The sequence below is a fragment of the Coffea arabica genome, chromosome 6e (assembly GCF_036785885.1).
Source record: "Coffea arabica cultivar ET-39 chromosome 6e, Coffea Arabica ET-39 HiFi, whole genome shotgun sequence".
NCBI classification, from domain to species: domain Eukaryota; kingdom Viridiplantae; phylum Streptophyta; class Magnoliopsida; order Gentianales; family Rubiaceae; genus Coffea; species Coffea arabica.
Window position 1 is genome coordinate 60,170,343 of NC_092321.1, and position 105,045 is coordinate 60,275,387.

General features: G+C 34.9%; 7 protein-coding genes and 2 pseudogenes across 10 annotated transcripts; 4 read left to right on the forward strand and 5 right to left on the reverse strand.

The window, feature by feature from the left end:
* The window catches only part of LOC113696926 (flavin-containing monooxygenase FMO GS-OX5-like), a 3,050-nt pseudogene extending 3,001 nt beyond the window's left edge, over nucleotides 1-49 (reverse strand).
* Nucleotides 50-12,764: 12,715 nt separating this feature from the next.
* LOC113694835 (uncharacterized) lies at nucleotides 12,765-13,386 on the forward strand. The gene has a single exon (XM_027213727.2). It carries the CDS (start codon nucleotides 12,852-12,854, stop codon nucleotides 13,197-13,199), a length of 348 nt encoding a protein of 115 aa, XP_027069528.1. The 5' UTR covers nucleotides 12,765-12,851; the 3' UTR covers nucleotides 13,200-13,386.
* Nucleotides 13,387-18,798: 5,412 nt separating this feature from the next.
* Nucleotides 18,799-41,186, reverse strand: LOC113695928 (flavin-containing monooxygenase FMO GS-OX5-like; annotated as a pseudogene).
* Nucleotides 41,187-46,072: 4,886 nt separating this feature from the next.
* LOC113695927 (flavin-containing monooxygenase FMO GS-OX5-like) lies at nucleotides 46,073-59,034 on the reverse strand. 3 transcript variants are annotated; one of them, XM_027215149.2, is made up of 10 exons: nucleotides 58,722-59,034; nucleotides 58,375-58,518; nucleotides 58,157-58,273; nucleotides 57,259-57,811; nucleotides 56,199-56,269; nucleotides 55,823-55,972; nucleotides 55,320-55,402; nucleotides 55,073-55,208; nucleotides 49,016-49,195; nucleotides 46,248-46,670 (listed from the first exon to the last, which is right to left on the reverse strand). In XM_027215149.2, the coding sequence occupies exons 3-10, from the start codon at nucleotides 58,214-58,216 to the stop codon at nucleotides 46,524-46,526; spliced, it is 1,380 nt and encodes a 459-aa protein (XP_027070950.2). In that variant the 5' UTR covers nucleotides 58,217-58,273; nucleotides 58,375-58,518; nucleotides 58,722-59,034; the 3' UTR covers nucleotides 46,248-46,523. The 3 variants fall into 3 exon arrangements, with proteins under 3 accessions (XP_071912007.1, XP_027070950.2, XP_071912006.1); XM_072055905.1 differs by having other exon boundaries at nucleotides 58,375-58,565; XM_072055906.1 differs by lacking the exon at nucleotides 49,016-49,195 and having other exon boundaries at nucleotides 46,073-46,670.
* Nucleotides 59,035-70,504: 11,470 nt separating this feature from the next.
* On the reverse strand, nucleotides 70,505-70,954 carry LOC140009985 (uncharacterized). The gene has a single exon (XM_072056343.1). The coding sequence runs from the start codon at nucleotides 70,952-70,954 to the stop codon at nucleotides 70,505-70,507; it is 450 nt and encodes a 149-aa protein (XP_071912444.1).
* A 2,279-nt stretch (nucleotides 70,955-73,233) lies between these two features.
* On the reverse strand, nucleotides 73,234-74,994 carry LOC113696930 (uncharacterized). Its single transcript, XM_027216312.2, has one exon. It carries the CDS (start codon nucleotides 74,992-74,994, stop codon nucleotides 73,234-73,236), a length of 1,761 nt encoding a protein of 586 aa, XP_027072113.2.
* Nucleotides 74,995-81,358: 6,364 nt separating this feature from the next.
* Nucleotides 81,359-82,568, forward strand: LOC113696931 (uncharacterized). Its single transcript, XM_027216313.1, has 4 exons — nucleotides 81,359-81,424; nucleotides 81,562-81,951; nucleotides 82,218-82,454; nucleotides 82,548-82,568. The coding sequence occupies exons 1-4, from the start codon at nucleotides 81,359-81,361 to the stop codon at nucleotides 82,566-82,568; spliced, it is 714 nt and encodes a 237-aa protein (XP_027072114.1).
* A 4,442-nt stretch (nucleotides 82,569-87,010) lies between these two features.
* LOC113695254 (uncharacterized protein At4g15970) lies at nucleotides 87,011-91,093 on the forward strand. Of its 2 annotated transcripts, XM_027214279.2 has the most exons (4): nucleotides 87,011-87,230; nucleotides 87,321-87,544; nucleotides 89,921-90,295; nucleotides 90,424-91,093. In XM_027214279.2, exons 1-4 carry the CDS (start codon nucleotides 87,119-87,121, stop codon nucleotides 90,910-90,912), a joined length of 1,200 nt encoding a protein of 399 aa, XP_027070080.1. In that variant the 5' UTR covers nucleotides 87,011-87,118; the 3' UTR covers nucleotides 90,913-91,093. The 2 variants fall into 2 exon arrangements, with proteins under 2 accessions (XP_027070080.1, XP_027070079.1); XM_027214278.2 differs by having other exon boundaries at nucleotides 87,012-87,544.
* Nucleotides 91,094-96,957: 5,864 nt separating this feature from the next.
* LOC113696932 (uncharacterized protein At4g15970-like) lies at nucleotides 96,958-100,185 on the forward strand. The gene is made up of 3 exons (XM_027216314.2): nucleotides 96,958-97,410; nucleotides 98,290-98,664; nucleotides 99,484-100,185. Exons 1-3 carry the CDS (start codon nucleotides 97,084-97,086, stop codon nucleotides 99,964-99,966), a joined length of 1,185 nt encoding a protein of 394 aa, XP_027072115.2. The 5' UTR covers nucleotides 96,958-97,083; the 3' UTR covers nucleotides 99,967-100,185.
* The last annotated feature ends 4,860 nt before the right edge of the window (nucleotides 100,186-105,045 follow it).

The following is a 105,045-nucleotide window of genomic DNA, read 5'->3' on the forward strand; positions in this document are numbered from 1 at the left end:
CAAGCCTGCAGCTTATCCTATTAGTTACTATCAGAAGTTGACGTCCCATATATAATGGTACAAGCCTGCAGACCACAATTTTCTTTCTTTTTTTTTTTGTTTCTTGATTAATTAGTTAGTAGCATGTCATCACATGAAATATTCTTATTGTTCAAGGTTATTCGCAATTTTGTTTCTTTTTTAAAAGTTTTGACAAACATATTATGTGCCCGACAGATTCCATCATTATTTGGAAAAATTCATCAATTGTCCTAAATATGCTTCAAAATAGTGATATTGGCGATCAAATTTGCTTTTGTCAAAATTTTAGGGACTAAAATTACACTAAGTATCAAATATTGGGGATCAAATTTATTTTTGTCAAAACTTTAGGGATTTAAATTATACAGGTACCAAACATTGAGGACCAAAATTACATTTCTTGTTATTGACAAATATTTGGTAGATTTCCAGATATACCCAAAAAAAGCGAGGCAACATTTTCTATTTTTGATGGTGTAATTTTGGTAAATTTACTATAATCAATATGATGGCTCGAAGAATGCGCCCAATTTTACAAATATTTGATACGGATCATGCAATTTGGGTTGCTTTTGCCTTCTTCCTAATAGGTAATTTTCTACCATGTATTCTTGCAATTCTAGGGATTTTAAGAGAGGTTTAGCGATAAGCAAGTGACATAAATCAATACATTTATAGGAAAGAGAATTTAAGAAAATATAAGGGGTGCAAATAGAAAGCAACTTTAAAATTTCTACACTTTCCAAGTTTGAAAGTAATTTTTTAAAAATTGAGTGGGGCTTGGGGGCAATTAGCCGCTAAACCACATCTGGCTCCGTCACTGCTTTGTTGAATCTTGTTAATTTTCTAACTTATTGCCTTCTTCCAGTTTTGCTTTTAGTTTCTAGTAATCTCGTCTGACATATATACCTTCTCATAAATTTTCTGACCTTTTGTTTGCTTGTAATATATTTCTTTTCTAATTTTTCTTGACACTTTTTTCTCTTAAGAAAAAAATTAGGCTCATTTGAACACTAGACTGTTTGACTTAATTAGACTCGTTTACATTCCTAATGTAGAGTTTTTCAAAAAAATTTATTGGAGTCAACTGATCCCACTTGGAGCAATGTAGCTCCACTTGTGCAATTCGCTGAGAATGACATGTGCATCAATGTTACTTAAAGCCTGTGAAGCAAGATTTGAATTAACGTGCACGGGGTATGCATATAACAATAAAACCCAATTTACAGTCAAGTTTTGAATTTATAATCTCCTAAACTACCCCACACGTGATTTTTCGCAAGTATACGGGTCGTGGATGAGTATAGGGTAATTAGGGTCGAACCCACAGGGAAAACGGACAACTACCGGTGCTATTAAAGTTTCTTTATTATTTAGACTACCAATAAATTAAAATCAACAAATCTAAACTACTAATGAGAAGAAAATACAAATGAAAGCTTCCCGGGTAATAGAATCCCTATCTACTCATGTTAGTGTAACTTCTCAACTAATTGACTACTAAAATCTCGGTTAAGACATGGCGTAATTTTCTTATGTACGTGATACTGGTTTTCACCAGTGTATCAACCATACCTATAGTTAATCCATACTTACTTTTGTGGTTATGAAATCAACCATAAACTCATTTGTTTCTATGAAATTACCACAAAACAAGCCACAAAGGTGCACGTCTATTTTCGTAAGTGTACTCCCTAAATTTAACACTTTCATGAACTAGTGCTAAATTTCAATTTTCATTGCAAATCTAACACCTTGAGATTATCACAATCAATGGCCACTTAATCATGATTTTGAGAACAAAAGTGCTAAATAACTCAATCAAGATAATAGCCCAAAAATAATCAAGAAATCAACACATAACAATCATAGATAGTTCAATCAAATATCCAACACTTAAACTTCAAAACAACATCACAAACATAATACCCAAAACTTGTATTAATAAAACTTAGAATCCAATCAAAGATCAAGGGATGGAGAGAAAAAAAACCCTTGTCACTAGAGCTTTTTGAGTCTCTCCTTCTTAATCTCCATCGGCTTCCTTGTTGAGTCAACACAAGAGTGGATGAACACATACTATAATATCCTACACTAAAACAAGAAAAGAAAGAGAGGAGAGCTACATTTGTTGAGGATTTGTGTCTTGCCTCAAAGGGCAAGGCACAACCCCTTTTATCTTTCTGCTTTGCTCCAAGACTCTCTCTCCCTAAAAGTAATTAAAACTAAAACTCTCCAAAAACTTCTTGACGTGCGCAGGATATGCATACAACAATAAATCTTAATCCACAGTCAATTTTTGAATTTATAATCTCCTAAACTACTCTACACGCGATTTTCCGTAAGTATACGGGTCGTGGACGAGTATGGAGTAATTAGGGTTGAACCCATATGGAAGACGAACAACTACTGGCACTACTAAAGTTTCTCTATTATTTAGACTACCAACAAATTAAAATCAACAAATCTAAACTACTAATGGGAAAAGAATACAAATGAAAGCTCCCCGGGTAATGGAATTCCTATTTACTCATGCTAGTGCAACTTCTCGACTAATTGAGTACTAAAATCTCAGTTAAGTCATGGTATAATTTTCTTGTGTACGTGATACCCACTTTCGTCGGTGTACCAACCATACCTATAGTTAATCCATATCTACTTTCGTGGCTATGAAATCAACCATAAGCTCATTTGCTTCTATGAAATTACTATAAAACAAGCCGCAGAAGTGCACCTCTACTTTCGTGAGTGTACTCCCTAAGTTTAATACTTTCATGAACTAGTGTCAAATTTCAATTTTCATTACAAACTAACACCTTGAGATTATCATAATCAATGGCCAATTAATCATGATTTTGAGAACAAAAGTGCTAAATAACTCAATCAAGATAATAGTTCAAAATAATCAAGAAATCAACACATAGTAATCATATATTGTAAGGATCGAAAACAACCAAGTGGAAGAGATAAACAATGTACAGATCACAAACGTAACAATAAGTAAATAGAAAGGAAAGAATTGCAAACCAATTAACTACCCAACTCCTCTTGAGCTTGTAGATTAATTCAAATAAGCTTCTTCAAGTTGATGAATTACAATCACTCTTGCGTACAAAGGAAGGTTCACCTCCTCCTTGTCCCGAACACCACTCGGTCAAGCCAGGAAGTTTTACTATCCCTCAGGACAACCCTCACAAAGCTACACTCATGAAGTATTCACTCACAAATGAAAAGCTTACAATGAACCTCACACCACTAAGACTACAAATCTTTTTTGAAGAGTATTTTCTCACTAAAATCACTCTAGATATTTTGTATCTTCAGTGTGCAAAAGTTGTTTGAAGTATCTGACCAACCACTATTTATATAGGATCAAGAAAATGCCTCATTAATGCTTCTAACGGATAGAAAGCAGTTGAAAAGTCAACTAGCCGTTGGAGTGTCGGACGTCCAGTACTCCTGTTTTTTGCGTCCGACAGCAGGCAGTGAGTTTGAGAAATTTTCTTCAATTCTATCAAACGTCCGGTGCAAGCTCTTTGTGCGTCCGACAGCAAACAAAGAGATTTGAGAAATCATCTTGTTTCTATCGGACGTCCGGTGGAGACATATTCAGCGTCCGATGGTTTCGTCGACTTCGAAGGATCCTATCGGAAGTCCGAAACATGCGTCCGAAGTTGTGCAATGATTATCGGACGTCCGGTACTGTCATCACAAGCGTCCGACAACTTTCAGCAACCTTTGTCTTCTTTCAATTGCACTTGTTCATGGAATCAAATAACTTCATAACTGAAAGTATATCTTGAAGAAATATTAGTATTATCCATTGTTTTGTAAACATCAAAAGTTAGGGACCAAGGTCAACATATATAGTTCAACCAAATATCCAAGGTATAAACTTTAAAACAACATCAACAATATAGTATCCAAACTAGTAGATTCACTAAACATTGAGTTAAATACAAGATAAAGAGTTTGGGAAAGAAGATAACCCTTGTCACTAGAGTCTCCACCGTGCCCCTTCTTCATCTCAATCTTCCTCCTTTTTCAGCCTTTGCAAGAATGGATACATAATACAAATACTAAATTAGTCCTACAAACTAAGAGAAATGGAAAAGGCTATGAATGTGGTGGGTTTGTGTCTTGGCTCAAAAGGCAAGACACAACCCTTTTTGTTTCTCTCTTTTTCTCCAAAGCTCTCTCCCTTTCTAAAACTAACTAAAACTAAAACTCATGAAAAGCTACTTCTAAGACTAAAGGCCACTATTTTATAATCTTCAAAAGCTCTTGAATCTTCCACAAGAAACTTGGCTTGGTGTTGAAGAATCAAGATTGTGAGATGAAATGACACAAAGTTGACAAAAGTTGATATTTTGGACCCAAAATATTGCTACCAAAACGTCATGGATGTTGTCAAAAAAAAAAGGATGAAAAGATATCTGCAAGTTGCGCAAGTTGCACAAATTGCAGATTTTTCCCGCTCAAATATACGAAACGGTATCTGAAGCGAATTTCACTATCCGGCGCCATATACTGTTAAACATTCATTTTCAAAACATTCTCTGACGAGTATCTGGCGCGACTATCTAACTTCACTTTCTCAATCCGACGTCGCATACTGCTCAACACTTTTTCTTTTGTAAAACCTTCTGGCGGGTATTCGATTTAATATCTGACTCGAAATTCACTATCCAGCCCCGTATACTGTCATCCAATTCGGTGATGACTTTTTGTAAACGGCCTCGTATTGTCCTTGCTCCTTCATCCCTACCAAAATATGATAAACATTAACAATTAAAAGGGACGAATTCACAAGTCTTCTCAACATTATTCAAAGACATCAAATATTGCCAAAATGGTTACTCACATTACCTTAGGAGCTCAGAATTAACTATAAATAAACCAAAATATGCATAAAGTATTAGGTAAAATGGACACTTGTCACTTCTTCTAAGACTAAAGGCTCCTCTATTTATAATCTTCAAGATTTCTCCCAATCTTTCATAAGAGGCTTCATTTTGTCTTGAAGAGTCAAAAAGATACAATTGAGTGACATAAAGTTGATCAGAATTGATGTCTTGGATCCAATATGTAACTGTCAAAATGTCATAAATGCTGCAAGAAAGAAGGATGAAAAGCTGTGCAAATTACAGATTTTTCCTGCCAAAGTATCCGACGCTGTATCTAAAGCGAATTTCACTATCTGGAGCCGTATACTGCTAAACACTCTTCTCTGAAAAATTCTCTGACGAGTATCGGGCACGATTATCGGACTTCACTCCTTCAATCTGACGTCGTATACTACTCAACACCTTTTCTCTTGCAAAACAATCTAGCGGGTATCCGATTTGATATCTAACTCGAAATTCACTGTTCGACCCCGTATATTCTCATCCAATCCGATGATGTCTTTTTGTAAACGGCTCCGTATTGTCCTTACTCCTTCATCCCTATCAAAATATGATAAACATTAACAACTAAAAAGGATGAATTCACAAGTCTTCTCAATGTTACTCAAAGACATCAAATATTGCCAAAATGGTTACTCACATTATCTTAGGAGTTCATAATTAACTATAAATAAACTAAAATATGCATAAACTATTAGGTAAAACGGACACTTGTCACACCTCCACACTTGAATCATTGTTTGTCCTCAAACAATGCAAAAAATTAACCAAAACCAATGATTCAAAGTAGTGGAAGAGCATACAATGGAGACTCATGTATAAGGTACAAAAGAGACGATCACTATGTAAGGTTTGGATCCCAATTCTAGTACTCCATAATATCAAATAAAGGAAAGCTTATCATACCAATATTTGATCAAATCCAATACAATGCCTCATCCCTAATCTAATCATGCTTGTTATGCAACTAGCATAATTAACAAATGTAAAAGCTAAACTTGTAACCACCCCTTAGAACTTATACAAACAAGGATAAGAAACTAAGAAAACTTTTACACCTTGATCACATGCTTTCTTTTTTTCTTTTTTTCTTTCTCATCAAGCTTTACTTGAGTAGTGAACTTGTCTTTTGACGCAAAGACAAACATTGGTAGATACATGCCCCCAGTTACTGGATCAACTCACAAACTTTCGTTGCTTTGCATACTCTTAGTTCTAATACCGTTTTACACGAATGCCGACATTTGTATATGTCAACCCCGGTTACTAAGTGTTTCGAATCATTGGAGTAGATGCATATGTAATCAACAATCATAACATTTTCAATTTTTTTCTTTTGTGAAAGCAAAAACACATTACTTGATCTTTGCAAAAGCTAGAACTAAGGAAAAAATTATAAGAAAAGTTTCACGTTCATCAATCATACCAATCAGACAACTTACATAAACAAATCAAGAACAATACATTTCATGAATTTAAGGAAATCTCAATATGATAAACGCTACTTTATAAGACATTCAGTTTCCTAAAAATGAAAATTTTTCACCTACATAACAACAATCTCAAAACACCTTACACATAATCTCGTACAATAGGCACGACATAACCATCAACACTATTGGTACTAAAGTTTTTGAAAAAATTTTGATAGAATTTTCCCTTTATTTTGGCCATTCTCCCTGCCAACAATCCCAAAATCCAACATTTCAAATATACCAATATCACCAAATATCAAATTTTTCAACAAATATATCAATTTTCACATATATACCAAAGGATGCATTCAATTCCAACCAACCTTACCCCCACACTTAAATTACATATTGCCCTCAATGTGAAAAGGTAAAAGGAAAGAAAAGGAACACTCTCCTAGCATAATAGGTGATTTGTTGTGGTTGGGCACTGACGGATTTTTGATATAAGTACAAATTTAATTCCGAAATATACCCGTTTTGACTGCAAGTATATAGGTCAAATTAGTAGTTTAGAGCAAATATTGGGTCGATCCCACGAGGAAAATTGGAAAACTACCGGCACTACTAAAGTTTCTCTGTTATTTAGACGATCAATGAATTAAAAGAAATAAAACTATGCTAAACCTATGCAAGATAATAACAAATGAAAACTCCTTAGGTCATGGTATTCCTAACTACTCATGCAAGTGCTATTTTTGGATCATTGAGTACTACTATCTAGGCTAGTTATGGTGTAATTTCCTTATGTATGTGAAACCTACTTTCGTAGTGAATCAACTATACTTACAACTAATCCATACCTACTCTCATGGTTATGAACTTAGCTACAAGTTCATTTTTTCTATAAAATTACATGAAATGAATTACTAAAACCACATAGGTGCACCTCTACTCTCGTGAGTGTACTCCTTAGGTTTAGCACTTCTTGAACTAATGTTAAATCTCAATTTTCATTGAAGAAACAACACCTTTAGATAATCACAATTAATGGTACCAAATTAATCATGATTTAAAGAGATAAAGTGCTAAATAACTTGCTCAAAATAATAGCATCAAATAGCCAAATAATGAACACCAACAATCATAGAAAGTTCAACCAAACTCAAGACATAAACTTTAGGCACACATAATAAACATAGAATCCAAACTTGTATATTAACTAAACTTAGAATCAAGTACAAAAGATAAAGAGTTGGAAAGGAAAAGTAACCCTTGTCATATAAGCTCTTTCCTTGCCTTCTTCATCTCCATCTTCATCTTTGCTTAGCTAATAAACAAGAAGGATGAACTACTAGTTAAACTATCCTATACTATACTAACCTAACACTAAGAAAATGTAAGAACTACATCTTTGTGATATTTCTTGCACTCTTCAAGCTTTCTTGACTCTTGCAAGTCCATGGCTATTTATAGATGATTTAGTCAAGAAATGAGGCTTCAAACATCACTTTTACAGCTGCAAAGTTGTTGTCACACGTCCATTAATAGCTGTGAATTATTGGAGGAGGAAACAAGTTGTACAAGTGGAGAGCAACCATTTTTGACCAGAATCCAGCCAAGAATCCGGCCATAATCCGGCCGGATTGTTGGCCGGATTACTCCCCTGCCTTCCTGTGCAATTTTTGTCCAGTCTTCAATATTGCTCCAATTTTGCCTCAATTGCAACTGAATTTTTCTTGATGATAGAAGCTGAATTAACTCTTGACCAAAACATGAAACCTATAACCCTTTGAGTTAGCTTTCTAATGCATCAAGAATCACCTCATTTGAATTTGTGTAGGTGGAGAAATGACTGAAATACCCTTGACTGTTCAATGCCTTGTTTTAGCTTCGACCAATAGAAATTGGCTACTGTAATTCGGCTTTTTAACTTGAAAAACCTTCAAACTGGATTTTGATGTCTTCATAAGTTTTGTAGATCTATCTCTTATCTTCAAAATGGTTCAAGAATCATTTCAATCCGATAATTTTAGTTCAAGTTATAGCCGAAATACGAAAATGTGTCAAAACTGTCAACTTTCCTTTGCATCCAAATAAAGTATATTTCCAACTCCTATATAAATTATGGATAAAATACAAGTAAAAAGTGGAAAAATCTCATTTAATCACTTAAGAGCATTTTACACCCATTATAGCCAAAATGATCCATTTTCTTCCTATGATATTGCTAAAGTGACTAATAATAGCATAAAATATCATTCAAATATAGCATAAATTAGTCACTTATCAGGCACCGTTGATTTCCAAGTATCTATTGAAATACACTCGTTTTACCTTTATTCTTCCAACCTACAAATTGAAAGCAAACACACTTAAAACATATCAAAATATAAGAAATTTAACAAATCGTTGGGTTGCCTCCCAACAAACTCTTGTTTATAGTTATTAGCTTGACTATTTTGCCTCATTGTCAAGCAGACTTTATCAAAGAGTAGTCCACCAACTTAGGTTGTGGTGGATCTACAAATGGTGGCTTGAGTGAATGAGTCACATATCCAAAAGATAAAAGAGTAGGAAGGGATTTACCTGTTCCAAGTGTTTTATAGGTATCACTTTGTTCGTACATCACTTGAGAATTCATCAATAAATATGTCCCAGGAATTACTTGTGCAATCCTGCTTTTAGAACCTATAGGTACTAAATATTCCTCAAGAGGAGTAACAAATGCATCATTCAAAGTTACTTCTTGAATTTCAATATTAAGTCCAAAAACATTATCAGAATGGATGGAAATAATATCATAATCATCTTCTAAACACAATTCACTTCTACATGTAATACCCATACCATTATCTCTAGAAGAAAATAGCATAAAATTAGATGAAATAACTTCACACAATTCATGTAATTAGTCATGTATTCTACCAAAGTACAAAGTCAATTCTTCTATTCTATTCTCAATCTTAGCAAAACGGTCGGATATCACATTAGTTAGCTTTTCTATATCTAAATCCACTTCATTAGTAAATTTTTCAATAGCTTGCTCCCAAGGTAGTTTAGATCCAAAGACTACTTTTTTAATGGTTTGATTAGAGTCGTTCATTAGCCTTTCTATAACTAACTCCTATGATGAATTTGAATCATACTGGACAGGTTGGGGTTGAAAATCAAAAAAATTGAAAAAATCATCAAAAACACAATAATCATACCAACCATAATCATGCAAATTACCACAATTAGAATCATAGTGATCAACATAAGAAGTGCAATGCCCAAATTCATCAAAATGACCCACATATTGTACTTGCATATATTGATAATTAGAATGGTAACCTCCACACAAGTCATAAACCACATTATTTGAATTCTAGGCATTAACATTCCTATGTTGCTCAATTAAATGCATCAAACTGTCCAATTTAGTATTAAATCTCAACATACTATCATCAAGGGACATACCTGCGTGATTATCATGAATTCCTCTATTGTTATAGTTTTGAAAGTTTGAAGGATTCACTTCTTCTCTTCCTTCTCTCAAACATTATCCTCCAAAAGTATCTATCCTTCTTATTTCTTAAAGATGTTTTCAAATGCCTCAAAAGTAAGATTAGACAAAAAAAATAGATACTAGTAACACACTCAACAAAAACGAAAACAAAACAAAACAAAACAAAATAAAATAAAATACACACAAACAAACACACCATTACACAAACAAAAAAAAAAGGATAAAAATAGCACAAGGGAGCAAATAAAAATGTCTGAATTAATAGAGTCACTCTTCATGCCGATATTATCACAAATCTTCCCCGGTAACGGCACCAAAAACTTGACGTGCGCGGGGTATGCATAAAACAATAAAACTCAATTTACAGTCAAGTTTTGAATTTATAATCTCCTAAACTACCCCACATGTGATTTTTCGCAAGTATATGGGTCGTGGACGAGTATAGGGTAATTAGGGTCGAACCCATAGGGAAGACGAACAACTACTGACACTACTAAAGTTTCTCTATTATTTAGACTACCAACAAATTAAAATCAACAAATCTAAACTACTAATAGGAAGAGAATACAAATGAAAGCTCCCCGAATAATGGAATCCCTGTCTACTCATGCTAGTGCAACTTCTCGACTAATTGAGTATTAAAATCTCGATTAAAACATGGCGTAATTTCCATGTGTACGTGATACCCGCTTTCGTCGGTGTACCAACCATACCTATAGCTAATCCATACCTACTTTCGTAGTTATGAAATCAGCCATAAACTCATTTGCTTCTATGAAATTACCATAAAACAAGCCACAAAAGTGCACATCTACTTTCGTGAGTGTACTCTCTAGGTTTAACACTTTCATGAACTAGTATCAAAATTTAATTTTCATTGCAAATCTAACACCTTGAGATTATCACAGTCAATGGGCATTTAATCATGATTTTGACAACAAAAGCACTAAATAACTCAATCAAGATAACAGCCTAAAATACCCAAGGCATAAACTTCAAAACAACATCACAAACATAATACCCAAAACTTGCATTAACAAAACTTAGAATCCAATCAAAGATAAAGAGGTGGAGAGAAGAAAAACTCTTGTCACTAGAGCTTTTTCAGCCTCTCCATCTTTATCTCTATCGGCCTCCTTGTTGAGTCAATACAAGAGTGGATGAACACACACTATAATAGCCTACTCTAAAACAAGAAAAGAAAAAGATGAGAGCTACATTTGTTGAGGATTTGTGTCTTGCCTCAAAGGGTAAGACGCAACCCCTTTTGTCTTTCTTCTTTGCTCCAAGATTCTTTCTCTCTCTAAAACTAACTAAAACTAAAACTAAATCTCTCCAAAAGCTTCTTCTAAGACTAAAGGCTCCTCTACTTATAATCTTCAAGATTTCTCTCAATCTTCCATAAGAAGCTTCATTTTGTGCTGAAAAGTCAAAAAGATACAATTGAGTGATATAAAGTTGACCAGATTGATGTCTTGGACCCAATATGTAGCTGTCAAAATGTCATAAATGTTGCAAGAAAGAAGGATGAAAAGCCGTGCAAGTTGTAGATTTTTCCCGCCAATGTATTTGACGCGGTATCTGAAGCGAATTTCACTATCCAGCGTTGTATACTGCTAACACTCTTCTTCGCAAAATTCTCTGACGAGTATATGGCGCGATTATCCGACTTCACTCCCTCAATCTGACGTCATACTCAGTATCTTTTTTCTTGCAAAACCTTCTAGCGGGTATCCGGTTTGATATCTGACTCGAAATTCACTGTCCGGCTCCGTATACTTTCATCCAATCCGATGATGTATTTTTGTAAACGGCACCGTATTGTCCTTGCTCCTTCATCCCTACCAAAATATGATAAATATTAACAACTAAAAAGGATGAATTCACAAGTCTTCTCAATGTTACTCAAAGACATCAAATATTGCCAAAATGGTTACTCACATTATCTTAGAAGCTCAGAATTAACAATAAATAAACTAAAATATACATAAACTATTAGGTAAAACGGACACTTGTCATGAATCTCAATAATCAAATAAAATTGTAGGAAATTAAATAAAGGGATAATTTCAAAAACCTCTCCTCAGGTTTCTGATTATTTCACTGGCTTCTCTCCAAGTTTTGAAAATTACACTAACTTCCCTTGAAATTTATTATCTTGTAACATCTCGGTCCAACCAATAATTAAAAAGTGATATTAGGAGGTAGAAGATAATATGATTCCATCATTACCTCTCATCTACTAAATTATTTAATTAATCTAATACCAGTCCAAACATGAAAAAAAATACTAGAATTTACTGCTTTTCATCAGGGGATTAAATCACATATGAAATCAAAAATAGTATATCATTCTATATATTTCACTTAATGTAAGATCCAAATTACTCTTTTCAGTTACAAACCCTTTGTCAAACATAATCAACAACAAATAATAAAAAAAAATTGTAACCAAAATATTTCAAAGAGCGAACTTTAATACCATAAAAATCTTAACAACTAGCCTTCATATGTTAACAAGAATATTTATGATGTTAAAGTTTGTTCTTTATAATATTTTGGTTGCAATTTTTTTGATTATTTGTTATTGATCATGTTTGACAATGGGTATGCAACTGAAAATAAGTAATTTGGATCTCGTATTAAGTGAAAAAAATGATATACTATTTTTTGATATTATATGTGATTTGATCCCTAATAATAAACAGCAAATTTTAATATTTTTCTTGAATATGATATAAAAAAAAATGATATACTATTTTTTGATATTATGTGATTTGATCCCTAATAATAAACATCAAATTTTAATGTTTTTTTTTTTAATATGTGTGTTGGTATTAAATTAATTCAATAATGAGTTGGCACAAGGGGACTCCGTACGTAATCGATAATCCGTATATATTAGGGGCTGTTGTGGGTGGGGGAAGAGCGAGAGAGTGAGGGGACGAAGGGTTTCTTTTGTTGAAATCGCAGAGGATAGCGGTCGCAGAGAAGAGGAAAATGCCGTGCTTGAACCTGTCCACAAACGTCAAGCTGGAGGGCGTTGACACCTCCGCCATTCTGTCTGAGGCCACCTCTACTGTTGCCAAACTCGTCGGCAAGCCTGAGGCTTATGTTATGATTGTATTGAAGGGGTCTGTACCCATGTCATTTGGTGGAACTGAGCAGCCAACTGCCTATGGTGAGTTGGTTTCTATTGGGGGACTCAACCCTGATGTGAACAAGAAGCTGAGTGCTGCAATTTCCAACATTCTGGAGACAAAGCTTAATGTGCCAAAGTCGCGTTTCTTCCTGAAATTCTGTGACACCAAGAGTTCCAACTTTGGATGGAATGGGTCTACCTTCTAGGTTCCGTATTTGCAAATGTTGAGCTTGTTGACCACGGGGCTCAGAATTTGGAAAATATGCATCTTCAATGTTTGTGTAGTAGTACTTGTATTATGTTCCAAGCAGATTATGTTGATGCTCCAGAGCATCCATCTTTAGAGAAGTATGCAATTTAATATACTGGATATTTTGAGATCGGTTTGAACAATCACTAGATGCATCTCAATGCTGTTCAAAAATATGTGGCTGGTGAATTAATGCTACATCATGCAGATCTGAATGGAATTAGTTGATATTTAAAAAAAAAAAAAAAAAAAAATTAATTCAATAATGCAGTAGATGAGGGGCAATGATGAAATCAAATTTTTTTTCTCTCTCCTAATATCACTTTTTAATTATTCATTGGGCCTAAACGATACAAGATAATTAACCTTAGGGGAGGTTATATAATTTTCAAAATTTGGAGGGAAGCCAGTGAAATAGTCAGAAACCTCTGGGGAGGTTTCTGAAATTATCCCTTAAATAAAACCAAACCTTAACCAGCTGGTTAGCCCAACCACGGAGACATGCTTAATATTCTCCTTTGAACCCCGGCCCAAGGAGCCACCGGTAAGGTGCCCCTTTAAACCCAGCTTGGTAGCTGAGTTCTTCTTTTTCATGAACCCAAGCAGTAAAAGTGCATTGACTGTAAAATAATTAACTTATTTTGGAGAAGAATAACTCATTCTTTTCATGATATTTAGCTTTTCCGGACACATAGAGCTTCAATGGAAGGACGGCCTTTGAACTGCATCAGGGATTTTGTATTTGTCACAATTTCATGGTATAATGTATGAATTAGAACAACAGATATAGACAGTAAGACAATAACTTATAAAAATAGTTACATTTTAACGTCTGTTGAAAATTATGCCTTACAATTTGATATCATCATATCACCTACCATATAATTGGCTGTAAAACTCAAAGCTGAACATTGACGGGGTAATTCCTTATTCAATTCTGAAATCCTTCTCTTTCTCCATTTTTCTATGTAAGGTTTGGAGTCTCCCTCTTAAATAAAAAAGACAAATCAAAGGCTCCTTTTTTTCTTTTTCACTTCATGGGTGTATTGTTCCCGTTTTTGCTTTGTATTCTTAGATCAGATTCTTAAGTATATGCTTTTATCAGATTCTTCTTTTTCGTTTGGCTCAGAATTCTGTTTCGATATGGAAAAATCTGTACGAGCTCCAATACCAATTATTTAAAGGTAAAATATTAATATGCAAAAAATTGGAAAACATTTTATAGCTTTCTCATGTCTTTGAGTTATGAAATTTCACTTTATCGAATACAATTCATATTTTTAAGTCAATGGAATTACTAGTTACCCTCACTAACTCGTGATAAAAAAAAATTTCCAAATACTCGGTAACACCATATTTAGTACAAGTAATTGATAGGTCAACAATCAAATCAATATAGGACTGCTCAAGACAATGAAGAACAACATTTAAGAATAATAAAAATTCAATTTATCCTTTGTTTGTTTTAATTTTCAATCCAATCACATATAAGATTACTCATTTCTATTTTCTGTAAATGCTCAATATTTTAACTATGAATTGCTTAAGACTGGACAAAAATACACAAAAAGAAATCTTAACTTAGGTTGGCAGTTTCTTATTGAATATCATCAGCCATTATTTTATCAACTCTTAAGAATTAGTTGATTGGGAAAATTATTTATTATTTATTTTAGTTTTTTGCTTTTCTATCCCTCTACACACCCAACTCTCAGGTAAAAAATTTGAATCCTAAAGTTGAAAGTGAAGAGGAGTCTAAGAGGCCCCCTCTAACCACTGAAGCCGACTGCAGTGGTTATTTAGGAAGCTTACATTACTTTAAGTTAAATATTGCACACATAATTCCTTGAGTTTTGGGAATATTATCCAATTAATTTTCCCAAAAAATGTAATGCAGAAAATCAGGGCAAATTCAATCCCCTAGTATTTAAAAAAGAAAAAAATAATAAAGAAAGAGCTCTTTTGAAAATACAAAAATCACTTATCCTGAAAACTCAAAAAAAAAAAAAAAAAACAGAATAGAAAAATTAGGTTCGAAAAAAAAAAAAAACAGAAACAGTGAGATTGCTGGGCTGCTGGAGCAAACAGCTCCATTCATCCCAATGCAATTACATCATCATCCTTTTAATTTACATAGTAAAATTCGTACTCTTCGTTGAGTTGTAAATAAAGGCGCCTCAGAAAACGATGGAAGAGCAGTAAAAAGGTATTGAAGGAAAGAGTACTAAAGATTTTACAAGAACAGTAATCGTCTGGTCCAGAATTATTGCAAATTTGGAAGCCAAGAAACATCGACTAATTAACCTTGCTGAAATCTTTGTCTTTAAAATGGCCAACTCTCTAAATCCAACCCATGAAATGATAATGAGTTCGATCATTTTATCATATATTTTTTTCAGTTGCTCCTCAGTCGGTGCTAACCCTACTTGAGCAGCTAGCCAGTCCAAGTACTTATACTGCAAGAACATGCCCAAAGTTAACACTATTTTTGCAATAAAAAGAACCATGGCTTTATGTTCGTTAGCATTTCTATGGTATCCATCCTGGGATCTATTTTAACAGGGGTTGTGGTCTTCTGTCACACAACTTCTTATATTGACAAGTCTCCGAGAAAAATGTTTTAAAACATGAAACATGTGTGAATTGAATAGATTGAGTAATAAAAGTATAGCAATAAAAATTGTAACAAAAAATCATTTGAGTGTTAACTGCGCTTGAGTTTTCACTAAACTTCGCCTATATCTAAAAGCCCTAGACTTGAACTGTCATTGGCCGTTCCATGTCAGCCTTGATTTAGCAGACTCTTTCAGATGATCTTCAAATCATATGTTGATTTCAAATTGGTTGGAGCCAGCCACGGATTTAAGGGGGGGCTGGTGGGGGCTTAAGCCCCCCCCCAAAGCCGCCGGAAAACACGATTATATGCTTGTACACTTGAACAATTACATGATTGTGTTTTAGAAGGAATAGGTACGTACAAGGAAAGTGAGTGTACTGTTTAACGGCTTGACATTGACATGGTAAGGATCCCGTTGTCTAAATCAATGAACCTTACATTCTCCAGAATTTCGTTGTCTATTGTAAGTATATGCAATTAGCTCCGAGTAGTATTACCTATCGTGCAAAAGCACGCAATCAGATTATTCTAAAGTATAGCATTCTTTGGTGCTCAAATTCTTTGACAAGTTTTGATTGTCAACATTGTAATATATTAGTTTTTTAATTTTTATTTTGCCAATTTGTTTTCTAAAAATATTATTTGCATTGAAGTCATCGATATAATTTTTTCAAACTTTCTATTGAACTATTTGAATAATTTATAGGTCAAAGTCTAACATATTATAACATTGATACACTCCTGATATCATGACATTTAAGTTATAAAAATAAAATTTTTTATACACAACTACAAATATGACTATTCCAAAGAAAATCTATGAATTTTTTATCTTTTTTTAATTGAAAATAGTTATATATTTGTTTTTGTACAAGTGACATATTGGAGCATCTTCTCATAATGTGCAACTTAGGTGGTTTGTGATATTATAAGATATTTAATCAAATGTTATTTCTTGTCTTAATTTTAGTTATGACAATGTTATATATTTATGAAATAGACATACTTTTATAATTAAAGTTAATATTTAATATTTTAAGATGTCATATATTTAAATAAATGAAAATTATTTTAAACATAATATATTAAGGTAATTTTGTTCGAAAAAATTTTGGCCCCCCCAAGGAAAAAATCCTGGCTCCGTCACTGGTTGGAGCTAAATTCGTCTGAATACTTGATGGATGGATGTCTTTGCATTGATATGCACGTATTCTTTCTTCCGGCATTCAAGAATTTCTTTAGTCAACAATCTCCTTACCCCCTCATCCTTTAGCTCTTCCATGGGAGAGGCCAAATGGTGTCTCACCCTGAATTTTTTTCCCTTTAATCTTTGTTTTGTTATAATTTTTCTTGCAAGAGTTTATCCTCTATTAGAATTTTTTTAGTGAGTTTCGCATCTCTTATGATTTTCACTTTTTGCTTAGGTGAGAGTTTCCTCTCTCCTAGTAAGAGTTTTTTCATTATTGTTGTTATCCATTTTTTTTTCCCTTTGTTCTTGTTAGATTTAGATCTCTAAGTCTCAAATCAATTTGGTCAAATTTAAAATTTCTCGTGGAACCCATTGGATCTGCTCGTAGAGGATATGCATCCATTATCCATGGGAGTTGTAGAGATTTATCTATATTTTTAAGAAATTTTAGAATTTTACTGTATTATCTTTTTGTTGATTTTCCCTCCCTTCAATCTATTGTATTTGTTGCATATTTTTCATGTATTTGCTGCCACCAGAGCAACTTTATCTAAATGATTGAAATTCTCTTGTTTATTAAGAAAAATATGCAAATACAGACAAGCATATATTAAAGCATATGAATGGGTTTTTTTCTTAACTTTTTTTTAAGTGGAAGGTTTTGAATTTAGAATCTTCTATTTACAATTCCTCTCATCTTACCATTCGACTTAACCCTCCCTCCCTATGAATGGGTTATATTTGCTTGAGTAGCATCTTGACACAGCTTATACTAATTACAAGGATTAACTCCACTTTACAACCTTAAACTCATATAACTTTCTCATTTTACACCATAAACTTCAATTTTGGACACTCTCAAGTTTATTCCATTTAAATTCAGTCAATAATTATGCTCACAAAATTAACGATATAAAGGATGGTGAAAATTAATGACAATGTATCATTTTGTTCTAACTATGATTCCTTAACTTTGTTTTTTAGCCTCTTTCAGTACATTATCATTGATTTTTATAGTCACAATCACTAATATTATTAACAAAATTAACGAGATAAATGATGATGCAAATTAATGATAATATTGTTTTATTTTTGCTACAAGATTTTAACACTTTTTGACCACTTTCAACACATTATCATTGATTTCTTATACCCTTTATACCGTTACTTTTACTAAAGTAGCCATCGATTGGATTTAAATGGGACAAACTTAAGAATTTAGGATACAAAATGTTCAAATTGAAGTTTAAGATGTGCACTGTACAGGATATAATATATATATATATATATATATATATAGACAGACACACACACACTCACTTTAAGGTAAAGCATGTTTTCAAAAGTTTTCTTAATAATTCAAAATAAATGGGTATTGATAGGTGTTCTTCATAATTTTATGCAAATTATTGTTTTACATGGAGAGCTAACAAATCGTAAGTTTCAAATGCATCGTATCGTTTTTCATTTAATGGAAAAAAGTGCTCTAAAATGCAGTTCTAAAAGTTTACAAGAAAGATTATTAAAACATTTGAAGGCTGGTGGCAAAGGTTGTTCTATCTGCAAATATTCAAGAAGACTTGTATACCCACATGCTTTGATTAATTGATTGTAACTTTTTCAAATATACAAATAATAATCTAAAATTGAAGAGGTATTTAAAACCCTAGTTTAGAAAATGTGTCTACCCATATATTTTGTTGTTCTACAAGTGGTTTAAACTTTAAATGTTGGAAACAATATATATTTCTAATTTGTTGATGAATGGTAGTGTGGAATCCAAAACCGTTTACTATAATTTAGTTGGAAGTTAAAATGATTACTAGCCGTTACCGTATCATCGGCCGTGAGAAGCCTGTGAGTATAATGCTTAGGAATGCCGGTTTCCTCCATAAGCCGATAGTGTTCTTCAACATCGGCCATCATCTCTTCTTTCTTTTTTTTCTCGAAACGATAATTGATTGTATTACTTGACAAAAGATTTACAAGTACGAGCAAAGACTCGAATGAACTTTACATGCGGCTTTACTTGCCACTAAGGAAACCAATGTTCCTCATCTAGAATAATGCCCAAGGCATATTTACTAAGCTTAGTGCTTAGTTGATTGTTATCATTATGAACTAGGCAAAAGGAGCACTTATGAAACAAATCTCTGAGTTGTAAAATATCGTCCACAACAGTAGCCAATCTGATATCGCTTACACCTGCTGTTCGAACCTGATTGAGGAGCTGTCGGTTTGGCACTTGAAATTGCACATCCCTGAATTGCAAAGTCGCAGCTTTACACATTGCTAGCTTCAGTGCAGTTGCTTCGTCTAGTAGTCCTGAACCTGAACTGCTTTCTCGTAGTGTCCAACCTCTTTTTGCACCTTGATTTCCTTCCTGCAAAGTAATCCCAATACCGAAGCAAGACTTTGTCATATCTCTAGTTATTCCTATCCTCAATATCAAGCACCCATGTTCAGGATTTCGCTGCTGATTCTGTTGATGTAGAGCTTCTGTTTCATCTGTGCTCATACTAGTTCCCTTCCTATCTATTTCCCCAAGTTCTAACCATTCTTGGTGCGCCTTCTGGATTGTCTTCCATGGATGACTTTCCTTACCATTGAACTCCTTCTCATTTCTGTCTTTCCATATCTGCCAGAGAATATGGACTGATAGAGCAATATGTTGCCATCCTTCAGCTCTGGTTCTTGCATCTAAAATTTCGATCCACCATCTTTTGAAACAGCCTTGGTGTTCCATCATACCTTCCCATTGAATGGGGGCCAGCTTCCATGTCTGTTTAACTTTGCTGCAATTCAAAAGGGTATATTCAATAGTTTCCCTGTCTTCTCCACACCTTCAGTTTCCATAAGTCCTTCCATAACCTTTGGGATTGATTTTCCAGACTTGTAGAACCCTCTAGCTGGTTCCTTTGCTGCCTGATATCTTTGTTCATAACCAGTAGCTTGTACCCTGAGCTGACTGAATAATGGCCACCAGCCCCTTTTATCCAAAAGTTTGCATCCTCCTTTCCTGCTAAACTAACAGGGATTGTCAAGATAGTTTCTGCATCTTTTTTATTAAAGTGTTTGAAGACTAGATTTCTGTTCCATCTTTTCTGGCAAATTAGCTCATGTACTTGCTGAAGTGCATTATCAGAATTTCTCGGGGTTGTCACTCTTCCATCAAGTGTATCCGGAATCCACCTATCTTCCCAGATATTAGTTTTCCTCCCATTTCCTATCTTGCGTCTGGTTCCTTGTTCCACCAACTCCCGGGCCCCCATAAGACTCCTCCAAATCCAAGAAGGAATAGATAAGGTTATCTGCCGCCTTCCTGATAAGGTTGGATAGTCCCTCAGAGCACAGAAGGAATAGATAAGGGGATAGAGGGTCCCCTTGTCTAATTCCTCTTTTTGGAATTACAAACTCTTTAACCTCCCCGTTTATATTAAACGAGTACGACACAGACTTCACACACTCCATAACCCAGTTCCTCCATTTACAGTCGAAGCCCATTTTTTCCATTATTGCCTCCAGGAAACTCCATTCAACTCGATCGTACGCCTTGGACATGTCAAGCTTCACTGCCATAAACCCATCCTTACCTTGTTTCTTGTTTTTTAAATAATGCATGTGCTCATGAGAGACCATAATATTATCAAGAATCTGCCTACCAAGAATGAAGGCAGATTGATTTTTACAAATGCAACAATGCAAGACACTTTTGAGCCTGTTTGCTAAGATTTTAGCTATCACCTTATATAAGGTAGTGCAAAGACTTATGGGTCTGAATTGCTTTAGAGATGTAGGAATCTGCACTTTGGGAATTAGAGTGATAATAGTATGATTAACACTCTTTAGGAGGTGGCCAGTATGAAAAAACGTCTGAATAGCCTTTATCACTTGTTGTTTGATGGTTGTCCAGAATTTTTGGAAAAAAGTGGTGACATACCATCAATCCCAGGGGCTTTTTCTGGATTCATAGAGAAAATTACAGATTTTATTTCTTCTTCCAACACTGGTTTTAACAGGTTTCTATTCAATTCATCAGTTGGTATGGGGAATACCATGCAAAACCTCATTTAAGTCCCCTCCCTCATTACTGTCCAGCAAAATCCTATAGTAACCTGCTATTTCAGTACTCAACTCCTCCTCACTCTCTGTCCACGTCCCATCCTCTCTCTGGAGTTTATGCAAGCTGTTTCTCCTTCTCTTTCCCTGTACAGATGCATGAAAAAATTTTGTATTTTTGTCTCCTTCCTTGAGCCATTGTATTCTTGATTTCTGTTGCCAGTGCTTCTCTTCTTCCTTGTAAGCCTTACTTAACTCTTTCTTAAGGGCAGCCCTACTAATATTTCTAGAGTTCCCTCTAACTTCTTTCAAGTCGCATAGCTGCTTTTTAATGAGCTCAATCTTGTCCCTAGAGTTAGCTTGGAAGTTGTTCTTCCATTTTAGGAGAGCTACACGGCAGTTCTTAATCTTTGTAGCCACTTGATACATCCTTGACCCCTCCACCTGCTGTTCCCAAGCAATCCTGATTACCTCCCCAATGTCCTCTCGTTTTAACCATCTTTTATCGAAAAAGAACCTGTGTTTCCTTCTGCTCGAGCTCATCATTGTGTCGAACATCAGGATGCTATGATCCGAGGCATAAGAATCAATATGCCTGCAATTGACCTTATCAAACACCTGAAACCAGGGGTAGGTGCAAAGACCTCTATCCAACCTTTGTTTGACTTCTCCCTCTTCCTCCCAATTGTTGCACCAAGTCCACGGATGACCAATAAATCCAATATCCAGCAATTAATAAAATCTCTGAAGTCATGAAAGGATTTCTCCTCTCTACGAATCCCTCCCCACTTTTCGTCATTGGAGACTAAATCATTAAAATCCCCAGCTATCATCCATCTATCTCCCCACAATCTTTTCCGATTAGCTAAGACTTTCCATTGTTCTTTTCTAATCTGATGATCACAGCTCGCGTAAATTCCTATAAACCACCAATCAGTATTAGCTTCCATATCCTCCACGTGAGCTTCAATGGTAAAGGAAGTCATAAGGACCTCAAGAATTTTCACCTCATCTTTCCAGAAAAGAGCCATACCTCCTGCCTTATGCATAGCCTCAACCACCACCATTTCTTCAAATCTTAAAATGTTTTTCACTTTTTCTAAATATCTAGTCCTATTTTTGGTCTCACTTAAAAACACTAAACTTGGAGAGAAGAGGTTATTAACCTCTCTCAACTGGGGAACTGTCAAGGGGCTCCCCACTCCTTGGCAATTCCACACCTGGACCCTCATTTACCCCCTGGGGTCCTTATAGGGAAGGACCCTTCACCCTCTGCCCCTAAATCCTCTGAACCTCCAACTATGTCGAGCTTACTCTTTTTCTTTTGCAGGTCTTCACCCTTATCAATATCCAAATCCACTTCCAATTCATTAATTTTTCTCTTCCCAAGGTTTTTCAGATTCCCCAGATTAATACTGATCCCTTTTAAAGCCTGTTTACGTTTACTAGGAGCTCTCAGAGGTCTCTGAGCCCTTCTAATATGCTTCCTAACAACCTCTTGCTGCTTAGTGATGCTCACATCAACTACTTGCATGACCATAGGCTCATTTTTTGCCTCCTCAGTGTCAGCCTGCACCTCGAAATGCATCTGCTGCTCCCTCAAAATAGTATCTCGTTCTCTATCCACTTCCATGAGCGGTTGTCCAACCTTTTCCTTCCCCGCCAGCTCTTCTTCATTCTTTGTTAACCCCTCTTCTGAAGTGGACATAGGGACCTCTACCCTCACTCCTCCTATCTGGCTAGGGAATGGTAAGGTATGAGCGGGTGTAACTCTCGATGCCTCTCTCTGACCTACTACCAACTCCTGTCCCCTATTCCTGTTACTCTTCTCTGCCAGTCCTTTATTGCTCTCCACCCCCTGTATATTGGGAAGACTCTCCCCCCTCTCGATCTCTACCCATTCTCCCTGCTGGTATCTCCAGTGCTGACTTGGAGTATTAACAAAAACCCCTGTTTGGTTTTTCTGTGGCCCCATTTTCGCGTTCCCATTTCCCGCCCTCATCCAGCTCCCATATTCGTTATCCTTTTTCCCTTCAATCACCCCTCCTACCATCCCGCAAGATCTCTCACTATGTCCTATTCTTCCACACCTATAGCAAAAATTCGGGCATCTCTCATACTTAAATTGAACCCATTTAGTCACACCAGCCACCTTAATAGAGGTGCCTCTTAACAGGGGTTGATCTATGTCGACCTGAACAGCTAACTTGAGGTGCCTACCCTCTTTTCCTCCTGTTTGGGGTATAATGACATCCCTAACCAGATGAAAAACAGAGCCTATCTTCTTACCAATTTCCTTAGAAATGCAATGGACAGGAAGATTCCAGACTTGCACCAATAATGATGCAGTATTAAAGGCTTTAACATCATCTTCTATCCCCTCATACCATTTATTCATCACTAATAACTGGTTATCCAAAATCCAAGGACCTCCCTTAACTATTCTATCCCTATCACCCTCCTTAGGCAAAAAGAATTGAAACAGGTTCGGTCCTAACTCCGCAACAATCATATCTTTGGGGTATCCCCATGCAGCAGTAACAAAGTTCTTGACTCCTGTATAGTTGGCTATCTTCTCTCCCACAATCTTCCCTAGCAAGCTGCCTTGACATTCCTTTATACCTAATGTTAACTCCTCTGTTCCAACCTCAGTAACCTGCATTTCTTTACTGGAGAGGGTGAAACCTTTCAGAATATCCGCTATCTCCTCAGCCATTGGGCTTGAAAGGAGGTAGAGATGGTAAAATTCTCACACACACACGAAACTGAACAGAAACCCGATAACCCCAAACTGGGAGATTAAACAAATCTGTTATTCTCAAGGTAAGACACAGAAAAGACAACGACAGACCAAAACAAGATGAACCTACCTCTAATGCACCTACATTACCAAACAAGGTAAGAAGAGACAATGTCCGTGAGCTGACCTGCCAGTGAAAACCCACACCATTGATGCATCGTCTTCTCCCTTAGATCTGGAACCTCCATTTGCAGCAGCTTTAATGGAACCCCATGATGTAGTATTATGGGTGTCAAGTACAAACTGCTCCTCAGAATAGTGACACTTCCATCCTACTTGCTAAAATAGGAATCCGACACAGAACCTTCTACATCAAAGTGGAAGTGATGAGAGATTTGTCTGAAAGTGAAAAAGGTTGAGTCTTTTAATTCTTTATTGCTACTCAGTAACTTTTTAGATCTTCCACAATGGAAAGAAAAGCTCTCTTTTTAGAGAGAGAAGGTCCCCTACAAGACATGGGCCACCCATTTGGCTTGTAATTCCATCATACCAAAATTAAGGGTCTATTTTGATAAGTGACTAATTTACGTAATAATTGTATGACATTTGATATTATTTTTAGTCACTTTGGTTATATTATTGGAAGAATATGAATCATTTTGGCTATAATTGGTGAATAAATGTTTTTAAGTGATTAAATGAGGTTTTTATCACTTTTTACTTGGATTTTGTGTATTTTGACAGTTTTGACACATTTTCGTATTTCGGCTATAACTTGAGTTACAATGATCGGATTGGGATGATTCTTGAACCCATTTGAAGATAAGAGATATATCTACAACTTTGGTGAAGACATCTAAATCCAGTTTGAAGGTTTTCCAGGTCAAAATGCCGAATTACAATAGCAAATTTCTACTGGTCGAAACTGGAACAGGGCAATGAGCAGGCAAGGGTATTTCAGTCATATCTCAGCCTACACAGATCCAAATGAGGTGATTCTTGATGCATTAGAAAGATAACTCAAAAGGCTACAACTTTCGTGTTTTAGACATGAGCTGGTTCAGCCTCTAACATCAAGAAAAGATTGGTTGAAGTTGGGCCAAAAACAGAGCAAGTGATCCACACTCGGATCCACTATTCATCCGAACCCTCTGTTGTTTCTGGGTTAGTGGATCCGAGGTACTGTAGCAGCTCGGATCACTGGTCAGAAAAGGCTGCTCTGTACGCGTAAAACTCAATTTCACCTCCACCAACTCACATTGGATGCTAGACATGTGAGAAACATTCCCAGCTGTAAAAGGGAGATGTAATCCTCATTTCTTGACCACCTTTCATCATTAAATAGCCAAATGCATTGCAAAAAAGGAGATGGGGAGTTGATAGCAGAAAAATAGAGAGACATACGGGAGAAGCTTGAAGTTGCAGAAATGTAGCTCTTTCATCTCCCTAGTGTTAGTTTAGCTTAGTATAGAGTAGTGTAGCTTTCCATTCTTGTTTATTATCTAGATTAGGATGAAGATGGAGGATGAAGAAGGCAAGGAAGAAAGCTCATGTGACAAGGGTTGTATTCCTTCCAAACTCTTTATCTTTTGTATTTGATTCCAAGTTTAGTTAATATACAAGTTCTGGATTTTGTGTTCATTATGTGTTTCTAAAGTTTATACCTTGGGTTTGGTTGAACTTTCTATAATTGTTAGTGTTTATTATTTGGTTATTTGACTGCTATGATTTGAGCAAGTTATTTAGCACTTTAGCTCTTGAAATCATGATTAATCTGGTACCATTAATTGTGATTATCTAAGGTGTTGTTTCTGCAATGAAAATTGAGATTTAACACTAGTTCAAGAAGTGCTAAACATAGGGAGTACACTCACGAAAGTAGAGGTGCACTTATGTGGTTTTTAGTGATTCATTTCATGTAATTTCATTGAAGAAATGAACTTGTAGCTAATTTCATAACCATGAAAATAGGTATGGATTAGTTATGAGTATAATTGATTCACTACGAAAGTAGGATTCAAATGCATAAGGAAATTACACCATAATTAGCCTAGATGTAGTATTCAATGATCCAAATATAGCACTTGCATGAGTAGTTAGGGATACCACAACCCAAGGAGCTTTCATTTGTTATTTTGTATAATTTCAGTAGGTTTAATTTGTTATAATTCATTGATAGTCTAAATAATAGAGAAGCTTTAGTAGTACCGGTAATTGCAATCTTCCTTGTGGGATCGACCCTTAATACCCTATACTCGCTCACGATTCGTATACTTGCGATAAATCGCGTGTGGGGTATATAGGAGTTTATAAATGTAAAACTTGATTAGGATGAGCTTAATTGTATATGTATACTCCGCGCACGTCAAGTTTTTGGCGCCGTTGCCGGGGAAGATTTGGCAATATCGGTGTGAAGAGTAACTTTATTAGTTTAGACATTTTATTAGTTATTGTGTGAATGTTATTTTCTGTCATTTTAGAATTTTTTATGTGTATGTGTTTTATCACCTATTCTTCTTACTAATTTTGCTCTTAAGTTGTTTAAAAGCAATTTTAGGTGATGAGAAGGGTAGGACAATTTGGAGGACAATGCTTGAGAAGTGGAAGATTGGTAATGGATGGTTACCAAGTGCAAAGCTCCTTTAATAGAGGCAACCAAGAATTTACTGAATGTATGTCTTTTGAAGATGGTTTAAGGTGCTTAAAGGCTAAATTTGATGTTATGATGTTACAAGTTCAAATGGACACCATGATGCATGAAATTGAGCAGAGGAGGAATGTTAATGTTTTTAATTCTTATCATGTGATTTGTGACTTGTGTGGAGGTTATCATGCTACTAATACATGTATGCAAGCACAAAATATGGATTATTATGATGAATTAGAGCATTACAATCCTTGTTTTGATCGATATAATGCTAATTTGAGCAATTCTCCTGCTTATGGTTGGAATAATCAATGTACTTATAGTAATTCTTCATATTTTTATGATTACCAACCTGAATGTGTCCAATATGAATCAAAACCATCTTGGGAGTTGGCAATTGAAATGGTAGCTAATGATTCTAAGCCATCTTGGGAGTTAGCTTTAGAAAAATTAGCTAATGCAACTTCCAACCGTTTTGATAGGATTGAGGAAAGGTTAGATGAATTAGCTTCTCACTTTGGTGATATACATGAGCAATTGAATGCATTGTGTGAAGTTATTTCCTCTAATAATGTGCAAAATGATCCTAGCATGAATGATGGGAATGTTGTATGTGAAAATGGGTTGCATTTTGATGAAAATGATGAATCTCAATTGTGTTTCAATGAGCAAATGTCCATTTCACATGATAATATCTTTGGAACTAACTTTGAGCCTCAAGAGGTGAGTTTTAATGACTCATTTTTCACCCCTCTTGAGGAGTGCAGTGAAGGTATAGGTTCTAAAGGTATTCCTGCCCAAGATACTCTCATGACAATTCCTTTGGTAAGTTCTCAAGTGGTGTATATTCAAGGTAATATCTATGAAACACTTGGGATAGGTAAGTCACTTCCATTTCTCACATCATTAGTTCATGTGGATTTTTCTATTAAGTCACCTTACAATGATCCACCAAGGCCTAAAATGGTGGATTATTCGTTAACTAAGCCTCCTTGAAAAATGAGGTGATATAGTCAAGCTATTGACTTTAAAGAAGCGCTTATTGGGAGGCAACCCAATGCTTGTTTAAGTTGGTGTTACTTTGGAGTGATTTTATGTTTAAAGTATAAGTTTGAGTTATTTTGTTATTTTTCATTTGTAGGTTTTGGAACAAGATGCAAAAGTGACCAAATGAGGTGAAAAAGGCGAAGTTTGATCAAAGATCTCAATACCTCAAATTCAGTAATTATGGTTTTTGATGCATTAAAGAGGTTTAGAATGCATGTTTAGATCATTTTACATGTGCGTGAATGATTTATTTTGACATAGAAATGATCTAGGGTGTATTTTGAAGAATTGAGGTCAAACTGAAAATTGCAAAAATTCTGCAATAAGTGCAGATTCAATGGATCCAAGGCCTCGGATCCATATGGATCCAAGGCCTCGGATCCACTTCTGCAATCAGAGAAAAACTTCGAGCTTCTTGATCCGAGCTCGGATCCATATGGATCCGAGGCCTCGGATCCACTTCTGCAATCAGAAAAAATTTGAGCTTCTTGATCCGAGCTCACTTATCATGATCCGACCTCGGATCCTTTCAAAAACGACCTCGGATCCTTTCCAAACGAAGCCTCGGACCACTTTTCCTCATTCTTCCCTCTTTTTCCTCCTTCAACTCCACTTTTCTTCTTGTTGGTTGCAAGCTTTTATTCTTAAGAATTGTATTTTTGTTTTTTTTTCAAGGTGCATTAATTGAAGTCTCCATTCTTTCAAGTAAAGTTGGAAATTCATCACATTGCCATGGATTCGGATCGCGCAAGTTCATTAGGGGAGTATTACTTTCTCTTATTTTCGTTATTTTTCCTTTCTCACATTGAGGACAATGTGAAGTTTAAGTGTGAGGGAGGAAAATATTAAACTTGCATTTACTTGCCATGTGATGATATTTTGTGGATATAAATGCTTAGAAATATTGGAGTTATGTTTGAATTATTTGCCATGTGGATAATTTGCCTGAAATTGGGTTTGTTGGCAGGGAGTTTTCTTCCATTTATACGGGGAAACTCCGTCAAAATTTGTCTAACATCTTGTCCAATATGTCACTATGGCCCAAAAGTTCTTCAAATTTTTGCATTTTCATTCAAAAAGGGCTAATTTGTTCCAACTTTAAATGTTTTTATTCTTCCAATTGTTGAAACTTTATGTGTATTTTGGAAGGTTTAGTTCTCATTTAACTTGGAAATAGTTATTATGCAATTAGAATTTTTACATTTTAGAAAGTATTTTTGGTAAAGTGAGGAAAATTATGCCTATAATTTTACATGTTTAATGAGATTTCTTCTCTTTACTTAATTTTGCAAGTAAGTGATTGACATAGTTGATAAAAGGTTATACTCCTCCTTTGATTAGTCTTATATATTTTCTAAGAGGGAATATCTATTTATTGTCCTTTAGTTTAAAAAATAAAAATAAAAAAAGAGAAGAAAAGAAAGAAAAAATTATTCTACTCCAATGATTTTTGTACCGAGTAACCGGGGGTTGGCATCTACAAATGTCGATTTTCGCGTAAAAAGGTACTTGAATTAAGAGTATGCATTGCAACTTGAATAAGTGAAATGTTGAGTAACCAGGAATCTTCACCTAAAAGTGTCGATTTTCGCGTAAAAAGGCATTCTCACTAATTAAGTAAAATTAGTATGAATAAATCCCTCTTAGATGTAAAATTTTGAGAAAAGGATGATTATAGGAGGAGGAAGGCTATAAATCGACTATGTGGGTTGCTTATTTGTGAAATTAGGTTAGGGTAAGAGATTAAGTTTAACTTGTTGAATTTAGGGTATAATTATCTTTCCTTTACTTGATATTATGAGTATTTAGTGTAAATTGAATAATTATATAATAATTATTTTCCAAGTCTTGAGGAATTAAATTAGACAAAGTGCATATATTGTTTCACCTCTTGAATCATTGCATTTGATTATGTGTGAATTGCTTGAGGACAAGCAATGATTTAAGTGTGGGGGAGTTTGATAAGTGACTAATTTACGTAATAATTGTATGACATTTGATATTATTTTTAGTCACTTTGGTTATATTATTGGAAGAATATGAATCATTTTGGCTATAATTGGTGAATAAATGTTTTTAAGTGATTAAATGAGGTTTTTATCACTTTTTACTTGGATTTTGTGTATTTTGACAGTTTTGACACATTTTCGTATTTCGGCTATAACTTGAGTTACAATGATCGGATTGGGATGATTCTTGAACCCATTTGAAGATAAGAGATATATCTACAACTTTGGTGAAGACATCTAAATCCAGTTTGAAGGTTTTCCAGGTCAAAATGCCGAATTACAATAGCAAATTTCTACTGGTCGAAACTGGAACAGGGCAATGAGCAGGCAAGGGTATTTCAGTCATATCTCAGCCTACACAGATCCAAATGAGGTGATTCTTGATGTATTAGAAAGATAACTCAAAAGGCTACAACTTTCGTGTTTTAGACATGAGCTGGTTCAGCCTCTAACATCAAGAAAAGATTGGTTGAAGTTGGGCCAAAAACAGAGCAAGTGATCCACACTCGGATCCACTATTCATCCGAACCCTCTGTTGTTTCTGGGTTAGTGGATCCGAGCTCGGATCCATACGGATCCGAGGTACTGTAGCAGCTCGGATCACTGGTCAGAAAAGGCTGCTCTGTACGCGTAAAACTCAATTTCACCTCCACCAACTCACATTGGATGCTAGACATGCGAGAAACATTCCCAGCTGTAAAAGGGAGATGTAATCCTCATTTCTTGACCACCTTTCATCATTAAATAGCCAAATGCATTGCAAAAAAGGAGATGGGGAGTTGATAGCAGAAAAATAGAGAGACATACGGGAGAAGCTTGAAGTTGCAGAAATGTAGCTCTTTCATCTCCCTAGTGTTAGTTTAGCTTAGTATAGAGTAGTGTAGCTTTCCATTCTTGTTTATTATCTAGATTAGGATGAAGATGGAGGATGAAGAAGGCAAGGAAGAAAGCTCATGTGACAAGGGTTGTATTCCTTCCAAACTCTTTATCTTTTGTATTTGATTCCAAGTTTAGTTAATATACAAGTTCTGGATTTTGTGTTCATTATGTGTTTCTAAAGTTTATACCTTGGGTTTGGTTGAACTTTCTATAATTGTTAGTGTTTATTATTTGGTTATTTGACTGCTATGATTTGAGCAAGTTATTTAGCACTTTAGCTCTTGAAATCATGATTAATCTGGTACCATTAATTGTGATTATCTAAGGTGTTGTTTCTGCAATGAAAATTGAGATTTAACACTAGTTCAAGAAGTGCTAAACATAGGGAGTACACTCACGAAAGTAGAGGTGCACTTATGTGGTTTTTAGTGATTCATTTCATGTAATTTCATTGAAGAAATGAACTTGTAGCTAATTTCATAACCATGAAAATAGGTATGGATTAGTTATGAGTATAATTGATTCACTACGAAAGTAGGATTCAAATGCATAAGGAAATTACACCATAATTAGCCTAGATGTAGTATTCAATGATCCAAATATAGCACTTGCATGAGTAGTTAGGGATACCACAACCCAAGGAGCTTTCATTTGTTATTTTGTATAATTTCAGTAGGTTTAATTTGTTATAATTCATTGATAGTCTAAATAATAGAGAAGCTTTAGTAGTACCGGTAATTGCAATCTTCCTTGTGGGATCGACCCTTAATACCCTATACTCGCTCACGATTCGTATACTTGCGATAAATCGCGTGTGGGGTATATAGGAGTTTATAAATGTAAAACTTGATTAGGATGAGCTTAATTGTATATGTATACTCCGCGCACGTCAAGTTTTTGGCGCCGTTGCCGGGGAAGATTTGGCAATATCGGTGTGAAGAGTAACTTTATTAGTTTAGACATTTTATTAGTTATTGTGTGAATGTTATTTTCTGTCATTTTAGAATTTTTTATGTGTATGTGTTTTATCACCTATTCTTCTTACTAATTTTGCTCTTAAGTTGTTTAAAAGCAATTTTAGGTGATGAGAAGGGTAGGACAATTTGGAGGACAATGCTTGAGAAGTGGAAGATTGGTAATGGATGGTTACCAAGTGCAAAGCTCCTTTAATAGAGGCAACCAAGAATTTACTGAATGTATGTCTTTTGAAGATGGTTTAAGGTGCTTAAAGGCTAAATTTGATGTTATGATGTTACAAGTTCAAATGGACACCATGATGCATGAAATTGAGCAGAGGAGGAATGTTAATGTTTTTAATTCTTATCATGTGATTTGTGACTTGTGTGGAGGTTATCATGCTACTAATACATGTATGCAAGCACAAAATATGGATTATTATGATGAATTAGAGCATTACAATCCTTGTTTTGATCGATATAATGCTAATTTGAGCAATTCTCCTGCTTATGGTTGGAATAATCAATGTACTTATAGTAATTCTTCATATTTTTATGATTACCAACCTGAATGTGTCCAATATGAATCAAAACCATCTTGGGAGTTGGCAATTGAAATGGTAGCTAATGATTCTAAGCCATCTTGGGAGTTAGCTTTAGAAAAATTAGCTAATGCAACTTCCAACCGTTTTGATAGGATTGAGGAAAGGTTAGATGAATTAGCTTCTCACTTTGGTGATATACATGAGCAATTGAATGCATTGTGTGAAGTTATTTCCTCTAATAATGTGCAAAATGATCCTAGCATGAATGATGGGAATGTTGTATGTGAAAATGGGTTGCATTTTGATGAAAATGATGAATCTCAATTGTGTTTCAATGAGCAAATGTCCATTTCACATGATAATATCTTTGGAACTAACTTTGAGCCTCAAGAGGTGAGTTTTAATGACTCATTTTTCACCCCTCTTGAGGAGTGCAGTGAAGGTATAGGTTCTAAAGGTATTCCTGCCCAAGATACTCTCATGACAATTCCTTTGGTAAGTTCTCAAGTGGTGTATATTCAAGGTAATATCTATGAAACACTTGGGATAGGTAAGTCACTTCCATTTCTCACATCATTAGTTCATGTGGATTTTTCTATTAAGTCACCTTACAATGATCCACCAAGGCCTAAAATGGTGGATTATTCGTTAACTAAGCCTCCTTGAAAAATGAGGTGATATAGTCAAGCTATTGACTTTAAAGAAGCGCTTATTGGGAGGCAACCCAATGCTTGTTTAAGTTGGTGTTACTTTGGAGTGATTTTATGTTTAAAGTATAAGTTTGAGTTATTTTGTTATTTTTCATTTGTAGGTTTTGGAACAAGATGCAAAAGTGACCAAATGAGGTGAAAAAGGCGAAGTTTGATCAAAGATCTCAATACCTCAAATTCAGTAATTATGGTTTTTGATGCATTAAAGAGGTTTAGAATGCATGTTTAGATCATTTTACATGTGCGTGAATGATTTATTTTGACATAGAAATGATCTAGGGTGTATTTTGAAGAATTGAGGTCAAACTGAAAATTGCAAAAATTCTGCAATAAGTGCAGATTCAATGGATCCAAGGCCTCGGATCCATATGGATCCAAGGCCTCGGATCCACTTCTGCAATCAGAGAAAAACTTCGAGCTTCTTGATCCGAGCTCGGATCCATATGGATCCGAGGCCTCGGATCCACTTCTGCAATCAGAAAAAATTTGAGCTTCTTGATCCGAGCTCACTTATCATGATCCGACCTCGGATCCTTTCAAAAACGACCTCGGATCCTTTCCAAACGAAGCCTCGGACCACTTTTCCTCATTCTTCCCTCTTTTTCCTCCTTCAACTCCACTTTTCTTCTTGTTGGTTGCAAGCTTTTATTCTTAAGAATTGTATTTTTGTTTTTTTTTCAAGGTGCATTAATTGAAGTCTCCATTCTTTCAAGTAAAGTTGGAAATTCATCACATTGCCATGGATTCGGATCGCGCAAGTTCATTAGGGGAGTATTACTTTCTCTTATTTTCGTTATTTTTCCTTTCTCACATTGAGGACAATGTGAAGTTTAAGTGTGAGGGAGGAAAATATTAAACTTGCATTTACTTGCCATGTGATGATATTTTGTGGATATAAATGCTTAGAAATATTGGAGTTATGTTTGAATTATTTGCCATGTGGATAATTTGCCTGAAATTGGGTTTGTTGGCAGGGAGTTTTCTTCCATTTATACGGGGAAACTCCGTCAAAATTTGTCTAACATCTTGTCCAATATGTCACTATGGCCCAAAAGTTCTTCAAATTTTTGCATTTTCATTCAAAAAGGGCTAATTTGTTCCAACTTTAAATGTTTTTATTCTTCCAATTGTTGAAACTTTATGTGTATTTTGGAAGGTTTAGTCCTCATTTAACTTGGAAATAGTTATTATGCAATTAGAATTTTTACATTTTAGAAAGTATTTTTGGTAAAGTGAGGAAAATTATGCCTATAATTTTACATGTTTAATGAGATTTCTTCTCTTTACTTAATTTTGCAAGTAAGTGATTGACATAGTTGATAAAAGGTTATACTCCTCCTTTGATTAGTCTTATATATTTTCTAAGAGGGAATATCTATTTATTGTCCTTTAGTTTAAAAAATAAAAATAAAAAAAGAGAAGAAAAGAAAGAAAAAATTATTCTACTCCAATGATTTTTGTACCGAGTAACCGGGGGTTGGCATCTACAAATGTCGATTTTCGCGTAAAAAGGTACTTGAATTAAGAGTATGCATTGCAACTTGAATAAGTGAAATGTTGAGTAACCAGAAATCTTCACCTAAAAGTGTCGATTTTCGCGTAAAAAGGCATTCTCACTAATTAAGTAAAATTAGTATGAATAAATCCCTCTTAGATGTAAAATTTTGAGAAAAGGATGATTATAGGAGGAGGAAGGCTATAAATCGACTATGTGGGTTGCTTATTTGTGAAATTAGGTTAGGGTAAGAGATTAAGTTTAACTTGTTGAATTTAGGGTATAATTATCTTTCCTTTACTTGATATTATGAGTATTTAGTGTAAATTGAATAATTATATAATAATTATTTTCCAAGTCTTGAGGAATTAAATTGGACAAAGTGCATATATTGTTTCACCTCTTGAATCATTGCATTTGATTATGTGTGAATTGCTTGAGGACAAGCAATGATTTAAGTGTGGGGGAGTTTGATAAGTGACTAATTTACGTAATAATTGTATGACATTTGATATTATTTTTAGTCACTTTGGTTATATTATTGGAAGAATATGAATCATTTTGGCTATAATTGGTGAATAAATGTTTTTAAGTGATTAAATGAGGTTTTTATCACTTTTTACTTGGATTTTGTGTATTTTGACAGTTTTGACACATTTTCGTATTTCGGCTATAACTTGAGTTACAATGATCGGATTGGGATGATTCTTGAACCCATTTGAAGATAAGAGATATATCTACAACTTTGGTGAAGACATCTAAATCCAGTTTGAAGGTTTTCCAGGTCAAAATGCCGAATTACAATAGCAAATTTCTACTGGTCGAAACTGGAACAGGGCAATGAGCAGGCAAGGGTATTTCAGTCATATCTCAGCCTACACAGATCCAAATGAGGTGATTCTTGATGCATTAGAAAGATAACTCAAAAGGCTACAACTTTCGTGTTTTAGACATGAGCTGGTTCAGCCTCTAACATCAAGAAAAGATTGGTTGAAGTTGGGCCAAAAACAGAGCAAGTGATCCACACTCGGATCCACTATTCATCCGAACCCTCTGTTGTTTCTGGGTTAGTGGATCCGAGCTCGGATCCATACGGATCCGAGGTACTGTAGCAGCTCGGATCACTGGTCAGAAAAGGCTGCTCTGTACGCGTAAAACTCAATTTCACCTCCACCAACTCACATTGGATGCTAGACATGCGAGAAACATTCCCAGCTGTAAAAGGGAGATGTAATCCTCATTTCTTGACCACCTTTCATCATTAAATAGCCAAATGCATTGCAAAAAAGGAGATGGGGAGTTGATAGCAGAAAAATAGAGAGACATACGGGAGAAGCTTGAAGTTGCAGAAATGTAGCTCTTTCATCTCCCTAGTGTTAGTTTAGCTTAGTATAGAGTAGTGTAGCTTTCCATTCTTGTTTATTATCTAGATTAGGATGAAGATGGAGGATGAAGAAGGCAAGGAAGAAAGCTCATGTGACAAGGGTTGTATTCCTTCCAAACTCTTTATCTTTTGTATTTGATTCCAAGTTTAGTTAATATACAAGTTCTGGATTTTGTGTTCATTATGTGTTTCTAAAGTTTATACCTTGGGTTTGGTTGAACTTTCTATAATTGTTAGTGTTTATTATTTGGTTATTTGACTGCTATGATTTGAGCAAGTTATTTAGCACTTTAGCTCTTGAAATCATGATTAATCTGGTACCATTAATTGTGATTATCTAAGGTGTTGTTTCTGCAATGAAAATTGAGATTTAACACTAGTTCAAGAAGTGCTAAACATAGGGAGTACACTCACGAAAGTAGAGGTGCACTTATGTGGTTTTTAGTGATTCATTTCATGTAATTTCATTGAAGAAATGAACTTGTAGCTAATTTCATAACCATGAAAATAGGTATGGATTAGTTATGAGTATAATTGATTCACTACGAAAGTAGGATTCAAATGCATAAGGAAATTACACCATAATTAGCCTAGATGTAGTATTCAATGATCCAAATATAGCACTTGCATGAGTAGTTAGGGATACCACAACCCAAGGAGCTTTCATTTGTTATTTTGTATAATTTCAGTAGGTTTAATTTGTTATAATTCATTGATAGTCTAAATAATAGAGAAGCTTTAGTAGTACCGGTAATTGCAATCTTCCTTGTGGGATCGACCCTTAATACCCTATACTCGCTCACGATTCGTATACTTGCGATAAATCGCGTGTGGGGTATTTAGGAGTTTATAAATGTAAAACTTGATTAGGATGAGCTTAATTGTATATGTATACTCCGCGCACGTCATATTTGTCAGAAAAAATGTCAGAATTAACTAATGTTTTTGAACCCAAATCTTCTCTTCTTTAAAGGTAATTCTTTAATTCTACTGAAAATGTATGTCTAAAAGGGCAAAATAAATGGAAATTTTGTCATGTGAGTAGAACAGTGACATAAATATTACTATATCACTGAATATGTAGGGAAATTTAGCATAGTCTACTTTTTGAGCATAAGATATTTGGTAAAGAATCCTCATTTATATATTTATAATTCATAGTCTCTAGTTCATGATGCGTACATTAACGAATTAGAGGTGATTTGCACTTGTACCCTTTCGATATTTTTTTGAAGCATTTTGCCTCATCCATCAATCAAAATCAAGGCTGATGGTTCAATAATGTCTGAACTTCCACAATTTCCCTTGAACTAGGAACCTTAATTGCATTTTGGCCCCTGATAAATGTTATAGGTATTTTATACCTAGCATTCTAATTATTTTCCTTTTCTTAATTCTTCTCCTTTTCTCTTTTTGTCTTTCCTTTGTCTTATTCTTCATTTTACTTTTATTTTTTCGTCCATTCCTTCTTGTCACTTTTAAGCTATTATATTACTTTTAATAATTGATTTATTAAAATTCTAAAGTTTTAAATATGTAACAAAATTTTCGTTTCTCAATTATATATGCTTTGTAATACAAGTAATAAACAAACAACAACCTACAACAAGATTAACATCAGAGATTGCAATTAATTAGTAGTGGTGAAAATCTAAAAAAAAAGTTTTGAGAAAATAAAAGAATGACACAAAGAAAATTAAGAAAACTAAATGCCGTAGCATATGTAATTCTGAAATTAATTATTTTGATACACATATAAAAATTAAATTTTCTATTAATCAATCATTAAAATTAACATATCGCTTAGTAATTGCAAGAAATAATGGGAAAATTAGAAAAATACTAAAACGAGAGAGAGAGAGAGAGTAATAAAAGGGAAAAAAATGTGAATAAGTAAAATATCAAGGGTTATTTCATCCTTAAACATGAATTAAGGAGTAAATTGAGTATAAAATTCTATAAGGGGCAAAGTGTAACTAGAGTCATAATTGAGAGCAAATTGCAAGCACAAACTTAAGGGCTGTGTTTTAAAATTCGGACCCGACCGGTCGGTTCGACCGATTGAACCGGGAACCGGCCAAGTGTCCGGTCCGAGTCATGCTTAAAAATCGAGTAAGTAAAAACCCGGTCAAAAACCGGGTTTGACCGGAAAAATCGGGATTTTCCGGTTCAAACAGTTTTTTTAAAACAAAAAACTCAAACTTTTTCAATATTATGTTTTGATCCCTAGATTGTTAAAAATTATTAATATATCTCAAATATTTCATACTTTATCAATATTTTCTTAAAGTTTGGTATTATTTTTCAATTAAGTCCATAATTTTAATTCTAAACTTGTTAATGCTCATTAAATAATATAAATTGTTACTTGATTGTTCTAATTTCTTTGTATTTTCTTGTTAAATATATTTAAAACATCAAATATATATGAATATACCTTTATTAATATTAACATGTTATTAGGTATTTTACATATAATATTTTAATTTTTAAATAATTTTTATTTTTGATGTCATCCGGTTCAACCCCTATCGAATCTGGTTGAACCCATTGACCCCTGACCCCTGAGCTTGACCGAGTCGATACCCGGTCCGATTCTGAAAACATAGCTTAAGGGTACTAACATCCTTCATCCTAAGAGCGGAACTAGGGGAAAAGTGGGAGGGGAGAGCATGAAGGGGTTGGATTTTAGAAATTCATGCTTTCCCTCTCCCTCTCATAAAATTTTGAGAATTTCAAAATCTTCTACATATATTTAGATATTTGCCTTCCCCTCACCCCTTCCCCCAAGTTTTAGAATGTCATGTTTTCTCCTCCCAAAAGTTTGAGAATTTTCAAAATTTCCTATATATATTAAGCTATTTGTTCCCAAAACTTTTCAAAAAATTTAATTTTGACTCCAAAATTTACATATGCATTCATTTTTCCCCTTCATACTAAATTTTCTAGTTCCACCATTGCTTCATCCAATCATTATCTTCAACTATTAATTCGGGTGACAAAGTGCTTAGAAAATAACGTTAGGTGGTGAAATGCAAATTTCTCCAAACATTTAGCAGATTTACTGCAGTTAACCGAGGAAAGGCCAAAAGCAATGTTAGCATTAAAAACGGAGCACCTGGCTTGGGATTCCGACAAAAGAAAGTGTAGGAGCAAGTTGTGGAGGAAAGACGTGCTTGTACAATGGTCCAACACGATTTTCATCCACCATAACTATTCCATTTGTTTCCAAGAATGGAAAATCATATTTATACCTGTCAACAGATTCAGCAAGATTTAAGCAAAATACTGGATATGTAAAAGTATTGCATTTTCTTATCAAATTAAGAGGAAAAACTAAATACACTGATTGATTTCTACCTGGTACAGTGAATTATGACATCTGCAGCAATCAAAGCTCCATCTTGGAAAGCTACCTCACCATTTTCATGGCAATATTCTATCTGGTGGGCACCTGCAAAATTAGGGTTTGTACAGTAAGGAAGGCGTACGATCAAATGAATTTTCGACACACCTAATTGTATTGCTTCCGTATATTGGAACCACATCAGAAAAAAAACGAATAATCAACCAACTTAATCAGGTAACATTAATCAAATATTTTTGTAAGCACCTTATGATTTATATGCAATTAGTTCCTAAATCAAAATTTAGTTATTGTACCTTTGGATGCTGCCATACATTTTTGTAGGTCTCGAGTTTTCTGACTTCAACTTGTGGGCATCTTGATGAAACATGAACTTCTTTGGCTACCTTGGCAATGTCGAAGGCTATATCGAAGCCACTTGGCCCGTGACCAATCACAACTACAACCTGCAACATTTTCCAAGGGAAACAAATATATATATATATATATATATCTTTTGTAAGCACTTGTAGGAAGTCATTGTAGAAAATAGAAAATAGTAACAATGACTAAGCAAATTGTTCATTGATACCTGATCCTTGTAAGGCTCAGGAACACGATAGTTGTGACTATGAATTTGTTTTCCGGGCCACTTTTTAATTCCTGGCAATATTAAAGAAGTGAAGAAAAGTTACAAAATAGGAGTACCAATAGAAGCACCAAGTCAACGCTGCAGGTGCAGTTGTGCTTAAGGTAGTTATTCCACTGGTAATGTTAACCCTAATTTTTAGTTTTTTTTCCCCTTCCAAAAGTACATAAAGATTTCATTTAAAATGGCCTAGTCAAACACATTAGGCTCACAAAGTACTCTTACAAATTTTAATCATATAGTACTAAACTAGACTAGATGCCATCGTTCATCTGGTTGTACAGTTACATGCATCAAACAAATATTGTTCTCATATGTATGGTCCATCACCCATCCCCCAACCCCACTCCGGGAATCATATAGTACTAAGCTACATTATATGCCATAGTTCATGTGGTTGTACAGCTTTATGCATAAAATAAAGATTGTCTGTATTTGCATGTATGGTCCCCTCTCTCCTCAAATTATATAGTTACTAAACTACATTACGTGCCATAGTTCATATGGCTATGCATTAAACAAAATTGACTCTATATGTATGCTTCCCCAGTCCCTCCCCTCTTCAGTTTTGAAGGTGGTTTAGCTCCCTTCGCTTCCTAATGACTAGGGTTATTCACGCTGGCAAGCGGCTCTTATACGAGTTCGACTCGAGCTCGAGTTCGAACTCAAAAATATTACTCGTTGGTTCGAGAGCTCGATTATATATATATATATATTTTTTTTATTTTAATAGTAAAATTACATATATATTTCTAATATTTTATTATTTGTTAAAAAATTATTATTTTATTCATTTTTAAAAATAAAATATTTGTTATTTTATTTTTTTAAAATAAAATAATAATAATAATTTTTTATTTTTTAAGCTCGAGCTCAACTCGAATTTAAGTCGAACTCGAGTTCGAACTTGACATCTTGAGCTCGTTGAGCTCGAGTTCGAGCTCGAATTTGAGTTTCATAAAATTAACTGGAAGCTCGCCTCGATTAGGTCAAAAGTCGATTCGATTTGACTCGTTTGTACCCCTACTAATGACTCCGTTACATTTGTTCCCTTCCTCCATAATATAAGAATAGTTATAGTTTGTTGACGTTGACCCAAAAAAAACCCTCCCTCCTCCCCCTTTCCCAGTGGGAAGAATGAATACCTGGAGCATTTACTAATTTTGGCTGAGTGTTATGACCATTACAAACCACGACCATGTCGAAATGTTCTTCTTTCTTGAATTGATCATCGCCATTTGTTTTCGACTCAACAACCCACATACCATTCTTTTGCTTAACAGAAACGACTTCAGTATTAAACTGAATCAGATCATCGAGTCCAAAATCTCTAGCAAAATCATTCAAGAATTTGAGGACCTCCTTGTAATCAGGAAAACATAAATATTTACCATTTTTCTCGATTGTGAAGGAGTAATCTGTAAATTCCATAAGTTGCGTAGGAAGATTTGTCCGAAGTGAATCGTAAATGCTGCTATGAACGATTCTTCTATTAGGGTCGAGGCCAAGTGGATCAGTCTCGACTTCAGGATCGTACACCCACAAACCACCAATTTGGTTTGATTTCTCATAGACCACAATCTGCTGGCCTTCTTTTTGAAGCTCTCGGGCTGTCAAAAGGCCCGAAACACCAGCTCCGATCACTGCCACCTTCAGAAGTTGCCGTCCCATATATAATGGTACAGCCCTGCAGCTTATCGTATTAGATTAATTACTAATACTATAGTGCCAAGGTGTGTATATATATACACACACATCCATACACACACATATATAGTATTATATAACTGCTATTGTGTAGTATAGAAAACATATTTGTGAGTTTTGAATTTTTAACAGCTACTTTTTGTTCAAAAAATTCAAAAAAAGAGGGTTTATTTTAGGTGTCAAATGAAATCAATAACAAACTTAGAAAGTTTTATAAATGCAAGTTACCAGTGAAGGAGGCTGAGGTTGTTGCTCCTCTATCTTTTAAGGAATATAAATTTTAGTTCTTACAATTTTATAGAATTTTACATTAACTCCTTGATACAATTAGTTGGCATTTGCAATCGGAATTTAAAAAAAAAACAAAAATTAGTGGCGTACGTACATGAGCTTTAAGTTCTTCATTATTAACATTCTTTAAGATCAAAATTGAAACTACAACTTTTTAAACATACTTGGTAAATTTAAGTCGGAAAAGTATGACCAAATTGTGGTATCCATTTGCTCCATCGTTACAAGAACAAGAAAGAAAATGAGAGAATAGACATAGTTTTCAGGCAAATTTATTCACTACCAGTATACAATTTATAACATCTGAAGAGCAGTTTAGTTTTCTTGGCGCATATTATGATGGAATTCAAACACTAACTGCAAAACTGCTTTTTGTTTCTTGTGCTAAATTCACATCAAATTACAATTGACTTTGCAGTTAAAATTGTCACAAAGATAAGTACGAAAAGGCAAATCATTTTTATGTTGTAGATAAAGTTATATACAAGTTTTGCCTTTGAAAATGGACATTTCTATTGCCAAATCTGCAAGATATTTTTTTTCTCTTCATTTATGACAAATGTATCCTTGGCTTTCAAGTAATAAACACTTGAAGATATGGGTGTTCGTGTGATGCATGAAAGGAGTGGTTTTCTTTGAAAAGGGAGGACATCTAAAGCAACACACAGAGTAATTTTCTTACCCCGTAACTTGTGATTTCTTTGACACCAAAGGATGACGCGAGCGATGCTAACTCCCTGACCACTTCTTTGCCAAATTGCTATGATCTGCTTCTAGTACTCGGTAGACCTTCTGAAAATTTTTTCGAAGTTATTTAGCTCCTCGTTGAGGGCATGGATCTGATCCTTGCTGGAGACCTTGATGACAGTGATAGTATGATATAGTAGTCCCTTGAGCAAACTCTCTACCTCGAGAAGCCAAATCTTTGCCTTGATGAGCTAATCCATGGCTGCTAGCAATAATCTTGCAAAACACTCATGAATTTTTTATTGCATTCTTTATTATTATCCAGTTTGTCAAATTTTGTCCACACATGAGTACCAGCCTGTTCTTGAAGACTTGCGTATTAACAAAATGTAAACAACAAAAAAGAAAAGAATCATGGAAGTTAGAGAAGATAATTACTGAAAAGGGAACGAAAAAGCCATTCGGTAGCTTTGTCCTTTCGGCCAAAAACAAGATTAATGTGTTTAAAATGCACGCAAACGGGATTGATTCTCTCTGAAGAGGCGGGGTACCAAATTACGTTGAGTTAGTTACCATGTGATTGATGATTAAAAATATGTTACAATATACTTATTAAATCCGGTCCAGTCGGGCACTGGGTAAAGAAACCGGATCAATGGTTACTGGTTCCCAAGTTGAATCGGTGGATTATTAAAATAATGTTTATAAATATAAAATAGTATTTCTTGCACATAGTTTAACAAATTTTCTCTCTTTCTTTTTTTTTTGTTTCTTGATTAATTAATTACTAGCATGTCATCATGTGAAATATTCTTATTGTTCAAGGTATATTGCTATTTTGCTTCATTTTTTAAATGTTTTAACAAACATATTATGCACGTACAGAATCTATTATTATTTGGAAATGTACTAAATATGCTTCAAAATAGTAACATTAGGGATCAAATTTGCTTTTGTCAAAATTTTAGGGACTAAAATTACACCAGGTATCAAATTTATTTTTGCCAAAAATTTAGGGACTTAAATTATATAGGTACCAAACATTAAGGACCAAAATTACATTTCTTGTTATTGACAAATATTTGGTAGCTTTCTAGATATACCCAAAAAAAAGCGAGGCAACGTTTTGTATAATTTTGGTAAATTTACTATAATCAATATTGATAAGTGTTTATTATATATGGTTATTAGCAGTATTTTGTACTTTTTTTTTGTACAAGTTAGGAGTTTTTAAGATATAACTTCCTTTCTAAGTTTCTAAATTTTGTAAGTTTCGTTTAAGTAATTTAATGTGCAAACTTGGTTATATTTGTAGGTTTTGAGGAGAGTTATCAATGGTGGATCGAGATGGATTCAATTTGAACTCATCAGTGCTTAATTCAACGGCAATTTGGAAAGTAGAAGGGCATCAAATGCAAGTATTATTGGTGAAATACATGAGCAAACACTTGGACATCTTGCCTATGATAATAGTGATCAATTGAAGCAGAAAAGAAGCAAGAAAATAAACCAAACGAGAAAACACGACCTCAAATATGCGGGCTCAGGTCGCGTATTCTGAGGTCATGTATTGTACTCTGTCTCTCTACAACTATTTTTGCAACTTGCGCTATTTTTACACTACTTTCCAACTCAATTCTAGCTCAGAATTTCGATTGCATATGCTCAAGATTCCTTAAGAAAGAGAAAAAGAGCTTTATGTCATATCATGAACCACTTTTTGACTCTCCTAACATGATATATGTGAAAATCATTGAAGAAAGAGGGAGTTAGTATCTTGGAGAGAGTTGTTATCAGATTTTAGTTGAAGAGTTAAGTTTTAGTCTGTTATTACTCTCTCTAGTTAGGAACTTGTAAGAAAAACTTGGAGAATTTATTGTACCACTCATTTTTGTTGAAGAAATGGAAGATTTGGGAGCTTGTTCATCATCTTGGCTAAACTTTCTGTCTTTCTCTTTACTTGTGATTCATTATGTGTGCATGCAACTAACTTATGTTTTTTCTTGTTTTATATCATGCGAGTAGCTAAATTTCTAGATTTAGGGAGTAGATGAAATTTATGGCTATTTGATATGAGTTGAATATGATTTATGCTTGCTACCTCTTGTTTTGACTTGTTCATTTATGCATACTTATTACTTGTTATTGCTTGATCATCAATAGCAAGTTTTAGTTGTTACTATTCAATGAAAATTGATAATAATGATGAAACAATATGAATGAAGCTTAAGGAGTAGACTCATGAGAATAGAGATGCCCTTAAGTGGATTGTTTTTGCATTTGATGAAGAGTAGATCTAGTTATTTACCATGAGAATAGGGAAAACTAGACTAATCTAGGCCATTATATCATGAAAGTGAGTTTTGGTAAATATAAAAATGAATACCTAGATAAACAACAGTAGTAGCAAGAGATAAATCTATTCTCTTGCATCTTTTGTGTCATAATTGGACTCTATTTCTCTAGACTCAAGTATTTAGTAACATTTCTCCATTGTTATCTTGCAAGTGTTAGAGTTAAGTTAGGTTATTAATAAGTATTGTGATTTCTATTGCTTTATTTAGTAGTTAGTCTAAATAATAGAATAAGCAAGCACCTAGTACTTGCGTTAGTTGTTCCTTATGAGATTGACCCGATATATGCCCTAAACTACTATTTGATTTGTATAGTGGCAGTCAAACGGATGTATTTTGGATTTAAAACTTGCATTTATATCGAGAACATGTCAAATATGATGGCACAAAGAATGCGCCCAATTTTCAAATATCTGATACGAATCATGCAATTTAGGTTGCTTTCGCCTTCTTCCAAATAGGTCATTTGCTACCAAGTATTTGTTGGAATTCTAGGGATTTTACGAGAGGTTTAGCAATAAGCAAGTGACATAAATAAATAAATTAATCAATTTATAGGAAAGAGAACTTAAGAAAAAATAAGGGGTGCAAATACAAAGCAACATTAAAAATTTCTACACTTTCCAAGTTTAAAAGTAATTTTTTAAAAATTGAAGGGGCTTGGGGGCAATTAGCCGCTAAACTACATCTGGCTTCGTCATGGCTTGGTTGAATCTTGTTAATTTTCTAACTTATTGCCTTCTTCCAGTTTTGCTTTTAGTTTTCTAGTAACCTCGTCTGACATATATATTTTTTCTCCTCAATTTTCTGACCTTTTGTTTGCTTTTAACATATTTTTCTAACTTTCCCTGTAGAAGTTACTTTCTATGCAATGACCCTTAAGAAAAATTAGACTCGCTTGGATACTAAAGTGTTCGACTTGATTATATTCATTTACATCCCTAATTGATCCCACTTGAAGCAATGTAGCTCCGCTTGTACAATTTGTTGACTATTACATGTGCATCAATGGAATTGAAAAATCATAATATGTGTTTTTTTTTCCACACTTTGTATGTCATGTTTTGTTTAGGATGATAATATGTTGCCAAAAGATGTGTACCGTCAGTTCCTCTTGTAATTTGAAGTCTGTGAAGCAGGATTTGAATCTCAATAATCAAATGAGATTGTGGGAAATTAAATAAAACCAAACCTTAACCAGACGGTTAGGCCAACCACGAAGGCACCCTTAATATTCTCCTTTGAACCCCGGCCCAAGGAGCCACCCTTAAGGCGCTCCTTTAAATCCTGCTTGGTACCTGAGTTCTTCTTTTTCATGAACCCAAGTAGTAAAAATGTCAGTGTGCAAAATAATTAACTTATTTCGGAGAAGAATAACTATTATTTTCATGCTATTTAGCTTTTTCAGACACAGAGCTAAGAGGACTCTAAGAGGTCTCCTCTAACCATTGGAGTCGACCCCAGTAATTAGTTGGGAATTTCATACTACTTTTAGTTAAACATTGTACACGTAATTCCTTGAGTTTTGGGAATATTTTCCAATTAATTTTCCCAAAAATGTAATGAAGAAAATTAGAGCAAATTCAATCCCCTAGTATTTAAAAAAGAAACAAAAAAGAGAAGTAAAGAAAGAGCTCTTTTGAAAATACGAATATCACTTATCCTGAAAACTCACAAGGAATGAACAGGAGGATAAAAAAATTAGGTTGGACTGCTGAAGCAAGCAGCTCCATTCGTACCAATGCAATCACATCATCACCCTCTTCACTTGCACGGTAAAATTCGTACTCTTCGTTGAGTTGTGAATTAGGGCACCTCAGTAAAAGATGGAAGAGCAGTAAAAAGGTGTTGAAGGAAAGACGAAAGAGTGGTAAAGATTTCACAAGAACAGTATTCGTGTGGTCCGGAATTATTGCAAATTTGGAAGCCAAGAAACATAGAGGAGATAAACTTGCCGCAATCTTTGTCTTTAAAAAGGCCAACTCTCTACCAGCCGCTCTCTAAATCCAACCCGTGAAATCCTAACGAGCTCCACAAGTTTATCAAGAATCCTTTTCAGTTGCTCGTCAGTCCGTGGTAACCGTACTTGAGCAGCTAGCCAGTCCAAGTATATAAACTGCAACAACATCCGCAAAGCTAACATTACTTTTGCATATGCACGTATTCTTTCCTCCACCTCTCAAAAAAATTTCTTTAGTGAGCAAACTCCTTCCCCGCTCATTCTTTAGCTTCTCTCATGGGAGAGGCCAAATGGTGTCTCACCCTTTTTTTTTTCATTTTATCTTTGTATTCATAACAATGTTTCTTGCGAGAGTTTATCCTCTATTAGAATTTTCCTAGTGAGAGTTCTCATATTTAATTTTTTTTATTTTGTGAGAGTTTTTATTTTTATTCCTCTTTTTTTTTATTTTTTTATTTTTGCTTTGCTCTTGTTAGAGCCAGCTTCAGTCTCAAATCAATTTGGTTAAATTTAAACTTCCTCGGGGAGCTTGAAAGTGGTACCTATTAGATCTGTTTGTAGAGAACATGCACACATTAGCTAATGGAGATGTAAAGATTTATCTGTATTTTAAATAAATTTCATAATCACCAATATTATCTTTTCATTGATTTTCTCTCCCTTCTGTATGTTGCATTTTTTAATGTATTTACTGCCATTAGAGCAATTTTATCTAAATGATTGAAACTCTTTTGTTTATTAGGAAAAATATGCAAATACAAACATGCACATAATTAGTTATATGAATGGGTTATATTTGCTTTAGTATTAACTTGACACAGCTTATACAAATTATAACTATAGTTATAGTAAAACCTCTATTAAATAATAATTTTCCAAATCCCAATTTAGGCTAATGAGTTAAATTAATAATTTGATAAAATAATATTATAATAAAATTTTTTGAAACCTTACATAACCCTTTGGTCCTACTCATATCATGAATTAATATTCACTAAAATTACACATAAACATTGTTCAAAATATGCTTCACATTTCATCAAATGAATTTTTAGTCCTTCATTTTTAAAATATTAATTTTACATTCCTTAAAAATTTAAGTTAGCAAAATTTGGTCCCAATCTAGGATTTTGACCACTTTTTACCCAGAATCTATCATGTGACTCACACATGTTTATTTTTTTGGAGCAAAAAGATTAAATACCATTTGTAATTAAATAAATGATCCAATCCATATTCAATTTTTACTCTAAAAAGGTGAAATCTGATCCAAACTATATATATATATATTTCCTTAAAAAATGTAAGATATGACACGATCTATATTCATTTTTCCTCCTAAATAAGTGGGATTTGACTTTTTTATATCTAATGAATAATCACATGTGAGTCAAGTGGTGATATCCAAACTAAAAAGTAGTTGAAAATCTGCATTGGGACCAAAGTTTACTGACTTGAATTTGTAAGGAATGCAAAATTAACATTTCAAGAGTGAAGGATGAAAAAATCTATTTGACAAAACGTAAGGGGCGTTTTTAAAATATGGGTCTATTGTTGTTGTTTGTTTGACCTCTTCATAATAGAAAAATTATATCAATTATATACGTGCACTGGTTTATATGAATTGGTTCAAGTAGATATGAATTAGATTTTATTCGTCAGACTTTTAGCATCCTTTGATTAATAGAATAATTCATATTTTTATAAAATAAAATAAAAATTTAGTTCATTAAATGAGTGTTTCTTTGAATTATAAGTACACCAAATAAATTAATAAATTATTAATTAATTGATTAATTAATATCTCTTTAAATTAATAGAATTTGTATGGTCCCAAAATTATTAATTTATAGAGGTTTTATTCTAGTTGCAAACCTGTGCACTGTCTGGCATTTTATATGTTTACACATTGACCTATTACATATGCATATATGTATATGTATATGTATTCTTGAGTTGTTAATGGGATTAGCATTATAACTTTCAGGTAAAGCATGTCTTCAAAAGTTTTCTTAATAATTCAAAATAGATGGGTAATTTGTTTCTTGATGGTTGTTCTATATAATTATATGCAAATTATTGTATTAACTGGAGAGCTAACAAATCATAAGTATTAAATGCATCTTATCCTTTTCATTTAATGGAAAAAGTGATCTAAAATGCAGTTCTAAAAGTTTACACATGCACTAAAACATTTGAAGGCTGGTGGAAATGGTTGTCCCATCTGCTAATACTCAGGAAGACTTATATACCCACATGCTTTAAATGCTTGTACGTACCTTCTTCAAATAGACAAATCATAATCTAAAATTAAAGATTGAAGTACTTAGAACCCTAGTTTAGAAAATGTGTCTACCTAAATATTTGCATTTTCTATGGCTGGTTTAAATGTTGCAAAAAAATATTTACCCACATTTTTTGGTTTTATGAACGGTGTCAAAATCCAATCGAATGAAACCATCTAAAATTTACTCAAAAGTTGGATGACAACTGAATATTACCGTATCATTGCAGCTGAGAAACGTGTGAGTATGGTGCTTAGGAACGCCGGTTTCCTCCATAAGTCGGTAGTGTTCTTCCACATCCGCCACCATCTTTTCTCTGGACGGCAAAGTGACCTTTCCCGACAACGCTCGCGCCACCCACTTGGCTTGTAATTCCGCCACACGAAAATTGGCAGTCTACATGTGAAAAAAGAAAGAGCCAAAATTAACTATGCTTTTAATCCCAAACCTTCTCCGTTTTAAATCTAACTCTTTAATTCTATTGATACTGCATGTCTAGGAGGACAAGACAGAGGAAAATTTCATCATGTGTGTTGATTCTTTCCACAGCCGCAATGTTTGACTGTGGCATAAGTTTTTCATCCCACATCGCACAAAGCCAAGAAGAAATCGGCTACTCGAGGCCTATAAAAGGAAGAGTCCTCTGAAGATTTTAATTCGCACCACTCAAGAGAGTTATATGGGCTATTAGCTTCTTGAGTCATCTAGCCCATTCAGTCAAATATTTTAGGCTCTCTTGTTTTGAGTTTAGGAATATTTTCTAAACTCTTTTGTAAGTGCCTATTGGCCTAGGAACCACTTTCCTACGGTCTTTTGTATTTCTTCTTCATAGTAGAAATATTGCTCCTCTCTCGCCCGTGGACGTAGGTCAATTTGACCGAACCACGTAAATCTTCTGTGTCTTTTATTTGTTTTGTTATCCGTCTTTATATGGTCGGTTTTACCGCCTAATTATTATATGGCCGGTATCTACCGCCTATCTATTATATGGTCGGTTATACCACCTACTTTGTGCTAACTTGAGTTTGTCTATTCCTGGCCCTGTCCTAACAAACTGGTATCAGAGCTGGTTGTTATATTTTGCAAGACAGGTTCATCTGGTGGGGCCCGTTCATCTGGTGGGGTCCGTCCATCCTGTGGGGCCCACTCATCCTGTGGGGTCCATTTATCCGTGGGGCCCGCTCACCTTGTGGGGTCCGTTCATCCCCGTGGGGCCCGCTTATCTCGTGTGGTCCGCTAACCCTGTGGGGCCCGCTCACGAGACTTGCATATTTGTTTGGCCAGTTTTTTGAGACAAACTTCACGTTACAGATTTTGTGGCAACAATGACGATAACAAAGACGGTTGTCGAGAAATTCGACAGGAATGTCAACTTCGGAATGTGGCAGCTCAAGATGGAGGCCATTCTTGTTCAAGACGGAGTTGATCTAGCGATTCACGGAATCGAGAACAAACCAGAAGATGTAAAGGATGCGGATTTCGCCGATATGGATAAGAAGGCCAGATCCAGCATAATCTTAAATCTCTCCGATGAGGTATTGCGTGAGGTAGCAACGGAGACTTCGGCCAAGGCTATGTGGGATAAATTGAAAGCCTTGTATATGAAGAAGACAGTCGAGAATCGGCTATATTTGAAGCAGAGTTTGTACATGCTTCGGATGTCTGAAGGTACATCTATACTCTCCCATCTTGATAAATTTGATTCCATTATTATGGATTTGGGGAATATAGATTCGAAAATTGATGATGAAGATCAAGCCCTATTACTTTGTGTTCCCTTCCCCAGTCTTTTAAGCATTTCCGCGATACTATGATTTATGGAAAGGAAACAATTTCGTATCGGGAAATTAAATCTGCATTAAAATCTAAAGAGCAGATAGATAGGGACATTACTGGGGAAACTAGTGGGAGTCAAGCCGATGGCTTGTTTGTTCGGGGTAGATCTGAAAAGAGAAACACAGAAAATAGAAATAGATCCAAGTCCAGACATAAAAATGTGGTGTGCAATTATTGTAAAAAGAAGGGCCATGTTATTTCTGATTGCTTTAAATTGAAAATAAAGAAAAGCAAAAGGGGAAATTTGTTGAGAAAAATACTGAATCCGCTGAAGCTAGTATAGCAGCTGATGAGAATGATGGAACCATTTTCTGTGCAACGGAAAATAATTTTAGGTCTAACAATGAGTGAATTTTAGATTCGGGTTGTTCGTATCATATGTGTCCCAACAGGGACTGGTTTTCAACATATGAATCAGCTGAAGGTGGAGTTGTCTTAATGGGCAACAACGCTGTTTGTAAAGTTGTTGGCAAAGGCACAATCCGGATTAAAATGTACGATGGTATTGTGAGGACGCTCACAGATGTTAGACATGTTCCAGATTTGAAGAAAAATCTCATCTCTTTGGGCACTCTTGAGTCTATCGGGTGCAGGTATTCAGGTGGAGACGGAGTTCTCAAAATTACTCGAGGAACTCTTGTTGTTATGAAGGCACACAGATCTGGTACTTTATATATTTTGCAGGGATCTACTGTTACAGGTGCTGCTGCTGTTTCAACATCATCTTTGTCAGATACAGACATCACCAAATTATGGCATATGCGTTTGGGGCACATGAGCGAAAAAGGCTTAGGCATACTAAGCAAAAAGGGACTTCTTTGTGGTCAAAGTACCGGGCCATTGGAATTCTGTGAACATTGTATTTTTGGGAAGCAGAAAAGAGTCAGCTTCAGTTCACCAGCAATTCACAAGACAAAAGGTACTCTTGATTACATTCATTCAGATCTATGGGGTCTTTCTCGTGCTCCTTCTAAAGGTGGTGCCAGGTACATGTTGACTTTCATTGATGATTATTCAAGGAAAGTTTGGGTATATTTTCTTAAGCATAAAAATGATGTTTTCCTAACTTTCAAGCAATGGAAAGTTTTGATTGAAAAGCAAACAGGAAAACACATTAAGCGGTTGAGAACAGATAATGGCATGGAATTTTGTGAAGGTGAATTTAATGAATTCTGCAAGAATGAAGGAATTGTTCGGCATCACACCGTCAGGATGACGCCTCAACAAAATGGTGTGGCTGAACGTATGAACAGAACTCTTTTGGAGAGAGCAAGATGTATGATCTCCAATGCAGGGTTGACAAACGACTTTTGGGCAGAGGCGATCAATATGGCCTGTTATATTGTCAACCGTTCTCCTTCTGCATCTCTTGATTTCAAAACTCCTGAGGAAGTTTGGTCAGGTACTCCTGCTGATTACTCCAATTTAAAAGTTTTTGGGTGTCCAACATACATGCACGTGAATGATGGAAAATTGGAGCCTAGGGCTAAAAAGTGCATTTTTCTTGGGTATGCTTCTGGGGTGAAAGGATACAGATTATGGTGTCCTGATCCCAAATCTCCAAAATTTGTGATCAGTAGAGATGTTACTTTTGATGAATTGTCTATGTTATCTTCCAAGAAGGAGTTTTCCAGTCCTTGTACTACTGATAGTACACAGAAGCAGGTGGAGCTTGATATTGGCAGTTCTGGTCCTTTTCAGACCAAATCTTCTATTCAACAAATGCCAGTAGATGCACCTGAGTCTACTGTGGAAGATAGTTCAGAAGAAGAAGAGTATTCCATAGCCAGAGATAGAGCAAGGAGAGACATTCGACCACCACAAACATATGCAAATTTAGTTGCATATGCTTTGTCTATTGCAGAAGAAACTGATGCAGTTGGTAAGCCTTCCACCTATTCAGAAGCAGTTTCTTGTGATGATTCTGCAAAGTGGTTGATTGCGATGAATGAAGAAATTGAATCTCTTCATCGTAATAAAACTTGGGTTCTTGTAAAGCCGCCGTCAGCTAAGAAAATTGTTGGATGCAAATGGGTCTTCAAGAAAAAGGAAGGTATTCCAGGGGTTGAAGATGCAAGATATAAAGCACGATTGGTTGCAAAGGGCTATAGTCAGGTACAAGGTGTTGATTTTAATGATGTGTTTTCACCTGTTGTTAAATATAGCTCTATTCGTGTTTTGCTTGCTTTAGTTGCCATGTATGATTTGGAGTTAGAGCAGCTTGATGTTAAGACAGCTTTCTTACATGGCGAACTTGAAGAACAAATTTATATGAGACAATCCCAGGGTTTTGAAATTGAAGGTAAGGAAGACCATGTTTGCTTATTGAAGAAATCCTTATATGGATTGAAGCAGTCTCCAAGACAATGGTATAAAAGGTTTGATTCCTTTATGTTGGGTCATGGTTATTTGAGGAGCATGTATGATAGTTGTGTTTACTTCCGGAAGTTAAATGATGGTTCTTTCATTTATTTGCTGCTTTATGTTGATGACATGCTCATTGCTGCCAAGAATTTGTCAGAAATTCACACTTTGAAACTGCAGTTAAATAGTGAATTTGAAATGAAAGATTTGGGAGCAGCTAAGAAAATTCTTGGCATGGATATCAAGCGAGATCGAGGAGTAGGTAAGTTGTTCTTGACCCAGAAAAATTACCTTGAGAAAGTTTTGGAGCGTTTTGGCATGAAAGATGCTAAACCAGTATCTACTCCTCTTGCTAGCCATTTTCGGCTATCTGCTGCTCAATCACCAAAATCAAATGAAGAGGAAGATTATATGGCACGGGTTCCTTATTCCAGTGCAGTCGGCAGTGTTATGTATGCAATGGTTTGTACTCGTCTAGATATTGCACAAGCAGTCAGTGTTGTTAGCAGATATATGTCTTGCCCTGGTAAAGCACATTGGCAAGCTGTGAAGTGGATTTTCAGATACTTGCGAGGTACTTCAAATGCATGTTTGGAGTTTGGAAGAAATAATAACACTTTGGTTGGTTTTGTAGACTCAGACTACGCTGGGGATCTTGACAGGAGAAGATCACTTTCAGGCTATGTATTTTGCATTGGCGGTTGTGCTGTTAGTTGGAAAGCTACTCTACAACCTGTCGTAGCTTTGTCTACTACTGAAGCAGAATATATGGTTGTGACCGAGGCAATCAAAGAAGCCTTGTGGTTGAAGAGTTTATTTAGCGAGTTAAGTCTATATCAAGGTGTTATTGATATTCACTGTGATAGTCAAAGTGCCATACACTTGACTAAAGATCAGATGTATCATGAAAGGACGAAACACATTGATGTGAAGTATCACTTCATTCGGGATATCATTGTTGAGGGAAAAGTCCTTATTCAGAAAATCAATACTAAGGACAATCCAGCCGATATGTTTACGAAATCTCTTCCAGTTTACAAGTTCAAACAGTGCTTGGACTTGGTTGGTGTTTGTTATTGGTGATTTAAGCCCATTGGGGCTTATGTGGAGAAGGTGGAGCAGTTTTACTATTGTCGATGGTGGGCTTCCAAATTATGCCAAGGTGGAGATTTGTTGATTCTTTCCACAGCCGCAATGTTTGACTGTGGCATAAGTTTTTCATCCCACATCGCACAAAGCCAAGAAGAAATCGGCTACTCGAGGCCTATAAAAGGAAGGGTCCTCTGAAGATTTTAATTCGCACCACTCAAGAGAGTTATATGGGCTATTAGCTTCTTGAGTCATCTAGCCCATTCAGTCAAATATTTTAGGCTCTCTTGTTTTGAGTTTAGGAATATTTTCTAAACTCTTTCGTAAGTGCCTATTGGCCTAGGAACCACTTTCCTACGGTCTTTTGTATTTATTCTTCATAGTAGAAATATTGCTCCTCTCTCGCCCGTGGACGTAGGTCAATTTGACCGAACCACGTAAATCTTCTGTGTCTTTTATTTGTTTTGTTATCCGTCTTTATATGGTCGGTTTTACCGCCTAATTATTATATGGCCGGTATCTACCGCCTATCTATTATATGGTCGGTTATACCGCCTACTTTGTGCTAACTTGAGTTTGTCTATTCCTGGCCCTGTCCTAACAATGTGAATAGAACGGTTATTATTACATCAAAGAATATCTAGAGAAATTGTGCATAGCCTACTTTATAAATGCTATTTTCTTTCTAATGATAAAATATTTGGTAAACAATCCACGGTAATATTTTGCATTTTCAAAGTCTTTAGGTCGTGAGGCATGATTAACAAATTAGAGGTAAGGTTCTGTTCATTTCCTTTCAGTTGTGTAAACTATTATAATTTCGGTGTAAATTAATACATTTTAAGTATAATCTTGAATTATAATTCACATTTATATAAAAATTGGACGCGTTTACACCAAAATTCTATCAATTTACACAACTTCATGGAAAAGAAAATGGAGAGGCTCCATTTCCCCAAGAAATAATGCCAAAAGCACATATACCTGTTTTGGGATTCCAACGAAAGAAAGTGTAGGAGCAAGTCGTGGAGGGAAAACGTGCTTGTACAATGGTCCAACGCGATTATCATCCACAGTAACTATCCCATTTGTGTTCAAGAATGGAAAATCATATTTATACCTGTTAACAAATTCAGAAAGATTTAATGGAAATCCATCCCAGATGTATATAACTAATGCATTTTCTTATCAAATTAAGAGGAAAAATCTAAAACCACTGGTTGATTTCTACCCGGTACAGTGAATTATGATATCTGCAGCAACCAAAGCTCCATCCTCGAAAGCTACCGCACCATTTTCATGACAATATTCGATCTAGTGGATACTTGCAAAATTAGAATTTGCATACTAGGAAAGGTGTACGTATTTTGGAACCAAATAAATCAAAGCAACCGAATAAGCAACCATATATCTTAGTCAGATAGCACGTTAATCAAACATCTTTTGAGCATATACGCAATTAGTTTCTAAATCAAATTATGGGAATTATACCTTTGAATTCTTTTTTCCTTTTGCTGCAACGATAATATTTTTATAACCTAATCTATGCTGTTCTACAGAGAGAAGCTGTCTAAAGAGACTATATAAGGGATCACCAAATTTATTAATCCGACTAGATCAAAGAGATGATTTGATACTTTCTTTAAAATTTTTTTTACTATATGTGGGATTTGATCTCCCGATCTATAACTAAAAGAGGGATTAAATCTCTTTTTTATGGCTCGGGTACCACACCTTTGAATGCTGCCATATATTTTCGTAGGTCTCGAGTTTTCTGACTTCAACTTGTGGGAATCTTGATGAAACATGAACTTCTTTGGCTACCTTGGCAATGTCGAAGGCTATATCGAAGCCACTTGGCCCGTGACCAATCACAACTACAACCTGCAACATTTTCCAAGGGAAACAAATATATATATATATATATATATATATATCTTTTGTAAGCACTTGTAGGAAGTCATTGTAGAAAATAGAAAATAATAATAAAGACTAAACAAATTGTTCATTGATACCTGAGCCTTACATATATCTTTTGTAAGCACTTGTAGGAAGTCATTGTAGAAAATAGAAAACAGTAACAATGACTAAGCAAATTGTTCATTGATACCTGATCCTTGTAAGGCTCAGGAACACGATAGTTGTGGCTATGAATTTGTTTTCCGGGCCACTTTTTAATTCCTGGCAATATTAAAGAAGTGAAGAAAAGTTGCCAAATGGGAGTACGAATAGAAGCACCAAGTCAACTCTGCAGGTGCAGTTGTGCTTAAGGTAGTTATTCCACTAGTAATGTTAACCCTAATTTTTAGTTTTTTTCCCTTCCAAAAGTACATAAAGATTTCATTTAAAATGGCCTAGTCAAACACATTAGGCTCACTAAGTACTCTTACAAATTATAATCACATAGTACTAAACTAGACTATGCCGTAGCCACTTGGCCCGTTACCAATCACAACCACAACCTGTAATATATTCAAAGGCAAATTAATTTCTCCATTGGGAAACAGTTGTAAGATTACCAAAAATTGAAATATAATGACTAACCAATTTTTTTTCATTAATACCTGGTCCTTGTAAGGCTCAGAAACGCGATAATTATGGCTATGAATTTGTTTTCCGGGCCACTTTTTAATTCCTACCAAGTGTTAAGAAAAAGGTGAAAATGTCACCAAAAAAGAGTATGAATAAAAGCGCCAAAGTCAACTCTAGTGCACTTGTGCTTAAGGTAGTTCTTCTTCCACTAGGTATGTGCGGTTTTTTTTTTCATTTTTTTTTCTTTTCCAAAAGTGCATGAATTAATGTTTCCATCTAAACTAGTCCAGTCAATCATTATAAACACCTCAGAGCAAATCATAATTTTATGTTGAAATGACAGAACTATCCCACCTAAGTCCAAACATTTTGGACTTGAAAAGGATCATTTTTGCATTTGGTGCAAAAATGACTTTGGCAGTAAAAAATGGACTGTGGCATTAATATCACCCACAAGCAAGGCAAGGCAGAGAATTACTCTTAGAATCATATAGAAATATGCTACACTACATGCCACAGATAATGAGGTTGAAAATTTTGTACAATTATAGGCATCAAATAAATTGTCTTGATATATATGTGTCTTTGTATTTTTTTTTTCTTCCCCTCGTTTTAGCTTGAGTGTGGAGGATGGATACCTGGAGTGTCTGCCAATTTTGGTTGAGTATGATGACCATTACAAATCACGACCGCATCGAAAAGCTCTTTTTGATTGGTTTGATCAACATCACTTGTTTTAGACTCAAGAACCCACTTACCATTCTTTTGCTCAACAGAAACTACTTCAGTGTTAAACCGAATCAAGTGATCCAGTCCAAAATCTCTAGCAAAATCATTCAAGAATTTGAGCACCTCCTTGCGATCAGGAAAGTACAAATATTTACCATTTTTCTCGATTGTGAAGGAATAATCTGTAAATTCCATAAGTTGCTTAGGAAAATTTGTCCGAAGTGAATCGTACATGCTGCTATGAATGATTCTCCTATTAGGGTCGAGGCCAAGCGGATCAGTCTCAACTTCAGGATCGTACACCCACACTCCACCAATTTGGTTTGATTTCTCATACACCACAATCTGCTGGCCTTCTCTTTGAAGCTCCCGGGCCGTCAAAAGGCCCGAAACACCAGCTCCGATCACTGCCACCTTATGAAGTTGGGGTGCCATATGTATGGTACAATCTTGTAGCTTATCCTGTTGCATTAATAGTTACATGGATTACTATACCAAGGTTTGAGCAGCTAGGAACGGAGCCAGGCCATAGGGAGGGTGGGCAATTGCAGAACCACCCAGGTCCTCCACCCCCAATCTTCTAAAAAAGGTACAAAGTTGGCTTGTAAAAGTCTTTAACATCAATAATTTTTCTAACATTTGCACCTGCTGAGCTTTATGAAACTCCCTTTCCTTTCTAGATTGCCCCCTTGTAATTGCTCAATATACTTTTCATGAAATGAAACATTGCTTCGTTTCATTCGTACATATATAATTGACTGACAATTAAAAGTTGTATCGTTTCTTTTGTCATAGACGTGCACTTACCAAATAAGTTGTCACGGTAGCTGTTTGGATCTTGTCTCCGCCACTACAAGCAGCAGCCATGTGTGTGTAATAATATGACCAAATAAATTTGTCTTGTATTCTTGATCAGCTGCTCCTCTTTATGAGAACAAGAATATAATCATATAATATATACGTAACATAAGGAGTGTGCTTTAGTTGAGGGCATTAAAAAGCAGCACTAAGAGAGATTCTCTTACCCGTGACTAGTGATTTTGTTGACAGGAATGGATGAAGCAAGAGCCACTTGGATTGGTTCGGATGGTTTCGGGATAGGCTAGTTAGGTTTCGAGGTCGCGTATTCAAGTCACCTTTCTACCGCTTATGTATTCTTGAGGGGTTAGCTGCACAAGTCCAGGGAGATTAGTCCAACAAAAAGTTGAAGTACTCCCTGTGTTGAGAAAAAAAAAAAAAGAAGGATGAAGCAAGAGATACTAGCTCCCTAAGAGAAAGGACTGAACCAACACCTTTGGTCGTGCTTTAGTTACTTGTACTTCTCCATTATGTTGAGGGCATTAAAAAGCAGCACTACGAGAGATTCTCTTACCCGTGACTAGTGATTTTGTTGACAGGAATGGATGGAGCAAGAGATACTAGCTCCCTAGCTACTTTTTTGCCACAAGTGATATGGTCTGTTCCCCGTATTCTGTCCAAGTTTCTTGTCCCCTCTCCTTGAGGGAATGGATTTGATCCTTGCTGAAGTGCTTGAAGATAATGCTAGGATGATCAAGTCGTCCCTTGAACAAAATCTCTACCTGGAGAATCAAAATTTTTGCCTTCACGAGCCTAACCTTGCAAGCCCCTTAAAATAAACAGCTGGAGAAGGAATTCCAATTTCCACCTACCGTATCAGATGACTTGATTGCCTCCCTAACTATGGCATTAGTTTTTGATACTAAACCAATTATTTTTAATCCGATGCCAAATATTGTAGAATTATAGGCCCATCCATTATTTTTTTATACCAAACCAATTATTTTTCTCCGATGCCAAATATCGTATTAAAATTATTGGAGCCTGCAACCAACGCTTAACAACCTCCATGAATTTTTAGTTGCACTGTTTAGCATTAGCCGGTTTTTCAAATTTTGTTCATACATGAGTACCAGCCTTTTCTTTTAAGACGTACATATTGATTAAATGCAAACAATCAACAAAAATAAATAACTAAAAGAAGCATATAAGATGGATAAGATGATTAAAAATGGAATGCAAAATTCATTCGGTTGCTTTGTCACTTTAGCTCAAAACAAGAATTAATGTATTTAACATGGATACAGTGAGATTTGGTGCTCCTTGAAGATGGGGATCGGCTACCAACATCAATAATTGAAGACTAAAACTAGTTTGTTTAACAAGGTCATGTGGAGCCTATCGGTTACCAACAACAGTAATTTATGATTAATTGTATAACAAGGTTAAGTGGATTCCTGGGTGTTGAGGCTCCAGGAATTAAAAGTTCTAGATTTGAGTCCTCCTTGTCCAATCCCTGTTTCATAAATCTCTCTTCTCTCTGGTTAGAAAATTTTTTTTTTGAAAATGGGAATTCCTAGGTCTCCAAAACTCAGTTTACTTGATAGAAACATTAGTCAAGTTCAATTCTCATACCCTGCCTTTTCTCACCTTCCCAGCTTGTAAGGCTTGCAAGGTTATGTGGATTCCTGGGTGTTGAGACTCCAGGAATTTAAGGTCCTAAATTTTAGTTCCCCTTGTCCCATCCCTATTTTTTAAATCTCTCTCCTCTCCGATTAGGTAAAAAAAAAGAAAAGAAAAGGGGATTCCTAGGTCTCCAAAACTCACTTTACTTGATAGAAGCATTAGTCAAGTTCAATTCTCATACCTTGCCTTTTCTCGCCTTCCCAGCTTGTAAGGTTTGCAATCTCTTTTTGAAGAAAAAAAAAATAAGGTGGAGGCCTACTGCTTGTATTTTATAAAAGCAAAGGTGATTTATGAAAGTGTTAATTGCAGAAGAAAAGTAAAAGGGTTAGTTGCAAAATACACTTCTGAACTTTCTTCAAGTTGTAAAGTATCCCCAAACTATCAATTTCAGTACTATACATCCTCAGTATACTATTTTTCGTAACATGCTCTAATTAACATGCTGTTATGCGAATTTAAACTTGAAAGACAAATTTGTCCTACATACTTATATGGACTTCTTAATGTATCCAAAAAAAAAAAAAAAAGGTAGGGATTTGAAGGACTCTTCTTTTAACTTCCTACCCACCACTTTGACACCACTCAAAATGGAGAGAACTCATCTCTATCTTTTATTATTTTTTTAAATTCATAGAGATGATTTGATTAACTGCATTGGTTAATAATGTATCTGTATTTATAAATATTTGGTATGCTAGCATTTTGACTGGTAAATATTTAGAACTTATAGTGATGAAGTAATTAGGTGCACTGGATAACAATGTGCTTATATTTATAAATATTTGGTATACTTGCTTTTTGACTTGTGCATTTAAATCAAAGTTGTCAGTTTATTTTGTAAAAAAAAATTTTTAAAAAAGGTAAAAGTTTAGAATGATCTCAATTTTAGTACCAATTTCAATCAAAACTTGTTATTTCAAATAAATCGAAAGGAAAAAAAAAATCCCCACTCGTGAAAGGTAGGCAGTAGTGGCCACGTTCATCAACTTAGAACTCTATGAAATTGCCCAAAAAAATTGTGTTTAATTGTCATATATATATATATATATGTGTGTGTGTGTGTGTGTGTGTGTGTGTGTGTGTGTGTGTGTGTGCAATTATGTATCATTTCTCCCATTTTAGAAAAATCCTCTCTTTCATCATGTAGTGTCCTAAGAGTTTAATATGCTTTTTTCTATACAATATCTCTACTCTTATACTTCTAAATTTGACGTGTTATTTTTATTTTCATTACACTCTAGATCTACAAGGTTTCTTTTTAAAGACAGTTATTTGAAGCTAACCTCGTGCTACCTATGATGGTTTAATAGGAGAAGCAATAGAGATCAAGATTTTAGAGGAATTTATTGTTTCATACTAAGAAAGAAGTTGGTATTTCAATGTCAATAATAAAATTGTGTCTAATAGGTGATGAACTGGCATGATGCTTCATATATACGTAATTAGCATTCTAATTAGTAAAATTCAAAAAAATTTCATAATTGTTGACATTGACTGAAAATGCATAACCCACGAGTTGCACGTCAAATAGCTAGTTGGGAACTCTTCTAGATTTCTAAAATCAAGGGAAGAAAAGGTCTTTTGCTGCTGACCTAATTCTTTAATGAATTGAAATTAAACATTCATGCTTCATTCCTTTTTGCCTTATCATGTTTTAACATTTTTTTTTCTTTACATCATTTAGCTGTTTTTTTGTTTTTTTAACATTGAGCATTGTATGGCAAATTAACAACAGCTAACCCAAGGTCATCAGGTTGAAATTTCAAATATAATAGTTTAATAGGATAATAATAGTATCCATATTACATTTTTAATCTTGCAGTGTGCTATATATATGACTAATGATCAAGTTCTTGGACACGGCTTGTTTAGGTGGATTTTCTGGGACAAGTAAGTAGCAAAGGGCTATTTTGATGAAAAATTATTGAGAGACTGTTCTCTGTGTGTGTATTAGCAGATGGTTTGATGGGAGGTGGTGAGATGATTTGTGTTAGATGTCATAACTGGAAAAAATTACACAAGAGATTACCACCTTGACTGCATCAATTTCATGATAGTCGCTGTGGTTGTTCTCTTCTCATCCATGTTAAAAAAAAAAAACCCATATCCATGAAATCTTTTAAATTAAAAGTGTTCGCTTACCAAATTAATTAGGACTGTTCTTCTACATTTGAACAGCTACAAGTACTTTTTTTTTATTTCTTTTCCCACAGGGAAGGGCATGTTCAGAAGCATTTATAGGTCACTTACAAAAATTTTCATAGATCCCCATTAGCACGGCTTTCATATCGAGAGCGAAATTCAAACACATGATCTTTTGTAAGAAAATAACTTATCCTTGCCAATTGAATTAACTTATGTTCGCAACTACAAGTGCTAAAATACAATTGAATTAACTTATGATACATCTTTAGTCTACGCCTTTCACGAATCCCCCAACTCAACATATTCAAACAGGAAAACCTGGGACGAAAAGCTCAGCATTTCTCAAAATGGAAAAGTGGTCAACTAATAACGCAAGCTTTTGGACGCCTGTGCTCCTTATTGTTAGAACTCATCCAGTGTCTTTTCATTATCCATTAATTTGGAGTACGTAAATAAGATTCTTCTCTGCATACAACACAGTACCTCATTAGACTACAATGATTGTTCAAAAAAATAGTTTGAAGAATAAGGCTACGGTGGCCGATGGACTGAGTAAGTAGCTTGGTCAAAAAATTGACTTGAATTTGATTAAACTTGAGCTCTTAATAGTTGCTCAAGCTTTTCGAACTTTTAATTGACAAATTTCCATGACTCGACATTAGAAACAGATCAGACAAAGAGATTATCTAAAGTATTTATAAACCTTATATTAAAATGGCTAAAAATCGATAAAATTAATCAAACTATTAAAAGTAAGTATTAAGTAACCACTAGATCGGCCGCAAGTAGACTAGTATTTTGACTACAAAACCCAGAGTGGTCCAAATGTATATATCTTCGACCACTTTGTGGCTTACCAAAAAAAAAAAAAAAAAAAAGCACCCATCTCCCATCAATCACAGGTCCACAAGTAGATAAAACAAGTCATAAATGGCAGATGATACACTATGTAAACTACAATGGTTTTTGCAAGTCTAGCATCCACAAAACATTTACTCAAGTTATTTCCGACATCAAACCCTTTCTTTAATATTTTATGGGCTATTTAATTATTTCGATAACGGACAATGAACCAAGATACCATGTATAAGCAGTTCACAGGCTCAATTTATGTTTTTGAATTATGTTATTGCCATCTATCATCAAACATCAAAACCAAAGTGCGCAAATAGAAAATCACAATAGAGAACTCCACAGAGCTATTTAGACCCTTCAAGCATTAAATAACTGTTAGGAAATTAGTTTAATTTCTTTTAAACAGGTTTCTTATTTTGTGTGAAAGTAACTAATTTCGTAATTGATTTTAATTACTTGAAATAGTAGTTAAAGAATTTCTATTTGTATGAATTTAGGAATTTGGAGTTATTTCTGATTCTGTACAAGATTGGGAATTGGCAGTTATTTCCTGTTATTTTTTGGGTGTTGGTCAAGTAATGTAATTTATAAATAGATGAGAATTGACATACTATAAAGTGGCATACAAGGGGCAACATGTAACTTTATACATTGGATGAGAGAGAGTTCTTAAAAGATGAGAGATGGCATAAGAATTTGGATTTGGATTCAAGTTGAATTCATGTATAAGATTTTCTTCTCATAATAAAAAATGAATTTTTTCTTCGTGGACGTAAGTTTAATGATGGAGTCGAACCACATTAAATTTTGTATATCGTTTATCTTTACTTGTGACTTGTTTGTCATTAAATTGTTATGTACTTAATATTTTAATAGTTGTTTATTCTATGTCTAAATCCCAATAAACTGGTATCAGAACAGGGTTTGTAGTTGGATCCTGATTGACTATTGAAATTAAGTAATAAGTTGGCGAGTATTACCAACTCAACAATTTAATTGGTAGGGCTTAACAAGAATCATTGAAAGTCGAAAAGTATGAAAATACTTGACGGTGAATCCAGACAGGTGATTCAAGGGTAAAAAAAGGTGGAGTCTAATGTCAATTTTAGACGTGAATCAGTGAAAATGCTCTCACAACTCTAACGGTTGATATTTTATTCCAATAGTTTTTAGATTCTAATTATGTGCTTTAGGTGGTACGACTTATATCCTAAGAAACAAAGAAATCTAATTTTCAAGTGTTAGAAGACTGATGGCTACGAGTTTTATATTGCAGGTGGAGTTTTGAAAATCACACCTGATAAAACAATTCTGAGAATGAAAAAAATTGGTGATTTTACCATTTGATTGCCTCAATGGTTCGAAATAGAACTCACAGAGAGGGATTTCGAATTGCAAGTAGTTGTGAGAAGAAATCCTATAAAAAAGACAGTAAATTGAGACATCTTCTCGAAAGTCAACTGGTGGTTAGACTTGAGCTAACTACACATGTTTATTTATTGATTGAATCAACTAGGTGTTAGAACTGTATTTGATTCGCATGTATAGTTCGGTATTATATTATTTGATAGTTAAGCACAAATGATTTTTAAAAAAAATGTGTTAAAATAGAGATTTGTTAGGAAATTGATTTAATTTCTTTTAAGCAAATTTCTTGTTTAATAGGAAGTAACTAGTTTATTAATTGATTTTAACTACTTAAAGTAATAGTCAAGAAATTTCCTATTTGTATGAGTTTAGAAATTTGAAATTATTTCCTACTTGTATTTATTTTCTATTATTATTTGGGTATTAACCAAATAAGGTGTACGCGATAAAATATCAAGTCTGCAATAAACAAGAAATATACACGACAAATGTGTGATATATAAATTTAAGAAAAATATGTGAATACAATCTCTGGGATTTTCTCGAACTTGTGGAGAGTTTCCCTCGATTCTCCTCCTCGAACGCCAATCCAAGGGCTTCGCAGCTTGTTCTTGTATCCACCACCGATTCCTTCAAATCTTGATATAGAAGATTTGAAGAACTTTAGAAGATATTTGAAGACTCAAGTCTTAATATATGGGAGACTTGGAGAGCTTGAAGAGCCGGACCTTTGTAGCTTGGAGTTTCAATGCTTTGAGCGTATGAGATGCCTCTTGGTGTCTCTGTGTATCTGTGTCTGTGTGTATTTTTGATTTGATTGAGAGACCCCTATTCATAGTTGTAGCAAGAGGTAGAGGTTGAAGACCTGTGTACTATTTTACTTGTCTTGCAAGACGTACAGTCATATTAGGACTGTACCAGTCAAATATTATCTCTTTATTTTATATTTATTAATAAAGAGATAAGTAACTCCTCGATTGGCCAAACTCGTGGGGCCATGCGACGTGGCGCCGTCTGATTGGCCAAGCTATTGCAGTATATAAGAAATATACTTGGATTAAACAATTCTAAATATTATCCCTTTAATAAGAAATAAATACTTAGATATTTATCCAATAGGCATGTGATATGATATGATTTGGTTGGTGAAGATATCCCTGCAATTTGAATTGATTTGGAACACCTCAACTTGACACATGGAGAAATATAATTGGCCATTTAATAACCAAATTTTCCAACTGTACATGACATATGGCAAGATCCGATTGGATAGAAATAAGCCACAAAAATAATTTATAGACCAATGATAATTTTAAGAATTAATTAAAATTCCATTGTCTACAAATGCCCTCTCGAAACTTGTTCGTGAATAAAATTAAAGCAGGATTTGAGTGAACGAGTTTCGACATTTTTCCTTCAATTTGATTTGAATGCCGTTGGAGTTCCAAAGAAAACAGACTAAAACTTGAAGTTTTGCAAACCAAATGTCCGTAGCTTCTGAATGGATATAAGATGGCCATGCATGGTACTTTCACCAACGCTAAACATTAAATGAATGCATGACTTTGGTGGGGCCAACGGTTTCAATTTCCAAAACCAAAAGCTTTCCATGCAATATCTATACTGTGGCTAAATACAATGAAACAACTATCCCGTAGCCATATTTCATGCAATAGGTTGATAAGGCCAATGATTTCCATTTCCAATACGTTTCTTCCATGGCCCACTAATTACAAGCCTTTTCCTATATTGACAATGATTGCTCACTTCCGCATTGAATTGGGATTCTTTGCCCAATGAATTACTTAGCCAGCTATTACCACCGTAGTCCACGATACCTTTGACAAGCCGGCTTCGGATCAATAAAGTTGTTCCAAAAAGAAGTCAACCTTCTTCCAAATTCGTGCGGGAAACGACTTGCTTTTAGTCAGAGCAATCCTTCACTATATATATGACCAGCCGAGGCCACAGTTTCTTGCGCAAATTTGATTTCTCTTTTCTCTAGCCGCATTGTCATCGCTGCTAGTCTCGGTCATCGGTACTGCCGTTAAATTGGTGTCTCTTGGCAGTGCTCCTCAACAACATCGTCATTTTCCTCCGTCTTGCCTACCAGGTACTTAAGACTTTCCTTTTACTTACAATAATATTTGACTGTTAGGAGAGACTTCGGTCTAGGTAGTTCCTTGGGTGCCATGAATATTATTATTGTCCGAAACTTGCATGTCTGTTGGGCACGTATTTTAGACTTGTATAATTGCATCGGCTCGCATCACAAGATAGCCTGGCCATTTGATTCATCTATTAGGACAATACCAAATATGATATTTAAGACCCCTCTTTTCTTCTTTTTTTGTCCCCTTCCTTTTGCTAGAACTCTGACCTTATTTTTTTTATTTTTTTTTTCCTTTTTGCACCAGTCCATGTCAATATCTCAACTTTACTAACTTGCTCTCTTGTAGACAACCCACCTCGTGCCTGAAAAGGAGCTTGAAGCAATTTCAGGGATTTGAAGAAAGCAACCAATTAGGTAATTTAATTACCAAAATTTCGTGAGAAATTCCCTTCATCGTCTAATACTTTCTTTTACAAAATTTCAGTAAACATGCAAATTAAGGACTACGCCACGCCATTACCACATATTTCATTGATGGACGAACTGGAAGGAACTCAATCAAAGAGCTTGTCACTACATGTTTACAAACCAGCAATCGGCCCGCTCGCTGAATCCTTCATACCCCTCGAAGGATGCTTTCATCTCGAAGATTGGACTAGCAAGTGGACTAAGGAAGTGGTGGCACCGTCGACTTTCTCCACTACGTCGAGCGAAGAAGAAGTGGTCGTATTAAACTCGTCACTTCACAATGGAGATCCGGAAATAGCCAAATTCACGCTTCCGTTCATGGGATTCAATATTGACAAAACTACATGGAAAATCCCTTCGTCCTTCTTCGGTGAGGCGTGCTTCACCTCCCATTATTGGGAGTGGGTTGAGGATATGCTTGAAAGGTATAAAGACATACTCACATGCGCTGGCATATTTAAAGCCGTCTACGCGTCGAAATACTCCTACGACCGCTGTGAAAATATTTTGCGAGCCTTCTTCAAATATTGGTGCCCCTCGACGAACACACTCCATACGCCCGTTGGAAAGTTGTCCACCACACTTTGGGACCTTTATCGACTTGGTGGCCTTTCGATCGATGGCTCGTTCTTCGATGAAGTTGTTCCTTCGGCGCAGGAGCTCCTCACTCGTGACAAAGAAGGGAAGCCACTTCTCCCCGAGAGTTGCAGGCACCTCTTTTCCGCTTACTACCACCTTTGGACGAATGACCAAGGGGTATGGATGAAGGACTGGATTCGCTTTTGGTTCAAATGAAAGGCTAGGTATAGGGTTCCTTCGAGTAGGGCGAATAGAAGAAAGACCACGTCTAAATCGAAAATGACCTATAATCCCTCTGGAAACGTAGAGCCATACGACCTTGCTGATACGAAGGACTTCAACGTCCCTTTCGACACACTGGACATTCCAGGGTATTTAAGAAAGGAAACCTATATTGCGGCATTCATAGCGTATTGGATTTGCAAGTTCCTTTTGCCAATCAAAAAGGTCGATCGTATTCGCCCAAGTGTCTTCAAGGTTGCATGCTTAATGGCCACAGGAAAAATATTTTGCCTTGCAAACCCCGTTCTTACGAGCATATATCATGGGTTGAGAAAGATCGTCCACGCCCCTAATCTTGGAGAATGTGGGGTAACTTTTCTAATCCATTACGTCTATACTTGGATTGGCCAATACTTCGATGTATATTATGAAAATCATCAAGTGAGTAGCCACCACGCAAGTATGACAAGATTTAGTGGTGAGAAAATGGCAATATTTTATGGCCAATCAGAAGCTGGGGAAATCTTCAAAGAAGTGAATCCTTTGATGCTTCCTAAATTGTGCTGGACTGAGAATGAAGAAAAGGTGTTGATCGATGATGGATCCTTATCATCAAGACTCACGAGCTATTTCATTAGTCAACGCTCTTGCCATTTAACTCTACGTAAGGACAATACTTTCATTATTGAAAAATATAATCCTTGCAGGTTTAGCAGACAATTCGGCTTCTGTCAGGACATCCCCAACAACTTAAAAGAGATCACTCACACTTATACCTTGGGTGAGGCTATTCAACTATGGGATTCCTCAGTTCGTATGCAGACGCGATCTCGGATGACTATACCCACGCACAGGAAGCATCCATTGATCACAAAAGACTATGACGCTTGGTGGTCGACTCGGTCAAATAGTGTCTCTTCAACTTCCTTTAAATTCACCATTAAAATCCCTCAGCAATCATCGAAGAAGGGTAAGGTTACCTCCGCCAACGAGTCAGTGCATCATAATGGAGCTATAGAGATTGTAACAGGTCTTACCTTATCCACCTTGCGGAAGAACAAAACTATTAGCAGTCCCTCGAAAAATATTGCCGCAAAAAATAAGTTTTCCAAGAACTCTCGACAGGCTATCAAAGAGGCACAACCAGTGATTCCAGCAAAGAAGACGCCGCCCAAAGTTTCAAAATCCTTATCGGTGAGCAGAAGAAGATGTCGAAATCGAAACGGTGGACGATCGTGACTCTATCGAAGCCATAGAAAAGGAAGGGATTCAAGTTCAAGGCATCGAATCTACCCAAGAAGGAGCCCATTCGTTGGCGAGCGGTAGCAGTAGTCAAGACCGTCATTGAAATCGATCAAAGAAGAGGACATCCTCTGATTTGGAGGAGGTTTCCTTTACACCACTGTCAGTTGGAGTGTCGCCACTTAAGGTAATCATCTCTCCATTTTTTTCTTTTTTTTTTTGTAACTTCTTTTTTTTCCAGCCCCCGTTTCTTGAATTCCATCAAGAAGGTGTTGGTAACAATTTACCACCCGAACTCGAAACTGATGATATAATTTCAAACAATAAAAGTGACGAAGTACATGTCAGTACTCCAAAACAATTTGCCCCCAGTGGAGGTACCTCATCAATGTATAAGAAGGAGTTAACTGGTTCGCACGAGACCCAAAAGAGGCCTAAACCAGCACTGGTTTCAGAATTTCATGGGCAAAAATTGATCCAAGCGCATCGAAAGAGATATTTGCAGAGTTTGTGGATCGATTTTCGCGGGCAGATTCTTGACACTCCTATTGAGCAGATCTCTTCTTTAAAAGAGTGTACGGAGGAGATTATTGCAGAAATCACCAGAACGGATCCTACCAATGGTCTCCCTTTAAAAGATTATTTACTAGAATTATTTGCCAAGGCAGAGACATATGATGTTTTGGCACCTTCATCACAGGAAAAGATGAGTAAAGAAGCACATACAGAACTCCTTTCCAAAGTGACCGCCCAACTCGAGAGAGCCAAGGCGTAGGAAGAAGACCTAACTTGTCATCTGCAAAGTCTTGAAGAAAAGTTGCAGTCCATTAAAGACAGGAAAAAAGTGTTGCAACAGGAACTTATTAATTTGGAGAAACAAGGCCTGAAAATCAGCTCAACTATAGATCAAAAGTATGAAACTTTTGAGGAGATCCGGACTGAAGTAACCCGGGCACGTGATGAGCTCTCTTCTATTGAAAGTACCGGCATCTTGACTGATGACGCAGTGAACGAATTTGAAAACATGAAGTCTGCACTTGAATCATGCAAAATAGTTGTAGTGGATTACAAATTTGACATTTAGGCTTTTCACCATGTCTTTTTTTCTGAATTTGTTTCATTTTTTTTTTCATGTAATGAATTTTTCCCTTTTTTTGAATAATAAAATGCTTTCCGTTCCTTATCTCTTTTTTTTTTTTTAAGATACAAGAACTCAAATGGAGCATTTTATTTATTTTATATTTTTTTTTTAGAAAGAGAAGATTCTTTTTTTTTTTTTGCAAGGAACAATGATTTGATTTGGAGTGGTGTAACTGAACTTAGAAGTTGCCCTCCAAACTGCCTACATATCCCAACAAGGGAATCAAGTCACACGTAGTTCCTGCCGTTCACATTTTAACCTCATGCGGGTCAGGAGTATCTATTTGTTTACCATCTTAGACTTGGTGGAGTGTTTCAGCAGTTTAACCACATACTACACTATTGGTGGTTGACATCCACAGTTTTAGCTCATGCGGGTCAGGAGTATCGCGCGGTTTCGATTACGCATAGTACCTTTTTAGGTACTTGCCATTGATGGGACCAACCCTTAATCCATCTTCAGCAACCAACTTGTATGAGCTATTTGTATATACTTCTCGAACAACATATGGACCATCCCACTTAGGAGTAAACTTTCTTTATCCTCCATGAGTGAGAATGATTGGTCTCCGAACGGCGAGCACTAACTCTCCAATTTGGAAAGAGCGAGGTCGAACGTGCTTATTGAATGCTTTTGAAAGGCGAGCCTGATAGCACTCAATCCGTTGCTGAGTTTCCAATCTCTTTTCATCGAGTGCTTTTAACTCCTCAAGGCGAAGACGAACATTATCTTTTTCACTGAGCCCTTCTTGAATTACAATTCTTAGCGAAGGTATTTGACACTCAAGTGGAAGAACAGCTTCAACACTGTAAATAAGCGGGTATGGGGTCGCTTGCGTGGGAGTTCGAAAAGTAGTTCGGTATGCCCAAAGTGCTTCTCCAATTCGAAGATGCCAATCCCTTTTCGATTTATCCACGATTTTCTTCAACAGATTACATAAGGTCTTGTTGAATGCCTCCGCGAGTCCATTTGCGGCAGCGTAGTACATGGACGAATTGTATTGTTTGAAATGAAACTTTTCGCAAAACTTGTTCATTGCTACATTGCAAAAAGGCTTACCATTATCGGTGATGATATAACGCGGGACTCCATACCGATAAATGATGTGTGAGCGAATGAAATCTACTACATTCTCCTTTTTGACCTCTCTTAAAGGAACCGCTTCGGCCCACTTTGAGAAATTATCTGTTGCTGCCAAAATGAAAATGTGCCGTCCAGAAGACTTTGGGAGCGGTCCAACTATATCCAAACCCCAAGCATCGAAGGGCCAAGAAGTCACAGTTGGATGCAATGGTTCAGGAGGTTAGCGGATGAAATTGCCATGGAATTGACAAGCTTGAAATCTTCTAGCAAAATCGATACAGTCATTTACCATCGGTGGCCAGTAGTATCCCATTCTTTTAATGCGAAAGTGTAATTTCGGGCCAGATTGGTGAGCACCACATATTCCAGAGTGAGCCTCCAGAGTGAGAAATTATCTGTTGCTGCCAAAATGAAAATGTGCCCTCCAGAAGACTTTGGGAGCGGTCCAACTATATCCAAACCCCAAGCATCAAAGGGCCAAGAAGTCACAGTTGGATGCAATGGTTCAGGAGGTTGGCGGATGAAATTGCCATGGAATTGACAAGCTTGAAATCTTCTAGCAAAATCGATACAATCCTTTACCATCGTTGGCCAGTAGTATCCCATTCTTTTAATGCGAAAGTGTAATTTCGGGCCAGATTGGTGAGCACCACATATCCCAGAGTGAGCCTCCTCCATTGCTTGCATGGCTTCATTTTCTCCAAGGCATCGTAGAAACACCTCATCGAATGATTTTCGGTAAAGCGTCCCTTTGTAGTAAATGAAACGTGGCGCTCGACGACGTATATCGACCTTTTTCTTGGGATCTTCTGGTAACTTTCCATGATCAAGGTAATCAATGATGAGGTGACGCCAATCTTCCTTTTTAATCTCATGGACAAAAATATGATAAGCATTTTCTTCCTCACCATCATCCTCTTCATCAAACATCGGAGGTATGACCCAATTTTGACATATTAAAATTTGATTTCGATGAGAAGGTAGAGTGATCATGGACGCAAATCTTGCCAAAGAGTTAGCTTGTTGGTTGAAATTCCTAGGGATATGTTCTATAATGACATTATCTAAATATCCCATGAGTTATCTTGCATACTTATAATATGGGATCAATTCAGGTTTTTTAACATCATAAATACCAAGAAGTTGATTTACCACTAATTTGGAATCACCATAGACCCTAAGATTCAACTGCTTCATGTCTACGGCCGTTTCCAGACCGAGAATCAATGCCTGATATTCGGCCATATTGTTTGAACACCGACGTGTTAAAGTGAAAGAGTATGGTAATATATCTGATTCAGGAGTATAAAAGATAACTCCTGCACCAACTCCGTCACGGTGCGCGGCTCCATCGAAATACATTGACCATGGGGATTCGACCATAAACACTTCTTCATCGGGGAATTCATCAGTCAACTCCCACTCGGCAGGTATGAGATGATTGGCTAAAAAGTCTGTCAATATTTGTCCTTTGACAGTCTTCGCAGGTACATAAATAATTTTAAATTGTTGAAACTGAAGGTACCATCTCGCGAGTCGGTCAGACAGTACAGGTTTTGTCATGACATATTTAATGGGATTAGACTTAGATATGAGTCGAATAGTATGTGTTTGAAAATAATGTTTCAACTTCTGAATGACAAATATAAGTGCTAAACACAACTTCTCGATGGGTAAGTAATTCAACTCATTAGATGTCATCATCCGATTCAAGTAATACAGCGCATTCTCCTTACCTTCATCATTTTTTTGAGCAAGTAAGGCCCCAACCGACCGTTCTTGTGCGGAAATATATAGAATCAATGATTTTCCTAGAATGGGTGCAGCCAGCACTGGGAGATTCATGAGGTATTTTTTTATGCTTGTAAAAGCAATCCTACACGATTCATCCCACTCGAAGGGTACCTCTTTTTTCATCAGCCGACTAAAGGGTTGGCATCGTCCGGACAAATTAGAGATAAACCTCCGGATATATGTCAACTTCCCTTGAAGGCTTTTCAATTCATGAATATTTCACGGTTCAGGCATGTTCATAATAGCATCAATTTTATATCGATCGACCTCTATTCCCCGTTGATGAACGATGAAACCGAGAAACTTGCCAGAAGTGACTCCGAATGCGCACTTCAAAGGATTCATCTTCAGTTGGTATCTCCGAAGGCGTTGGAAAACTCTTCGAAGGTCTTAAATATGATCCTCTCGCTTCTTTGATTTCACCACAAGATCATCAACGTAGGACTCCACATTTCTATGGAGCATATCATCAAATATTCTTTGCATTGCCCTTTGATATATCGTTCCAGCATTTTTCAAGCCAAACGGCATTACTTTATAGCAATAAATTCCCTTGGGGGTGCGGAAGGCAGTGAGCTCCTCATTCTCGGGCGCCATGCGTATTTGATTGTAACCGGACGATCCATCGAGAAAAGATAGTGCTTCATGCCCGGTTGTAGCATCTACCATCAATTCTGTGATAGAGAGAGGAAAATCATCTTTGGGGCAAGCCTCGTTTAAGTCTCGAAAGTCAACACAAACTCGAATTTGCCCATTCTTCTTCCTTACAGGGACGATACTTGAAATCCATGTTGGATATTTTACTTCTCGTATGAATCCGGTTTCAATCAATCGATTTATCTCATTTTCTATCAGAGGAATTAATTCGGGCCGAAAGCGCTTTTGAGTTTGCTTGACAGGTTTTGTTCCTCGCTTGACAGACAAATTATGAACGGCGACCCTTGGATCCAAATCAGGCATTTCTGAGTAATTCCAGGCAAAGACGTCCCTGAACTCGAGCAGCAAATCAACATACTCTTTTTCTTCTTCAGGAGTCATACAAGAGCTTATGTAAATTGGGTGAAGATCGTCGCTTGTGTCAAGGTTAATCTCTTTTAGCGCATCGACTGTATTTTTTATCCCTTGTTCAAGTTCAGGGGAAGCGTCATCTGCATCTTCTTCTTCTTCTTCGGGATCACTAATCGTAATATGATGACAGGAAGCCATATTTTCTTGATCCTGTTCTTCAAAAATGGTTTCAATTCTTACATTGAATAAGTCTCCGTAGTGCATGAAGAAATTGGAGACTCGCTTTCTTGGTCCGTTCTTCTTTATTGGAGTAAGACTTTCTTCCTTGGCAACTTGGTACTCTTGCTTTTTACTGCCTAATCTTTCATAGATAGGCGGTTTCAAATTTTTCGGCTGCGGGTCAAGTCTGTTAAACACAGAAGTACGCTTTGACTTATTTCCCAACCTATCAAACACAGATCTCCTTCGGCTTGTGACCTCCATTTCCTCGTTCACGTAGTTACAACTTGCCCTTTTAATCATTATACGCACTGGAGAAGGCGGTTGATAACCAAGACCCATCGATGAACTTTCAACATTATAATCTTTTTCTTTCAACATTTTCTGCGTAGGTGTTAACCCATGAGTTTTCTCGCAAGTCACCTCAGGAGGGAGTTTGCCTAATGCATGCTTCTCATTTGGGTTATAACCGGCCTTAGTAAGAAGTTTGTATGCGTTTGGATCAAAACTTTCTTGAGTCCGATTAGTTGGTAGTGAGTAATGTTCTACTGCCGATTCTTCTTTGGGACGTACAAATCCTTGCGAGTTAGCTTTCTCATTTTTAACAGACTCTATCTTGGTGAGCGGAACATTTAATGTATCATTCCTAATAAAAGAAGACTGGCCTTCTTCTCTCCTTGATCTTGGAATATACCGCAAAATGGATCCTTTGAAATCTTGCCTTTCTTCCTTTACTGATTCTTTTCTTTTTGCCTCTTTCTGAAGGTAAAATTTAGCGTCGGCAAAGTGAGTCTCGGCCTCAGTGAAAGGTTTATCATCGGCAACAACTTTCTTAACTATACCGCCTCGACAATATTTGAAACATTGATGCAGGGTAGATGGTATAATTTCATTCTCGTGAATCCAGGGTCGTCCCAAGAGCATATTATAAGAGGTTTTGGCTTCAATGATATGAAATAACGCACTTGAAGACAACTTACCAATGAGCAATTCAAGTCTTATGAGACCAATTGCTCTTTACCCCCTTGGTTAAATCCTTGAATCATGAGGCGGCTCTGAGAGAGTTCATCGCTTGAGATTCCTAGTTCCTTCATAGTACGTACGGACATAATATTGACAGCAGATCCTCCATCAATGAGTATCCGATTCATCTTCTGTTCTCGGACATACACACTAACAAACAAAGGTCGATTGTGCGTTTTGAATTCAACAGTTAAATCGTCATCATAAAACATAATGGTCGTTGCACAATCCACCGGTGGTTTATTATCGATTTTGAGTTTTTCCTCAAATTTAGTGCCAATTTGTGTGATTTGAGGATTTTCAGCTTTGACGACATTAGAAGAAGTGGAGTTATCAGTATCGTCACTTAAATACCCCTTTGGTATAAATTCTCTCAATGTCACGGGCTGTCGAATCCCTTGAAGGAGCTGAAAATCGGAAGAAATTGGCGTTGTGGCCACTCCTTTTTGTTTCTTTGTTGTTTTTCGTTGTTTCATTATCACTTTAGACTTTGTCGAACGAATGCTTTTCGAAAAGATGTACTTCTTTATTTTTAGCTTGCAAGTTCTCTTTCGAGTGACTAAAGTCCATCCTTCGTTGTCATCTTCAATAACGTCTTCAATTGAGGATTTTCAAACTCCTTAGACAAAGCACTACTTGATGTGGATAAAACTTCTATCGGACAACACACAGACTCAAACATTATTGTTGTTTGGTTTGTCGATACTTTATCTTCCTCGAGAAGGATTTTCCCTTGACGGGCCAATTCCATAATTTTGTCTTTAAAGACAAAGCATTTAATGAGAGGGTGGCTAATCAAGCGATGATAACAACAATAATTTGGATCATTGACTTGACCGCCTTCCTCTGGGCGCTTCATGTCGGGAAGTTCAAGGACTTTCTCCTTGAAAAGATCATCGAACATCCCTTGTAAATCGGATTCAAGGAAGGGGTATTTCTTTTCTTGCATTTCTTTTAGAATAGGTCTTCTTACCGACCTATTTTGAGGGGAGTCTACATTTTCGGTGATCTTTCGGCTCACCTTGGTGGCAATCTTCGTGGGAGTTGTGTTTATTGCCATGGACTCCTTATTACTGAATTTTGAAGGAGGTTTGCCCCTTTTTTTATTTTCTTGCCTTTCATTGCTTTGACGAAGTGGCTGCACTCGCGGAGCTTGAATAGGAAACCCATCAGTTGCATTGGCCGTGATGCTTAATTCCATATCATGAGCACGAGTAGCTAATTCTTCAAATGTGTTTGGGCGTATACCCTGTAGAATGTAGCTTAGGCTCCAATGCATTCCTCGGATGCACATTTCTATGGCAGAGGGTTCAGACAGTCTGTCCTTGCAGTTGAGACTCAGACTTCTCCACCTATCGATGTAGTTGACCACATGTTCATCCTTCCATTGACGAGTGTTAGTCAACTCCAGTATACTAACGGTTCTTCTAGTGCTGTAGAAGCGGTTCTCTTGTTCCAGCTGTTCCCAACTGTCGATGGACCCCGGAGTGAGATAAGTGTACCAATCAAACGCATTGCCCTTCAAGGATCGAACGAACTGTTTGACTAGCAGGTCACCATAGGTTCCAGCTTTATTGCAGGTTTCGACAAAATGGACCATATGTTGTTTTGGACTACCATTCCCATCGAACTGTTGAAATTTAGGCGGTTGATATCCAGCAGGCATTGCGAGGTTGTCGATTCTAGCAGTGTAAGGCTTGCAGTAGGTAAAGCTTGACTTTGAACCACCCTCCTTTTTATCTTTGATCATGCCTTCAACAAGTTCCTTCAGTTGTTCCACAGGGATAGTTCCATCGGCGGTCACATATACTTCCTTCACCTTGTCTTTGCCTTTAGATGAGGGAATTTCACGCTCTTGGTTTGCATGACTTCCTTCAGGAGCGTGATCTTTCTGGGTGAGCAGTTGAGCAATGAGAGCATCATGGTCCTTGATGTGTTTTATCATGGTTTCCATCATTTTGGACATGTTCGAAACTTGCTTTTCGAGATTTAAAGTATTTGTCATCATGGCAGGCATTGCAGCAGAAGAAGCAGCAGAATCTTCAATAGAAAATCTTGAATGAAGCGTTTCATGTAAAGAGGCTGATCCAGTGCTTGATGAATCATCGTCATGCTTAGAAAACTTGGATTCGGATCCAAATTCGAGCATAGCAAGAGCCTTCTCAATCGAGGTAGGAACGTCTTGGATCCCCATCATGGAAGAATAGCTCATTGGTGATGTTGAACCGAAGACGGGAGTTGGCGCCGATGGAGCTTCCATGCTACTTTGGGTGAAGGCTCTCGTCATATTTCTTATCACAGGACCAATAGCGCGGGTATTGGTGGCAACATGTGCAGCTTTCTGAACAGGCTTAGCATCAGTAGCCCTGGAACGTGCAATCATGATTTTGTTGCTCTTTGGTGCCATTGATGATGTATGTAGTTGAATATTCGAAAAGAAGAGATGGAAGGCAGAGATGGTCCCACCGGGCGTGCCAAAAATTTGTACGCGATAAAATTTCAAGTCTGCAATAAACAAGAAATATACAAGACAAATGTGTGATATATAAATTTAAGAAAAATATGTGAATACAATCTCTGGGATTTTCTCAAACTTGTGGAAAGTTTCCCTCGATTCTCCTCCTCGAACGCCAATCCAAGGGCTTCGCAGCTTGTTCTTGGATCCACCACCGATTCCTTCAAATCTTGATATAGAAGATTTGAAGAACTTTAGAAGATATTTGAAGACTCAAGTCTTGATATATGGGAGACTTGGAGAGCTTGAAGAGCCGGACCTTTGTAGCTTGGAGTTTCAATGCTTTGAGCGTATGAGATGCCTCTTGGTGTCTCTGTGTATCTGTGTCTGTGTGTATTTTTTATTTGATTGAGAGACCCATATTCATAGTTGTAGCAAGAGGTAGAGGTTGAAGACCTGTGTACTATTTTACTTGTCTTGCAAGACGTACAGTCATATTAGGACTGTACCAGTCAAATATTATCTTTTTATTTTATATTTATTAATAAAGAGATAAGTAACTCCTCGATTGGCCAAACTCGTGGGGCCATACGACGTGGCGCCGTCTGATTGGCCAAACTATTGCAGTATATAAGAAATATACTTGGATTAAACAACTCTAAATATTATCCCTTTAATAAGAAATAAATACTTAGATATTTATTCAATAGGCATGTGATATGATATGATTTGGTTGGTGAAGATATCCCTGCAATTTGAATTGATTTGGAACACCTCAATTTGACACATGGAGAAATATAATTGGCCATTTAATAACCAAATTTTTCAAGTGTACATGACATATGGCAAGATCCGATTGGATAGAAATAAGCCACAAAAATAATTTATAGACCAATGATAATTTTAAAAATTAATTAAAATTCCACTGTCTACATAAGGTAATTTATAAATAGGTGGGAATTAACATATTACAAAGTGATACACAAGAAGCAACATGTAGCCTTATACATAAAGTGAAAGAGGTTTCTCAAAAGTTGAGAGATAGTATTCAAGGGTTTAGATTTAAGTTCAAGTTGTATTTTTTTATAGATTTTTCTTTTTATAATAAAGAATGGGTTTTTTTTTTCGTGAACATAGACTCAATGATGGAAGCGAATTGCGTTAAATCTTGTGTATCACTTATCTTTCATACTTGTGACTTATTTATCATTAAATTGTTATATACTTGATGTTTTTAATAGTTATTTGTTCTGTGCCTGGATCCCAATAATAACTCCTATAGAATAAATGGTAATCAACTTGTCCCCCATTTAACAAGTGTACAAATGGATGGGGTTCAATTCCTTTTCATTTCTTTTTTTTTCATTTTAATATGCTTCAGAACAAGAAAATTACACCAAATAATAATGATTCAAACAATCTAAAACATAGTACCCTACTAAATTCGGACCAAATTGGAAGCACGGATCAATAAATATAGACATGCCCATTTAAATTTACAAATTCAAGGATAATTGATATTAGGTCAAAATTGGAAGCATAAAATGGATTAATCATTACAAGTGTAGTAACTAGAGTTGCAAACAAATCGAACTGCTTGCGAGCCTCTCGAGTCAAAGTTATCGAACTCGAGTTCAGCTCGAGCTAGTCAAATTAAATTCGAGCTCGAATTCTAGTTCAAAAATATTAAACTCGTTAATTTACGAGTTGGCTCGCAAGTTCAAGTATATATATAAATATATATATTAATAGTAAACTTATATATATTCCTAATATTTTATTATTTATTAAGAAAAAATATTATTTTATTTATTTTTTAAAATAAAATAATTATTTTTAAAAAATATTATTTTTTAAGAAAATAAAATAATTTTCTTTTCGAGCTCAAGCTCGACTCGAATTCGAGTTAAATTTGAGTTCGAACTTTAAATTAGCACCTCGTCGAACTCGAGATCGAGTTCAAATTTGATAAAATTAAATCAAGATTCAGATCGATTAAACCAAAATTCGACTCGAATCGACTCGTTTGCAACTCTAATAGCAACAAAGCGCAAAAATTGAAGAATCTCATGTCTACAAAAAAGAAAAAAGTACCAAAATAATACTCATATAAAATTTTTCTCCTCGAAAAACCATTCACTACATCAAGAGAATAATTATTCATGGAAGAATCCCTTGATCCTTCAACTTTCTGATTTTTCTACTCTGTCTCACTCTCTTGCTTTCTATCCCTCACCCCAACACAGACTTTTCTTCCTCTTTGAGTAAATAAAGCAAATCTTTTCCTATGAACCATGACGCAACATGTTTTGTTAAAGAAAGTGTAACAAGATAACCTCCGAATAAACCATGGCACAGCATACTTTCTTGTAATTCTTCAATCTAAGCTGTACTTTCTAACTAAGGGTGCAAACAAGTCGAGCTTAATCGAGTAGCTCGCGAATTTGCTCAATGAAAACTCGAGCTTAATCGACCTTCACATATATATGTCATTTTTAATTTTTTATTTATTAGTATAAAATGTCTATTTTGTCTATTGTTTAAAATTATATAAAATATAAATTTATATTTTTTAAGTTCGATTAGGCTTGATTGGATTTGATAAGCATACACTCGAACTCGGGTAATGCAAAATAAAATTGACAAGTAGATATTTTACGTATTTTTAGTGTGTTTTATTGGTTAGTTATAGTGTGTTTTATTTAGTTTTATAGCTAATAAACTAGGATTCTAGTGAAAATATACATTTTATGGTTAAAGTGTAAAAATTGCATTTTATGGATTTTTATGGTAAAAACTTCATATTTTGTAGGTTTAATGATTCAACCATCAAATAGAGTGCATTGAGAAGATAATTGGATGATTGATGATGGTTAAAAGTGATAAAAATAAAATATGAAGTGTAAAAGAGAAAATGCAATTTAAGGACAAAAGATTGCAAGAAAAGTTAGCTTTGGCAACCTGTGGTATTTCGGCTATATCTTGAGCTACATACATTGAATTGACATAATTCTTGAACCATTTTGAAACTAAGAGACGTATCTAAATTTGGTATGAAGATATCAAAGTCCAATTCAGTCATTTTTCGAGTCGAAATGTCGAAATACAGAAGTCAAAGTCTGCTGTCGAAAGCAGACAATAGAGCTTTGACCAGTCAGTGGTATTTTGATCATATCTCGGTCCACAGAGCTCCAAATGGGATGATTCTTGAGGCATTGGAAAGAGAATTCAAAATTCTACAAATTTCTTGTTTTATACAAGAGCTAGTTCTGCCTCAATCATAGAGAAAATTGCAGTTGAATTGTCCAAATTCTTGTCAGAAATGGTTGCTCTCCACTTGTGCAACTTGTTTCCTTCTTTAATAATTCACAGCTATTGATGAACGTGTAACAACCAATTAGCAACTGTAAAAGGGATGCTTCAAGTCTCATTTCTTGACTACATTCATCTATATATAGCCATGGACTTGCAAGATTCAAGATAACTTTGCAAGGCTAGAGAAACTCACCAGAAATGTAGCTTTCACTAGTTTTTCTTAGTTCATTAGTGTAAAAAACTGTTTACTTGGTGATACGTGATAAATGGCAAGTGGTGGAATACCTTTGGGGTTCGGTCTATTTGCTTGTGGCTTGTGCTTTTACCTCAAACAGTGATCTTCTTGTTGACTTCCAAATAGCTTCTTGATATTCTTAATTGCTTTGATATTCTTCATTAGTTTAATTTAGTTTTTCCTTGTATCACCTAGTGGTCTTATGGAGACTTCGTTTTCTATAGACGAAAAAATTAGGTCATCTTCCATCACGAGTTGACATGTTCGAACACTGTTATATTGACTCAAACGGAAACCCGGGAAATGATGACGTTGCAACTACATTGGTAAGTCACTAATTGGTTGATGAAATTAGTACCCTAAATGACTGAAATTGTCTACTAACTTATGACTGATTTTATCTTGATTGATGTAAGATAATCGATTTTAGTAATATTAAACTTTTTCTGGATTTTGAATACAGCAAGCTTTGAAAGAAAAAGTTAGCCAACTTCCTCCTAGTTCTAATGATGCTGTTGGTCGTGATGATGCATTCGCCCAAGTATTTGGGGAAGATAAGAATGGACGTGTGCGCATGTATGGTCTAGGTGTGACACCATCAGATAAATGGGGTAATGCACCTAGTCGCAGCACTTGTCAGCGTATTGTTATGGAGCAAAAGGCAGCAATTTCTAAGATGGAAGAAAAATTTGCTGAGCAAGATCAGCAGCTTAAAGACCAAGCTAAAGAACTTGTAGAGCTCAAAGCAATGGTGTGTCAGCAGCAAAATAGTGGCTCAAAAACCGGTGGCTCGATAAATTCAACATCCTCTAATCATGTTTCAAAACCACCTATTGGTGCTCGTTCTCTTCAGGTATGTTCATGATTCTTTTCAAGAATTTATTGTGATTATATCATGTGAGGATGCTTTTATTGTTTGAAACTTGTTGATTAATTAAACTGCTATTTTGTTTGGTTATGTTGAATAGTAAAACATGGCAATTTCAACTTAGTAGGGTCGTGGTTGTTAAGTTTTATTGCTGAAAATTGGAGAAATGTTCAAAATGCAGGGGAAACTCTATCAAATTTTTTAAAATAAATCTATCTAATTCAATTCTATGACTTTAAATTATCTTGTAGGAAGGTGATTGGGTGGATATTTTCAGTTTGTTTGATCCAACAAAATGTCTAGCTATTGGTCGCCTCCAAGGAATTGATCCTTCTAAAGTTGTTGGTGGACAATCATTAGGGCCATGTTGGTGTGAAATACTAGTACAAATTGTGGTGGAACGTAGCGAACAATTGATTAGGCCTTATGGGCTCTTGCAGACAATTGAAGATGCACTTGGTGCACCGATTGCTTGGCCACTGAAATTGGTATACTTTGACACAAAACTGTTCAAGTTTTTTTCTTTACAAATATTTGTAAGTTGGATGGATAATGAAGTGGTGTTCTTACTTAATGTATAGATAAAGATTCATGAGGATTGATAGTTGCACTTTTAGAAAAGACAATGCTGGATTCTATCGCAAGAGTTGGACAACAGCCTTTTGTTTAGAGAAGCAATGCTAGTTTTTGAGTTAACTTCAAATTTGTGGAATATTTTTGTGAGGATGCTGCTGGATTCTATTGCAAGAGTTGGATGGCAGCCTTTTGTTTAGAGAAGCAATACTAGTTTTTGAATTAACTGCAGATTTGTGTACTTTATGAAATGGTCACAAAATTTATTATGAGAGGTATAAACTTTCAAGCAGATTTATATTCTTTGGCATAGTGGCTATCTTACTTTTGCATGTTATGTGTTTGGCGTATTGTATTAGGAGATTAGAGTACAAAATTTGGATGAAAATTGCACCCAAAAAAAAATAGACAGCTATTGAGGCACTTGCCAATGTCTACATTGAAACTAATGCATCCACTAAAACCACATATCATGACACTTTTTTGAGAGTTTGAATATTCCTTTTAACAACGGTAGAAAATGCCCTGAAAGACAGGTAAACACTGCATTGTGAACTACCTCCATTAATGTATATAATGCACGTCATTGTGCCTAGACAAACACCTTTTGGCAACATGTACAAGTGTCCTAAAAAGGACAAAAATGATACCAAGTAAAACGCCTTTATAGTGCATTTTTAGAGACATTGGTTTGTGCCTATTTGCGATTTCTATCATGGCAATTGTGAGTGCATCAAATTCATTAAACATGGCATTAAAAAGCGCCTCCAACCTTTTCCAAACGGGTAGTTTAGTAGACATTTCATGTGTGCGCCTCAATAGTCTAAGTGCCTCTAAAAGTTCCCTATTCCATCATTTTGTTGTGCCTCCAAATATAATTTTTCTTGTAGTGGCGATGTACAAATAAGAGTTATAGCGTACAAGTGAGACTTGAATTAAGTGCCAAAATGGACTAAGGATTCCTGCGAGGATTCGACTTGATCCAAACTAGTTCTTTGCGCGGATCGTGTCCAAAGAGGTCATTGGTCACCACATCGGATTTGCGCCTTGGATCCGCACTGTAAAGCAAGGATCCGTCCGCAGATTCTTCAAGGCCTGATCACAAAATTGAATCTGCGCTTGAATCCGCTTTTGTGGAGACTTGGATCTGCAAGTAGATCCTTGCAACATTCAGAATTTTCGGGAGTTTGCCCCGGCACCTTTTTGTGTGTAAAAGTGATTATTTTGAACCAAATTAGTGTGTAAACATGTGAAAATTGGTATGAACACGTATGCATCTTGTGAGAAAATAGTACTCCTACATATTAACCAGTCTCTTGATAAATTAAAGAACTAGATGCATTGACCATTCTTGGTTAGAGAAACTTGATTTTGCTGTCAATTTTCTCTTGTTTGTATTGTAACCTAGAGGTGACTTGCCTTAAACCGGCAAGAAATTATTTGGTTTAGTTGGATCTGTAGAATTTATTCTTCAGATCTATTGTATCTACGTATGTCTGATATAATTTGTATTGTTAGTGTAGATTTAATAGAAGTATGATGTTTTATCAAAATAAAAAAAATGTGAGTGATATTTGCACTTTAAGAATAGCTACTGCTATTTTACTATAACATTTTATTATAAATGAAGAAAGGTAAAGTGGCAGAGGATTATATTAGAGTGCGAAGATTATTTGTCAAATTTTATTTTGTGAAATATATCCCGCAATTCCTTTTTACCAGCTCGTGTATGTTGTTGCATGTAGGAGAAGAAAATATTCTGATTTTTTCTCACTTGCTTGTTTGCTTCTGCAAATTTTGATTTTAGATGATTGTAAAACTAAAACTACTAACTAAACTTAATGAAGTTATTAAATTATTAGAACCATTTAACTAAAAATATGAGTGAGGAAGTCTGGTGTTCTTTACTTCTGAAGGAAAGAGAACTTTATTATTGTTTTCCTTCTTCTTTTTTTGACTAGGTCAAAAGTGCACCTTGATCGAGGACAAAAACGTTGAGGGGAATTATTTCAAAAAAGTATTCTCCATAATCTAAATCTCTTTAAAAAGCATAAGGTTAAAAATTAAAAGTGAAAATTAGTTGGGGTCTCTATCTTTGAAAAAGTAAAGTCCACTTGGTATTAACTTTTTAAAGAATTGGGTTCCTATATTAGTGTTAGAGCATAAGGTTAGATGAAATTAAAGGTCAAAAAAATTGATTTGATACTCCATATCCAGGGTAAGTTATTTCCTCATTCATGTTGGAAGATTTCTACATAACACCGAATTTGTTGGGAATAATTTGCAAAAAAAAATTAATTTCATGAGATTCTTCAAATATATTTTCTGTTCATCTTTGCATTTTACACTACACATCATAAAAAATGCTATTTTGAATCATAATACTTTTTTTAAAAATAAGTTTCAATTTTCAACTTCTCTAAACTTTTGTAAGATCTTTCTTTGCTTATCAATAAAGTGCTAAATTTGAAGATTAAAAAAAAAACACAGTTTTTGACTCTTTGATTTTTTTCCTTTTAATCTTGATGTAAAAGAACATTAGAGAGTACTTTAAAGTATTTATTTACATATTGAATCCATTTTTTAAGTGAACTTCTAGAATTAGACTCTAAGGGTCTGTTTGATAACATTAAAAAGTGGTGAAACTGAACTTTTTCAGACATTCAGATGTTTTGAGTGTTTGATAAATGAAAATCCATCTGCTGAACTTGTTAAGCAGTGCTGAAATTATTTGTATTTTTTTTTAGCACAAGAATCCTAATTGAATTAGAATTATTTCAACTGCATTATCTTATCTACCAAATCTACTCTTGTTTGTTAATTATATTCAAAATTCTTATCTAATTAAACAACCTGATATTCTCTATCTAAGGGTTTTCTATTTCTCTTTTCTCCTTTTTTAATGACTTTCACATCTTCTCCATACTCCTCATATAATATATTTCATCTTTTATATTAATTTGATTTAAAAATAAATATTGTCATTTACATACCTAACAATTTTAAAATAATTAAATTATAGGTTCTATTTCTTTTTTGAATGAAAAGATATAAGGGCAAAATTGTCAAATTTAACTTATTAAGAATTCAATTATAAATATTTATCAAATAGTATAAATAAGTTTAGTATTAAAATTCAGATATTTATATATTTGTTTTCAGTGCTTAAAATTCAACAAATTAATTATTTTAGTATTTAGATTTCAAAATTCAGATTCAGTTTTATCAAACGGAACCTAAATCGTTGCAAGGATTCCTTTATTCTATATCCCGAGAGCACTGCATAGAAGAGGTTGAATTAGGGGCAGGAATGCAAATACGACTGTTCCTAAGGTTGAGCGTCATGATTGCCGGCAAATCAAGACTAAAAACAAATAACTTTAAGGCTCATATTGAATACTATATGATTTTCAATTTCTATACAAGAGTATCCAAAATTACATCGTATTTAAAGTAATTTACATGACTAAATAAATGACTTATATTTTGCTCAAATAGATGCAACTTTTATTTTATTCAAATAGATATAACTGTTTCGACAATTCGACCTTTTAATCAATTTGTTTGAGTTATCAATATATCAATATACATTACAGCTGTATAAACATACGGGACAAAAGGTAATTTCGAAGCAGAGGATTTGAAACGTTCTTTAACCGTTTCAGTCTGCCGACATATCAGGTTTCCACACTCCACCATTTGAGGGATATTGAGGGGCTAAATTTGCGGCAAATCTGTCATCTAATCCGAAATTCTCATTCCACGCGTGGACTCTAAAATGTTCCTGCAACACATAAACCGTGTTTGACCGTCTGTGTAGTGTTTGACTGTCTGTGCAAGTTGTATGTGTATTGTAAACAAAACCTTCACATCAGGGTTTATACTTCAAATTTTTTTTTTAACTACGAAGAAATTGTAGGTTCCCAAATTCTAAACCAAACCAAAATAAGACCATTGCAACTTGATGAAGAAAAAGACCCTTATGAACTTGCAATTTTTTATCCCCATAAAAAGACTTGTAAACAAAATGAAATACAAAAATATAAATAATAAATTCGATAAAAATGACAAAACAAGCAGATCATATATGATAATTCTGATTATCTTAATTAAACAAATTGTATGTGCTTGGTTTACTAGATTTATTTTTAGAAAAAAGGTTAGATATGTCATTTAGCATGTGAATCCCTTAAAAATAGCTTTCAAAAATATGAAATAATTAATGCATTCATTAAGTAGATTGTTTCTCATCCATCTTAATCCCTTAGGTATATTAGTGAGCGCCTAGACCATTTATTAAAAATAAAGCTGTAGTTTATTTGAAAGAATTAATCTGAATTTAAATTTGAAATTCAAATTTTACATATGTATCATATGTCCAACTGTGATAATATATACATCGTTGTTGTCAGTATACATAAGATTTATTCTTAAACTATTTACTAAGATTTTTTTCCTTCCGGGTGAAATTAAGGAATGTACATGTAAAGAAAAGTAAATGACGGAACTTTGAAGTTTCAAATGCTTTGTACAAACTACAAAATATCTTCTTAAGCCAAGCAGCCATTGTAGTCTTCTGATGATGGGTTTTGCAGGTGCAAAGAGAGGTAAAAAAGATCACGAGAAGTCAGCAGAATCACCCCCTGCCCACCATCTCCACCACCACCACCTTACGAATCAGTCTCCTAAAAGTATCATTTGGATTTTTCTTTTAGTCATTGCAGTTGATCTATCATGTCTTCTCCTTTATCACTCAGCTTACCAGAATTATCTTTTTTTAGCCACTTCTCAATACTCCCAAGAGTCTTTTCCATCTCAAGATTCTAGTTTCAGACAGGCAAAAATATTCTCCTCAAAAATACTTGCAGAAGGGCCTTCATCTTCTTCATCTCTTGACAGTGCTCAGCCTGAACTCAGCAGGGCAAATTTATCTCCTCCAACAGAATCTGTGCCACAAATTCAGTCTTCTCCAGCTGACTCTGACCAAGGGAACCTATCTTTCCCGGTAAGTTAATTCTCTTTTTTAGCTAATCTTCTCTTTTTTCCAACCAAGTTGGTGTTTCTTTATTATTCTTCGTGTTCATGACATAAAAATATTTTGACCGGCCACCATTTTTTTTTCTGTTTTGGAAACATATATTTTTGTTGTTAAACATATTATGCTTAATTATTAACTGTTAAGTTCACTCTAAACCTTTTTAGTACTCTCAATAATGTTTCAAGAATACCAAAATTAAGTTTCAAAACAGATACATGTACAGGGTACAAACAAATTATCGATCTATTCATTCACTTTGAAGTAACATAAATAAATCAAGATGTAATGTGACAATAATTATTAACTTTAAGTTGTAAGGTGTTTAAAACAATTGTTATGAGCAAACTGGACGAAGAGGCATAAATGGTATTGGGATTTTTAGAGGCATATTAATTATGAAGGAATTAAGAGGCACTGTAGCAGGATGAACCGGTGTTGATAGAAACACATGGGATATTCAATTATTCATTCAATTATTCCAGAAACTGGGGTCCCCAATTCAGCCTGTGGTCCGCTCGTTGATTCAATTCTACAGATGCATTTTGCTTTTTGTAAAGTTGGTAGTGACGTGGTTTAGTTCGTTTGGAGTTTAGAATTCTAAAGATATATATATCTTTTTAGAGTTTGATTGGTTTGCCTGTTCTCAGTTGGTCCTCCTATTTGTCTATGCAATCTATTTTTAAAAATTTTTTTAGTAAGGTAAGGATGGAATTTAATAAGCGGAGAAGAGATAGAGGGGGTTAAAATTTAGAGTTTCTAATCCTTTGGACCTCAATCTTACACGTAATTTTATTTATTAAGTTAAGAAAATAATAATAATAATGATAATAATCTGATTTGTTTGGACGGAAGATTATTTGAAAATAATACTCTAACGCATTTTTTTTTGTGTGATTTGATATATGTGAAATTAAAAAGCAATTGTATAAATAAATATGGTAATCAGACAACGCGTTTAAAATGCAACGAAAAGATTTTTTTTAATAAAAATTTATAGATCCAAACAAACCCAATAGCATTGGGATTCACCTTTTGTTGTTATGTTTATATAAGCATATCTCCATTCCTTAATCAAATTTCTTTATGGTTGTGGCTAGACTTTTGGAGACAACGAACCTAGATTCTAAGGAAACAAATGTATAAAAAGAGGTTTAACGGTTGATACCTCCATGCTTAGTATAAAATGGCTTCAATTTGCTTGCAAAAAAATATTCAAACAGTCGGCTGGGCTATTTGAAGCCCAACCAATCTCTGCTGAACGTCAAAATAAATTGCTTGGACCAAGTCTCACAAAAAAAAGTTCCAAGGCCCGCAAAGAGAAGATGATGGAGGGCCAACAACAGAATGATCCACAAGAAAGAAGAGGTGGTAGGCTTCAAACCTATCACGGGCCGGGTAGCCTGAGTTGAGTTAGAGCCAGCCTAGACTTGATTTTTTTTTTTCTCCAAACAATTACACAATAGCATTAAATTGTTGGGAACTGATCACATTATTTCATTATTCTTAAACATTTATATATGGCCACTTTGCCCTTTTTATTTTTGTTGTTTGAAAGGAGACTCTAAATTTTACAAGGAAAAAATTGGAGTGTCAAATTACGAATTTAGTGATTACCTATTTGTACCACATAAGTTGGGTCTTAGGGATAAGTAGCGATTGGACTCTTTATTAGGTTAGGTCGGGCCTTATTCAGGTTGAACCTAGATTGGCTAATTACAGCGATTTTACTCGGGCCAACTTTTATGCTCATAATCAGGTCTACCACACGACAAAATAATCTAGGCCTTTCTTTTAATAGGCTCAATGGGCCATGTTCTAGTCACATTTTTTTTTTTTTTTTTTTGAGAGTCACAAAGTAATATTCAAGTGCAATATATGAAAACACCTCTATTTCGACAGTGCAAAGTGGTATTAATAGGAGAATTATCGATTCAATCTTTGTCTCAAGTATCGTGTTCACTTTAAATTTTCCTGATGGCAAATGACATTGCCACAGTTGAACTTTCATTTCTACAGCAATTCTTGTTGAAAATGATAAAACTACCCATTTCTATATGCATATTGCATTAGGACTTGGAAGGATGATTTTGGCATTTCATTCAAATTGTGGCATTAACGCCACCCTTTCTCAGAGCAAAGGATCTTCTGTTCCACTTTCTATACCGTTTTCTATTCCAACATCTATTAAATCGCCATATATCCTTTATGAATACCCTATTTTAAATTTTTTTTTTATTATCCCTTGGAACTCCAACAATTACTTATCAGATAGAACATAACACTTGTTCTCAATGCCAGCTTATATCATTCTTATGATCATGCCTTATTGTGTTACATATGAAGGCTAACCAACAAAATGAAGAAACCAAATTGGAGAGAGTACTAAGAGAGGCTGCCATGGTCAACAAAACTGTCATCATAACAACAGTAAATTCAGCATGGATGATGCCTAATTCAATCTTTGACCTCTTTCTTGAGAGCTTTAGAGTTGGGAATCAAACACAAGTCCTACTGAATCATTTAATGGTAGTAGCATTTGACCAAGAGGCTCAGAATCGTTGCTTGGAGTTGCATTCTCATTGCTATGCACTAAGAACTGAAGGGGTCGATTTCTCCAGTAAGGTGGATTTTATGAGCGAAGAGTATTTGAAGATGATGTGGAGAAGGATTGGTTTTCTTCATACTGTCCTTAAGATGGGGTACAGTTTCATTTTCACGGTAATCTCCTTTACATTAATTCACATTGGATTGATTTTACAAAACCATGTAAAACCTTCTCCATATTTTACTAGCTACAATAATTTGTGGTTTATATGATTCTTTGTTTTTTCTTATTTTGTTTGCAGGATGCTGACATAGTGTGGTTTCGAGATCCATTTCAACAATTTTATGAGGATGCAGATTTCCAAATTGCATGTGATCAATTTCGTTACAACTCTACTGACTTGAACAACTCACCAAATGCAGGTTTTACCTATGCTAAATCAAGCAACGCTACAATCCAATTTTACAAGTTTTGGTACGACTCAAAAGATACTTATCCATGGAGCCATGATCAACATGTGCTTAATAAGATCAAATTTGATCCATTTATTGACAAGATTGGGCTGAAGATCAAATTCTTGGACACGACTTACTTTGGAGGATTTTGTGAGCAAAGTAAGGATCTTGATGTTGTTTTCACAATGCATGCAAATTGTTGTACTAGTCTAGACAGTAAAATTCATGACCTTAATATGGTGATTGATGACTGGAAAAGATACATGACATTGCCAAGGAATCAAACAAAACCAAACTCTTGGACAATGCCTCGATATTGTGGAAACGACAGTTGAGCAGTGGTAAATTAGGATTACTAATTTAAAGTATAAAAGTAGATATTTATATTTACAAAATTTTTGTATTTGTATTCTTTTTCTTCTTTTATAAATACCCTTATCAATTTTTTGTTATCGTCAGCATTGCAAAATCATCAAGGAAACTTTAACAGCTCAATATATTCAATCTTCAACTGTTTCTCCTCCTGCGCCACTTGCCTATTCTCAGAGGATTGCATGAGGGTCTGGAAACTATATAATTGTTCCTTCTTCTGTGCCACCCTCAAAGATATATTACTATAATGCTTTCTATTTGGCTCCTTCAATAATGACTTCAACTCTTTTAAGTTACTTAGGGCCTGTTTGATAACATAAAAAAGTGTTGAATCTGAATTTTTTCAAACATTCAGATGTTTTGAGTGTTTGATAAATGAAAATCTATTTGCTGAATTTGTTAAGCAGTGTTGAACCTGTGTGTATTTTTTTTCAGTACAAGAATCCTAACTGAATGCTTAATTCTGATAAGAATCAATAGAATTACTTCATCTACCTTATCTTATCTACCAAATCTACCCTTGTTTGTTAATTATATTCAAATTTCTTATCTAATTAAACAACATAATATTCTCTACCTAACGATTTTTAGTTTCTCTTTTCTCCTTTTTTAATGACTTTCACATCTTCTCCATACTTCTCATATAATATATTTCATATTTTATATTAATTTGATTTAAAAATAAATATTGTCATTTTCATACCTAACAATTTTAAACTAATTAAATCATAGATTCTATTTCTTTTTTGAACGAAATGATATAACGGCAAAATTGTCAAATTAAACTTATTAAGCATTCAGCTATAAATATTTATCAAACAGTATAAATAGGTTTAGCATTAAAATTCAGACATTCATATATTTTTTTCAGTGCTTAAAATTCAGCAAATTAATTGTTTCAGTATTCAGATTTCAGAATTCAGATTCAGTTTTATCAAACGGAACCTTAGTGCCCTGGGAGTACTAAACAGACGAACCCTTATATTTTTAAGGTACATATTTCGAGGGTTAATATTTTGTAGGCTCATGTAACCTACAAAATATGCAACCTAGTACACGTAGCATGTAGGAAATATTGAGACTAGATTGACTTTTATCTTCATCTCTACATAGAGTCAGTAGCTAGCTGGAACTGATCCTAATTTCGCTAGAAGCCATTAGCATTTGCGATGATTGTCTTATAAGGTGAAAATACTTGCAAATGAGAAGATGAGCAGTCAATAGAAGATGGTTACGACTGCCTTGCCACCAAAGGTACAATTTGGATGATGTAGTTAGCGATAGCTGCTAATCTATCCTTCGTTTTTGTTGGCTCAACTTATCTTATTAATTGCTCATTGGCCACTTCTCAAGGCACAAAAAACTAGTTTTAAAATAACTCTTCTTTTGAAACATATACCCAAAGTAACCTAATTTTAAAATTTATTACCTTTATAATTCTTTTTTTGTTACATAGGTTGCATATGTGACAGGATAGAGATAGAGGCATATTTCAACTCTCTTTCCCAACTAATATTTTTCCCGATTCTCTCTCTGAACCTTCCCATATTTTTTTTTGGGTTCGTTATTTTTTGTTCTTTCATTATTTTTCCTTGTCAAATGTAATTGCTAGAAGCCAATATTTATATTAACAACATCTAAAACTTCATTATCATTCCTGATATTATATCTGTGGATGAAAATATTCTCCTCAATTTGATAATCTCAAGGTAAACAAAGATTATTCTCTTATCTTTTCTATTGTGCAATTTTTGAAACATTCCTATGGCCTTCAAAAATTTTGAATACTAATTGTTTTAACAAATGATTTCTCAGACCGTGTGTTTGATAAAATGTTAATAGGAAAACTACGTAATAATATAGATTCATACTCAATATGTTTGATTTCTGCCACATATATAAGCATGTTCATTTGTAGCGTCTCTCTATCACATGATTAAATAATCTCGTTGACTTGAAGTATTTTTGCACATTTATTCAACATCAATTAATGGCTTGTGTTACTTTCAAGAAACTTTAGCATTATCTCAATTGCAATAGTTTGATTACTTTTTGTAAAAGTTCTTTTCAAGGAGTCGGAAGCATAACATAAAACAAATATGATAGCCTTGAACTTTTTGTAACTTTTTCTTGTTATTGCTTACAATTTTCATTGCAATTTTTGTATTTTGCAAATTTATTTTTGAAAAATATATGCAATAAGTTTGATACATTTAAAAAAATTACAGAGAGCAATAATATCAAGGTCAATAATGGTAGAATTTATTTTAAATAATTATAAGGAAATTATTAAAGTTATGCAATCTTCTTGTGCCTCTATAATAAAAAAGTTTAAATTTTTAGTTTTTGTTGGAAAGTATAGACTAGATTAAAGCTTTCCTTTATTGTTATCCTACATGGCAATCAGGGTAATTAGGTGGCAACAATAATATCGATTTGGGAATAAAATTTGAGAGTGAATCATATTGGGAATATTTTTTAGAAAGAGTGTTATTTTGGCAAAAAAACTCCAAAAAAACTCTTCTCCATCCCAATATTTCAGTTCTGGACATGCAAAGATTTCCTCCTCATCTCGTCAAGATAATGACTCTATTCTTGAAGGAGATTTTATTTTTATAAGATTCAAATATTTCCTTTCCCTTCCATGATTGTCTTCCCTAAAATCAATATATTCTGCTCAACTAATGATCGTGCAACTTTGGAAGGCGATATTTTCTCCATCTTCTTGCTTTCAAGAGAACTAAAGTACTGGAAATTACTTTTCTCCAAGTGAATTTGTGCAAGGAAACCTATCTTTATAACTAAGTGTTTTAAATGGAAAAATGCAATTTTGGTCTAACTGTTCAGGAAAGGGACAAAACTAGTTCCTAACGTTTTGGCCAAAACAAATTTGGCCCTTAAAGTGCTGAATTTTGATCAAAGTAGGACAATTTGATGGATTTCCCCAAATTGCTAGCAAAACGGATCATGTGCAAGTCATGTGGCCATTCGCCAATAAAAAAAGGAAAAGAAAAAAGAGAAAAATGATAGATGCCTTATTAATAAATGACAGGTGTTGGGCCTGTGTAATAATAATATCCTACTTATGACAAGATATAAATGAGTATAATGGTAAGTAGGGTCGTCTCTACAGGGATTAGGGAAAAAACTTGTTTCTTTTCAAGTGAAAATTAATTGGGGGGAGTTTGAAAATTTGAAATTAAAAATAAATAATCAACACAAATATAAAAAATACTTAAACTAAGGCAAATTAAATTTAAATGAAGGATAAATGAGCTCTAGCCAAGGATATAACTCCGGAAGTGGTTCATACAACTGCTCATTGATGTAATAATTATTTCATCTATTCGTTAATAAACAAGTTATAGTTGCCAAACACGCGATAACAACTAACCTTTCCTTACCATCTCGACAGTTTAGATACGTCCGTTACCTACTTCTCTAATCAAGAAACAATTCTAGGTACGCCCACATAATTTAATTCCTTGATTACATTAGAAACTAGAAAAGCTATGTTCTAATCAATAAACACACTATCAGGGTTTATTTAAACTAGATCATATGTTTTCCTAACATGAAACCAATCATTCTAGTCGCCACTAATTTAAGATAATTAAACAATTACAAATTTAACAGTCCTATTTGGCAATAGTTTGTTAGATTGAATTAAATATCAGGTGTCTTTGATATTCAAACAACTAACAACCATGAGAAGTTAAATCAGAAAACATACGAATAATAACGAATAAAAGAAATTAATAAAAATAATTAGATTTCACAAATATAGATGAACCAAATCTTTTATTACTCCTTGACTATAAAAGAAAATTAGTTACTCTCCATTGAGAATAACCCATGCAAATTCACTGAAGTAATTCGCATGGGTGCTTGACGAAGGGAAATAACTAAGAAAAGAAAAGAAAGCCAAGCGGTCTGTTTCTCTCCATGCAAAGAGTCACGATCCCCCAATTTTGCTCCTCCAAAGTACTAATCAAGCGGGAGTCCGGCTTTTCCCCATCTCGTTTCCTACTTTGTATCAACTACTTAATAATAAAACATATTTCCTAAATAAAAAAAGGAAACTACAAGATGATATATCGTGTTTCCTAATTCAATACTACTACTAATAAAACATAATTAAAGTTTTTCAAATCTTCAATCAAAGCTGTCCGTAATTGACTTGAACTAGGAAATTCCCGTGCGCAGTAAATTCTCGAGTCTTCTGGAACTGACACCCGGTTCCAAACGTGCCATCATTAAATTAATTCTTTACATTCATGTTATCGTTTGGAAAAAAAATTAATTCTTTACATGCTGGAAAATTGCCCTTTTTAATTATGTTTTACTCATTTTCCTACAATTAGTACAATTAACCAAATATAAATAGAATATATCAATTAATACAATATTTGACTAAAATCAAGGAAAAAATAATTATAAATTGAATAGAAATTTTGCACCCTATCAATAAAATGCCCAATTACACCGAACCAATTTGCCCTAAACCATACCGTTATATTATGGAGCAACTAAGTGGTAGAGCGCCGACATACTACTAAATGAGTCCTTGTGGACTATTCTGTTTATTAACTTTTAAGTTTAAGCCCACCTTTCTTCATTTATATAATATATACAAAAGAAGAGAAAAATGAAATTTATCTTGCTTGAGGTTTCAAATGGAGAGAAGAGAAGACAAAAAGAGTGAAAGGAGGGAAAGATTGCTGAATGAGACTCCCTCGCCAAATATATGTAGAGAGAAGTAAAGAGACACTGAGAGTTGGAGATGCGAATTTTTTTTTTTTTTTGTTTCATCACGTTTACCCATTGAATGCATATGACGACTTCTAAGCACGACTTGATATGTTAAATAAATTACATATAATCATCTTTTTTTCACTTTTAATTTCTTCCATGAATTCCAAACAAGATTGGAATTTCTTGCTGTCTTTCTCAAAAATTACATCCTACTTATGAGTTTCAAATCTTCCTATTACCTTTTTCCAAATATTCCCTAAAAATTACTTTTGTAGAATTAATTACCTTGCATCCATTTTTCTTAGGCAACTCTTTAGGTTCCATTCATTTTACCCAAACAGTTAAGTCAAATAGATAGAATCCAGTTACTTTCAATGTCTAGAAATGGAGCCAAATTCTGTTCGATCTTGATCTAAAGACAAGCCAAATCCACCTAAAATGACATATAACACTCGTAAGTGCTTAATTAAAAGTGTAGTTGCTTTAAGTTGGATATCTAAATCTTTGTTTGTGAAACAACGTAATTTATATCCAAATGTCAATGGTACTAATCAATGTCAAAACTTTCACACTCTCACGGAAAATCCCATTGTGCAACATGTTAAAAGAGTTTTTATAGCATCAAGTTGTTGTTTATAAAATCTCTGGTAAGCAGAAATCTGAATCTCAACTAAATACGATGCTGTCGACACATGCACAAAAGTCTTTCTTGACAACAAAACAGGCACATTAAAATGAGAAAAATTGCCCCATCTTGCCATTGATTCGACAAACTACACTTATAATCATGTTCTACAGCTGTTGGAATGCAAATGATTCCCGGAAAAACTCTTGAAATTGGTGCAACAAAGCATTTAAATTTTGCCATATGTGGGACTTGACAATTCTTTTGGTTACTAATGATAAGTATTGTATAACGTTTATAAATCTTCTTGTCAGAAGCTTTGCTATGTTTACTTAATCCGAAACTTTATTATACCTTAAGGTCTCTCAAGGGTCAGGTCTAACATATATTCAATCTACAAACCATGCATTTTAGACTCTGAAATAGAAGAAAATTTTGACTTGGAATTTGTTTTTGCATTTTAAATCTTGGGATTTGGTCCCGTGGGTTGAGGAGATTCTAATGCCCATGTTCATCACAAATCTCAAAACTTCTTAATATCAAACAATAATTCAAGGGTTTTATATTCAGTCCCTTCAGCGAAATCTGTACTTCGAAAAAAATCCCAAATAGGATTACATAGGCAAAATTGGCCCCAACCCAAGTAATACATGTGGTATTGAAACTAGCTAGGTTGGCTTGTATCTTCATTTATAGAGAAGCATCTTTGCATTTCACTGATCCTAGTTCTGTCGAGAAGCTATTAGAATTTGGGATGATGGATTTAGAAGGTGGACAAACTAGCAAAAGAGATGATGAGAAGCCAATGGAGGGACTGAGCCGCCAGTTCCACCACTCCCTGAATCTTAACAAAGTTATCATTTGGATGACTGTGTTAGTCATTGCAGCTGATGTATTTATCGTTCTATACCGCTCAGGTTACCCTAATCCTCCCTCATTGCCCACTTCTCGAGACTCCAAAGAGTACTCTTTTGCATCCCAAGTTTTCAGTTCTGGACAAGCAAACAATGTTTCCTCCTCTTCATCTACTAGCTCTGGTGATCAGTCCTGCAGTGCAAATCGATCTTCACCAAATCCCCAGGTGAGTTTTTTTATGAAATCTTTGTTAGGTTTAGGAGAGTTTAGACGTAAGTAGCTATCTTCCTTTAATCTAATTTACTTGGCTATTGCTTTTCTAGAATTTCCACTAAGAGTGGTAATCGATTAGGTTCGTAAAACGCCTGCAAAAGTGTTTTATATATTTTGTTGAAGGAGAAGATTGAGACTTGCATAATACTTCAAACTTCCATAACCAGATTTGTATGACCAGATATGACAAAAAATTCGTCTAACGTGCAAAGCACGTGTTCCTAAGTTAATACAATAAAAACTGGCATCAACATCTTCAAATGATATTAAGAACAATTTTGAAATTCCAAACCAATCTTAAATATTCTGCATTAAAAAATAGGAATCTATAAACTCTTAGGTAGGAGTATTATTATTTACGAGCAAAAAATTAATTAAAAGAAACACCACAAAACATATTGTAATATTCCCCATTTTCTTTCCCTTTTTGTGGTAATTAGGGCATGTTCCTGTAGATAGACATGATACATGTATGCACAGACATGCATATATGTGTGTGCACGCGCGCATGTGCTTGTGTATAATTAAGTTGCTATTTTCAAAAACACTCATTTCACTCAGTTTCCTATGAATCTTTCTAACAAGTGCAAAGTGCTCATCAGGTTTCCTTACTATACCTAATTTACATCCAACAAACTATTTCAATGCAAATTCACTTTGACTGCCTCCATTCCGTTTTGATAGTTTTCCAATCGAACTTCAATTTTCCACAAAAAGCAACAATATTTCGCATCAGGCATTCATCACACAAACCATTTCTATATTTTCAGATGTTTCCCCAAACACTGTCTGAAACTTTGAAAATTTTTCTCTTACTCTATTACCAATGAAGGTTGACAAAGACACTGAAAAAACCAAGTTGGAGAGAGTATTATGCAAGGCAGCCACAGTGGACAAAACTGTTATCTTCACAGCAGCAAATGCAGCATGGACAACTCCAGGTTCTTTGATAGATCTCTTCCTTGAGGGATTTAGAATTGGCGACCAGACAATATCCCTTCTGAATCATTTGGTAATTGTGGCCATGGACCAAAAGGCATACTCTCGTTGCTTGGAGGTGCACCAACATTGTTATGCACTTACTACAGAAGGGGTAAACTTTTCCGGTGAGGCCCATTTCATGAGCGAACAGTACTTGAAGATGATGTGGAGAAGACTTGATTTTATGCGAACCATTCTTGAGCTAGGATACAACTTCATTTTCACGGTAATCTTTTCTTCCATAATTGTGTTACATACGATCCGCTAAACAAATTTTAGGTTATTTGAACGGTTCAAAATATGCCAACAAGGCTTTCATATGAGGAGAAAAGTAGTCAATGTTAAAATTTAAAAAAATAAAAATAAAAATCCCAGATTGGATCACAAGTGAAAGTTGGTTAACATGTCCCATTCATTAGATTTAGACTTATGAATTTAAAGTTTTGAGCTGATCTCTCCTGATAAAATTTCGAGGGGATTGAAGTTTAGATTGGCAATATAATGTTTCCTACCTAATTTTTTGGAAAAATTCCTCTTTAGTCCCTTGTAATTTAGTGTAACTTCTATATTGTTTCAAAAGCTATACATAAATTGTCTAAATGGTGGAAATTATTCTCTGCAACGGAACCAGTTGAGATATTAAGAATACCCTCATATCAAGATGGAAATTATTTGTTAAGCATTGGGATTTTATGAATAATTTTCAAAACTATAAGAAGGTCATGTAAAAAAAGAGTTAAATCAAAGGACTCAATTAGCAAATGCTCTAAACTTATATATTTAGAACACCATATAGTCATTTTAGTATTTAAACAGCGCTATATTGATATTTTAGGTGACTCCATTACAAAATAAGATTCTGTTACTTTCATACTGCATTTTATCTATAACTTTTCAAATCATAGAATAATAATGTGAAAAACCGCAAAATAACAAGCGGCCAAAATGTGATTTATCCTAAATTATGCTTCCCCAAACTGTGAAATACTTTTGCTTATAAGTTACATGACATTTTCATTTGTTTTTGGTTGGTTATGCCTTTCAGGATTCTGATATACTTTGGTTGCGAAATCCATTTCCACGATTTTATGAGGATGCAGATTTCCAAATTGCTAGTGACGAATATAGATTCAACTCTACCGACCCAAATAACAAATCCAACGCAGGTTTCATATATGTAAGGTCAAACAACAAAACTCTCCAGTTTTACAACTTCTGGTACTGGTCAAAAGAGACATATCCTGGTAAGAATGAGCAAGATGTGTTCAACAGGCTCAAAAAAAATCCTTTTATCAGTGAGATTGGATTAAAGATGAGATTCTTGGACACACAGTACTTTAGTGGATTTTGTCAGCCAAGTAAGGATCTGAATGTAGTTTGCACAATGCATGCAAATTGTTGTTATGGTATACGTAACAAAATCCATGACCTTCAGAGGGTGATTGATGACTGGAGAGACTACAGGGAATCACCAAGAAACAGTACAAACCCATACCCTTGGGCTTTTGCGAAAAAGTACTGTGCATAATTTCAATTTTGTTCTGCTAAAGTGCTTTTTTTTTTTTTCTAATTTGAGAAAAAAAAATAGTGGAGATTTCTCTATCAGAATTTTCTTTTGTAAATCGCACAAAACCAGGTTGGATTATTCGAATTTTGTGATCCTTCCTATCATTTTCAACACCCATAATAAGTTCTTGGAATTTGCTTAGCTAGTGTAGTAATGCACTAGTTTGGGTTGGAGGTGAACTTTGACCCCATTGGGTTTTTCCCTTTGCCGCCTGGTGTAGGCGTCACATAGTTATGCTTCAATAAAATAGTAAAAAAAATAACAAAAAAAAGGGGCGGCCGTCCCCCAAGATTTTAAAAATCACTTTATATTTCCTTAAAGGATTGAGAGTTTTTTTTATTAGATCCTTATAAAAATTAGAGCTTGTCCCTCTAAGTTTTTTTATCACAAAAATCTAAAAGTATATCATCAAGTGCGCATCGTTCACAGCCTTGCATCCATCTTTCAATCTCTAGTTCTGCCATTGACAAAAACATATTTTGACTGAGACCAACTAAAAAAGCATCAACTAGCATTCAAATTAATGCATGAATAATTTAAAATGTGTGCAAATTAATTAAAGACATGCATTGGTACCGCCATGAGTGAAAAAATTAGAGGCATGTGCTGTTTGACATCTCAGCTTGATGTTTAAAGATAAAGACTTTGGAAGTTTAACTCTAGAGGGAGGACATAATTAGTTTGACCATTTAACTTGTGAGAAAATGTAATATCTTGGAGAAGATAAATAGGAGTGTTTGGATAGCACTATTATCTCAAATCATATTTCGCTTGCATCATAAACGCATTTCCCAACTCACCTTTTTATATTCCCAACCATCTTTTTATCTCACATACATCACATCACAAAAAGTGCTACAGTAATTATTCCAAATAATATTTCAAATAATACTCTGTCCAAACTTTTTCACCTGAAGGGATCTGAATAATGATGCGTTTAAAAATTATCCTTTATACAGATTTTGACTAAAACAAGAGGGAAAATATATAATTTCAAAAATTAATTTATGAAAAAATTTATGAAAATACAACTTAATTGTAAGGGTAGTTATTTAGATGTTACTGATCACTGTTGTTGATTAACAATAAAATTAAATTTTAGGCAAAGCTTAAATGAATAAAAAGGGAGAGAAACTACTGATGAGAGACTGCTCATTCTTCATGTATTAGCTTGGGTTGTGCACTGTGCTCCGACACCAAGAGGATATTTATTTGTTTAGTTATTGAAGTAGGTGTTAAAAAACTAACAAAAGGGTGCCACTTCATACAGAGTAAGCATGGCTTATATACGATTATTAATTAATTAATTATAGACTACACACACATATGTATCGCGAGAGAGGAACCATTTGGTATTAACCTTTTATATTAACTTTTGTTATTCCTATTCTAATCTTCATAATTTAGATTTAAGCAACCCAAGATAACTAATAGGCACCCACTAAATATTATCTTCTTGCACGAATATGTGTCTTTCATTTTTTTTCCTTGTTTCCCTTTCTTTTGTTCCATTTCAGAAATTATGCCCTACGAAAAATCTGAATCTCAATTAAATGCAATTCTGCCAACACATGCACAAAAGTCGTTCTTGACAATAAACCATGCACATTAAAATGAGACGAATTACCCGAATGGTATTGATTCGGAGAACTAATAAAACACAACTAATCATATTCTAACCTTGTTTGAATGCAATTATTCCCGGAAAATTGTTTGAAATTTGTGAAACAAAATACTTAAATTTAAAACATGGAAGTTGACTATTCTTTTGGTTACTAGTTACAAGAACAATTTAACATTGATAAATAGTGTTGTCAAAGCTTTACTATATTTACCCATGTTTTTAAACTCGGACTGGACTGATCGGTTCGCCGATTGAACAGGGAACCGGAGATATGCCGGGTCCGAGTTTGTTGAAAAACTTGGGTAACAAGGACCCAATCAAAGTCAGTCAAAACTCGGGTTTGACCAAAAAACCGGGAAAATCCGGTTTATTTTTAGCATCCTATTTTTGCTATTTTTACCTCGGTTTTTGGTTTCTTACATCCAATTTTTGCTATATTTCTTCCAAAATTTTCAACATGGACATCGATCCTTGAGGGCAGATTCCACAACGGTACAGCCACATATGGCTATTCCATCACAAATATTGAAAGATCTAAAGTTAAAATTAAAAGAATTGAGGAAAAAAAATAAGAAGAGAAGTTGATGATTTTCATGCTCCAGATTGTGTCTAGAAATCATTTATGGTTGAGCCACCTTTTCCTATAACAGACCCAGCTTTAACGTTTGACAGAAGAAACTTAATGTGAGTTGATGATTTTTGCCCAACAAGAAAAAATAAAGTTGATGATTTTGGCGTGCTACATAAATAGAGAAAGAAATGCAAAGATATAGAAGTCAAAAAGGGGGAAAAAAGAAATAGAAGAAGAGATCGCCTGGAGAAGAAAGGATACGGATAGGATGGAAAGAACGAAGACGGCAAATGAGATTATGAGAGAAGAAGAACGGAAAGAACTAGGGAATTGAGTTTTAGGATTTCAAAGTATTATCAATATTATGGTTTGACCCCTAGAGTGCTAGAAAACTATTAACATGCCTAAAGATTTTATAATTCGTAGCTTCTGTCCTAAATTCTAGTATTACTTTTCAAATAAGTCCTCTAATTTAGTTCTAAACTTGTTGAATATGCATTAAATTATATAGATTGCTACTTGATTGTGTTACTTTATTTGTATTTTCTAGTAAAATATCTTAGAAACATCAAATATACACTAAGATACCTTTCTCAAGATTATTATATTTTAGATTATTATATTTTTAGAAATTTTATATAGTATATTAATTTTTAAAATTAAATATATTTATAACATCATCCAGTTTTTAGATGGGTCTGAGGTCGAACCCATCGACCCCTGACCTTGACCTCAATCGAGTCATTGTCCGGTCCGAGTTTCAAAACATAGGTATTTACTATATTAGAAAACTTACTATACTATAAGCTCTCTCAAGGGTCAGGTCTATCATGGATTCAATCTATTAACCATGCATTTTAGGTTCTTAAATAGTAGAAAATTTTTGACTTGGAAACTTATTTATGCATTTTAAAGCTTGGATTTGGTCCCGTGGGTTGGGGAGATTCTAATGCCCATGTTCATCACAAATCTCAAAACTTCGTAACACCAAAAAAATAATCAAGGTTTTTAAATTCAGTTGTTTAGTGAAATCTCTACTTTCAAATAAGTCTAGATTGTAAACAGTTTAACTTGAGTATTTGGTGGTCAAAACTTTTTCCAAATAATACAAAATGCCTAACTTAAAGAACGTCCGGCCAGTTGCTGCTACATGAAATCTTTTTTGGAGTTTTTCTTAGGCGAGTTTGGATGTAAGTAATTATCTTTCTGTATTCTAACTTACTCGGCTATTGCTTTTCTAGAATTTCCACTAAGATTGATAATCAATCGGTTTTGGTAAAATACTACAAAAGTGCTTTATATGTTTTTATTGAAAGAGAAGATTGAGATTTATCTATTTCTTTACAGTTCACCGATTTTGACCATTATTTATTTAAAATTTTGTGTTGATTTTACATATTTCTGCTTATTTATTGTTTATTAATTTTTTAAAAATAAAAAATCAATGAACTAGGGTTAAGCTTGTTGAATCTTGACCCGGCCACTTTATTGATTCAATTATCAGTCCGAGTTTCAAAACATTGATTATAGCTAGGTATGACCCCAGAAAAACGGAGTGTGCAATGCACGTGCTCCTATGCTAGTATGCTATTATAATGAAAGGGAAATCAAGACTCGCAAATGATATTAAGAACAATTTTGAGATTCCAAACTTGTCCTAACTATACTGCTTTGAGAATTAAGAGTCTATAACTTTGAATTCTTAGATAGGAGTCTTAGTTATTTAGAAGCAAAAAGTAAATCAAATAACAACACAAATAAATTTGTAATGTTTCTCCTTTACTTTCCTTTTTTGTTAATTATATGTATGTATATATGTATGTATGTATATATATATATACAAGTGTGTGTCTATATATATATACACATCTACATACACACACAAACATACACATATACATGCACGCATCTAATATATATGCGTGAGGTGTACATGTACTTATACATAGATGTGTCCATGTACTTGTGTGTGTGTTTGTCTACGTGTGTTTACAATTTAGCTGATTCATTGCACTCGCAATTTGTCTATACATCTTTCTGAGAAGTGCAAACCGATTTACATCCAACTAACCATATCAATGCAAATTCACTTTTATTGTCTCCATTGCCTATCGATGGTTTCCCAATTTTAGTTTACTTTTTCCAAAAAAAAAAAGAAGAAATAATACCTGAGATCTCACATTGAATATTTGTCAGACAAACCATTTTTCTAATGTTAAATGTGCTCCCAAATGCGAGCCAAAACTTTGAATCTTTACTCCCCATATCGTAATGTTAAATTTTTTCCCTTTCTCTCTTACAAATGACGGTAGTTCAAGACAATGAAAAAACCAAGTTGGAGAGAGTATTATATAAAGCAGCCACGGTTAACAAAACTGTTATAGCATCACAGCAGTTGGTGCAGCATGGACAACTCCAGGTTCTTTAATGGATCTCTTTTTGAGGGATTCAGAATTGACGACCAGACAATATTTCTTCTCAATCATTTGGTAATTGTGGCCATGGATCAAAAAGCATACTCTCGCTGCTTGGAGGTACACCCACTTTATGAGCGACCAATCGTGAAGATGCTGTGGAGAAGACTTGATTTTATACGTAACGTTCTTGAGCTAGGGTACAGCTTCATTTTCAAGGTAATCTTTTCTTCCATGAATCATGTTTACATTCAACCCACTAAGCTGTTTTTAATTTATTTAAACATTTCGTAATATACCAATAAGGCTTTCGTATATAATCAATGTTAAAATTTGAAAAAATATAAAATCCCAGATTGAATCACAAGTGAAATTTGGTTAGTATGTCATATTCATTAGTTTTGGACTTGTGAGTTTAAGGTTTTGAGCTG

What these genes read in the sequence shown, in the direction of transcription:
- LOC140009985 (XM_072056343.1), bottom strand. Translation starts at nt 70,954, where the DNA reads ATGTACTACGCTGCCGCAAATGGACTCGCGGAGGCATTCAACAAGACC.
- LOC113696932 (XM_027216314.2), top strand. Translation starts at nt 97,084, where the DNA reads ATGATGGATTTAGAAGGTGGACAAACTAGCAAAAGAGATGATGAGAAG. An exon ending in GATCTTCACCAAATCCCCAG is followed by an intron (nt 97,411 to 98,289) that starts GTGAGTTTTTTT and finishes TTACCAATGAAG; the next exon opens with GTTGACAAAGACACTGAAAA. An exon ending in GATACAACTTCATTTTCACG is followed by an intron (nt 98,665 to 99,483) that starts GTAATCTTTTCT and finishes TATGCCTTTCAG; the next exon opens with GATTCTGATATACTTTGGTT.
- LOC113696931 (XM_027216313.1), top strand. Translation starts at nt 81,359, where the DNA reads ATGTTCGAACACTGTTATATTGACTCAAACGGAAACCCGGGAAATGAT. An exon ending in ATGACGTTGCAACTACATTG is followed by an intron (nt 81,425 to 81,561) that starts GTAAGTCACTAA and finishes TTTTGAATACAG; the next exon opens with CAAGCTTTGAAAGAAAAAGT. An exon ending in TTGGTGCTCGTTCTCTTCAG is followed by an intron (nt 81,952 to 82,217) that starts GTATGTTCATGA and finishes ATTATCTTGTAG; the next exon opens with GAAGGTGATTGGGTGGATAT.
- LOC113694835 (XM_027213727.2), top strand. Translation starts at nt 12,852, where the DNA reads ATGCCGTGCTTGAACCTGTCCACAAACGTCAAGCTGGAGGGCGTTGAC.
- LOC113695254 (XM_027214278.2), top strand. Translation starts at nt 87,119, where the DNA reads ATGATGGGTTTTGCAGGTGCAAAGAGAGGTAAAAAAGATCACGAGAAG. An exon ending in AAGGGAACCTATCTTTCCCG is followed by an intron (nt 87,545 to 89,920) that starts GTAAGTTAATTC and finishes TTACATATGAAG; the next exon opens with GCTAACCAACAAAATGAAGA. An exon ending in GGTACAGTTTCATTTTCACG is followed by an intron (nt 90,296 to 90,423) that starts GTAATCTCCTTT and finishes TTTTGTTTGCAG; the next exon opens with GATGCTGACATAGTGTGGTT.
- LOC113696930 (XM_027216312.2), bottom strand. Translation starts at nt 74,994, where the DNA reads ATGCTCTTGGGACGACCCTGGATTCACGAGAATGAAATTATACCATCT.
- LOC113695927 (XM_027215149.2), bottom strand. Translation starts at nt 58,216, where the DNA reads ATGGCTGCTGCTTGTAGTGGCGGAGACAAGATCCAAACAGCTACCGTG. An exon ending in AAAATTGGCAGACACTCCAG is followed by an intron (nt 56,270 to 57,258) that starts GTATCCATCCTC and finishes TAATATTGCCAG; the next exon opens with GAATTAAAAAGTGGCCCGGA. An exon ending in ATATATGGCAGCATTCAAAG is followed by an intron (nt 55,403 to 55,822) that starts GTGTGGTACCCG and finishes AGTATCCACTAG; the next exon opens with ATCGAATATTGTCATGAAAA.